Source organism: Chenopodium quinoa, unplaced genomic scaffold (assembly GCF_001683475.1).
Source record: "Chenopodium quinoa cultivar QQ74 unplaced genomic scaffold, ASM168347v1, whole genome shotgun sequence".
Classification (NCBI taxonomy): Eukaryota; Viridiplantae; Streptophyta; class Magnoliopsida; order Caryophyllales; family Amaranthaceae; genus Chenopodium; species Chenopodium quinoa.
The window spans coordinates 3,533,541-3,677,719 of record NW_018744239.1 but is presented as its reverse complement, the minus strand read 5'-3'; the positions used below and the strand labels follow the sequence as shown (position 1 = coordinate 3,677,719).

General features: G+C 34.6%; 8 protein-coding genes, 1 non-coding gene and 1 pseudogene across 10 annotated transcripts; 6 read left to right on the top strand and 4 right to left on the bottom strand.

Annotated features, from left to right (window-relative positions):
• Window positions 1-2,749: 2,749 nt before the first annotated feature.
• LOC110694273 lies at window positions 2,750-3,175 on the top strand. Its single transcript, XM_021871453.1, has one exon. It carries the CDS (start codon window positions 2,750-2,752, stop codon window positions 3,173-3,175), a length of 426 nt encoding a protein of 141 aa, XP_021727145.1.
• A 15,777-nt stretch (window positions 3,176-18,952) lies between these two features.
• Window positions 18,953-39,702, bottom strand: LOC110694205 (alpha-glucan water dikinase, chloroplastic-like). Its single transcript, XM_021871385.1, has 33 exons — window positions 39,158-39,702; window positions 37,115-37,156; window positions 36,848-36,960; window positions 36,679-36,757; window positions 36,439-36,530; window positions 36,165-36,318; window positions 35,349-35,573; window positions 34,828-35,169; window positions 34,633-34,740; window positions 34,434-34,532; window positions 34,163-34,297; window positions 33,959-34,050; window positions 33,438-33,572; window positions 33,002-33,164; window positions 32,810-32,899; window positions 32,548-32,733; window positions 32,095-32,157; window positions 31,948-32,010; window positions 31,770-31,829; window positions 31,533-31,685; window positions 30,790-30,873; window positions 30,091-30,267; window positions 29,895-30,001; window positions 29,579-29,792; window positions 29,383-29,486; window positions 29,145-29,280; window positions 28,892-29,017; window positions 28,279-28,389; window positions 21,159-21,257; window positions 20,731-20,904; window positions 20,546-20,638; window positions 20,134-20,249; window positions 18,953-19,659 (listed from the first exon to the last, which is right to left on the bottom strand). The coding sequence occupies exons 1-33, from the start codon at window positions 39,410-39,412 to the stop codon at window positions 19,455-19,457; spliced, it is 4,395 nt and encodes a 1,464-aa protein (XP_021727077.1). The 5' UTR covers window positions 39,413-39,702; the 3' UTR covers window positions 18,953-19,454.
• A 12,503-nt stretch (window positions 39,703-52,205) lies between these two features.
• On the top strand, window positions 52,206-52,912 carry LOC110694272 (21 kDa seed protein-like). The gene is made up of 2 exons (XM_021871452.1): window positions 52,206-52,589; window positions 52,727-52,912. Exons 1-2 carry the CDS (start codon window positions 52,206-52,208, stop codon window positions 52,910-52,912), a joined length of 570 nt encoding a protein of 189 aa, XP_021727144.1.
• Window positions 52,913-56,774: 3,862 nt separating this feature from the next.
• TRNAN-GUU lies at window positions 56,775-56,848 on the bottom strand. Its single transcript has one exon. It is a non-coding gene; the product is annotated as a tRNA-Asn (tRNA).
• A 6,700-nt stretch (window positions 56,849-63,548) lies between these two features.
• Window positions 63,549-66,992, top strand: LOC110694204 (high affinity nitrate transporter 2.5-like). Its single transcript, XM_021871384.1, has 2 exons — window positions 63,549-65,063; window positions 65,807-66,992. The coding sequence occupies exons 1-2, from the start codon at window positions 63,916-63,918 to the stop codon at window positions 66,186-66,188; spliced, it is 1,530 nt and encodes a 509-aa protein (XP_021727076.1). The 5' UTR covers window positions 63,549-63,915; the 3' UTR covers window positions 66,189-66,992.
• A 2,281-nt stretch (window positions 66,993-69,273) lies between these two features.
• LOC110694546 lies at window positions 69,274-71,053 on the top strand (annotated as a pseudogene).
• A 537-nt stretch (window positions 71,054-71,590) lies between these two features.
• On the bottom strand, window positions 71,591-76,065 carry LOC110694203 (polygalacturonase At1g48100-like). The gene is made up of 8 exons (XM_021871383.1): window positions 75,682-76,065; window positions 75,327-75,455; window positions 74,976-75,143; window positions 74,629-74,670; window positions 74,199-74,406; window positions 72,676-72,757; window positions 72,308-72,416; window positions 71,591-72,213 (listed from the first exon to the last, which is right to left on the bottom strand). Exons 1-8 carry the CDS (start codon window positions 75,949-75,951, stop codon window positions 71,797-71,799), a joined length of 1,425 nt encoding a protein of 474 aa, XP_021727075.1. The 5' UTR covers window positions 75,952-76,065; the 3' UTR covers window positions 71,591-71,796.
• Window positions 76,066-81,077: 5,012 nt separating this feature from the next.
• On the top strand, window positions 81,078-85,400 carry LOC110694201 (cysteine-rich receptor-like protein kinase 2). The gene is made up of 7 exons (XM_021871380.1): window positions 81,078-82,701; window positions 83,098-83,211; window positions 83,312-83,451; window positions 83,653-83,863; window positions 83,953-84,187; window positions 84,558-84,708; window positions 84,792-85,400. Exons 1-7 carry the CDS (start codon window positions 81,936-81,938, stop codon window positions 85,131-85,133), a joined length of 1,959 nt encoding a protein of 652 aa, XP_021727072.1. The 5' UTR covers window positions 81,078-81,935; the 3' UTR covers window positions 85,134-85,400.
• A 403-nt stretch (window positions 85,401-85,803) lies between these two features.
• Window positions 85,804-89,010, bottom strand: LOC110694202 (2-phytyl-1,4-beta-naphthoquinone methyltransferase, chloroplastic-like). Its single transcript, XM_021871382.1, has 8 exons — window positions 88,584-89,010; window positions 88,303-88,367; window positions 87,502-87,592; window positions 87,335-87,423; window positions 87,099-87,232; window positions 86,951-87,012; window positions 86,403-86,502; window positions 85,804-86,159 (listed from the first exon to the last, which is right to left on the bottom strand). Exons 1-8 carry the CDS (start codon window positions 88,731-88,733, stop codon window positions 86,059-86,061), a joined length of 792 nt encoding a protein of 263 aa, XP_021727074.1. The 5' UTR covers window positions 88,734-89,010; the 3' UTR covers window positions 85,804-86,058.
• An 18,862-nt stretch (window positions 89,011-107,872) lies between these two features.
• Window positions 107,873-122,640, top strand: LOC110694200 (homeobox protein knotted-1-like 6). Of its 2 annotated transcripts, XM_021871378.1 has the most exons (6): window positions 107,875-108,855; window positions 109,048-109,191; window positions 109,312-109,450; window positions 113,457-113,507; window positions 121,378-121,616; window positions 122,208-122,640. In XM_021871378.1, the coding sequence occupies exons 1-6, from the start codon at window positions 108,562-108,564 to the stop codon at window positions 122,364-122,366; spliced, it is 1,026 nt and encodes a 341-aa protein (XP_021727070.1). In that variant the 5' UTR covers window positions 107,875-108,561; the 3' UTR covers window positions 122,367-122,640. The 2 variants fall into 2 exon arrangements, with proteins under 2 accessions (XP_021727071.1, XP_021727070.1); XM_021871379.1 differs by lacking the exon at window positions 113,457-113,507 and having other exon boundaries at window positions 107,873-108,855.
• The last annotated feature ends 21,539 nt before the right edge of the window (window positions 122,641-144,179 follow it).

Below are 144,179 nucleotides of genomic sequence, written 5' to 3'. Positions count from 1 at the left end.
TAGGTGCTCATGCAGCTGCTCACATTTTCAGCAGGATCGGGTTCGCTATAGCTAGAGGAGTGAGGGCCCAGATTTATCTCGGCTCCCCACTAATTTCTTATAAATTGATTGACTTTGAAGGTTATTATTATTATTATTATTATTATTATTATTATTATTATTATTATTATTAAGTAGTAGTAGTAGTAGTAGAAGTAGTAGTAATGATTTTAATTTGGGTGACCTGGAATGGACCATAAAAGGAGAAAAATATAATATTTCCAAAAAAAAAGAAATGTAACATAAAAAAAAAAATAAAAAAACGACTGTATTTTGTAAGTTTAACATTAAAAAAAACGCGGAGAGAATATATATGTACAATACTTAGTTTCTATGTTTATTTTATTTTGACTGAACTTATTTAAATTTTTTTTTATGAAATAAAATAAGTTAGACATTTAAATGAAACGAACCAACCCAAAGTAGCTAAAGGTATGTTCTACTCACCTTATCTTCATTTATTCAAATTTATCTTATCGTATCTGAAATTAACTAAATTTACCAAAACTTATTAGACTTTATTATGAAATTTATTTTTTTAATATAACATTAAATGCATTGATTATGAGCTGTGTCCAATTAATTCTCCAGATAAAAAAAAATTGTTACTTGAGAGTATAATCGTCTTTTCAAGTACCAATGAAGGGGTACATTCGTCTTTTCGTGTACTAGTTGAAGGAGGACTTGTGTTTGATCCTCCGCAACAACACAGAGGGAATATATATGTACAAACTTTCAAATACATTGTGTATCCTTAAGGTTTGTAAAAAAAATTTGCACCAAATGCCCCTAGACTCATAACAAATGTTAATTTTGTGAAATTGAGACCCCCTAAGCATCAAATTTTGTTAAATTATTACAGTGTAATGCTATTGTAATACTACACTATTTAATTATCAAGTAAACTTAATTAATAAATTAAAATCTAACACCCAAAAGTTTAGGATTTAGAATGATGGGTGAAGTTCAAATTTTGATGTAAATTGTGATTATTTTAGGCGCTTTATTGCATAAATGTAAATTACTAAGAGGGAGTTATTGTGTGGGTATGATTTTAGTTTAATAGGTTAATGATACGTACATTTGTTAGACAATCAGGGTACAGAAGTATTTGAAAGTTTTCAGGGTACACGATGCATTTTTTACCTTAGGGGTATATGGATCAATTTCCCACAAAAGAAAAGTTTTATAATGGGTTTTTGGCAAATTTTCTTTAATAATATATACGACACATATATTGATCTTAATTAGTCCATCACTAGAAGGAAGAAAAAATAAATAAATAAATAACTTAGAAAAGGGTAATTAAAAAAGACAAAAATATTAGTGGATTATGAAACCATACAACAATATCAATTGCAAAACGTTACATAATGAATTGACAAGGACTACACATTAATTTTCGTCGATCTTACATTAGTACAATTACTGATTTGTAAACAGAAAATAAGATTACAACAAACCTGTATGGGAAGATATGTGGAACGGGCTGACATCTTTTATAATATGGGCCTTAATCTAGTTCAGCTGATAAATAAGCTGATATGTTCCACAGGGCAGACATATCGGCCAGTCAGTATTTGACACATGGCAACAGAAACTTGACACTTGGCTCAAGAAGCCTTACATGGCTGAGAGCCAGCTGTCAAGGAAGATCATTATAAATAGTAGGTCAGACCTCATTAATGAGGGCATTAATTACACTCTTTCTCTCTCTCTCTCTCTACTTTCTCTCTCATACTTATCTTCCTTTTTTCTTAAACACTTTCTGACTTTACCATTGGAGTGGTTATCCCCGGATCACCCCGGGGTTAGCTAACTTCTCTTTACTGTGTAGGTTCTCAGCTTGCCGATAGGAGTATCAGGATCTCAGGCTCGTACTCTTGGGTGATCAGATCCAGACAGAAACAATTTGGCGCTAGAAAGAGGGGATTGATCACTTCTATCACCTAAGAACCTCACACATAGGATAGTATTAACTATGGTCGGGAATAGTGAAACACCGGTGACAAGGAAAGTAATAAATCAGCCGATAGAGCAACCCCAGATAGAGATAGAAGACGAAACTCATACCTTGGGGGATAATCAGTTTCATATGTCGTTAACACCCCCTAGGGGTGGAGGAGAGGCAGAGGATCCTATGGCAGAATTCACGCCGGATGAGCTAGAATTGGCAACAAGGGTGATGAATGCTATGAGCAAGAAAAGGAAAGAGGCCGAGACGGCACAGGCTGGAAGGGGGACCGCTCGGGCCGAAAGGGAAGCGCCACACATTAATCAGGAAGAACAACATGACCGATCAACAAATTCACCAGGGAGACCCCGAAGTGAGTCGCCGATAAGGACGCACACTGTGTCGCGGCGAGTTGAACAATCTTCAAGTCGCACTGTTAGTACAAGGACCCAGCAGCAGAGAAGCTTACAGCTAGACGGGCAGACAGTGCGAACTGTAGTTCAGTTAAGGGCATCTCCGTTTGCGCAGCATATTCTAAACCAGCCGATGGAAAAGGTAAAAATGCCGACTTGTAGGTATGACGGGAGGGGGGACCCGGGTAGGTTCATAACATCCTATGAGGGCCACATGATGTTGTATACCAACTCAGATGCAGTATGGTGTAAGGTCTTTCCGACTACTTTGATTGGGGCTGCGGCCGACTAGTTTAATAACCTTGGAGTTGGAATAGTGGATAGTTTTGAGAGACTGACCGAGATGTTTGTGGGTCAGTATGTCAGCAATAGTGTGCGGCAGAAAACCTCTGGAGAATTGATGGCAATAGAGCAGAGGCCAGATGAGTCTTTGAGGGATTTTATTAGGCGATTTAATAATGAGGCAAATACAATCCCAAAACTGCAACAAGAGATAGCTGTAATGGCTTTGATGAATGGCTTGGTTGATTCTGATTTCAAGCGTTACCTCACAAGAAAAAATTTGCTGACGTTGGCAGCAGCATTTAACAAGGCCCATGGCTACATTAAAAGTGAAGAGTTGATGAGGACAAGTAGCAGAAATATGGTTGTCGGAAGAGGGCAAAGTCAGCACGAAGGATCATCCTCGGGAAGTGTAAGGCCGAGAGCCTCTGCCCCAGGAAGAGGGGGGGAAACCGGCAGGATTCAAGGGCGTCAAGGCCACCAATGAGATACAGTTCCTATACTCCTTTGAATACACCGAGAGCAGCAATTTATTCGGTGAATCAAAATAGAGAAGGGTGGTCAAGGTCGATTCCAATGAAAGCAAGGCCAAGGGATGTGAAGAAGTATTGCATGTTCCATAGAGATGTGGGTCATTACACGGAGGAATGTACACAGCTGAAAGATAACATTGAAGAGTTGATAAGGAAGGGGCATTTGTCGCAATACCGGCTGAATACGGGCAGAAATCAGCAATCAGTTCAACCGATTGAGAGACAGCAAATAGAGGCAAGGCCATAAAGGGTGCAAGGAGGAGTAGTCCGACAAGGGGATGTAGGGCTGCCGCTGTTGTCTACTGGAAGAGGAGTAGGTGTGATAACAGGGGGGCCGATACATGGAGGAACAATTAGTGGGGCAAAGAAGCACTTGGTTGAACACCGTCATCTAGTGTACGCCTTAGATGTAGACAATCGTCCTCGGCCACCTACAATACCTGAAATAGTGTTTACCGAAGAAGATGCAAGGGGAGTAGTGTTCCCTCATGATGATCCATTAGTCTTGATAACAAAGATAAATGGGGCTGACGTCAAAAGAGTGCTGGTGGATGGTGGTAGTTCAGCAAATGTGTTGTTTGTGCAAGCTTTTAATGAGATGAATATCGGAAGACAATACCTAAAACCAGTATCATACCCGGTCATTGGGTTTAATGGGTCTACAGTAAGACCAGAAGGAAGCATAGTGCTACCAGTTAGGCTGGGAGATGGGCCACAAGCAAGGGATATGATGGCAGAATTTCTGGTGGTGGATGTTAAATCAGCCTACAACGCAATTATCGGCAGACCGATAATACACAATATGCAGGCCATTGTGTCAACCTACCATCTGGCGATAGCTTATGTATCGAATCTGGGAGCTGTAGAAAAGGTATATGGAGGTCAGGTGATGTCAAAGTCTTGTTATGTGTCCGCTTTAAAAAAATCCAGTTGGTAGTGGTCCAGTGCCATGTAATCCGGTAAGGGTGGGTGAGCCAACAGTTCAGGACTTAACAATGAGGAATTTTGATACGAGGCCGGAGGAGACCCCAAGGCCGTTACCAAGAAGAGAGACTATTCGGGTTGAGCTGCAACCAGGTGATCCGAGTAGAACAGTGAGAGTTGGAGCCGACATGGATGTAGATACAAGATGCCACCTGGTAAGCTTGTTGCGTGAGAATGCAGATGTTTTCGCATTTTCGGCAATTGAGATGCCGGGAATACATCCGGAAGTGATGGAGCACAAGTTGAATGTGGATTGAAAATTCAGGCCGATAAGGCAAAAGAAGCGCAACTTTTCAACAGAAAAGATAGAGGCAATTCAATCCGAGGTAAACAAGCTCTTAGCGGCAGGGTTTATTGAGCCTTGCACATATCCGGAGTGGATGGCGAATGTAGTGATGGTAAGAAAGCCAACAGGGAAGTGGCGAATGTGTGTAGATTTCACAGATTTGAATAAGGCCTGCCCCAAGGATTGCTACCCACTGCCTCGGATAGATAGGCTGGTAGACTCAACCTTAGGTCATGCTATGCTGAGTTTCTTAGATGCGTTCTCGGGTTATCATCAGGTCAGCCTGCACAAAGCCGACAGGGCCAAGACAGATTTTATAACAGATGCTGGTGTATATTGTTACAAGGCAATGCCGTTTGGGATGAAGAATGCAGGGGCGACGTATCAGAAGTTGGTAGATAAGATATTTGAGAAGCAGAAGGGCCGAAATGTTGAGGTGTACGTGGATGATACAATAGTAAAAAGTAAGGAGAAAAAAGATCATATAGCAGATTTGACGGAAACATTTGAGACGCTGCGAAAATATCAGATGAAGTTGAACCCAGAGAAATGTGTGTTTGGGGTCAGATCGGGAAAGTTTTTGGGCTTTATGGTTAGTGAGCGAGGAATAGATGCAAACCCAGATAAGGTGAATGCAGTACTTCAGATGAAACAGCTGAAAACCATTCGTGATATACAAAGGTTGACTGGCAGAATGGCGGGGTTAACTAGGTTCATCAGTAAATCGGCTGATAAAGCGCTTCTGTTCTTCATGGTGTTACGGAGAAATAAGACATTTGAGTGGGGAAAAGAACAGGGTGATGCACTAGAAGTGGTGAGAAATCATCTTAGATCTCTTCCAACAGTAGCCAGGCCTGAGAAGGGAGAATTGCTGCAGCTATACATCTCGGCGTCGCCAAAAACGGTGGCAGCCGTTCTACTGGTGGAGAGGAAGAAACAACAGATGTCAATATACTTTGTTAGCCATGTGTTGAATGCGGCTGAACGTAGATATCCAGTGATAGAAAAAATGGCACTAGCAGTGGTGATAGCAGCCAGAAAGTTAAGGCCTTATTTTGATGCCCATCCAATAGATGTATTAACAAATCATCCGTTGGAAAAGTCGCTGCATAAAATGGATACTTCAGGCAGATTGTTAACGTGGGCAGTAGAGTTATTGGAATATGAAATAAATTACAGGCCTAGAACGTCAATCAAAGCCCAGGCGTTGTCGGATTTTATTGTGGAGACGACATACACTGATGAAGAAGAAGAGTTGGGAACATGGCAGGTATCGGTTGATGGTTCAGCCACAGCAACGGGGACAGGGGCCGAAATTGTGATAACAGCGCCAGATGGGAAGATATTTGAATATGCCATGAAATTTAAATTCAAAGCCACAAACAATGAGGCTGAGTACGAAGCTGCAATTGTTGGGATTTAGTTGTCAATAGCAGTGGAAGCAAAGCGGTTAGTTTTAACAACTGATTCCCAGTTAGTATCAAGCCAGTATAGTGGGGAATATGAGACAAGAGAGCCAGCCATGGTGAGACACCTGGAGAAGGTGAGGCAGTTAGCGACGCAGTTGCAATATTTTGAAATTACGTTGGTACCAAGAATGAAAATTGCTCAAGCAGATGCCTTGGCAAGGTTGGCAAGCTCGAGCTTTAATGACATGGAGAGAACAGTCATGGTAGAAGTCTTAAAGCAAAAGAGCATAGACGAAGTGACAGAAGAAGTGTTGTGTATTGATAACGGCTCTCAATGGTATGATAAAATACTAGCATACCTTCTTCATGGGGCGCTGCCGATAAATAAGGGAGAATAAAAAAAGCTGCGAAAAGACAGTGCTTGATTTGTCATGTACCAAGGTCAGTTGTACAAAAGGGGATTTTCATTGCCGTTACAGCGATGCATAAGGGACTTTGAATCTGCAAGGTTGATCGAAGAATTACATGAGGGCAGTTGTGGTAACCATCTCAGTGCAAGAGCTCTGTCCAGGGAAGCAATGAGAAGGGGGTATTACTGGCCGACAATGAATGCAGATGTTGTAGCTTATGTGAAAAAGTGTGAAAAGTGCCAAAAATTCGCCCCGGCTATCAACCTGCCTCCCAATGACCTGATGCCGATATTAAATCCGATCCCTTTTGCCCAATGGGGAATGGATATAGTTGGACCGTTTCCGTCAGCCACGGGTGGAAGGAAATTTCTATTAGTAGGAATAGATTACTTTACAAAATGGATTGAGGCAGAACCAGTAGCAAAGATAATGGCATCAGAGGTGATGAAGTTCATATTGAAAAATATTTTCGCGAGATTTGGGCTGCCAATGGCAATGGTTTTTGATCATGGAACCCAGTTTGATTGTAAGCGAGTCAAAGATCTTTTGACAATGTACAAAGTAAAGTTTGCTTATACAGCAGTATGCCATCCGCAGTCTAACGGCCAGGCAGAGGCAGCAAATAAGCAAATCGTAATGGCAATTAAAAAGAAGATTGAAGATGCAAAGGGTTTATGGGCAGATTTAATACCGAAAATATTGTGGGCAAACGGGACCACGATAAGAGAAGCAACAGCTGAATCGCCCTACACTTTAGTATTTGGAACAGAAGCAGTGATACTGGCAGAAGTAGGATTGCCAACATTTAGAGTCCAACACTATTGTGAAGATCAGAATGATTTGATATTGCGTCAACAGTTGGATTTTTTGCCAGAAGTAAGAGAGAAAGCAGTTGTTAAATCGGCTGCATTCAAAGAAAGAATGTCAAGGGCATATAATAAAAGGGTATGTTATCGGCCGTTGAATAAAGGTGATCTGGTTCTACGGAGAACAGCAGCAACATGAAAGGGAAATGAAAATGGAAAGCTCACGGAAAATTGGGAAGGACCTTATCGGATTAGAGATGTAATCATCCAAGGATCATTTTATCTTGAGACAATGGATGGAGCACCGCTAAAAAATGTATGGAACTCAGCGGTGCTAAAGAAGTACTATGTATAGAAATGTATAAATCTTTTCAACGATATGAAGCTGATATCAATAAAGATGTCAGTGATGAATGAAAAAATATTCAAATGACATGTGTTGGAAATAGGCATCCTCCATTTAGCAGTACATCGTTAAATGGGACGGACAACTCAAAACCGCTTCCGTGAAGTTGATGAACCTACAGCCTGATCAGTTGTATACATTAACTCACGAGGTTGTTGGTTCAAAATATAATACCGGCAAAATCAATTCGGGTACACGCCAATGTAAGGCGTAACTCAGAAAGTGATCGCCGAGAGGGTACCTAACTGGCTGAAAAATCATAGCAGTAGGTGACCGATGTTGTACTCTGAACCAGCAACGCGTATCATTTCCTAGTGTACATAATTCCTAAAGGAAATATGCATACTAGGGGGGGTAAAAGAGTTAAGTATCATATACAAATTTACTTGTTAAACGGTAATTGCTGGTACTGCTATAATGCTAATATTACTATAAAAGAGTTAGATATCATATACAAATTTACATGTTAAACGGTAATTGCTGGTACTGCTATAATGCTGATATTACTATGGTGGATGGTAAAAGTTGTTAAATAAAAAATTTACGGACGTGAATAATTATTATAGCATAATGATTAAAGGTGCAAATGAGTATTCATAATAGTTAAAGATGACAATTGACAAGCATCACCACAAAAAGGGTATATGCCGATAAAACAGCATTGTCAAAAAACAGTTCTGAACAAAAGTAAAAATTTACATATCAGGCTATAGCTGATAAGGCCCAATTATGCTAGAACCACAGGAAGATGTCGGTGATGACTGCCCGCCCCTTTAAGCTTGTGCATCTTCGGGAGTTGGGGAGTTTAGTATGCTAGGATCCTTGATATCGTCGTCACCGCTGGGCTCTAGGTTGAAAAGATCTTCGTCCGAAAACTGTTGTTCTTCAAAGCCTGAAGGGATCTTGAAAGCTTCCTCGTTAAAAGCCTTTTCAACCTTAGCCCAATCCTCTTTCTTCCAGCCAGCGGCATGAACAATACACCTTTGCACTGCAGTCCATCCGTCGTCAAAGCGATCTTGGAGCCGACTGCAAAATTCCCGAGAAGCCAGGTAACAGCTAACTTCTCTCTGTCGGACCGCAGGTTTGTCGGCCTCCAATCCCTGAACTTGGTTTTCAAGGTTGCTGATACAAGCCTTAGCGTCATTGAGATCTTTCTCAAGGGTAGGAAGGCGTTCAATGGCCTGATTTTTCTCAGCAATTTCAGTCTTAAGCTGTTGAACCTCTAGCTCAAGACTTTCGACTTTATTAGCTCTTGTCCTGAGAGCAGTCATCTCAAGGTCATCTTTTGCCTTAATTTCCTTCAGCTTCTTTAAAGCCTTGTCAGCATTATCTAAGGCCGTTTGCAGCGCATTCTGACTGGTAGAGGATTGATGATGTTTTTCCTGATAATATCGGTACATCTCTACGAGTTCAGTACCAGACATAACAGCCTAAATAAGGGCAAGATGGGTGTGAGTTAGAATTATATTAATAAATGTGTAATAAGAAATAAAATTATACAAAAGACACAAATGAAAATGATGAGTGTATATAAAAACAAAAGTAACAAACGCAATGATTTTGGTACATACCTTCATCATATTATGCATATGGAGAGCAGCAAGAGGACCAATAGCACCAGCAGGCCTATCCATTGGAAGGGTAAGGTTACTCAACAGCCGATATCCAAGAGTCCCACCTTGCATTGGGTCATCTGTAATCATTGATTCATTCCGGCATGCATCAATGGTGGGCTGCCATCGTTCTCCAGAATGGCCAGAAGGGGCAGTAAACCCTTTAAGAACCTCTTCAGGAAATCTCCCGTTAGGGCGTTCAATCCATTGCCTGTCTCGATAAACAAGACCCGGAACGCTGGTATCAGAACCACCAGTAGCAGTAGGAATAGTTTGAGTTATAAGTTGACCGAAAGTAGGAGGTTGAGCAGGAGGAGTTTCGGGTGTGTTAGTAAGATCCTCAATCTTCAACCCATCCGTCACCCTCTTGATGGACGCTGCGGTACTTTGAACCACCGTTTTGTCCTGAATCTTTGGGGAAGGGGGCAATTCCTTGTCCTTGGCTTGGTTTGCCTTGGTGGTAGCACCATCAGATCGCCTAGGGCTGTTAACCCTAACACCGCCGCCGCGCCGATTAGCAAGAGAGGACAACTTTCTTCTCTTTGCGCTATCATCAGCCATCTCTTCAGCCTTTCTTTTAGCACTAACGATAGAAGCGCGGCTACAATAGGTAGCAAGGGTGTCGTAAGAAGGTTTGGAGGCTTTAGGGCAGCGTCTGATAACTCTGTTTCCTTCAGCTGACAACCCGAGCTGTTTGTTATCCAACTTGTCGATACCTAAAATATTGATAAATAAAATGTTAAACTAGATAAAAGAAGAATACGACAATAATTCCGAAATAAAAGAGAGGGAAAATGCAAAGATATTAGACATAAATAAGTTAGTACCATGGAGGTCAGTCCAGCAGAGACCGACATGTGATAGAGGTGCGTTGCCGAGAATATAACTCACATTCGGCACCCACACCTTAGGGGTTAGACGGATTTTACCGTCACCATTATCAGATTCCAAAATATCAAAATGGTTAACCGCCCTGCGTTCATGCTTATCGAGATCTCTCTCGGGAATAGTATCAAACCGAGGGTGAGGTCGGAAAAATGTTCTCCTGAGTGGAAAATCATCAGGAACGGACATGAAGAAAAACTTGCCTTGCCAGCCTTTACAGCTTGATAACTTAGGGTGGACGGTGTATTTACGAGGTTGAGTATACAAGGACCACCACCCTTCCGATTGACCATCTCTTTTTAAAGTAATCAATCGTCTAAATGCATTAAGAGTCAATGGATAATTTCTATACAACATGACCCACACCGTTGCAATAACAGCACGAATAGTGGGAGGAGTTAATTGCACTAAACAAACATTCCAGGCCTTTAAAATTTTAGCAATGAAAGGATGGAGAGGAAGACGAAGTCCGAAATCAAAATGCTTTGCGTAAACAGCAACGCAACCTGCCGGACAATCCAGCACTGAAGATCCAGATGGAGGGATAGCCAATTCATACTCATCTGGAAGGTTATAAAAAGTTTTGGCTTTACGGAAATAATATTTTCCAAGTGTTGTCTTCCTAAAGGTTTCATTTACCTTTGCCTTAGCAACTTTGCCGTTATCAGCCAGGACAAGAGGTTGTCGGAATTCCGCGTCATCTGCTTCGAAATTGTACCCTTCGTCCAGGCTCTCCTCCTGGATAACCTCAGAGGTTAAGACAATAACATTGTCCCTACTATCAAAGTTGTCACTGTCAGTCTCAACCTCATCATCGCCTTCAACGGAGTTAACAGCGGATTCATGCACAGGCGACGATTGATCTGCTTGGGGGTCTAAAGGAACTTCCTTATCACCCGATTTAGAAGAGCTTACAACTTGAGTCTGACCGGGTTTTCTACTAGACTCAGCTTCCTCGGCAACAGCAACATCACGCTTTACTCTCGGCATAGTGCTTACACCTATATTGCCAACGTTAGAGCCGTACTGGTCAAAATGCTGATCCTCAGCAAAGCTACGTAAATGATAACGGACACTAACAGGCTCAACGTCCAGAATTTCAGTATCGGCAGGGAGATTAGGGTTGCTTGGATTTATATACTGTTCACAAAAAGCAATAACCTTATGGCGAATGTAAGCACGCCTTTTCTCCTCAGAGGTTAGGGGGTCGAAAGGGTAGTCAATGTTGTCGGATAAAGATGATGAATTACCCTGATCCCTACCGACATCTTTACCTAAAGATTGTCTAATTAAACGACGCCTAGCATTGCTAAGGTTAGGCAAATCTTCCTCTTTGCTATTTTCAGACATTTTTAATAACTTAGTATTAGTGATACCCCAAAAATCGAGCAAGCAAAAATAACATGCAAAATAAAAATTAGAGTTTGAAAATACCTTTGGAGAATAGTGAATGCAGGAGAGGCGAAAAAAGCGACAAATGATGAAAAGGATGTTGTGTAACTGGCGCAAAGAAGCAGAATGCTAAAAGACGCTGAAAATTTGTTAGTAGGTGACTGATAAAAACCAAGGGATGATCGCTCGTATTTAGAGAAGAAGAAAAGATAAACCTAAAAAAAAGGGAGAGTATAAAAAAAGGGGGAAGTTGAGGAGACGGTTGAAGTGAAAGGCGGTTCAGAGATCCAACGGACGAAATGAGAGTAACAGTTCAAAAAGCAACGGCAGGATAAACAACACGTGTCACTTAACCTACATTTTCCAGCCCAAATAAAAGGTAACCCCTCAACTTCCACTTAATAGATTCCGGCGGTATTTTATAAAATTTAACAACGCCGGCATAAAGTCTCTCCCAAATGTCTTCTAAAGTAGACCTTGTATGCTTACGGCACACAAGGTCACTTGGGGGAGAAAACGGAGTTTTTTCTGCTCCCGATTTATATTTACGGCACACAAGGTCGCTTGGGGGAGAAAACGGAGTTTTTTCTGCTCCCGATTTATATTTTCTAAAGTAGACCTTGTCTGCTTACGACACACAAGGTCACTTAGGGGAGAAAACGGAGTTTTTTTAGCTCCCGATTTATATTTTCTAAAGTAGACCTTGTCTGCTTACGGCACACAAGGTCACTTGGGGGAGAAAACGGAGTTTTTTAAGCTCTCGATTTATATTTTCTAAAGTAGACCTTGTCTGCTTACGGCACACAAGGTCACTTGGGGGAGAAAACGGAGTTTTTTCTGCTCCCGATTTATATTTTCTAAAGTAGACCTTGTCTGCTTACGGCAGACAAGGTCACTTGGGGGAGAAAACGGAGTTTTTTCTGCTCCCGATTTATATTTTCTAAAGTAGACCTTGTCTGCTCACGGCACACAAGGTCACTTGGGGGAGAAAACAGAGTTTTTTCTGCTCCCGATTTATATTTTCTAAAGTAGACCTTGTCTGCTTACGGCACACAAGGTCACTTGGGGGAGGAAACGGAGTTTTTATACGTACAAGAAGAACATAATAATAACTTTAATTAAAATTTTGAAAATAATCCTAGATATTCCAGTTCATACACTCTTTAAAATGCTCGACAAGGTGCATGAAATGAAAGCCTGAACATATCATAATTTAAATAGTTAAAAGTGAGAACATCGTTCAAGTAAACGAACGTCCTCACTTGGGGGACTAGTTGTATGGGAAGATATGTGGAACGGGCTGACATCTTTTATAATATGGGCCTTAATCTAGTTCAGCTGATAAATAAGCTGATATGTTCCACAGGGCAGACATGTCGGCCAGTCAGTATTTGACACATGGCAACAAACACTTGACACTTGGCTCAAGAAGCCTTACATGGCTGAGAGCCAGCTGTCAAGGAAGATCATTATAAATAGTAGGTAAGACCTCATTAATGAGGGCATTAATTACACTCTTTCTCTCTCTCTCTCTCTACTTTCTCTCTCATACTTATCTTCCTTTTTTCTTAAACACTTTCTGACTTTACCATTGGAGTGGTTATCCCCGGATCACCCCGGGGTTAGCTAACTTCTCTTTACTGTGTAGGTTCTCAGCTTGCCGATAGGAGTATCAGGATCTCAGGCTCGTACTCTTGGGTGATCAGATCCAGACAGAAACAAAACCCAAACAATGAAACAAACATATAGTACAATAAATGCATGACCTATAAACATGCATGATCTTGCAATTTATTGGTTACTAGAAGAAAACATAATAATATGATCCACGTACGCTCATAGATATGATGATGTGTTTATCAGTCCTATATCATATTCGTGTAACATTATTGATATTTTCGTAAACATATCTTATCTGTAACACTTATTAATGTAAAGGCCGCGTGCTAAATCTTAAACTTGCTACATCGACTTTAAGGTCGCAATTATAAATTTTATACCCGGTATCATACACAATGAGGCTAATATTAGCTTCGATATCCAGTTCACTATATGGGCGAAGCTCACGAGTGTCTTCATCAACCCCGTCTTGGTCAAAGTTTATCAACCAATCATGATCGAGGTCTTTGATAGACAAGGTCTTCCACACCCTGAAATTTGTATTGAAGTATTTGATGGTGTACCTCTTAGAATAGCTTTCCAAGGGAAGGAAGCCTTTGCTCTTTTTGGATTCTGATTTTCCGGGGGCTATATCGCCCGTGGCGTCGTCTTTGTACGGGTTGTAAAAGGTGATTTTGTTGCCGGATTTATTTTGGACTTCGCATATCTTCACCCACCCGTAGTTGGAAAACCATGATTTCAGGGCATCCTCTGATGGATTTTCACCCAAACTTTGTGGTAGTTCTTTTGACTGATGCCTTAAATCGACCATCTTAGCCTCTGTGGTTGACATAATAACAAACAAACGTTAATTCAAGTTAATATTTGATAGCCTTTTATTTTGATGTTTCAATTTGTAGTAATGCTTCGTGTATATTCATGTCCATATTTATACAACATTCATATTTTTTATTTATTCTTTTTGTTGATCAACTTGAACTTAACCCGATTAAATTTTTTTATATTAAGGGAAAGTTGACAGCACTACAATAATCTCGTCTTTGTTTAATACTACTAGTTAAAATACTTGTAAAATTAAAATAAATTCTAATGTATCACTATTTATAAACTCACCGTCCACCTTTGATAGATAGATTCATTCAACGAACTCAATACACGTAGTCAAGCCAAGTGAATTCTTTTTTTAATGTGTATATACAAGTTTCTTTATTTTTGAGCTTAATTTTATTGATAGGGATATTAACAATAATCATTAATGAAGTTGACTTTGTAGTTATAATATCTAAAGTCATTATAAAGTTATTGATGAAAATTTTCCATGTGTATGTGAAGAAAGACTAATAACCAACATAATGAACATATGGTTGGTGCATGCATGTGGACTACTCTTACAATCATTCTAGATTAAAACCTCACTTAACTCCCGTATTGACGATATCTCATTCTAACTAGTGAGTAGCCCGAGCGTTGTCCCGGGCTGCTACTTTTGTAATTGTATAATGGGAGTATTTTTTTTTTTTTATGGATTTTGTATTTTGCAATTGGCCTTCTATGACAATTGGCTGGTGGCTATTGGCTATCGGCTGGTTTGACTGGCTATTTGTATTGGATTTTATGTTGACTATTTGACTTTTTATTAGTTTAAAAACATGTTTGGTAAAATTGGATGTGAGATGTATTAGTAACTTAGGTAGCCAAAAGCCAAAAGTTACTCCAAGTAGCTTTTCCATTTTGGCTTAAAAGCCAGCTTTTCAGCTGGTTGAAAAAAAGCCATTTACCAAACAAAAATTTTAGATGTTTGACCAAATGAAAAATCCAAAAGCCAAAGTCAATCCAAAAGGCAATGTAAAGCCATCTACCAAACAAGTTCATTGTCTTTGTGTAGGCAAACTTTTTTTTTTTGTAATAGGGAATAAAGAGTCAAGTTGTCAAGGTAATTTAGTACCCGCCTTAGATTGATCATTAATACGGACAATGCCTTTATGCCAACCTGTCTTTTTTTTCTTTGAATGAATGTGTGTGTGTTTTTTTTAATGGGAGAAAGTACAAATGTAGGTTTGATATGTATTTGTAAATACATATCAAACCTTAAAATATTGAAAATTATTGTGAAGCACACGGGGGTGAGAGAAAAGGAGGAGAGAGATGGGCACGTGGGACCAGTTTTAAATGTACCACTAAAAACTTATATACTCCCTCCGTGTTTTTTTAAGTGATACATTTTCCATTTCCGGCCGTGTTTTTTTAAATGATACATTTCCTTTTTTGGCAAAACAATACATTAAAATATTATATCTCTCTCCTCTCATGGCCCCCACCCAAACCCACTACTACTTTTTTATTATATCTTTTCTCTCACATTCATTACTTTTCAATAAACTATTAACCCCACTATATTTCTTTAACAATTTTTTAATACTCCACTACCCCACTTACCTCTTATTTTATTTAAGTCAATTAAATTGCCTATAACTATGTGCCAGTCAATATGTATCACTTAAAAAAACACGGAGGGAGTAATATCAATGATTATGTAATGATACCATTTCTACATGTATTTAGTACCACTGAATGAATATACAGTATTATTGAATGAATATATAGTACCACTGAATGTTCAATGATACTATTTGATCATCTAGTGATACTATTAATCACCCAATAGTACATTTAAATTCAGCACATGGGGGTGAGAGAAAGGAGGAGAGAGATGGGTAAATTTCATACAAAATGTCTTTTATGCCCCTTAATATGTTTGTCCAGGTACCTATCAAACCTCCCTTTTGGAAGGCTTCGGTGACATGGCGTAACGAAGGTGTTGTAACTGACATGACATCTTGAAATGTTTTTGAACTGACATGGCGTAATTTGGAGGATTCTACGTGGCACATTGACGATTCTATAAACGTCTTTTAATATATTAGTATAGATTTGCAAATGCATAATTAAATCTGTATAATAACATGGCAAATGCTAACGAACGCCATCAGGGCGTTGGATAATCTAGCTAAAAGTAGAGATATTAAAATTAAAATTAACATTAATTACACCGATGGACGCGTGATTTTGTCATGCTTTTCCAAATTAATACCACTTTAGGTGATATTTTAAATGCTTATCCAACACCCCGGGTGCGTTCGTTAGCAAGATCCTAATAACATTAGTAAGGCTATATAATAACTAACTTTAGCCTCTTCATATTTCTACCCTTTTAACCTATTTCATATTTAATACAAGTAGGAAAAATTGGTCTTAATAATCATAACTTTAGGCCATTTAATTTAAATAATTCCAACTTTTGATTATTTTGGAATAATCTCAATTTTAGAGGATGTTTTTCTCAATTTTAACAGATTACGACTGGTCAACAGAAGTCAACAATCTATTATAAGTTTATAACAGGTTACCTAGCTCATATAAAAGAGAATAATATGTCACAAGACAACATGATGACTCATCATTGATGAGGCTACCGCCTCTAATTTTTAGTGAGGCTACTCATAAAAGGTTTGTCTTTATTACGAAGTATAATTAGGTTTTTGTCATTTTATAGACACCAAATTTTAATCCTTCGATGATTATTATTATTATTATTATTAGGAAAAATGGAAATGAAAAATTCAACCCTCAATTGCATATTTTCGGCCCCAATTTCGAAACCCTTTAGATGCAGTTGTCGGGTTTGGATGAGGGAGATGATGTGGTGGTGGTTATGGTGGGCATTAAAAAGGGATGGGGAGGTAGAAGGAGGTTGTTTGGGCTGCCCCAATTTCATAGTAATTGACAGGTTTTGGGTTTGGGTAGGGTGGGGTAAGTGGTGGCAGAGGTGGTGGTGGTGTAGAGAGGAGTGAGAATTTAAAAAAAAAAAAAAAAAAAAAATTGTTTAACCAATTAAAGGTCAAATGTACATATCAAAAAAGGTGGAGTATAAAGGTTGGATTTTATGAGAAGACCACTCAAAGGTTGGATTTTTCTTTTCCATTATTATTATTATTATTATTATTATTATTATTATTATTATTATTATTATTATTATTATTATTACAATTGTTATTTTTGTTATTATTTTTCTATTAAAAGAAACTGTTATTTTAATACGTGTGATAATAACACAATTATATGATAAGGCATTTTTATAAACTTAATGACAATTGTTTAAGTTATTTTCCGAAATACATGTTACAATTTGTATTTCTAAACTCCTAAATTACAAAAAATCAAAGTACAGCTAAAACTACATGCATTTTTACCCTGCTCATCCGAAGTAATTAATTTCAGACTTCACTTGTTAATTAGTAAGTAAATTAATGCGGCTAGGAGGAGGACCACTTGTGCCGCAATGTAGAAGTACACCTTATCATCCTCATGTCTTTCTCGAAGGTGAAGATTGACAAGTTGATTTTCTTGGTTATATTGGAACATGGTGGCCGAATTAATGAAGTTTTTGCTTGGTTTTTTGAGTAAGAAAGAAGGTAGAAAGAGATAAGAAATAAGTGGTGAGTGAAGACTTGGATAAGGGTAATCTCCTTTTTTATAGTAAAAAGTGTGTATATTATATCATATATTTATATACATACATTATACATATTACAATGTATAGTATAAATACGACATTTTGTCTCACCAGGGAAATGTATCATTTTTGTATGGAACTATAAACAAGCTTTGTTTAACCCTTTAAAAGTATGATAAGTGTATTAATTAGTATTTTCATTTAGAGTGTTAGGGCTTTATATAGTACATGTATAAGGTAATTCACATTACTATGATAAACGGGTCTAGGCTACACCCGTCACAAATGTCCACTTTATACGAATAAGGAGGTTCCACCTCAAAACAATATGGCAATGAGGGAAGTAGTCCCTTAGCCTTATAAAGTGGACATGATTTTCTCTTTTCTTCAATGTGGGATACACATCCCAATATTTCTCTTTACTTTTATACACTTTCAATGTGGGACAACGCTTTCACTCACATGTGGGTTTTCTTCATGGCTCAACACTCCCCCTCACATGTGAGTTGTCCATAATGCTGGCCCAGATCACAACACAACCTAACCTAAGCTAGGTTTCTTGATTTTTTTATTAGGAAAACACAAGTTATAATTGCATAATTGGGCTCCATGATGACGTCATTTGTCAAACAGGTGAGAGTTTAAAAAGTTTTGGAAAAAAAGTAGGTGGTAATTTAAAAAAAAAAAAAAAAAAAAAAAAAAAAAAAAAACAAACTTGAGGTGGTAATTTCAATTTTGACTACTATAAATGGTGGTAATTATCAAATTATCCAAAAACAAACGCAATAATAAAACGAGTTTCTCAATTCACTCTCCAATCTCCAGTGGGATTAGTACTCGTAACTTGTTTAACTCCCACCCAATTCATATTAAGAGAAAAATATATGCAACCCTAAGGGCTGCATATAGCATTACCTTTCTTTCCTATTGTAATTGTTGGCAATAAACATTCTTCCACATAAAATGGTTTACGTTTTACACTTTAACTAGTTTTTTTAATGGAATCTTCTGGGGAGTTATATGGCTTTTAAGTTTTAAGTGGTTGACCTTTTTGCATTGTAGTACTTGTAATAGTTTGATTTGCTTAATATTTATAATACATTAAGAACCTGTTTTGATTTACTGAACTGATTGAGACTAAACTAAATTGAATAGAACTAAAATGAATTATTTATGAGAGAATGAAATTAGAAAATAAACTCAACTGAACTGTTTAAAGCTGATCTGAACTGAACTGAAATTAAAGCCCTAAATTTAACCACACATTTTTACTAGTTTGACTTTATCTCGCTTTATGGGGAGTTACATGGCTTTTAAGTGGTTGAGCTTTTTACATTGTAAATTTAACCACATGTTCTTACTACTATATTGTATAAACTCAAATGTAATTGTGTATACATCGTTATATCAGTAACTAGAAATTTAAAGAATACTTTTATTTAATATCAATCCTGGTATTATTATTCGTAACACGACCATGAATAAGATGAACATATGCCATTTTGGCAAGTTTCTATTGCTATACATAATTCTGTGTAATAATAAGGCTACAGAATATTATTAGCCTTTTTCTTATTGCTACTCTTTTCGCTTAACATAGATTTTTTTATACTGCTAACTGTTCTTCTCCTTATTGTACTTGACAGTCAATCGATCTGTTTTCCATCAGCAAAAGCCTACACATTTTCTGATCAAGGAAAACAGATGTTGTAAATGTTTTAGACTTGTTAGTTCAACTTGCCTCGTTTCTTCTGAGTTCTGCGTCGTCTGTTCACAAGTTTCTTCTTCAATTATAACTTCAATTGCAAGCTTTTCCGTTGCCCTGCATTCCAAACTAATTTTCTCATGGTGCTGAGACACAGTATGCCTAGATGGCGATTCTCTGGGAGAAGAGGCAAGAAATGATTAATTACATCTGTGGTCTGGTTTGTACAACATATATCTTCCCATCCTTGACAACACCTTCGATGTCTTGAGGAGAACCGTATAACTCCTCAATTGCACTTCCTGTCTTTGCAATGCCTGACAGCACTGATTGAAGGAAGTTGCTGTCGTTCATTAATTTGTCGACTGAGTAGTCTAGCACAACTTTCTCTTCTTCATCCATTGGAACACTGTTCAGGAATAAGATTTGCCTGATGTCAGCATCAAAAGTAATTTAAAAATGGACAGACATACCAATTGAAGTAACTTAAACAAGTTGCTACACTTCCTAAAGAGCATATCAAAAGCTCTTGCGCAATTTAAATTCCTGGATCTATTAGTATACGGAGATTAAACCAAGAAGTGCTCGGTGTTAAATTCAAAGACCGAGCTCCCTCGGTCCCTGAATAATCTCATTACTCCCTATTATCTCAGGGAATAAGAAAAATATTTAGATTAGAAAAGTGGCCACAAATCAAAAAAAAAAAAAATAGCAAGAAAAGTATTGAAATCAGAGACAATATAAAGGTTGCAGTGATGAAGAGAGTAACTTGTACATTATGCTTAAGAAGGAAACAGTACAATTGTTTTGGGAAAGCTAAAAGGTCCATAAAAGATGATCAGGAAGATTATTCAGGAATGCAGAGTTTATATTAGCAATATACCTGTCATAGAGTCCGGCACCAGCATAACCTTCAAGATCTTCACCATTTGAATCAGATCGGAAAATGATAGATTGTTTTATGAAGAGGCCAATAGGTTTACCTGGGTATCCCAAAACCTACAATATTAAAACTCGTCAGTGTTCAGTCCAATTTCTTTCTTTTGATGAGCATGCATACTTCATTTATTGGATAGCAAGATAAGTTTTTATTCTTATACCCCCATTTAAATTGGATATTAATATAAGGAAACAATGTGTATCCCCTAGTTATATAATAATGTTATATGCATGCCTGTAGAAAGTATACTTATTAAAGACATATTCAAGCAACTGTTAGTGTTCTCTGAGAAACTAGCATTCTTTCATAGAGTATACTCTGTAAGGACATAATAAAAAAAGGTACTTGAAGTAACCTTTGGCGAGTTGAGATCACTTTTCTTGGTGATGAAGCTTAAAGAACGGCCAGGATAGGCCCCAACCAAAGTTTCTCCAAGTCCTTTCACAACCTACACCAAATAAGAGATTTTAACATGATTATTTATCAATTAAGGTCTGATAATTCCTAATGGATACACGTAAGAGGTAGAAGCTGCATTACCTCAGCATATATTTCAGATGAATCCCCAGAAGAAGGATTTGTTGTGTGAATAACAAACGCATAATCAGCACTAATAATTTCCTGAACCAAGACAGCCATGCAGAGATATTCATGATCCAGCCCAACTTTTCTTGTACTGAAGTATGCTCTCTCGTTCCACTTTGAAGCCCAAACCTGTAAGACATATTTCGATTTCGCATACAAGACAAAATTTATCCTCCTTCAGAATATTGAACATGAACATAGAATGGGAAGTATAAAGGAATTTGAATAGCAATTGATTGTTGTGAGGGATGGGAACAAGGTTTGGGTTCATGCAATAAATTTTCGATCAAAGTAGAAAAGGCACCAAAATAGAATTGGACGATGAATCGATGATCCTCTAATGAAAGGGCAGAACCACCAGCTGAAAACAAAATGTGTCTCACCTTTTTAATTGCTGTCCATGCTTGTTGCCAGCGTTTCTCACCTTCATCCCCAGGCCATGGCATTCCAGAGCTCTTCATCTTGCTTTTAAGCTCTTCAACCTACATCGTAATTTTGTTCAACAATCATTTCATACATAACTTAATAAAATGACTAGAAAGAGTTTTTCATACAAAGTACGCAGAAAAAAAAAAAAAAAAGGAGAATGAAATGTCAAGAGACAACATGAGGCTACCACCTCTATTCTATAGAGAGGCTACTACCTATACTTGAGACATTAGTGATATCTGGTGGTATATCAATTCTCCCGGAATGTAGAGTGCAAATTAAGACACACACTGTTAGAGATATCGGAAAATATATGTGTGATATCTCTAACATATTGAATGCACACACATGCATACAAGAACAGTTTGAGTATTTATAAACAATCTTCCTAAAAGATATACGCCTAACCATAAACCCTAAAGATATATTCTCAAAATAATATCTTAACATAAATATCCTAATTAAATATATTATTCTCTTAAATGATATCTACGGAAAATATATCACACATATATTTTCCGATATCTCTAACACACACATGCACACATAGTAACATAGATATACATAAAAAGGGAAGGAAACAATGAGAATGATGTAATTTTGTTTTCAAGCTGATGATCCTTTTTTTATTATTATTTTACAGAAAGATATAAAAGATGCATTTAGCTTAAAAACATGTGCATTCAATATGTCTTCTCATTTTACCCTATTTATTGTAGGTTTCAGTCTGAAAAGAACGGATTTACATTAGGTACTCACTACGAAGTTTTTTTTTTCCAATATATGACTGATGATGATTATGATATGGAAATTAACCATAACTTTCTCTACATAATCCGAAATTTTATAATATTCTGATCATTGTAAAAAGATTGAGCTATGCTTTAATATAAAAGGTTCATTTTTCATACACTCTATAGAATATATATATGAACAACAAAAACCTATAACACCAAACTTTAGAGGTAATTATATTCACCCAGTGCTTGTGTTTAAATTTAGTGCAACATAAAAGAACCTATCTCATCTTTATTCATAAAAGAGCACACATATAACGCTAATAAAAAAAAAATAACATACATTAAAAAAAGAACATGAAAGTGTGACAAAGAATACGTAGGTATAATAAGAATATTAACCAGCAAATTTAATCCACATCATGCTCCATAGTGCATAATTTAATAATTGCATTTTAGTCTGCTCCATGAAGTTTTTCCCTATTTTACTTGGATCTTATTTTGCCAAAGAAAATTCCCCTTTTCACCCTTAGCTGGCCCACAATCTAGGATCCCATTTGTTGATAAGTATATTAGGTGACTCGTACTTCGTAGCTTTGTCCGCCCGATCGGGCGGACATTGCCCGGTCTGACCGGGCGGAAGAAGAAGAGGTGCCTGGCAAATTCGTTGAAGAAGCTGCTCTCGCGCCCGACCGGGCGAGCCTTCGCCCGACCGGGCGAGCCTTCGCCCGATCGGGCAGACCTTGCCCGGTCTGACCGGGCGGTGGGGGTTGGATACGTTGAAGCATTCGTATGGAGTTTTCTTCTCGCGCCCGATCGGGCAGACCTTGCCCGGTCTGACCGGGCGGAGAAGGAAAAATACGGAACGCGGATTTTGCGGTTTTAGGTTATCTTATTTTATTATCTTTTTGCCCAAGTATCTTTTATTTTAGGGATTAATATAAAACCTCCCTAATATCAGTATTAGGGTTAAGAGAGACAGAGTGAGAGCCGTTCTTGAGAAATACAAGAATCATCTTTGTAATCTTTGCAGTTTATAGTGAAATCATTCGATCTCGGTGCCCGTGGACGTAGCTATCACATCGATAGTGAACCACGTAAATTCTTGGTGTTGTTCTTATTGTTTGCATTGAATTTCTTTATTGTTTTCTTGTTTGTTTTCGACCTTTGCTTCCGCTGTCGCACAACAATTGGTATCAAGAGCTCAGGTTCAATCCTTGGAGAGTTTCTTGAAGATAACAATGGCAGGAGATTCAACAATAAGAATTGAGAAGTTTACCGGGAAAAAATAGTTTCGGGCTATGGCAAATTAAGATGAAGGCTCTGTTAAAACAACAGCAGATATGGCGTCCGTTGGCTCCAAAGAGTACTACTTCGGAGTCAGGAGACGGACCGACTGACTCGCAGTTAGAAGTTATGGAAGAGAAGGCACACTCTACCATATTACTTAGTCTTGATGATCAAATCATCACGGAGGTTGCTGATCAGGAAACGGCGGCTGGATTGTGGCTGAAGCTGGAGTCATTGTATATGACTAAGTCGTTGACCAACAAATTATTACTGAAACAGCGGTTGTTTAGCCTCCGGATGCAGTCAGGTACTTCCTTACGGGAACATCTAGAAAAACTTAACTCTATTTTGCTTGATTTACGTAATTTAGATGTTAAAATTGATGATGAGGATGCTGCGTTGATTTTACTTGTATCTCTACCGTCTAGCTTTGAGAATTTTGTAGAGTCTTTTGTTGTTGGTAAGGATTCTATAACCTTAGAAGAAGTGAAGGCAGCACTTCATACTAGGGAACTCAGAATGAAAGCTACGAGTGATAATGGGGATAATGGTAGTGGGTTATTTGTTAAGTCCGGAAAGTCTAAAAAGAATAAGGGGTTTAACAAGGGGAACAATGCTGGGTCGGGTGCTGGAAACGGCAAGGATGGATCTAGTAAAACTACTACTAAAACATGTTATTACTGTAAAGAACCGGGTCACTTTAGGAATAATTGTCCGGTGAGGAAAAACAAGTCCCAGGCTGCTGTAGTTGAAGAGAAACCGAATGAGAGCTATAATTCAGAGGAAGATTTAGCATTAGTCAGTTCTGCTAGGTCTGATGATTTATCTGATAACTGGGTTCTAGATTCGGGGTGTTCGTTCCATATGTGTCCACGTCGAGATTGGTTTGATACATATGAACCTCGCAATGGGGGTATGGTTATAGTCGGTAACAATGCTCCATGTAAGGTCACAGGTATTGGTTCCATGAGGTTGAGGACTGTTGATGGGCGGAGGTTAACTTTGACTAATGTACGGCATGTTCCTGCTTTAGGAAAGAATCTGATTTCATTGGGTACCCTGGATGAATTGGGGTACAATGGTGTGTTTTCAGATGGGGAGTTGTGTATTTTCAGAGGTTCTGAGTTGGTACTTAAGGGTATCAAGAGGAACACCCTCTATGTTTTTGAGGGTGTTACACTGCCTAGTTCTGCGGTTTGCGCATCTGTATCTCACCAGGAGATGACTAAGATTTGGCACATGAGGCTTGGTCATATGGGGGAGAAGGGGATGCAGCTATTGTCCAAGAGGGGTCTTCTATCCGGGGTCAAGGTTGCCAACCTTGAATTTTGTGAGCATTGTGTGTTTGGTAAGAAACACAGGTCAAAGTTCAGCAAGGGTGCTCACATTACTGATGCAGTGCTCGATTACATCCATTCAGATTGCTGGGGTCCATCTAGAGTTGAAGGTATGGGAGGTTACCACTATTTTGTGTCATTTGTTGATGACAAGTCCCGATACACATGGCTTAGGTTGCTTAAGTCAAAGGATGAGGCCTTCAAAGTTTTCAAGCAATGGAAAGCTTTGGTGGAAAATCGACAAGGAAGGAAGATCAAGAAGCTACGAACGGACAATGGGCTAGAGTTTTGCAAAGACGAGTTTAATCAGTTCTGTGCAGATGAGGGTATAGGTCGGCATCATACTGTCAGGAAGACACCACAGCAGAACGGTGTAGCAGAACGGGTTAATCAGACACTGCTAGAGAGAGTCCGATGCATGCTCTCTAATGCAGGGCTTGGGAGGAGGTACTGGAGTGAAGCTGTGTTAACAGCTTGTTATGTCATTAATAGGGGTCCTCATTCTGGAATTGATTCCAAGATTCCGTTTGAGATCTGGAGTGGTAAGTTGCCTAATTTTTCGAATTTGAAGATTTTTGGTTGTGTTGCTTATTATCATGTTATTGAGGGTAAGCTGGATCCACGAGCCAAGAAGGGGTGTTTTGTTGGGTACGGGGATGGTGTGAAGGGGTTTAGAATTTTTTCACCTTCGGAGGGTCGGGTCATTCTTAGTAGGGATGTTACTTTCGATGAAAACACCATGTATTCAATTAAAAATGCAGAGATTTCAGATTTGAGAAGGGAAGGAGACAATTTATTACAGACAGATGGGGTACTTGAGGTACATCAGTCTACCATTGCTGATTTACCTCGGGTACAATATATTGATGATGATGCTGATGTTCCAGTGCCGGGTACTCCTGAACCTGAGATTACTCCTACTCATTCTAACTCTGGGGATGAGGTGGAGCAATCTAATCAGGGGTCATCTAGTCAACCTGACACCATTCTTGAGATGCCTAAACGAGTTATCAAGAAGCCTGTTAGATTGATTGAAGAGATGGAGGGAAGAAATTGCTGTGTTGATGCGATGACAGGTTATGCATTGAGTGTAGCTGATGATGTAGAGTCATTTGAACCTGCCACATATAAACAAGCAATTAGTTGTAGTGAGTCTGCGCAATGGCTTGCCGCAATGGGTGAAGAGATGCAGTCCCTTTACAAGAACAGAGTGTGGGAACTGGTAAAGGTACCGGAAGGGAGGAAGCTTGTGGGTTGTAAATGGATTTACAAGAAGAAAGAAGGGTTGTCGGAAACTGAGCAAATACGTTTTAAGGCTAGGCTAGTTGCTAAGGGGTTCAGTCAGGTAGAAGGGGTTGACTTTGTTGAGATATTCTCACCTGTGGTTCGACATACTTCTATCCGTGTGTTATTGTCAATTGTAGCACATTTTGATCTTGAGCTGGAGCAGTTGGATGTTAAAACGGCCTTCCTTCATGGCGATTTGGAGGAGGAGATTCTGATGAAGCAGCCCGAAGGATTCGAAGCTCCTGGAAAGGAACACTATGCCTGCAGATTGCTAAAGTCATTGTATGGACTTAAGCAATCCCCCCGACAGTGGTACAAAAGGTTTGATTCTTTTATGGTTTCACAAGGTTTTGACAGGAATTCATATGATTGCTGTGTGTATCATAGTAAGCTGGATAATGGTTCCATGATTTATCTTTTGTTATATGTTGATGACATGTTGGTTGCCACAAAGAATAAATCTGATATTGCTAGATTAAAGGAGATGCTTAACTCGGAGTTTGACATGAAAGACTTGGGTGCAGGTAGGAAGATTTTGGGTATGGAGATCTACAGGGATCGGGCTAGAGGTAAGCTTTTCTTGACTCAGAAAAGCTACATTGAAAAGATTCTGTCTCGTTTTGGGATGGAAAAATCGAAGCCTATAAGTACGCCAACTACTGTTAGTTGTAAGTTGTCTTTGTCTATGTCACCTCAATCAGAGGAGGAGTTGTCTTATATGTCTAGAGTTCCATATGCAAACGCGGTTGGTTGTTTGATGTATGCTATGGTCTGTACTAGGCCGGATATTGCGCATGCTGTTAGTGTTGTAAGCAGGTTTATGGCTCGACCTGGGAGGGAACACTGGCAAGGGGTGAAAAGGATTTTTCGCTACCTGAGAGGGACAGCTGATATTGGTCTTGTGTACGGGAATGGTAAGGAATGCTTGGTCACTGGGTACAGTGATTCTGATTATGCAGCTGATGTGGATACCAGGAGGTCTGTGACTGGTTATGTGTTCACTTTGGGTGGTTCTGTGGTTAGTTGGAAGTCTACATTGCAGTCATCAGTTACGTTGTCAACTACTGAAGCTGAGTATATGGCTCTAACTTCTGCAGCTAAGGAGTCTATTTGGCTCAAAGGCCTAGTAGGTGAACTGGGTATTGCACAGGATTTTGCTACAGTGTATTGTGATAGTCTAAGTGCGATTTGCTTAGCTAAAGATCAAGTACACCATGATCGGACGAAGCACATTGATGTCAGGTATCATTTCTTACGTACTGACAAGAGGATTAAGGTGAAGAAGATTGGGACTGCTGACAACCCGGCTGATTTCTTCACTAAGCCTGTTCCGTTGAGCAAGTTTAAACATTGCTTAGACTTGCTAAATATTGATTACTACGTGATGTAGTAGGCCCTGAGGGGCGAAGTTGGGGAGCTCCTGGTGTAGGTGTGTTGGCATTAAGGTGGAGCTTGCCCGGGGCTTGTGATGCAGGTGGAGCATTATGAGTTGTTATACTTGGAGACGAGTATGTGATGGGTCTTGGTTGAAGACTTATCGGGATGTATGGCTTATGCATGAGTCCTGCATCGGGTTTGGCTTGAGATGTTTTTTCACTATGTCTTGATGGGGTCGTTTGCTGACTACGAGTTCTCGTCAAGGTGGAGATTGTTGATAAGTATATTAGGTGACTCGTACTTCGTAGCTTTGTCCGCCCGATCGGGCGGACATTGCCCGGTCTGACCGGGCGGAAGAAGAAGAGGTGCCTGGCAAATTCGTTGAAGAAGCTGCTCTCGCGCCCGACCGGGCGAGCCTTCGCCCGACCGGGCGAGCCTTCGCCCGATCGGGCAGACCTTGCCCGGTCTGACCGGGCGGTGGGGGTTGGATACGTTGAAGCATTCGTATGGAGTTTTCTTCTCGCGCCCGATCGGGCAGACCTTGCCCGGTCTGACCGGGCGGAGAAGGAAAAATACGGAACGCGGATTTTGCGGTTTTAGGTTATCTTATTTTATTATCTTTTTGCCCAAGTATCTTTTATTTTAGGGATTAATATAAAACCTCCCTAATATCAGTATTAGGGTTAAGAGAGACAGAGTGAGAGCCGTTCTTGAGAAATACAAGAATCATCTTTGTAATCTTTGCAGTTTATAGTGAAATCATTCGATCTCGGTGCCCGTGGACGTAGCTATCACATCGATAGTGAACCACGTAAATTCTTGGTGTTGTTCTTATTGTTTGCATTGAATTTCTTTATTGTTTTCTTGTTTGTTTTCGACCTTTGCTTCCGCTGTCGCACAACACCATTCTCAAATGTATTTCTCCCTGTATATACTATCCTGATCCACTAATCAAATGCTCATATGCAATGTAATAGAAAAGCATAGAAGGCAAGATATCTGAAACATAAAAACTATATAAAGGATGGGTGCATAAAGGACCTTACCAACTGAGGTGGTTCAACAAGTCCTAAAACTGTGCTGCGAATTTTTGCTAAAGCTTCAATATCTCCATCAACTAGTTCCTTCTTTAGGATCTTCAACTTGTCATTCACTTCCTGCCAGTATGGGAAATATAAAACACACAAACTTACTTCGAAAAACGAGAATGATAATACAACTTCCATCTCTTCAAATTTTGCCCAGTTGAACTATTCACAAGTAATAAGATTATCGCTAGATTTCATATGGGTGAAGTAGCGAATTTGCCTCTATTAAAGGTACTCACTTCAACTCTATGGGAATGTAACATAAAATACTAAAAAAATTCAACGAGATAAGAGAGAAGTGGAAAATTAGAAGGAAAATAAAAAAGTTACTTCCTAAAAATCAAGCATATCCACTATAAAAATGTAAATTGTCATCATTCTTAAACAATGTGTTTGATTAATTATCATAGAGAGGAGGTGGTGTGAGGAAAAGGGGCGAGCTTGCACTTTCCCACCACATGTTTACAACATTTTGCCTCTCATTTTGCTAATTGCTTCCCACATCATCCAAGTAATTAGCCAAATATTCTGGAACACTGTATGATATTAACAAGAGGGAAGAGAAAAACACCTTATTGGGGCCATATGAAAGGACTTCCTCAAAAGCTCCGAATGGGAGGGCCACAGACGTAGGGATTCCAACCCATGATGGAACTTTTCCCTTTAGATATGAGATATTACGTGATTTAGCTCCCACCTGAACAGAAAGAAAAATATCATGATATAAACTTCAAACTTTTCTAATATCTGATATGACACTTGAAGAAGGACAAAGTAAGCAGTGGGTGTTATGGTAGCAGCTCATATAGAACAGAAGTACTTACTAATTCACCAGTAAATTCCTCTGATGTTATGGCATATTTACCACTAAATTTCTTTTTGACCAAGCTTATTGATGGTAAAGAATTGTCGCTTGCCGCACTTGAGCTAGCCCCATTGAGCTCACCCTCACTCACCTCACTGAGAAACAAAAGTTGAAAATCACATAAAGAGAGCAGTAATAAATAACAGCAAGAAAAGCAGCATTTCTGAGGAGGACAAAGTGTGAAAACGTTATGTTACCTGTAGATTACATCAGTTGATGTTGGCTGGAGGCGCAATAACTTCCCTTCAGCTGCTTGGAGGTCAGAGAGAATTTTGCTATCAAAGCATGTGGCAAAACAAACCTAAATTTGAAATAATCTCAAACATCAAGAAACGAGATGGAAACACGAGTTCAAAGTCAAACATATTAAAGGGGAATGGAAAAACTCAAAACCTTGCAATTTCTTGCTCGGACAGAAACATGTGATAATACATCTGGCATATCAGGTGTTAGTAGAGCAACAGTGCCATCAGGAATTTCCTCCTCTCCTTTCACATGATTTGCAATTAAAATAGTAGGTTGTGCATAGGTTTTATTTTGGACAGATAGCAACTCGTTAACAACCACAACATATCCAACAGCTTCAACTGGACTGATAATCTGCCAACTGATTGAGAAAGTTCAGGTTTAAAATCAGAAAAATTGATGATATTGATGATACAAACTACAGCATGACTAATCAGTCTGCAGTCAAAGAATTAAAATCAACCTTCCCAGATTGGCAGTCTTTCGAAGAACTGGATCCAGTCTATTAAGGAGCGAAGACAGAGATGCAGCTGATCCAGCTCGAATCATCTCTTCTGTGAATATGCTGACCTGCAGTAAGGTCAAAAGGATAGGTAAACTCAGTGCATTCCGAAACTAAACAACTAAAACACTAGGTAGAGGGACATTAATTGACATACAGCCCATTGATCAACTCCAAGAAGTGATCCCAGATAATCTGCAGATGGCTGCAATATTTGTTGATAATACTCTGCCTTGCTTGCAAGTGACAGACGTGTCCTGTCAAGGACTGACTTTGCATACAGTGCCCAATTTTCATCCTTACTCTTTACTTTATCAAGTGCACACTTCCAACCCTATAAGAATCAAAATGGATACAATAAAAGATTTGTGTAGTGAGGAAATGGAAGAGAGATTACTTTAAGAGGATAAGTAGAGGAAAAGATTTCCACATCAACACACATCAATACCTAGCAAAATGAAGAAACAATAACAAAAACAAAGAAAGGATAGAAAGGGAAAAAAAAATGGTCCACAATCCTAAAACAGAATCTCAAGGAAACAAGCATTTGTCAGGCTATTCTATAGGCACATAGATATGAACTATCAATACAATATCCTAGTTGTATTATTCAAAGCCACCCTGAGCAATACTGGTCAATCTTTACTAGAAAAGGAAGATACTGTGAGTAGACATTTAGTTTTCGCAAAAATGTGAGTAGAAATTTAGTACATTTAATGAAGATATATTTGTAAAATCTAGAAATAAATTTGCAATTATGCATCAAGTCCTAAACAATTTCCTACATAAAACATAGTAGAAACAACGACAAAGATAAACAAATTTTATCAATTGAAGCTCTTCGTGCACTAAATACCTTTAAACAGTAGACAAGATCCTCATTATCATCTGATGAAAGAGCAAGATTTTCAATAACCATGGAAATGAAGTACATGATTTTCTGCATAAACACACAAACAACAAGACATGTTAGAAAATAGATACTTCCCAAACAACCTATTTAGTCCATATATAAATTACAGATATTTAACAAACAAAGCGGAAAAAAAAAAAAAAAAAAAAAAAAAAAAAGAGGACATGCAAATTTCGACTTAATTCCAATCCAACATCAGGGTTACAGACTGTTACATCAGTATACAACGGGTAAGAATAGTAAAGAAGAAATCAGCAAATAAATTAATCAGTTTTCGCAGAAAAGGCACACTAAATATCTATGCATTTTGTAGCATATTCTTAAAAAATGATGCTTAAGAAGTTATGGTCCATTTCACGAGCTATTTTTGGAAAAGATATGGATTTCACTATTTGATCCAGATGCAGGCTTCTTCTGAGTCATCAAAACTACACATTTTCCTTTTGAATATCCTTAGGCCCAATTTCAATATAAAATAGACTTCTTTCAATATCTCTAGCAGTTATACAAGGCAAGCACTATTTCATGGTAGTCTCACAGATTCAGACACGTTGATTTAGCGTGGAATTCATCAACATCAAAATAGCTTAAGGAACCACATTCCTCAAATTTGACCTCAGAAAATGAAGCTGGCCCAAAAATTATCAATCACGAGAAGGTAAAAAGAATATTCTTTCAATGTATACCTCAGGTCCAGCGTCATTCAGCTCCTCATAACCTCTTTCAATGACTGTCCTTACAGAAGAATCAAGAGAAATATCCAAAAATATAAGATCCTTCAGCCGATTTTGAGGCTTAAACAATAGTGGTCGGAGTTCCTGTCGTGCCTCTAGTAATCCCTGCATAGCATTTAGTCAGAGTTAGGAGAAAAGTCTAATGATTAAGAGAACCAGAGATAAATTAAAGATATATGGTCTATGTACCTCAAGCAGTGGCTCCACATTCTTATCTTCTACATGTTCCAAGATAAACTGAAGCAAGTTCTGTACAAAAGGATATACAACATTACTTGAAAACAGTACCGAGAATCTGTCAGACTTCAAAACAAAAGAGGAACAAGCAACAGAAAAACTCTGAAAAAGGGAATGGTAAATAATTTACCGGAAAACCAGCAGGCAAACCAGGAACAGGATCAATATTCACCCCAACCATGAAGCCTTGACCCTGAAGTCATCACATATGATTTAATATATCATGTCTTCTAAACAAAACGGGGAAGTGTTGAAGAATGAAAATAACTGACTATACCTCAGCTTTGTAACCCATGCAATTTGAAATAGCAGCCTCCAGATCTGCTCCTGAATGAACTGCCTGCATAATCAAAATATCAAAGTTGAAATAATGTTAAAAAACGAAGAAAATATATAGTATTGATGAGACAAGGAGGTATTGGAATACGAGGAAATATATGAAGTCATGCAAAAAATATCAAATAAAGCACATAAAGCCAAATATATATTTCCTTCAAAAAAAAAAAAAAAAAGCCAAATATATATCAAAATTCATGCAAGAAGGCCTGGACCATAAGCACAGTGGTTAATATTTATTGAAAGAAAAGGCATACACTCCCCAAGGTAAAATATACAGTAAGGACTAAAGTAACAGACAGGCCTTGGTTACTAGGCATGCAGAAACAAATTTGATTAAAATGGTGTGATGACTCTTGTCAAAGGAGAAAAGAAAATTTGGTGTGGTGTCTACCTTCAGTGTTCTCATATAATGTCCAAGATCCCTCAGAAGCCCTTCTTTCTGGTCACTTCTGAAATTTGGTTCAGAGTGTATAGCACGATCATAACTAAGAAGGCGCTCTTTAGTAATCCCATTGTCATTTAGTGTTTTCCAGTAAACGCTTATGTCAAAGTCGCTTTTGATGTAATCAATTAATGCCTGGAAGAGAAAATCTGTAAGAGAAATCAATTCCCTACGAGGATAAAAAACATTCTACCATTTCCTTTGAGAATACCTGACAGATGACAACATCATCAGGACTTGTATTATTATGCAGTTTTTGATGCCATTCCTCCATCAGTCCACCCTTGCAATCATTGTTTCTCTGTAAATACCACATTACGCAACAAGTGGGCTTTTAATCAATCACATATGCAGAGAGGAACCAAAACAAAACTATACATATGCCAGAGGCCCAAAAACTGACCTGGATGACCAAAATTTCATCTCTAATTCTCTGTCCAACATCCCCTTCACCTCCACGACCAACAGTTGACATTATCATTCGAAGAAGTTCCTGGTACTGGGGCTTACTTCTGAATATGTTCTGGAGAGAATCTGTAAGTCTATCTTGAGCTTTACTTATCTCACTGCAGAATGATTAGAAAAAGGACACAAATAGTAAGCAAAAAAAATAAGGCAGAGCTTTGAAAGATTAAATATGTACCTACCATAAAGGTGCCCACATAAATCATTAATAAAAAAAATTTAATATAAAAAATAAAAAAATAGGATAGGGGATTAAGTAAACAATTTTTTCCAAGTAAGATAAGATATACAAGGAAGATTGCTGAATCTGAAGAGACAAGCCTCAAAGAACTGCAAAACTAGTTCATCCAAAGGTTATAAAACAAGAAAATTACCGTGGCTTCACATTGTAGTTTTTGTTCCATATCAACTGCCTTGTGGCCATAAATCTCATCCATACTAACATCCCAGCAAGACCCAATTCACCAGCATCCATGGCTTCATCAAGCAAGTCTGCTGCAATGTTGAATCTGGAAAGAAAGGAATAAGTTTTAGATGACATGTTAAACGTTCTCTGCTTTTAGAAGCTTATTTTGCAAATGTTAAAGAGAAGAAAATGACTTTGGGATCAAACTCAGCCTTTCCAACATCCAGTTTTTTCTCTTTTCACTTAACAGATAATATTTTTCCAATTTTCCTCAAATGGATAGTTTCAGACACACCAAAATATGAATTAATGTGCACATAAATTAAGCAACCAGAAAGAATAATGGAAAGGGCTTCTTTAGAGGAGACAGTTGCAGGTTAAGATGAAGGCATTAACCAATCTAACAACAAACTAATGTGTGTAATCAGAACAGAATGCAAGTATTTTATTGAACTGTCACATAGATTTGATTGTAGCAATTTAACTAACCTATGCATAAAAGATTTTTGTGCTTCACTTTCTAGTGAAGCTATCTTTTCCAGCAGCGACTTCGCAGTCCCACTTCCATCACCTGCATCCTTCTGTAGAAATGAAATTCAGGCAGTACATTATCAGTGCCAGGTGAAATTAAGCAGAAAAGAATATATACATGAGCACTCGACATTAATTGCAAAATATAAGTAAAGAGCATACCTGTGTGGGTCTGACACCAATGTCAATATAGAAATCTGAACCGTTGTCCTTCATCCAGTTCCCAGAAGATACAAGGACAAATGGCATACCTACAAAATCACCACCTTTGATTTCTATCTCCAATGACTGAAGCCTCTGCAAAATAAATTTTCTTGTGTCAAGTCCAAGTTTTCCATGTGTTCTATCTGTTCTGAAAACATCAGTCTTCTAGACTGTATCAAAAAACTTTCAACTCCCACAGAATGACAGCGAAGATAGTTCAAGGGCACACCTGGAGTAGTGGATCATCAGAGGTGACACTGGCAAACTGTGTCTCTGCAGCTTTTTCCACTAATTCTGAACCTGGTGGAAGGATATTCTGAGGTGGTTGCTGCAAGTATTCATAGAGCATACAGAATTAGACAAATGGGTGAGGTACCAAAATAGTTTGAATTTCAGGTTGATAACCATATTAGCAAGTTGGCACTTACCAGCCACTCATTTCCTTTACTCGACAAAGCCCAGTGAAGGGTAAGAGGCTCCCTAAAATCTGTCGCCAGACATATCTTTGTCTTATCATCAATCTTAGTCACAAGTACCTTAGGATGAAAAAGAGTTTGTCAATGTCATTAACTTCCCACAGAAGTAGTTCCTTGGAAAGTTTGGAGATAAAACCATTCACTCACCAGAAGCTGCTTGTCAGCAAGCTGAAATATCTTTTTTTTAATAAGACTGCCTTCTTGAGCTTCCTTTGCCTCAGCAAAAAGCTCAACTGTTGATAAGGCTTTCGGTTCTGTCACTTTTGTGGATACTTTATTCACTGGTTCAGCAGCATATTTATTAATAATCTGCATCAGATCCCTATTCTGACGCTGAATCCTTTCAGCAGGAAAATAGCTTTTTTTCTCTAGCTGTTTTGCAACCTTAGTTTTTATCTCTCCTTTGGCAATCTTCTTTCGTAGATCATCCACTGAAGCACCCTTATCTAGTTCCATCTGCAACTCTTTTCTTGCTTCCTCAAATTCCTTCTGTTCACGAAATTCAAATTAGTTTCCTTGCAAAGAGGGGGAAAAAAAAGAAAAGGGGAGGGGGGGGGGGGGGGGAGGGGAGGGGAGAAAAAAAAAAAAACACTTTCATTGACACAATTTAGATTTTAAAACACATAGCACACTCTATCAACACAACACTATAGAGATACGAAGTTTACACTTTGCTTATCTGGAGAGTAATTTGGTTTCCCAGCTTTCTCCCATCTTAAGTAAGCCTGAATCTGAACAAGATCATCTGGGATCTTGCTTTCAGATTTTGAAGGAGTATGTTCCTTAACCTCACTTGCATTACTTCCTTTCTTTAACCTTGCTTGAATGTCCTGTATAGAAGCACCTCTGGCTACTTCTTCTAATAACTCAGCACGGGCTGCTTCATATTCCACCTATAAGATATATTGTAGGTATTTAATTAGATTCATGGGGGATTAGCATAGGTATGCATGTTATTGCCAAAGAACAAACAAATCACAAATTCTTTGAAGTTAAATGCTCTAATTTGGTAAAGATGAAACACCATAAAGCGCTCATTATATCAAAGCACAAATATATGTAGCTAGATAAGGGTTTGATATGATGAATGTAGCTACTTCTGGTGAAGAACTTCATGGATATGATTAATTCCATATAAAGAAACAAATAGTAATTATTGTTCCTAGCTTTGTTTTATCTTTCATGCAGAAGCAGTTATCAAGGCAAACTAACTTGTGAATGTGATGATGGTGTCAACTTTCATAGGTCATGAAACTCCTAGAAGTAAGCTATTCAAGTTTCAATATCCTTGAAAAAATGTCAAATTAGAAAAGGAGAGCAAAGCAGAAAATAGAAGCATGTTACAGAAAAAGTTCAACAAAAGATTAGAGAGAATTGGATCAGAGCCACCTAGTCCCAACCCTCACATTGAGACATGCTCGATTTCCTCATTCCAAATCCCATACAAAGTTTACATGCTTCATGTAATTACAGATATAACTTACCTTTTCCTGTTCAGGGTTATACATCTGTTTACCCTTTCTTTCCCATCTGAGATATGCTTGTATCTGAACAAGATCTTCAGGTACTGATATATTTTGAGTATTCTCAGCTTTCCTAGGCAATCTCACTTGAAAGTTTTGGCCATTATTCTTATACCTGCCATTGTGAATTGTGATAGTAGATTGGAAAGAGATACAAGTCAGAAGAGTTTTTTAGGTGTATGATGAATATAGAAAAGGGACCATTAAGTAGAGAGTCGCAACAAAGTTAACACACCATATATCTCGGGCTTCATTATAAATAAGAAACTCAATAGCGTGTATTTCAGGATCATCAATCTCTATACTCAAAGAACAACCAGAACCTGACTGCAGACACAAACATGCATTAGGATTATGCCTTACAAAAGATACTCTGAAAGCACCGTGTCAAGTTAACCCAAAGCAAAACTCATATATAAGGGATATGCTAATGAAAATGAACTGCCAACATTCAGCTGTACAGCACCAAACTTACCTTTTTAAATGGGGTTCTAAGGGCCCGATCCTTGTGCACTTTAGTACCATCAGGTCTGCGTGAAGGAAGCGCCCATTTCCTAAGAGAACGAAAATATAAAGTTACTCCTCAATTGTGGTATAAGAATATTAGTAGAGCAAAAAGAAATTTAGGCAACTGGTGAAATTACTCTTTTCCATCACGTATCCCACCCCAATGAAGTACTATATTGTCATCATGACTATTTGTCACCACTATCTCCATCTTAGAAATACATCCAGATGACATAGGGCTCACTGATACCTGTTCAAATGGGAGAGAACAATGTCTCAGATTAACCAATGTGAAATTTCAGCATAATAAGCAAAAGCAAACTCCAAGTCTCCAACTATCAACAATTCCCCTCATGAAAATAAAAAAATGAATATTATAGAATTGATTTTCAGGACCTATATACCTGCAGTTCAATATCTCCATCAAGATTGTATCTGCCAGCTTGCTGCAATAGACAAAGACCATCAGAATGAAGGGACATAGATATGAGCACCGTGTTAGAAGCAACTCACTAAAATCCCAGTCATTTAGATTTCTACCATATATAATGGACACAAAAAGAAACAGAAGCATCAAATAGAAAGACAAACATATTGATAGGACTCAAAATTGGTCTTAGGAGTGGGTGTACACAATCCTAATGAACAAGTTCATTAAGTTAAGCACGTATCAGCTCAACATCAAATGCAAAAGTAATTCAATGCCTAACACAGAAGTCAAGGAGGTTGATATAGTACTAAATCTTCAAGTTTTAGCTTATGGTGAGCTTAAACTGCCTTAATTAGACAGTAAAAAACAGGACATGGCTTATAGATATCTCATATCTCTTTAATCCAAGCTCTCTTTTGCTCTACTGTTATTTTCCACAGAAGCTTCATGGATTCACGACTTATGATTCTATTTGAGGCAGTCCAGAAACTAGTACATGTTTTATTATGGTAAATGACATTTGTATAATTCTCCAAACACTTCATTTGAGTAGAGGGATATTAAGGAAGTTCAATCATAAAATATTACTATTTCAAATAATATAATACCTTTTCCGAACATCCAAATATAGTACTATGTATATGTGTGAATTCAGATAAAGCAAAGTATACACTAAAAAGGTACATGTTTAATCACCCCCACCCTGCCCCAGCGAGCCTAATAGGCTAATATTGAACATGAGTTTGTATAAAATATGTACAACAATTCAACATTTAACTTCTGAACTTATCCATTGAAACTCTTTATCCCGGATAAATGGACTCCTGCTCCAAATACCCATCAAGGTTAATACCTTTATACATGTATATGAATAATATGATGCATCCTAAGAATTTCATTGACATCAAATTAGTATTGCAAATGACAAATGATATTACAGGGAAACAAAGGTTTCATTCTAAAATCAATTGGTAATAAATCAAATAATATTACTCCATAGTATAATAGACTTATATATTAGCAATTCTTCATTGGGTAATTCTCTTAACATTCCTCAATCCAATTTTTTCTTTTATTACGGAGATATCGCAGCATCCTCTCTGAGGTCAAATGGCTCCTACTTAGGGAAATCAATATTTTTGGGGTTTTCGCTCTAGAAAAAATAATCAAACCGTGCAATCCTCAAATCGATGACCCCTCCCTTTATGGGACAGGAACTTAACCTTCTCTAATAGCATAATACATTGTGAATCTTTATTGGATAAACATAAGCACACATGTAAAGACTAAAGAGAGTCAAACCACATACAAGCTCAAAGTCTTCCTCTTTTTCTTCAAAGTCTCAACCCAAATATGGCTTATTCTCTTAATACAAAAACCATTACATTTGAATTTCAACTCAACGAGAATTATGCATTTACATTATAAAGTGACAAGTGCATTAATAAAAAGGAAAATGTTGCTTCTAACAAGTAATATGCATTCCAAATATGCACATTTTTGTTAATCAAAATCACCCTTGTGAAGTGGAAAATGTTGCTTCTACAACACCTAAAAGTACTATATTGACCAATAATGGAAGTATATCATATGATCATACTAGAACTACAAAAGGACCTTCTAACAGAATAATGCATGACATCATTTAGAAAGCATAAATAAATACAACATTTCTATAATAGCTCCTCCTAAAATAATACAAGTAAGCCACTTTCTAAATTTAGTAAGTGGAAATTCAAACTTTCTCAAATCACCATTAACAAATAACAATATTACCACTTTACCCAGAATTCCAATAAAAATCTACAAGGTAGGTCCAAAATATAAAAATCAAAAAATTTAAAATAAAAATGATAATATGGTACATTAAGTCATTAACCAATTCCATTAAAATACACCCGTCTAATCAAATGTGACATATTTATCGTTAAAGTTAGACCACTTTAAAATCAAATGCTTATTATTATTATTAATCAAAATAGTATTATTAAAAAGAATCAGAATTATATATTTATACCTGAGAAGCAGGATCAGCAGCAAGAACAGCGCGCGCAACAAAAGAAAAACGCCGAGTTTCCATTAATTTCTGGGTATTCGTAAAAGATCTTAAGCTCTTCCCATAAAATTGCTTGCTAAATATAGTATTAGAATTCCTTAACTTTGATGTTGCTTGAGCTTTGAATATTGGAATTCCAGAAAAATTCCCAGAATTAACCTTGCTTTGATGCTGCTCCAACAACAAAGTTACATTCTTTCCAATCAAATTACTCATTCTAAATTCCACTCAATTTTTCCCAGAAAAAATCATATAAAATTTTCAATCAATTCTTAATTTAAATGAACAAAAATAAAAAGGGTGTTTTTTATTATATATAATTACCCAGAAAAAATTACTAATTATATTAAAAATTGGATTTTGATTGAAGTTAAGAATTGAGCAAACTTTCTCTTACAACAAGTAAGGAATTCACTTGATTTTGGAGAGAGAAAGTGTGACTGGAAAAAAGTGTGACCAATGATTTTCTCCGTATTTTTCTTTTCTTTTCTATTCTTTTCTTTTTCCTTTTTTTTAAAAATAAAATCATAGGAAATATAAACGACGTAGTTTTAACTCTTTTTATGATCAAAAGGACACGTGTAGGGTAGAGATGCTACACGTAGAGAAAGATCCTCGGAAAAGGTGAGATAGTCACGTGCGAAATGTGTGGGGGGCGAGGGATCCCAAATGTGGGGCCCAAATATAGAGGAGAAAAAAGGATCTTGATATTTGGAAAATGGGAGGGAATTATCAAATTGTGGGCAAATTTGTTTTCTTTTTGTTTTGTTTTTTTTGTTACATTTTGGTGTTTTTTTGTTGCTATTATTGGATGATATTTTTCATATTTTGTGAGGTCAGGCTTTAAAGAATTATTGATAATAATTATGAAAGTGTAATTGGTTGGCTTGCATTTGAGTTTTCTGATTGTAATTTATAGAAAATGATAATGGGTGGGTAAAGTCCAATTTATCAAGATTTATAAAGTTGCCGACTTCTTTATCAAGATTTACTACTGCATAGTGTTGGAAAAATACATGTTTTTGATTCTATGAATGATAATAGACAAATCAAGAACTTCCCTAAATTCGATCGTCGTACTCGAATTATAGACCTGTCTTCTCTATTGTGCCGTGGTTGGAACCCACTGACTTAGAAGCGAAATACGTCACCACCGGTACATGTATCCCAGTGACGCACGCCCCCCAAGTTTTACACAACGACCTCCATAACTCTTGTACCCGAATTCGAAGGTTAGAATTGCTCAAAAACTATTTAGATCTCAAGATGGTAGGTTTGTGTGTTTGTGTTTAGAGTTCATAAATATAAAATTATTAATATCAGAAAGAATAAGACAATAGTCGTATTTATAGTATCCCAAAATAGGAGACAAATAAACAAACCCACTCAAGCAAATTAGGTGAGTCCGGTAGGGCAACGGCCCACCCAGTCGGCCGCGAGTATTCCTTGGAACGTTTAATTTAATCCCCCACGAGTGCGGATCGTCAGGCCTTGCAATTATCCAATTGCATTACCATTTCCAACACATAGTGATTAGATTCATATTGGATCAGATTATACTTCCCCTTTTTTTTAAATTAAAAGATTTTTTTGACAATTATCACCTACAATTGTTGGTGTTTTAAGGCCGGTTCTCTCCGGCTTATTTTCAATTCAGTTTAGTTTAGTTTAGTTCAGCTCCAATCAGTTAAGTTTATTTCAGTTCAATTTCTAATTTCCTTCTCTCATAAAATATTCAGTTTATTTCAGTTCAATTCAGCTCCAATCAGTTCAGTTTAACTCAATCGTAAATCAGAACAGGCCCTTAGTAATTACCATTTTACAGTTTTTTTTTTTTTTTTGTATTTTACCACATAATATTTTTAAAAAATGAAAATTTCCCAGTTGATTGCCTACATAATGTCATTGTGGCCCCCACCGCACGGATTTTTATCAATTTTATTCCTTATTCTAACCTTGTTCTTCGATTTGTGAATTGCAAATCCAAATTATGCAAACAAACCACTAAATTAGGTACCTAATTTGCAAAATTCCGACTAAATATAAGATGGTGTTATCATTCTGGATTTTAAAATGAAATTAAGAGTTTGTTATTTAGCGATTAATTTATGAAATTGGGACTAGTTTGCATCGATTAAACGTATTATGTCCTCAATTAGTACCGAAATCAATATTATTGTTAACAAATTATTACTAATTATTTATATGAAAAATTAGGGTTCACATGTATTTTAGGGATATTTTAAAATCAAACGTGTTTCTAAATTATGATTTGCAATCCTAAGTTGAGCATGTATATTAGCTCTATATAGAGTTGATCAATGTAAATAATGCTTAATTTGAAAAATTATCGCAGTTGAAATTTTTTTCAAATTTGGGATGAACCCTAAATGAAGAACAACAACTTATAATTGAAACATATTAGTGAATTAATTATGTTCGTGTGAGATTTTTTTTTTGAATAGCAAAATTATTTCATTAATTAAAAGTCATATGACATCTAAAATATAGATTCGACGTTAACAAACACATACGATATTGAATCAAATAAAATTTTCCTTCATAAAAACTACGATCGTCTGAGCTTGAATTATGTTAAACCGACTACTAAATGCTTTTCCCTAATCTAATTTTAATTTATGTTGAAATAAAAACATTGAACATGAGAATTGAGGAAGAAGAAAGTAAAAACAGTAGGTGGTGAAAAAAAAAAAGTATGTAGGTGATAATTACTAAAACGACGACAATAGGTTTGTTAACTGTTTAACTTAGCTTGTTTGACTGACTATTAGTATTGGTTGTTACTGGTTATTTAATTTGACCATTTGTTCTTTGTTGTATGTAAATATATTAAGTAAAATCAGTTATTAGCTATTGGTTGTAACTATGTAAAATGATCTTAAAGGACATTATTATGTGTTCTTATTCAACCTTAGATTATTTGTACTGATTGTGGTAGAAATGATTAAAAAAATATGCATTATCATGTATATGTTGTTAGATTAGTTACAAGTTTACAATGGATAATTACATAATATCAATATTGAAAAATCTATACATATATTAATAGAAAAATTAGAATATTAATGATTACATGCTTGATCAAAGGGAGTATTCATGAAACTATGATCGAAGGAAGCATGCCATGAAAGATGATGCAATGTCATAAACTCATAATATGTGTGTGTTTTTTTAATATCCAAAACGTATGCGGGCTTGATACTCATTAAAGGCTTGAAAGGGTTTGATGAAGTTTGTTGGGGGTGGGCTTGAGCTATGGCAGTACATATAGGCTTCATTTTTTCAATAAAAGGCGGGTTTGATGAATTGAAGTTTTGTTTAGCAAAACATTGTGTCATGCACTCATGCATATTTTATTTAGAAAATTTTTTAAATTATCAACTAAAAATGTAACCATTTTTTTTTTTGACAAGAAGAAGAATATTATCATTAATAAATAGTCATACGGCATCTACAACAATAATAAAGATTTGTAAATCACAGATCTAGAGAAAATAACATAACTTTTACAATCAAAATCATAACTAATTTGCATATCGGGCATAACTCACACTCCATCGCTTCAAACTTGACGCGAGTAGTGTTTTTTCGATATCTTTGCATCTTTCCAAGTAGAGACCTTCGCAATCTGCGCTGATGTTTTGATCGTAGAGTTGATGACGAACCCTAAACCCATATGAATCCAAATCACCTTCTCAATTATTATTAAAACCCTAAAATTAAAATTATCATCCATAGATGAGAATCAAAATCCCAAAAAATTGGGAAAAATCCAAAAAAATTGGGACTGACTCTCACAAACGGAGAGAACAAAACAAAGCAAAACCAATCAAATAACAAAAAGGCAAATTAAATTGAAGAAACGGGTCGGAAATAGTCTAATTTCCGAAGAAATTAGACTATTTCCGGCCTAAACGGCCAAGAAAATTAAAACCCTAAAGAGAGGAGAGAGAAGAGAGAAAAGAGAGAAGAGGGAGGCGGCTTTCCCCAATACAACCACCCATAAGAATGAATAAAAATGTAACCATTTTTGAACTAACTACCCGTTTAATTTTTTATTTTAAATTATCGCTCCTTAAATTAAATAAATGCTCAGATTACCACCCATTTCAAAAATCTTGTGGATTTTCCGTCCATGGGTCCACATAACGCTTATTTTGACCCTTTTGACTGATTTTTTCCCCCGATTTTTCTCTTTAAAAACCCTCTCCTAACTTCAATTCACATTTTTCTCTTTTGAAATTTGGTAGAATTTGGTGAAGGAAATGTGAATTAAAGTTTAGAGAACGTTTTTAAAGAGAAAAATCGGGAAAAAAATCAGTCAAAAGAGTCAAAATAAGTGTTAGGTGGGGCCTACAGACAGAAAATCCACCGAATTTTTGAAATGGTGGTAATCTGAGCATTTATTTAATTTAAGGGTGGTAATTTAAAATAATAAATTAAACGGGTGATTAGTTCGAAAATGGTTACATTTTTGGGTGGTAATTTAAAAATTAACCTATTAAAGGTAAGAAATTCCTAACGCATCAGAGGAGGTAATAAGGTAGAAAGATGAGGAGGTACAAAGAGTAATATTCATGTTATCACAAAACGAGATAACTTACATTAGCGATCTACTCTACTGCTCTGTTTATTTCTTTGTAAACTTGATTAATTTCCCATTGTTAAAACTTTTGAAGAAAAACAAGGATATCAACAATAATATGATCAAGAGCCACACCCAATATTTCGTACGACAACAAACATTCCAGCAGTAATAAACTTAACAATCATCTTAACAACAATAATCACAAGCTATGCGAAATAAAATTGAGCAGTGAGAAACTCGTCGGGATCAAATACGTCATCCATGGCGGAAGAGGGAGAAATTTTAAGAGAATTGAAGAGGATGGAGAGGAGAGAGAAAATAAGGATTGTTGATTATATTTGTCCATATTTTATGCTTGAAAATTGCTGAGATTCTCGAATTTTTCAAAAATACCCAAAAAATCGAATTGGGACTTTTTTGTATGATTTATAATTGTTGATATTGATTGTCTCATGGGATTGTATGATGAATTGTGAGTGTTTTGATAACAAATGCATGTATTTTGGTTGAGAAATGAGCAAGTTGTGTTATACCCATGAGCTTAGTACGGAACCTTCAATGGAGGTTTCTCCATTGTTTGACTTATTAATTTTTAATTTTAAAAAAAAAAATTAAATTTTTAATTTTTTCGATTTTTTATTTTTAGAGGATACATACAATTTGATTGAGGATATGTACTATGTTACAGAACCTGTATAGTTCGTTAGAGGATATGTACAGTTTGGTAGAGGATACGTACAATTTGTTGGAAGATATATAATATGTTGGAAAATATATACATTTAATTAGAGGATATATAATTTTTGATATAGGATATGTAAAGTTTATTGGAGGATATGAATTATTTTATGGAGGATATTATAGTTTGTTAGAGGATATGAATTATTTGATGTAAGATATATACAATTTTTTAGAGGATTTTTTTTAATAGAGGATTGGATATGTATAATTTATTAGATGGTATAAATTATTTGATGGAGGATATATATTATTTGATAGAAGACATGTACTGTATTAAAAAATATGTATAGTTCATTAGAAGATATATATAATATGATATAAGATATGTAAAGTTTATTGGATGATATGAATTATTTGATAGAGGATATGTACAGTTTTTTAGAGGATATGAATTATTTGATTAAGGATACGTACAATTTGTTAGAGGATATGTTTTATTTAATAGAGTATATGTATAATTTATTGGAGGATATAACTTATTTGATGGATGATATGTATTATTTAATAGAGGGTATGTACAATTTGTTGGATGATATGTATTATTTGATGGAGGATATGTATAGTTTGTTCGATGACACGAAGTATGTTTGTAGTATTTGATGGAGGATATGTACAATCTACTAAAGGATATGTATTACTTGATAGAAGATAGATACAATTTGTTGATAATATGTGGTATTTGATAAAGAATATGTATAACTTGTTAGAGGATATGTGTTATTTGATTGAGGATACATACAATTTATTAAATGTTATATATTATTTGAGGGAGGATATGCACAATTTATATATGATGTGTATTGTTTAATAGAGGGTACGTACAGTTTGTTGAAAGATATATATATATATATATATATATATATATATATATATATATATATGATAATTTGCCAATTACTACCGCAAGTAAATACCACTTTGTAAATTACTACCGCAAATTAAAAAAGTTGTGAATTACTACCGCAAAAAATTTTAAGATGTTGCGATTACTACCAAACCCCCATTAAACCCAACTATGACATCATTATATCCCTTTAACCCATGTTTGACCATGGTTAAGGGGTTTAACCAGCCCAAAAAAAAAATGGGTTAGGGATATAATGACGTCATGGTTAAGGGTTGACCATGGTTAAGAGCTTTAACCATGGGTTAAAGTGATATAATGACGTCATCATTGAGTTTAATGGGGTTTGGTAGTAATCGCAACATCTTAAAAAATTTTACGGTATTAATTCACAACTTTTTTAATTTGCTGTAATATTTTACAAAGTGGTATTAACTTGCGGTAGGTTTTGGCAAATTTTCCATATATATATATATATATATATATATATATATATATATATATATATATATATATATTTATTAACAGAGGACATGTACAACTTGTTAGAGGATATGTACACTACTAAAATTCGGTCAAATTGCGACCGTTTTTTTACGACCGCCATAAAAACGATCGCAAAATATAAAATCTGCGACCGGACGGCCGCAAAATTGAGACCGTTTTTAAATCGGTCGCAGATTTGCGACCGTTTTTTGGCTATAAAACGTTCGCAAAAGTATTTAAACAATTTTTTAAATAAAGTTCATCTGAAAAATAATTCAAAATTAAATTAATTGCGACCGTTTCAGAAACGATCGCAATTTGCAACTAATTGCAACCGGTAAAACGGTCACAAAAGTGTTATTATTTTTATTAAAAAAATAAAAGTATATTAGTGTGCACCCTAACCCTAAAATATGTAGCATCCGCTCTTCTCCTCTCCTCTTCTCCTCTCTTTCTCTCTCTTCTCATGCTTCTCATATTCTCTTCTCTTCTCTTTCCTTTCTCTCTCCTCTTCTCACGCCAGAACTTTCACCTCTCACGCTCTAAATTTTCACCTATTCTCCTTCTCTTTCCTCTAGTGTTGGCGAGTCGACTTCTTCTTTAGGGTCTGTTGCTCTTGCTTGGTTCGATTCGTAGGCGGTGGTGTAACAAGTTAATGGTTTTTAAGGTGGAATTCGACTATGCAAACTCTAGATCTAGTGTTTTCATGGTCGAATTTGGCCTTATTAAACCAAATTCGAGGTGAATTTTGAAGTCAGATCGGGGTTTGAGGTACGTTTTCTTGTTTATAAGTTATTTGTTCGAATTTGATTTGATTTTTTTTTTGTCGAATTTTGTTTGGTTTTTTGTTCGAATTTTCTTGTTCAAGCATGATTTTTTTTATGTTTGATTTGTTCAATTTAGATTTGATTGTCGTTATTTTTTTTCTGTTTATTTTTTTTTAATTTTTTGTTAATTTTGTTCTAGGTTTGATTTTTTGTTACATTTTTTTCAGATCTTTTTGTTTTTTTGTTGTTAATTTCTTTTTTATGGTGTCGTTTTTTTTTTGTTATTTTTTTCTAGATTTGATTTTTTGTTAATTTTTTTTTCTGGTTTCTTTTTGTATTATGTTGATGTTTTTTTAATTGGTTTATTATTCGGTTGATATATTGTTTTGATAACACATTTATATACTCATTGTTATATGTTATATTTGAGTGTTTCTATTATATTTTTCTCTATATATTTAATCTTTTAGAGCTATATTTCTTTATATTTCAATGTTGCTCTCCTCGTGCTCTCTTTCTTTATTTTGTAGGATTTACGCGTAAAAGAGCACCTTTGCAAGCTAAGTGATCTAGGAGCGTGTAGGAGATTACGAGCCCAACTTCATATGGTCACATTCCAAGCTTGAAGTTGCTTTTGAAGGAGTATTGTGTAGAAATTGCCTAGCCTTGGCCTGGTCGTGGCTTATTGCATTAAGCTTTGTCCTGGTCGTGGCTCCTCTTTTTATGCCCAAGAGAAGCCTACCAAGATCAGTAGACACCACGGGTTGGCCGTGGCAAAGTCCCAGCAGCTTTGGGTAACCCGTGGCTATCACCTGACGAAGCGTCAAAGCCAAGTTTGAGGCGGTTTGGAAGACCTATTTTAGGAAACTTCTTTACTTATTCCTAAGGATATAAACAGGTTTTGGCTAGGCATATTAGACCACTTTTTGGACTCGTTAAATTGAGTTGAAGAATTCTACAATTCCCTTCAATTTTAGATTTACTTTGTTCAAGATTTCATCTTCAATTCCATTAATTCAAGTATTTCTTCTTTCCTATATTATTATGTCTTTTGATTATTTTGTTAATTTAATCATGAGTGAGTAGATTTATATTCTAAGGTTAGGTTGAACCCTAATTATGAGTAATCCATGATTTCCCCCAATTCCTTATTTAATTAGATTAATTGCTTTGTTTATTGAATTGTGCTAATTTATCAATGTTAGGATAGACGTAATTTGATATTGATTGAACCAAGTATTTTATTTATCAATGGAAGTTGAGATTAGATGGTTTGATTAAATTCAATAAGGGCATGAAATTCTCCATGGAAATAGGTAGGATGGATTGCTAGGATTGTATGGATGTTGAATTTAATGTCTCTAAATTGCATGATACCATGGAAATAGGTTTGATTGGATTTTAGAGAAGCCATAAATACTCGAAAGAGGTTTATTGGTATTTTCAAGGGCACGTCCTTCCTTTGAGTATTATTATTTTGATTAATTGGGGTAGGGATTTATCTTTGCATTATTCATACTAGTGGTGATACTTAACTCTGGATGTTTTTATTAATTGATTTATTTCATCTTGATTCTTCTAATTTATTTTGTTTAGAATTAGATTAGTTGAATATCACTATTGATTGGTTACTTGCTTAGTAGTTACTTGAGTTTAATTAATTAGTTGAACCATAGTCCCTTGCATTGGGATCCGACCTTACCTGTCCGTCTACATAGTAGTGGTATTTTTAGGTTATTTTGTTAGGTACACGACATGCCTATCATGTTTTATTTTGTGCGTTTATGTGTGTGTATGTGTGTGTGTGTGTGTGTTTTTTGTTCAATGTGGGTTTTGTTTGATTTTTGTTGTTTTGTTTTGGATTTTTGTTTGTCAAATTTTGTGGGTTAGTTTAGGGTGGTGGGGGGTAAAGGTTGTTAAGGGTGAGATGCCGGTGGTGGTAAAAGATTCTGGTGGGGTGTATGGCAGTGGGATGGGCTGGGCTGGGTAGTACATTAATTTTTTTTTAATAATTTTTGCGACCGCCAAGACAGTTGCAAATCTGAATTTTTTGCGACCGGCCAGAAAAACAGTCGTAATGAATAAAAATTTGATACCGTTTTTTAACCAGACATTGAAAATTAGGAAAACGACCGCTAAAAAATCTGCAATCGTTAACCGGTCGTAACATGAAAATTACGAACAGCTTGTTGCGACCGTTGACGGCCGCAAATACTATTAGCGATCGTTTTCCTTGAGACGGTCGCAAAAACCTTCATTTTTAGGTGTGGTATAACTTTTTGGAGGATATGTATTATTTGATGGATGATATGTACAATTTATTAGAGGGTATATATTACTTGATGGGGGATATGTATGTATAATTTGTTAGATGATATATATTATTTGATAGAGGATATTGTTTGATAGATGATATACATTTTCCTTTAATTTATTGTCGAGGTAATAGAGGAGATATCATCCATCGTATAGATAATATTATAAACACAATACATGATATCATTTAACTTATGGAGGATATCCTCCAACTTATAAATGATATCATCCAACTTATAGATGATATAATCTACATAATATGATTTATTTTATAAAAATAATTAAAAGGTCAATAATGGCGGAACTACCATTGAAGGTCCCGTAATAAGCTCATAGGTATAACATAACATGCTCATTTTTCAACCAAAATACATGTATTTGTTATCAAAACACTCACAATTCAACATACAATCACATAGGACAATCAATTTCAACAATTATACATCATACATGAAAGCCCCAAATCAATTTTTTGGGCATTTTTCGAAGAATCTGAGAATCTCAATCAATTATCAAGTCAATTCAAACATAAATCATGGATAAATATAATCAACAATCTTTATTTTCTCTCTCCTCTTCATTCTCTTCAATTCAAGCATTAATCATGGACAAATAAAATAGAGGGATTTAGCATATTGTTGAGGAGAGAGAAAATAGGGGTGGGTTAGGGTGAAGAAGGAGAGAGAAAGTGAAGTAAGATTGAGTGGGGGTATTGTTGTGATGGTGAGTGGAAATGAGGGTGTGAAAAATTGGTACTGCCGTACAAATAATAATTGGACTGGCGAAATATTTGGTCAGACTTGACTGACCCAATAGTTTGTCTATGATCAATTTTTCAATCAAGTGACTACATAAATTACTAGAAGATTATCTCTTCCAAAGAGTAAATGTTGAATCTCATATGCTGAAAAGCAAGAAGGATGTCTTTATTGTCACTTGAAGTATATTTTATACCCACCTATTTTCATAAGAAGTAATACTTTTATACCCACCTATTTTTATACGAAGTAATATTTTATTTGTTTGTTTGTTTTTATGATAAATAAATTAATAAAAGGGCCGTCATCCTTTATCTTATCCTCTCAAGGTATAAGAATACGGAGTAAAATTGTAGAAAACGTGAATAAACGACATCAATCGAACATTCGAACCATTTAAGTGGCAATTCTGCATTAGCATTCGTACTACCACATCATTACACTACAATAGACCTAGTTATTGGGCGAGCCGGGTTAGAGTTAGTGCGAGTTGGGTCAAAGATGGTACATATTATAAGGCCAAAAGTGGGCCAATAATAAACTGGTCAAAAACTAGACTAAGCCATAATTAGATACATACGAATACGATATGCATGTAATTTTTTTTAACATAGTACTATATTTTTTTTATGTTTTAAATTGGACAAATATTTTGTCCCTATATTGACCCTGCACAGTTAGGACTTTGTCCATAAAAAACCGTGTCCATTAAGGATCATATAAGCTTGGCCTTTACCCTATTATTATTGGGCTACTTTATCCAATAGTCAGGTCTACTCTAACTAAGTTTAATAAACTAATGACCATTTTAATATATCTATCTATTTATATTAATCTATACTTAGTATTTAAAAATATAAACAACAAATCATTCATATGCTAGATGTCATTACAAATCACTAAAATGTCGCATGTCCTTCTCCTTAGTCTTTCCTTTGTTGTATTCCCTTTTTAATAAAAATAAACATATTGTACTCCCTCCGATCTGTTCGTGAAAGTTCTACTCATTGCGCGGTCTCCAATATATATATATATATATATAATTCGGCTATGTATAAGTGAAAATTATAAAAAGTTGATATTTGAAAAATTTATAATACGAAGAATCTAATAAGATCCCATATGCTAAATTCATTTACTACGTATATTGAATAAGTCTTCAAATGTGTGGTCAAAGTTATTTTATTTTGACCCTATGAATAGTAGGTGAGTGGAACTTTTAGAAACGTAGGTAATATATTGTTTATGTCTTTTTGCATTCTGTAATTTGCAAATTTAATTATATGAAATGCATAAAAAGAAATGTGTCAACTAAAAATAAACTTTCTATATAAATTGATCTTGAATTAAAATAAAATAAAATTTTAATTAAAACAAACATATTACTCCATATATAATGTTAATGTCTTTATGCCCATTGTGATTTGTGAATTTGTTTCTTGTGAGATGTGGTACCAATATATGGTGGTAGCGGTAGCACATGCAGATCAATCATTTAATGGATGTAACCATGCACGACATACGATGATACGAAGTATATTTGTATGCATGTGACTATGTGAGTCCCAAACTGAACTTTGGGACTAATTCTAATAAGAAAATTTGCATTTTTCAATTATGAGGTTGTAAAATCAAACTCTATTAAGAAAGAGATAATTTAAGATAGGGATTCTCTAACCCTCCGCCCCCTTCATTTTCAAAATAAGAATGTTAATCCGAGTTAGATGGACATGTTAAAAGTTTATGCCCGATAAAACTTGGCCTTCTTCGGAAATTATTGAGCAATAATTGAATACTTCTGTGTGGACAAATTGGACAGAGATCAAGGCCCTGTTCGGTAGCTAGCTTATTGGGGGTATATTAGCTTATTTGACTAACTTTAGCTGATTGACTAGTCAAACAAGCTAATACAAGTGTTTGGTAGTAAGCTTATTGAAAGAGTTTATTCCACTAAATAAGCTATTTTTGAAAAAGCTCATTTTAGGAGCTTTTTCAATTAGTTTATTCATTAATTATTGTGAAATGACACTTATAACCTCATTTAATTTAAAATCCTATCTAAACTACCTACCCCACAATTAGCTTATTGGTCATTTCACATACTCAATCACCTTTAAGCTATCAGCTATTTACCAAACACTTTTATATAATCAGTTAATACAATAAGTTAGTCAAATCAGTTAATAATATCAGCTAGTCAAAATCAGCTAACTCAATCAACTTCAGCTTTTAGCTTTCAGCTTTCTCCCAAACAGGGCCCAAATATATATGTGGAGGACAACTACTTGACAAGTATTGCACAACTAATTAATTACCTTATTTGTGCAACAAATAATGAATGTAGTAAATACTCCGTACAACGGAAGTAGTACTCGTACATTCTTAAAACTATAAAGAAAAAGTGGGAGTGAGGGTAGGTTACCATTCCATATTACATGCATAATACAAATAATAAAACACTTCCTTATCCTTCTAGAGAAATCTAAAAATGGGACATCGCCTTATCCTGTCATCATCAACCATCCTTGTTACCCTCCTCATTCTCTCTCCTCCCACGGCCACCGCGGCCTCTCCCGTCCTAGACACGGACGGGAACCCCCTCGAAGCAGGCTCACAATACTACGTCCTAACTTCAGGCAGGGGAGCAGCAGGCCGCGGTGGCTTAACAGCTGAACCCGATCTTTACGATGGCATTTGCCCTTGGTACGTAGGGCAGTATTTTAGCTGGACTAAACAAGGTAGCCCCGTAAGTTTCCATCCTGCAGACCCATCACAAACGCAGCTAACTCTTGGCGAAGACGTCAACATTGCCTTCGGACCAAGCTACGTCTGCAGAAACCAAGGGGTGTGGCAGCTAGAAACCAATGGTAAAGTATTCTACTTAACGGAGTTATCGGAAACGCCTCGAATAAGGCCGATTGGTTCAAGATCGAGCAAGCTTTTGGACCTTCACCATACAAGATAGTTTACTGTTTTGCCACATATACTGTTACTGATAGTAGTTCTCAGAGGAGTGAAAACTGTCAGCAGTTCGACGCTACGCTACCCGGGCCGCCGGGTAGAGACTGGTCATGGTTAAAATTGGTGCCCATTGATGATCCTCTTCCCTTCTTTGGGTTTGTGTTCAAGAAGTTTACTAGTACTAGTACTAGTACTACTATTTTGAACCCCAAGTTTACTACTAGTAGTATCTAGTTACTCGTAACAATCACTACGAATTAATTTGTGTATGTTGGGGTCGGTCGATCGAGTAGCTAGCTAGCTTGTTCTAGCTAACCGTAACTCATGAGTTATGTACTTTATCGTCTCTACGTTGAAATAAAATAAAGGTAAGGCCATCCTTCTTTAAATTATGACATACTGAGTAGTATTGTTTGATAAACCAAAAAAAATGGAAAAATTGAAAAAATATGTGTTGATAATTCAAAATTCCTATGATTTGGGTAATTTCTAGGAAATTTAATGTAGAAATTAAATTCCAATGAATTGTGAATGCCTATGAAATTTATTTCGGACCCCACATCAACCAAATATTACCATAAATTGAACTATAATAATGTACTCGTATGTTATAGTCTTATTCCAGAGTTGATACACATACAATCATTGTATGTGGTCCCTACATATAATATCATTAGAAATTTGACATACCATAAAAAAGGGAAGAAAAGTAGGAGTCAAATATAAACTGAATTCAAATAGAACTTGGACCCATAATTTTAGCCAATAAAAACATGACAAATTGTGGTTGTATGTAGTGACCACATACAACAATTGTATGTGTAGCCTTTACCGTCTTATCCTAATTTGGCCTTGGTATTGATATTTGCAACAATTATTTGGTCTTGACTTTTCAAAATAAATGTCCCACGGAGTATTTGATTGGTATATTTGTTGATGCAGAATTTTGACTAATAATATATTTAATCGTACAAAAATTTATATTATAAGAAGTTGATATTAAAAATTATGAAATTATACATACAATTATACTCGTATAAAGAACTAATAAAAGTTAAAATGATAAATAAATAAACAGTTCAAAAGTTAAATTAGGACATCTATTTTGAAACAAGTATGGTTTATGCAGGCTACCTGAATGTTGTAGCTGAGCCTTCAATCTCTTTGCGGCCATAAAGATAATAATAATTAATGTTGGTTAATTAGTTTTTTTTTTTTTTTTTTTTTTTTTTTTTTTTTTTAATGAAAAATGTGAGTTTCATCTTGAAATTAACGATAGGCTCCATAAACATCAAAAAGACTGAAAATCTGACAATCTGTAATAGGGACCTCAACATTAAAATTTTTTCTAAGAAGGCGGATACACAATGCTCCGTACATCCGTTTTCTTTTTAAAAAGACGGAATGAACATTTAATTGTTCAGTAAAGAACATACAATTATATTGTAAAGAACATCTAGTTATTTTATAAAGAACATCACATATAGTTGTATTGTAATGAACATATAGTTGTTTTGTAAAGAACATATAACTATTTTGTAAAAAAAAAAAACATCAAACTTTATGTTCTTTATATATATATCTAAAGAACATCCGTAATATCAATAAAGAACATGATAATTAGAGGTGGTTAACTTTAGCCCGGCCCGATCTGACCCAAAGGCGGTTTTAGACAAGCCTAAAAATGCATTTTTAGTTAAAAATCCAAACCCGACCCGAAAAAAGCCCAAAAAACCCGCTATATTTTCCGGGTTTGGGCAAGAGATATCATGTTAAGGCCTGGCCCGACCCGAATTTTTGATCACCTATAATGATAATTTAGTGTAATGAACATTATTTTTATTCAACCACCATAATCTAAAGACAAAATTCAAAGAATATTTCAAAATAAACAATTAACATTATGTCACAAGTAAAAGTACATTATACTAACAATCAAAGAACATGAAGATAAAGAACATTATTTAACATTCTATAACATGTTCTTTTCGTTTTAACTGAATGTTCTATACATTTCTATACAATGTCCTTTACAATTCTATAACATGTTCTTTTAACTTTAACTAAATGTCCTTTACATTTCTATTCAATGATCTTTTCGTCTTTTTTTTTTGGAAGGGATGCACCATACGAAACATGCATCGCATCCGCCTGCAGGAACCACGCATTGCCTCAACATTCCCTTTTAGGATAAATAAATAAAATAATGTTTGCCAAAACGATAGAGTATAATTTGGCTGTTTTTAAACAATTTTGCGGAGTAAAGCACAAATATATTACCGAGTAATATAGTCTCTAAATTATTGTATTTTTGCACTTTTGTTCCCTAAACTACTTTATGAGTGTATGTGCACTTTTAACCTCTCAATCACCCAGTTTGGTGTTTCAATTCTGATCAAATAGTTTAGGAATCTTATTTTATTATTTGTCATTTTTTTTTTCTCTTTTCAACAAAATTGATTTTTTCATTAGCATCAATTAAAAAAACTAAGGGTTCGTTTGGTATAGCTACGGTTTTCTTTTTTCAAAATCACGTGATATTTGTCATATAATAAATTAAAAATTAGTAAAACTTATTAAAATCATGATAATTTTGAAAACTAAAACAAAAAAAAAATGAAAACACCTTTTTCTGGTTTCTTATTTTTGGTTTTTTGTTTTTAAAATAATAGAAAACTGAAAACAAAAACGATGTCAAACAAGTCCAAGTAGAAATTTTTTTTACACAAACAAAAACTTAAAGTAATTAAAAAAACAACACTTTTCTTCAAAAAAAAAAAAAGAAAAAAAAAAGGAAAAAAGTGATACTTATAATCCTAATTTTGCTCAATTTTATTTTAACAATCTCAACTTTGGATTATTTTGGAATAATCCTTACTTTAATTTGGGGTTGTTTACTTTATTCAATCCAAATTACCGGTTACCTGTTGAAAAGATTAAATTTTGACAAATGTCACTTGTCGAGAGCTAATTAGCCGAAAAATAAAATAAAAAATCAGAAAACCCAGTCCCATCCCATCCCTTCCCTGACCACCCCAGTCCCACCGCCCACCGGAACCCTAGCCACCCCAATCCCCTCCCGCATCGAAAAACCCAGCCGGTCAGCCTCCCTCCCCTTTCCCCATTGAATCACCACCCTAATCCCCGTAACCCCCCCTCTCTTCCCTCGAAACACCACCGCCCGATTTGAAAGAAGAGGGCCATTCCCCCAACACAACCACCAAGGAAACCCCTCCCCCACTCCCCAAAACCCTAAATCGCTCCTCCCCTCACCTCAAAACCCTAGCGATCCCTAAACTATTACTGACTAGGATAGGTTCCTAAACTATTTTGTCATAAACTGATAGGTTGTCGTACATCTGTCAAAAATAAATTCCTAACAAAACCAACTAACAATGTAGTAGGATAAGTAGGGTCGAATCCACAGAGAGATGGCTATTCAATCTAGCTTTCAAGGTATGGAGAAACTAAACTATGTCACAAAATTGAGATGTGCCCCCTAATTGGCTCCTAGGTCATTTAACCTAGGTATAAAGGGTTCTGTCACTAAAGTATGTGCCCTCTAGGTCGTTTAACCTAGGTAAAGGGGTTATGCCGTTTTATTTTCATGGCTCCTCAAGAATTGGGCTTGAAAGCTGTTTTTTTCGTGATGCAGACTGGTTCTACGTGTCATATCCTAATTGGCTCTTTTGAGCGTCGGCCTAGGGGACATGACGTGTCACCAGCTCATTAATCCATGTGTCTAGAGTATTTTTACTCTAAACAATTGTTATGCACATTTTCTATACACTTTAAATTAATAAACTTTAATTTCTTTTTTGTATTAATTTTAAATATCGAGCATGGATTGGGTATTATCTAGTGTTTCTATATAAAAAAACATAGAGTAGAGTTTTGAGGGCAAATTCCCATTAAAAAAGACTCCAATTTAGTATAGAGTAATAGACAATATCACCAAATTCACCACTAATGTTCTTTATTTGTTTATCAACATAAAGAGCCAATAAAATTAGAGGTATCAAAAGCAGGTCTGAACCCTCTATCCCACTATTGTGTTTCATTCCATATATCATTCAAATTAATTGGTCCACAAAAACGCTAGAAGGAGGGGTTGAACCTCCGACCTTGTGGTTAACAGCCACACGCTCTAACCAACTGAGCTATTCCAGCTACATTGTTTATGATGGAAAATAATAAAATCTATACTATGCATAAAAATGGTTGAAAATTTGAAATACAAGAAAAAATAGTTCACTTTTTTTTTTTTTACATTGTTGTTTTTGGTTGCTGAATCACATTCCAGGCTTGCCAATTTCATTAAGTGTATATTAACCTCTAATTTTTTGGGGGTGTTTTCCTATTCGATTGCGGTGAATTCTAATACAAGTAACATTTAAATGACATGTCCATCTCAATCATCGGTAGAAATTTTACTTCCAATTTATAAGACACTTATCAAAGTCCGTAAATATGGACACGTGAGTGAGGCTACGTAGGGTAAACACAAAACCTCAAGTATTTTAGAGAAATTTTTGCATAATTCAATAACATCAAATACAAGTTTATCTGCTAGATAAACAAATTTTTTATTTAATATAGTGGCACTTTTGTAAAAGTGGATAGCTAAACATCGCCCGCAAATCTCCACATAAAGCCCACAAATCTATATTGAATTTACCTTATTGCCCTAAACCTAAAATAAAAAAATCTAACCCATACCCACACTCTAATAACCCGAAAATACGGCAATGTCGAGGCGGCAAGGTAAGGACTTGGCGGCCACAGCGGCGGAGGGAAGGACGGCTCACGGTGGCAGGGTTTTTTTTTAAAAAAATTTTTTTAAAAAAAAAAACCAGAAGTGGTGGGGCGCCTGGCCAGGACGCCCAGCCTCTGGTGGTGGCGTCTGCTCCGGCCGCCGGAACCAGGGGGCTGGCGTCTGACCTGGACGCCTAGCCACGGTTGTGGCGTTTTCCAGAGGCGCCACCGCCGTGGCTGGGCGTCCAGGTCAGACGCCAGCCCCCTGGTTCCGGCGGCCGGAGCAGATTCCACCACCAGGGGCTGGGCGTCCTGGCCAGGCGCCCCACCACTTTTTTTTTTTTTTTTTTTTTTTGGAAAATCAGAATTCTTTTATTAATGTTTAATATTTTTGTTTTATGTGTTAATGTTTTTTTTTTCTAATATATATATATTTTTTTTTTGAAAATCAGAATTTTTTGTGTTAATGTTTAATTTTTTTTGTTTTATGTGTTAATTTTTCATATGTGTTAATTTTTTTGTATGTGGTAATTTTCTGTGTTAATAAATAGTGTTTAAATTTTTTACATTAAAATTTTTATTTGTAAATTTCATTTCTATATATAATTTACACATACAAAATTAAACATAATTTTATTAACACATATTTAAAACATAATTTCAAATCAAAACAATTTTTTTTTTGAACTTATTAACACATATTTAATTTCAAATTTAACAAAGTAAAAAAACCACAAAAAAAAACAAAAAAACAAAAACTTTAAATAAAATTACAAAAAGTTTAAATAAAATTACAAAAAAAAAAAACAAATTACAAAAAAAAAAAAAAAAAAAAAATTCAAAAAGTAGGGGTGGCGTCTGGCCAGGACGCCACAGCCATGGTGGCGGCGCCTGGCCAGGATGCCACAGCCATGGTGGCGGCGTCTGGCCAGGACGCCACAACCGTGGTGGCGGCGTCCTTGCCAGGCGCCACTGCCACGGTTGCGGCGTCCCGGCTAGACGCCACCGCCATGGTGGCGGCGTCCTGACCAGATGCCACCCCTACTTTTCGTAATTTTTTCCCCGGATTATCTCGCTTTCCGGCGACGATGACGGCTCTCCGGTGTCCCTCGGCAATCCACTCCAGCTCCACATTCTTCGTGAGAGTGAATTACGGTTTCGGTAAAAATTAGAAAAAGGGCAAAAGAGTCAAAGTAAAAATAATTGTGGGCTTTATGTAGAGATTTGTGGGCGATGTTTAACAAATCCCTTTGTAAAAATATTAAAAAAGCGTGGCCATTTATTCAATATTTTTGATGAGCTGTTCAGTTGTTGTTTGCAACTTGCATTTACTGTTTGGTGAGAATATTACACATGTACCCCTCAACTAGTATGTGAAAAGACGCATATACCCCTCTACCGGTACTTGAAAAGACGATTATTTTCCCAGATAAACAAATTTTTTGTTTATCTAGAGAATAAACTGAGCGCAGCTCATTCAATAACATCATTGAATGAATAGTTTTGTTATACTCTCTTTGTTTTTTTTTAATTGCATTTACTCTACCTTTAATCACTTTGACTTTTGCACTATTTGACTCAATTTTCTTTACCATCATAAAATAAATAAATGTGTGTATTATATTATATATAATCATATTAATCACAATATCTATGTTCATAATTTAATTTTGTTACAATTTTTGCTAATAAACAATTATATACATTAAGAGCATCAACACTCGTGGCATAAAAACTCATCAAAAACTTGCAATTTTTCACTACATTGGTGGTATAAAAGTATAACATTTGATGGTATATACCATCTCATGGTAAACATTTACTTCGATCCCCGTGAAACATGAACCAACCAGGTCACGCTATGTGGCCTGGTTATCATGTATCTTTTTTTTTCAATTACATTTTAAGAAAAAATTATAAAGTTAAAAATTATGAAAAAATTACCATTGTTCATAATTTTTCAAGATCTACACATAGACACCCATATTGATATAGTTTTATATATTTTTACGAATTCGCTTTTACTACGTAAATTGCTTATTTTATTTAATTAACTTTACAAACATTAATTAGTTATTTCCAATAATAAAATGAAATATAATTATAATTAAATTATTAAGTGTATTATTAATAAAAATAGGAGAGAGAAAGTGTGGTGGTAAACTTTTTTTATACTATGGGTGGGATGATTTTTGGAAAAAGTATATTATATTGTGGTATAGATGACGTGCAGGAGTGAGAAAGTGGTAGAGAGAGAGGGATGGTATAAATTTTTATACCATGAGTGATGATAATAATCAAAGTTGTTATGTCTTGACAAATGTGTCAGTAAAAAAGGTAGAGATTCCTAATGTAAACTACTTGTAGTCTCGTTATTATTACGAAATACTCCATCTATTTTAATTTGATAGTCCCATTTGGACTTTTATATAGTAAAAACTTTGAAACTTTGACTAAAAATTCACATAATATATACAAAAAATATAGACATGTGATACACTACCTCTGGTTCTTATTACTCGCAACAAAGGGGTATTATTTGTGAAATATAAAATATTTTTTTTGTTGCGAGTAATAAGAACCGAAGGTGCATTACAACAAGATATATCATACAGTAGAATATACTTTGTACTCGTATTGTTTTCATCATCATCATTACTCCCTTCGTCCCCTTTTGTTTGTCACTTTTTCCATTTTCGGGTGCCCCTAAATGTTTGTCACATTTCATATTTTCATAATTCTTCCTTCCCTTTATTTGTGCCCCATTGCCATTTTTAGTGTCAAACTTTGAAAATTTTGACCATGTTAATTTATACGAAGTAAAAGATAATTTAGTCATGAGTACGTGGTCTTGTGAGATTCGTCTCATTGTATAGTTTATTAATATCACATTTGTATAATTTTTTCGTATATGGAAATAAAGATGTAGACGTTTTAATATGTGTCTTGGCGACCGTACAGAGTCAAATGGGGCCAAAAAAAAATAGAGATAGAAGGAATACCATAAATACAAAGACTTTTATAGCCTCATTTTTTTTTTGTCCTTATTAAGTCCTTTTCCTAATTTACCCTAACATTTGCCATAAAAATTGTGCCAACTTTGGACTAATTTAATGTTTTACACTTGAATCTCTCAATTTTTGTTTCCCATGTACTTTATTTACTTTTTTAATTGGAAATGTCTCTTTCCCGTGCACTTTTATTACTTTATTATTGGTTGGAATTTCACTTTCCCGTATACTTTCATTACTTCACATTTTCCACCTTAGTTCCCGTGATTTTCCTTCAAAAGTGAAAAACAAAAGGGCAAAGAAGGATTATTATTATTATTATTATTATTATTATTATTATTATTATTATTATTATTATTATTATTATTATTATTATTATTATATCTCAAAAACAGACAAAGTCATAAAACCTATAGAAAATTAGTGGGAAGCCGAGATACAATCTGGGCCCCTACTCCTCCAAAATCTATATACAGCAAAGTTTATCCTAGTGAATATATGAGCAGCAGCACGTGCCCCAATGTCTTGAGTCGCCGAAAACTTCTGAAGCCTCTTTAGCAATGCAACAACCTCTTTATCTAATTCTCCAATTGAAGAAAACGAGAAAGGGAGGAAACCATATCCAATTGTCCGACAACTGAATTCGTATTTGATCCGCTTTTAATTTGATGAGATGCATCAACCACAACCCGTCCAGGAACAAAGTCAGATAGTTCAATCTGTGTCAAAGGAGAAAATCTTGTCAAATCAACATATACATCCCATCCTCAACCCCACCACGAATAAAGTAACACATCTGCAGGTCTGAGGGCCCTATCGTTCCCTCCAGACACTCCAATATCCACCTTTTAGCTAAAATTCCAGATCTATAGAAAATATCAACGAGGGTATCGCAAACAATATTATGCCGATATTTAATACCTACAATATCAGCACACGACATCGAATGATCACCAAAAATATCTCCAAAAAAGCCTTTGAACAAGCTGAACACGGCGTCGAGACGGAGAACAATAAAACATCCAGCCGGTAGCTCAACACTAGGAGTGTAAATGAGCAGATACGTTTTTGAACTACTCGCGAACAAGCTCGATCAAAGCTTTGTCAAAACTCGTTAGTGAAGCTAACAAACAAGCTTGAACAAAAATCTTAAGCTCGTCAAATAAATGAACAAAGCTCGAACAACATCATGTTCGACTCGATAATGTTCATGAACAACTCTTTAAAGTCAATTTGTAAGTTTTTTCACGCCCAATTAAAATTTGAAAAATTTATATATCTTTTATTCATACATATTTGAAAAAAGTACTAATTATTTCATCATGTAAAAGCATGAAAACTCTGTCATTACCTTTAATTTTTCTATAGAATGAATATAAACATCTTATATAAAATTAAATGAATGTGTTAAAAACTTAAAACTTGAGAGAAACCATTTTTTAAATGATAAATTAAGGCTCGTTTATTACATCAAACCCGTTTTAGACCCGTTCAAGGTCGAACTTAAACTCGAAATGCAAACGAGTACGTTTGTGAACAAAGCTCGAACAAGCCAAATTCTTGACGAGCCCAGCTCGAATAAGATTTTTAAAAGCTCGTTCAAGCTCGAGATAGTTCGAACACGAATAGTTCTTATCAAGCTTAGCTCGAACAGACTAAAACTCGGCTCAGCTTGGATCGTTTGCAGCCCTACTCAACACACATCGGTATGTCTTAGCATTCATCATCTAATCCAACCCCGAAATAGGGACCGCCCTAAGCCAAGCAGAAGTGTGATCTCCCTGCTGCGATTTCCACAAAGCATATTTCTGAGGCAATAACAAATAAGCGGAAATAATAACCTTTGTGAAATATGTATCTGTCAATTTCTTCATGAGTTTAGGGGCACTAATCTCACTAAGGTTACTCATAATATTTAACTCCACCATTTCATTAAAAAGACTCTAACACATCTCAATATTATTATTAGGCAAAAGCTAATGAGCGTCCCCGGGGCGTTAGATAAGAGAATTAAAGTGCAAATATTAGAGTAAAATTAACATTAATTACACCGAACGACGCGTAATTTTGTCATGAATTTCTAACTTAATACCATTTCAATTAATATAATTTATCCTTATCTAACGCCTCGTACGCTCGTTAGCAAGATCGTTATTATTATTAGTAGTAGTAAACCCAGTAGTAAACACAAGCTGCTGAATCCCAAGAAAGTTATAGACTTATAGTTATCGATTTATCATGCATGGGATGATGGGAAGACCGAAAAGAAATTGCCTGTCCTCAGGAATGCAAAAATAATGAATGCTCCTAGACTCACAAGCTTGTTGCCTTGTACATTGTTTTCAGCATCCCATCACTTTTTTAAAGAAGTATGGAGTATAATTTTAATGTATTACATTTTTTAGCAATAAAATAAATATTCCGTAATTAAAAATTACGGAGTATATAAAAAAAATATATAGACATTTTTCATATTTGTAGAAGCAATAATCAAAATATCAAATGATTTTTTGAGATGTATTAGGTCTTGTTTGACAAAAGTAGTGGTAGCGAGTAACTTTTAGCAGTCGAGTAGCGGGTAGCTGTTAAGGTAGCGAGTAACGGTCAATTAGTAGTGGGTAGAGGTTAGCTGTCAAAGTTACAATTGATAGTACGAGTATTTGAATTTAAATATATCAAAATTCATATAAATATTGTTTTAAAAGTAATTAAAATTTGTCAAACGATATCCGCTACTTGTAAACGCTACTATTTTTAACGTTTGAGAAAAGTTACCTAAAAGCTACCTTTATCGCTAACCGTTATTTGAATCGCTACCTTGCCAAACACTCTTAAATTTTTACTTGTAGTGTTTAGACTGGTTAAAACACTACCCGCTACTTCGAACGCTACACTACTTAGGAGGAGAGTGGTATGAAATTTAAAGTTTTGCTGCCTTAAAAGTGTAAATGTGTAAATTTCTAGATCTCTAAGCTCTACTCAACATTTTGACGATCATTGAATTGAAAGCTGTAATAAGAGAGTACTTTATCTTTATCTTTGATAAAGTCGGTTGTGCAAAGAAAATTGCCCAAGTTTGATTGTAAAACATATCTACGTTGTATATTCTTAAAGATCCCAAGTCAAGCATCCACCTACTACTCTTCCAATTTCCTGCTTCAAAGTTCAGACCAACTCAACAGTCAGACAAAAAAAGCCATGTAAATTCTCCAGCAGATACTCCTGACTTCAAACTTATGATTCCTAGTTCAATCAATGATTCACCGTATAAGACTCAAGATTCACTTCAAATAAGAATATGCTTTCCTTGATGCCTTTTTACACTTTGCAAGCCGAATACTCTCCTGTAACTCGACGGTTTGATCAATAGGGGAATTTGTTGTTATCTATCAATCCAATAAGTATACAAGCATAAAGTATTACGGAGTATCATACATCATTTACAATAACATCAGTCAGGTACCAAACATTATGATGGCATCAACTGATAGTGTGAAAGAATTTGAAACAAACAAGTTTTCCCTTCCAGTTGATGCAGAGCACAAGGCTACAACCTTTTCAGTAATGTCAGTTGCAAAGCCTCATATGCGGGCGTTTCATCTATCTTGGCTCCAGTTCTTTGCCTGCTTTCTATCGACATTTGCTGCTCCGCCCCTCCTTCCTATCATTTGTGACAGTCTCAATCTTACGGCTACTGATATTGGTAATGCAGGGATTGCATCAGTGTCAGGGGCTGTGTTTGCCCGTTTGGTCATGGGCACTGCCTGCGATTTAGTTGGGCCTAGAATAGCCTCTGCAGCTCTCACCCTCCTTACTGCACCTGCAGTTTACCTATCTGCCACAGCAAACTCACCCACAGCCTTCTTGCTCATCCGTTTTTTTACAGGATTTTCTTTGGCCACTTTTGTGTCAACCCAATTTTGGATGAGTTCCATGTTTTCTCCACCAGTAGTTGGCCGAGCCAACAGTATTGCAGCCGGGTGGGGCAACCTTGGAGGTGGAGCAACCCAGATGATCATGCCTCTTCTGTATACACTCATCCTTGGGATGGGAGCCACAAACTTTACTGCCTGGAGGATAGCATTCTTCATTCCTGCTGTTTTACAGACTCTTTTGGCATTTGCAGTGTTGCTTTTCGGGCAAGATATGCCTGATGGAAATTTCCAGCAACTCCACAATTCAGGTAAAAAGCACAAAGACAACCTTTCAAAGGTTATGTATCATGGACTTGCCAATTATAGGGGCTGGATTACTGCCCTGTGCTATGGGTACTGTTTTGGGGTGGAGCTAACCGTGGATAATATCATTGCTCAGTACTTCTTTGATAGATTCAATCTCAAACTGCATACAGCTGGGATTATAGCAGCCAGTTTCGGGTTGGCAAACATTTTTGCCAGGCCAGGAGGTGGATTGGTGTCAGATTTGCTAGCAAAGAAGTTCGGAATGAGGGGAAGACTCTGGGGCTGGTGGATTATCCAAACTGTAGGTGGCGTATTATGCATTCTTCTGGGACTGATGAACTCTTTAAGTGGATCGATTGCAGTAATGTTCGTCTTCTCTGTGTTTGTTCAAGCAGCCTGTGGACTTGCATTCGGGGTTGTACCTTTTGTCTCTAGAAGGTAATTTCTACACATCTCTTGCAACATACCAGATGTTTCCTGCAAAAGAATTTATCTTAGTGATCGTATGGTTGGCATGTAAATACACAGCCAACAGAGGAAGTTGAATTTCCATAACAGTAGAATATGCATTTGTTTGGTTGAAAATAACTTCCCACCGAATGGAGGAAGTCACTAATTCACCTAGTCCGCTATAAATATACTTCTCATGAAAAATTGAACATCCTATATTCAACTATACAAATTTTGGTACTTCCTCAGATATAAAATTCATTCATGTAAAAGGTACGAGTACTCAAGGAGTAGAAAAAGAAATTAGTCCTAATCATTTTGGGTGAAGCATGAAACTTGAGAAAAGAGGTATTTGAAAGGCTTATCAATTATAAGCCGCAATTCAAGAATATATATGAGAGAGCATTGAATACTGTATAGAGAGCAACAAAAAGAAGCAAATAAGTATACATCCTGTAGCATGTTGCAACTACTCAAAGTTATTAAGCCAAGATCTTTTAGCCTCTATAAGTACATGAAAGCGGGACAGATACATGAAATCAAGCTCAAGAAAAAAAAAAGTGAGTATCCTAAAGCAAAGAACTGGACAATTAACTTTGCATGTAGAGGGAAGTATCCTAAAGCAGAGGATATATAGCCATAGAACTTTAAAATTTATGATGTAGATATGATTTCTCCTCATGCTTACAGGAAAATCTTGTGTTCCTAAAGTCTATCTATATCAATTTCAGATCTCTGGGCGTGATTTCTGGTATGACAGGAGCCGGTGGAAATGTGGGTGCAGTTTTAACTCAATTGATTTTCTTCAAAGGATCTCAATACACAACAGAAAGGGGAATAACCTATATGGGTATCATGATTGTAGCATGCACTCTCCCCATAAGTGCCATATACTTCCCACAGTGGGGAGGCATGTTTTGTGGTCCTAACCCGAATACTTCAGAAAACGACTACTATATGGAGGAATGGGATTTAAAGGAGCAGCAGGAAGGACACCATCTGGCAAGCTTGAGATTTGCAGACAGCAGCAAGAGTGAAAGGTGCAGAAGACAGCAGTCTGCACACCCAAACGAGAGCCTGCCTTCATGTGTACGACTAATCTACTGTCGGTAGCCTCATTATACACTACGAGTATATGTTATGTACTTATGCTCATATGTTGAATTCCCATGTCGGACAGTTAACACTCACATGACAAGGGTCTGAAATATCCTAATGCAAGTATCCAACACATCAGATTTCACCTTCAACCATAATTTCTAACCAAGGAGAAAGTTATGTGCAATGCGTGCTTAGAAACAAGAATCAGCCAACAAAACAACTTGTAATTTTCGTATGTGTAGCATTTGTAACGTCTGCACATGTAAGAGCATTATACTTATAATGCAATTATTTTTCGAGATTAGCTTCAACAATAGTGGCCTTTGTTAGAGGTAATCAACATTCAGCCTAATGTCATCTATGCACCAATAATCACTAATGTATAATGAAGGGTTATTTATTTTTATTTTTTTTTTCTTTGTGTTTAAAGAGCCACAAAGGGCGGGGCCGCGGGGGTGAGAATCAATCCCATAATCTAGTGAAATCGAGAGGGAAGCTCTAACCACTTGACTTATCCCTCACTATCGGGGTTATTTCTTATTTGCAATGCTAGTAATGATATATTCATCCAAACCATAATCACAGCTCAAAAGACAACTAAAATTCAGATTATGAATCATGTATTAATCAATTCCATCAAAAGCAAACTCAAATACTTGGATTTGTAGTAGTGTAGTAATTTTCATCAAACTCAATTTCCGTGAACATAAAAGCTGACCAGTAAAATAATATACATAGAAAAAGCATAGAAAATATAATGTATAAATCAGACCCAATTATACATAAAATGATAGAAATGAAAGACAAATTCGAAAAAAAGCACCTGATAACAAGATGAGATGAGTGAGTGGTAGTTCAGAGTGATATGGGCACGTTGTGGCTGGAGCTGCGACGCCTGTGAGCTGTGAGCCTGTGACTGTATGCTGGTCTTTTGGCCTTTTGCTGAAGCAGTTGGGCGGATGGCAATTGTATCGTAAAAACGTGATTTTTAAGGGATTAGGGTCGGTTTACATTTACTAAACTGAACTAAATTGAACTAAATTAAACTGAATTGATTGGAACTGAATTGAATTAAACTGAACTAAAAGAGGTGAAATGAATATTTTGCGAGAGAAGGAAATTATGAGTTAAACTGAACTGAAATTTAGGTGAAGTGAACAATACGGAGTATTGTTTTTTTTTTTTGGTGTTTAGAGCAACAAGAAAGAATGATGAGAATGGATCTCAAAATCTCTTGAAATCGGGAAGAGAACTCTAACCACCTAAGCTATCCCTCATTCTTTATTCCACAAATCATCAATTAACCTATGCTAAAAGCGAACCTAAAGTGACACTTGTCACGGTGTCATTAAAAAATTTCCCGCCATTTTTTTCTTTCTTTATTTTTTTTTTTTTTTTTGCCAAATTTGAATGATTTCCAATTTTTAACCTACAATAATACTTATTTCCATTTTGACAACACATTTAATTCAATCATACTCAATTAATTTATTTTTTATTATTATTTTTTAACATATATTTTATATACTAGGAATCTTTTAGTTACAAATATAGTAACATATATTAAAATTAAGGTATTGAAATACTTTGTATATCATTATCCAAGATTATTATAATATTATCAATTTTTTTTCCTCCAACTTAAAATTTATTTTAATTAAAAATAGAAAAAAAAATATTTTGGTAGCATAATTTGTACAAATCTTAAAATTATGCATGACGTTTATAAGAACAACCCAACAAAATTATTTTATTATATTATACTCCTCCGTTTTTTTATATGTTATAGTTGGATTTACACATTTGTCGAGACACAACTTTAACCATCAATATCCTTAATTAAAGACTATTATTTTGTTACAAATACGAGTATTGTTTTTGGTAAATTATTGTTAAATTAACATCATTCTTTATAATTTTTGTTATAAAGTTTAATTATTACCATGCATGGCACGAGACTTAACCTAGTATGGTAACTATTCATCGCTCTTATTTCACCGTATACGATAAAACTTTGCAAAAATTATATTAAAGATAATTTAACCATGTTCAACTGCTAATAGCCAACTCTAATTGTCAAACAAGGCCAATAACTTCATTAGTAAAAAAAAAATTAAAAAATTAAAAAATTAAAAAAAAAAAACAAAAAAACAAAATGGAGTATGTTATTTTTGTTTTATGTTAAGGATTATAGATTGTATTTTTACCCACAAGATTTTTTAGATTCATCTTGAACCAATCAAACATTCAATTAAACTCCACAATTATTTTTATCCGCCATAAAAATAGCCATCTTTTTATTTAAATTCCTTAAAAGACAAATATGAGTTTTATTTGAGTGCAAAAGAATGTATATGTACAAGTCACACAACTCAACCCATATTCCCACAACACAGAAGTAAGAAAGTCTTCTAATAACGTGAGTAGTGATAAGTACGGAATAACATGGTTTGTTGAGTTGATCCATCCATGATTATGAATTTGATTCCTGGAAGATACCTTATATTTGCTAGATAGCACAGTATTCGGGTTCTCAACCACCAGCACATGACATTCCAATCAAGACTCTACTCAAACACGTCTATGTATCTTTCATGTCTATTCGACAAATTATCAATAAATCGAAGTCAACCCCCACCACATTATCCTACATTATCACCCTCCAAATTAAAGTCAACCCCAAATTAGGCTGTACGATAACCGTAATTAACCTTGTACAATAGCACATACAGATCATCATTCTAACCAGATTACCAGGATATACATACTATGTAACCAATATAACTTATTCTGCTGATTCCCTGAAGTACAATGATAAAATAAAAATAAGAAAGAATCCTGGATTCGCTTCATGATTAATACTGAGACTCGGCGAAATACTGAATATTCTTCTCCCTTCAAATGAACAAGAGCCACTAGAACAGCTATACATTTCATCTATTAAGAGAGACCTAGCATTATTTGGTAGTTGTCATTCTTTGCAGAATGACAGTATATAATCTTAGTATCGCGAACACTTTATACTACTACAAATATCTCTGAGTCTGATACAACAGCTTGACATCAGTAATCGAGCTGGTGTTGAAAAAAGAGAGTGATGGCAGCAATAAACACATTGAGTGTCGAGTTTGAACCAAAAAAGTTTGCTCTGCCAGTGGATTCAGAGAATAAGTCTACAACTTTCCCACTGTTTTCATTGGCAAAGCCTCATATGCGCGCATTTCATCTATGTTGGATGCAGTTTTTTTGCCTGCTTTTTATCCACTTTCGCTGCACCACCCCTTCTTCCTATCATTCGTGATAACCTTAACCTTACGGCCAATGACATTGGTAATGCAGGAGTTGCATCAGTGTCTGGAGCAGTATTTTCCCGTGTTGCAATGGGTGCTGCCTGTGATTTGGTTGGTCCTCGACTAGCCTCTGCTACACTTACCCTGCTTACTGCACCTGCAGTTTACCTATCTGCTGTTGCAGACTCACCCTCAGGCTTCTTTCTTATGCGATTTTTCACTGGCTTTGCTTTAGCCACTTTTGTCTCGACTCAATACTGGATGAGCTCCATGTTCTCACCAAGAGTTGTGGGGCAAGCCAACGGACAGGCAGCTGGGTGGGGCAACCTAGGAGGTGGTGTTGCACAATTCATTATGCCTCTTGTTTATAGCATTATCCTTAAGACGAATGCAACACCATTTGCTGCCTGGAGGATTGCATTTTTCATCCCTGCTCTCTTCCAGATGTCCTCAGCATTTGCAGTTATGATTTTCGGCCAAGACCTGCCAGACGGAAATTTTAACCAGCTGCAGAAGTCTGGTGATATGCACAAAGACAAAGCATCCAAGGTTCTGTATTATGGAATCACCAACTATAGGAGCTGGATCACTGCTTTAGGTTACGGATTCTGTTTTGGGGTGGAGCTAGCAGTGAATAATATCATTGCGTACTATTTCTATGATCGGTTTAATCTAAACCTCACTATTTCAGGAATCATCGCGGCTAGTTTTGGGATGGTCAATCTCTTCTCCAGGCCTATAGGTGGTGGAATGTCGGATATAATGGCAAAAAAGTTTGGAATGAGGGGAAGACTGTGGAGCTGGTGGATTGTGCAGACTCTAAGTGGTGTACTGTGTATATCTTTGGGATCGATCAGCACTTTGGGTGCATCGATAGCAGTGATGATTATCTTCTCTGTGTTTGTTCAAGCAGCTGAAGGACTTACATTTGGGGTTGTTCCTTTTGTTTCCAGAAGGTAATTCTTTAATTTCTCATGTTACTTCCTACAAAACAATTTACTACTCGTCTACTCCATACTAAGTACAAGAATCTGACTTCTCTTAATTACCACTTTAGATTCTAAAATCTGAACTTCTGTCATTCATCAATTTTTTTTTTCCAGATCTTTGGGCGTAGTTTCTGGCATGACTGGAGCTGGTGGAAATGTTGGTGCACTCATAACTCAGGTGCTCTTCTTCAGAGGATCACAGTTCACTACAGAAAAGGGAATAACATACATGGGTATTATGATCATAGCATGTAGCCTTGGCATAACTTCCATATACTTTCCACAGTGGGGAGGTCTGTTCTGCGGTCCTAAAGCAAATTTTACAGAAGAAGAATACTACTTAAGGGAATGGGATTCAAAGGAGCAGGAGCTTGGACTTCACGAGGGAAGCATGAAATTCGCAGAAGGTAGCAAAAATGAAAGGAGCATTAAGGCAAAGTCAGCACCAACAGAAGAGAGCAATACACCTGATCATGCCTAAATCCTGACAGCTGCAGCCTGCAGGTAGCGCCCTGTTGGCTCTCTCATTGGTTAAACGTGCAATACGATCGAGCTTAGGAGCACAATTTTCTACTGCAGCCACACCTAGCACTTTCCTTTCCTGAAATGTATGTTACATATATGCTTAGGAGCACAATTTTCTACTGCAGCCACACCTAGCACTTTCCTTTCCTGAAATGTATGTTACATATATGCCATCCATTGTAATTTTTTGAGTATAAGAGTTAAATGTATACGAGATATAATTCAATCTTTTGCCATTAATTATTGGTTTCAAATTTTCTTACAAAAAAGGATTTGCAGAAAACTGTGACTGTAGCGTATAGCTAAGGAGGCACTTAATGTACACAATGGTGCCTAGCCAATTGATCAATAAAATGTTGAATTCGTGCACATAGAAAGTGCAGATTAGCCTCTGAGAAAGAAGCAAATGAATGTTGACAAGTACTTCTGTACTTGTTACAGACATCTGCGTCATATCAAATCTTTGTATGCCTAAATCAGTCGTAGGCCTAGAGCACATCAAGTTTTAAGGAGAAGGGATCCTATAGAGGGTAAGATACAGAATATCAAGATTTTGGTACTAGTACCACTACAATATGAAATCCTAGTTAATAATGTAAAACATAAAAAAGGCAACACGAAACATTAGTCTCTTTTACTATTAACTTGAGATTAGCAACAGCGCAAAAACAAAAAACAGGGCACACACCAGCAAAAGTTTATTCTACATTTACAAGTCAATTTTAGTTAAGATGAGCATTACTCTGAAAAAAGGAGAAAAATGTGAAAATTTACATGTAGAAAACAAGTTAAACATGAAGAAAAAAGGACTACACTTCAGTACCCTAATTGGCAAATCTTCTCATGTGATGATTGCACCGTATGAGCCAACCTATGACCATCCCTTAAGCAATAGTCTATACTCTGAGGAATTAAAGGAGCAGCTGTTTTTCCATAAGAGTTCAAACACAGTGCTTGCAGAAGACCTCGATTTCTTGGTGACGGCGTTAGTTGAATGTCAATTAGATCAACATCAGAGCAAGGAATATCATTGCTACAAGCAAAATGTATAGGTTGAGCAGAGTAAGTCCCTACTATTTTACTATACTGGATACCGGAGATTGCTACTGCCCCAGTTTGATTTTTGCAATGAACATTGTTTTCGCAATAGAATTGGTCAATTATTAGAGGGACCTTAACATCACTCACTTGTATGCCAGAAAATGATACGTTCTTCACTGATCCAATACCACCCTGGAAATAAATTTACCAAGATATAAATGATTGATCATATTGAAGCATGTTTATTTGTTAATTTGAACTGCAAAAGATCTTAATTATCACTTACTGGCCATGTCTTGATCCTCACTCCAAATAACGTGTTGCGCATGATGATGTCTTCTACAACAATATCTGAGACACAAGCGATGCTTCTATCTTTTCCTAAACCTCCCAAACTGCAAACAAGAAATTATTTTTTGTATAAGTTGTAATTTTAGAGTTTTACTCGCATAGAATAAATTCAGATGCTCAGAGAAAAATCCTCAACTTCCTATTGTAGTAATGACAGTTGAATGATGGCAAGAGCATGAGAACAATCCAAAAATAAAAAGCTTCATATGGAATCAAATCTTATCGTGATAGGATGTTAGATTGTGACACTTATTTTCGGATGGAGAATGTATATGATACATCTTACAAGTCATAGAATGTTACCTTATACCATGACCAGGACCGCAGGTAATGTGGTGTAAATGAACGTTAGAGCAACCAGTTTGAATAGATACACAGTCATCTCCTGCACAGAATCAGTAAACATTAATCTTATATTTAATAGCAAATAGTTAAAGCTGGTCTATATATGACATGAGCATTACTATATGAATAGCAAGTACTTTATAATATTAATTTCCTACAAAAACAGGAAATTATACTTAAATTAGCAAATTGCAAAGCAGTTTAATGTAAAGATTTCAGTCTCAGGAATTTTTCAGAAGTTACCAAGTTAGTGGAGGTACACAAATAGCAGGAGCTGTTGGTGGTTTCTTTTTCAGGGCCTACTTTTTAAAAGTTAGTTAAAAGTGACCGTTTTATGCAACCGTTAACCGTTTTCCAAGAAAGTTGAGTATTCAGTGGAACTGTGGAAGCTTATAAATTACTCACTTCATAGTTAGGTCCATTACAAAAAGGAAGTGAGCCTCTGTCAATTTCACTTTTCAAGTACTAATAAGTTTTTTTTTAATCTATATACAAGTATAATATATACAGATATACTCAACATTAATTTATTATACATTATTCTATACTGATTATTTTATTTTAATATAGATTTGACTAGATAAATTAGGTCCTTGAGTCCTTGACAGCCAAAAAGTACCATATAGTAAAACATTAAAACAACTAGGGCAAAGGACCTGACACATTTTAATATTGAACGAGGTTGTCTCAAATGAATTTTAGGGAAACCTGAAAAAAGCAATCATTTATAATCTTAATCTTTTCCAGCAGTTGTAACTTGTAAAATGCTAAGGTATAATGTTTCCATAAAGACTTTTGTTTACCAACATAAAGAATACAGTGTAACTTTTATCATTTATATCTATTTTAAGAGACTAGTTATACATTTATATGATCTAATATGGTCAAGATGAATTAAGTGAATTGTGTCAAAGGTCAATAGGGTACAACTATAAAAAGGAGAATGCATCTCAGCAAACATACATGGGAAATTTACATACACTCAAGTTATTTATTACTCCTTCGTTCCATAATCGATTCATATATTACATCTGATAGGTGAATCAAATTATAGGATTAAGTTATACATTAAAAACAATAATTACAATTATTTTCTATGCGAGCATTTAAATCCCTATCATGTCACCAGTAGTCCTTTATCGACATATTTTATTGCATAAATCATTACGGTTTGTTAATAAGTGAATCATCTATTTTTTTGAGACATACCAACATAAATGTGGTGGTGATATAGAACCAAATGAAGGCCTAATTTTATTAACTTTGAGCAGATTACGTTGTTGCATCACTTAGTTTATCAAAGTATCAATAAAGAACTAGTCTTGTGTAACTTCAAGAAGACATAAACAAAGACAAAACATGCTGAGTATTTAACAAAATTTAAGAGGACCAATTTCAGTGATATAAGTTTTACTATAAACAACCACTGAGACATGAAACTGCAACATTCTTTTAAGAAACAAATATAGGTCTATACTTACCACAGCCAATGCTGGAATGATGTATTTCAACATCCCTACAGTTCTGAAGATGAATGCCATCAGTATTAGGACTATCTTCTGGAGATGAAATGGTAACATTATGGACCTGGACACCAACAGAGTTATCAAATTTCAGATGGCACAGTGGGCTGTTCGTTATTGTAATATCACGGACTGTTATGCCATTGCTGGAGTAGAATCGTACTGCCTGCATGCATGCAAAAAAAATTGCTAAAGAAGCACACCTAATTGGAATGAAAAGTATAGCCTCCATTTAGACTCCAAAATTAATAGTCATGCAAATATATTTATATGAAGCTATGATCTTATAATGTGACAACTTAATCTAAACAGATGGAGCAAATAGTGTAGAATTTCCAACTTAACAATAAAACAAAAGGATTAGTTATATAGAGGAAAGACAGCTTACTGATGGCTTCATACTTGGAACTCGTGCAGGCTGATGTCTCTTCTGCAAAAAAAAAAAAAAAAACCATTCAAATAGATTTTAGTCATTTTATCAGCCTAATCCGTTATACCAGATACTTTGTACATTGTAAGCATTTGTAATGATTTAATATGATTTTGCAGTATAACCTAGCCCCATCTCAAAGTATTACTTGTTAGTCCAGCAGTTGTAGTGATAAAAAAAACACGTATCGTGACACCATTAAAGAATAGTACAGTGTTCTATTGAAGGGATACCATCACATACATGTTTTTTTTTGGGATAACAGGTTAATATGTATGTGCCTATGCATGCTACATTCAACTAACCTTATTTGTAGTGGACTGGGAGGACATCCACCACTCAGAACCTTGACCATCAACAATTCCACTGCCTTGGATGGTGAAATTTTGCACCCATTTAAAATTAATCCATTGAAAAAGACCAGATTTTGGCCAGGAGCTTACTTTTGGGGGAGCTAATACCACTCCATCAATCTGTTATCATCGTATTTGCAACAATTTCAGCAATATAATTATAAGATATGGGTTATAAATTGTTTAATAAAGCATATTTTTTATTTCTACAATCGTCTACAAGTTTTACTTAAGAGAATTATGAAACAAAGAAAGAAAAACAAAACCATAGTACTCACTACTCAATAGTAAAGAAAGACAGACCTGAAGAACAAGTTGTGGCATACAAGGCCCTTGGAGAGTTATTGGCTTAATTAAGAACTTATTTCCTGAAGGAATTTCCACTGTTGCCCCTTCTACTTTGCATGCAGCTTCCCATGCTTCTAGCAATGCCTGTTATTTAAAAAAATATATAATTAGCTACTATATGAGTATATGTACACCAAGAAAACTATATGAGTATATCATAAGATATCAACAGATCATATCAACAGATCTTATCTAAAACCACCTTAGCCTCTACATCCCCTACATGATATGAAGCATAATCAATCTGAGCCTCTGAGGCGAATAGCACAATATGAAACAAAAAATATCAAAGAAGAGTTGATTAATAAACCTTGGTATCATCAGTAGCTCCATTGCCTTTTGCACCGAAAGAAAGGACATTAAAGTTATTTGACATAGTTGGGTATGTCGAACCTGAAGGAGGTGTTGGTGTAGCAGGAGTTGACCAATAACGTCCAGATTTCCCTTTGCCATGTTTATGTTTCCTATGACTTAGAGCACTGCTCTTCCTAGCCTCAACCAAGCTACCTAAAAATGTGACATAAAAACTTGCTAAGAAGAAAAATAGGTAGAGTATGGACAAGTACTTGCTACACTTCATTTTTTATTTTTCCCTTCAATAAATTTTTGCTTAGGATTTCAGAAGTTTTATATGTATTTTACTGGTTAGAAGATGAGGCAGGGGAGCAACAGATTGTTGAGGACAGTTTATATATGCTGTATCAAGTAAGTACAAAGTAACTTCCTTAACTTCTTAATTCCAGAAACTTAAAGTAGATTATGCCCCCATATTATGTTCTAAAGTAGCATTATTTTAATCTTAACTTATGAGTTGGTAGTTGCCTTTGTTGGTATGTGCCAAACATAATACTCAAAATGCATGTTGATGGGCTAAATAATAGGATAATCTAGTTAGTGGAAATTGAGTGCTTGAAGTTATAACTTTATTATGAGCCAGGATAAAACGGTGTAAACTAGGATAAAGGTGCATGCACCTTTGCTGGTACTAATTGGGTTATTATTAATATGGGCATGCAAACCTAATTTATGAAGTTAAACAGCTCTTAAAGCCTAACTAAGACAAGACTTGGTGTATGATTGGGCAATCACTTGCTAGTATTTTACATACATTCCGGTTAATTATAGTCTCTCTATAGGATAAAGTTCAAGTACAACTAGGAATACCAAACACTTCACCATGCAATAAAGGGATATTTCAATTTCTTTATTAGGAATGACGAATTGGCCTTTGACAAAAGTAGAGCTGTCAAATAAATCGTGTTAAATCTTGTTCGTGTTGATAAACTATAAAACAAATTGAAATTCCCTCAAACTAAAACCAAAAATATTTTTTAAATGACTAGAATGCTCAACCTTAAACTGGTGTTTATCAGGTTAAAGTAGGCTATCGCAATTAAACAAATTATTTACCGCCATTTTTATCCCAATTAATCACATTCACTGATATAGTATTCTGAGTATTTATTCTTAAAAAAATAAAGTATTTTGTGTATTTACAATTTTATACTACCTCCGTTACAGGTTATGTACAACGATTTGACATAAAGCAGAGAGGGAAAATGTCTAATCGTTGTGCATAACCTATAACGGAGGTAGTATATAAATAAATGAATGGGCTAAAACAAGTTTTTGGGTTAAAATAGTCTCTCTAGTTTTGGGTGTGCAACAAAAAATGAATATTCTCAATCGGTTATGATGTATCCATATAACCATTAAGTTTTCTAAAATGATCGTAATTAATTTAGAAATTTATGTATGATCAGTGGCATTACTTATATATCTTTTTCCTCCAAATAAATGAGAATGTAATTGCTTTCCACAACTCTTAACCCTTTCTGATATTACTAAGTACGGTTTTACTAAGAGCAGAGTTTCAATTTTATTTCAAGTGTTGAGAAATCCAACATGCACATAATTCAAAATACCAAGATTATTCTATCCTCACCTTAATTTTACTTATTTTTCTTATATAAATGAGGCAAAAGGGTCACATAACCATCATAAAAATTCAAGCAACAGCCGCTAAAAAAAGGGAGAGTGAAGAAAGGCTCAACTATTAATAAATGAACGTTTAGTATGTTAAGGTAAGCGCGTCAAACTGTCAATAATTATAAAAGTTTGGAACAATATAACAATTAATATCAAAATGGAATTAATAAAAAAAAGTGTTTAACATGTAAAGGTAGTCGTGCCAAACTGTCAATAATTATGACAATTTGGGACAATGTAACAATTAAAATCGGAATGGATAGATATAGAGACGCATTAGCATAAGCTTCCCAGAAATTCAAACAAGATAGGACCCTAAGGTCTATAAAAATTGGTGAGCAATGCCTCAGGTTCTGCTTGGTTGGTGGGTACCCTTAATTTAAGGACCTTCAAGAGAGAATATATTAGCAGAAGGTGCCTTGCATGTTAAAATAGAGCTTTATAGTAGAGTAGTAAAAAGGGTTTAAAGAAGGAAAAAATTAAAGTGAAAGGGTTTATGAATTATGATGCCTGAAAAATTAGGCCTATCTTTATGCCTTGCACGCCGTGGGTCCATTTTGAAAATGGGACGGTGCTGCTGATGCATATTATGCTAATATTGGCTAGTACTATAGAGTTGTTTATCCCATTAAATATGAAAATATTTACTGGAAGGTGGATGATGAGAAATTTCACAATATGATGGTAGCCCAAATTTGAAACCTTAAAGTTAGTTCTCATAGAATACCTAATATTAGTATCTGCTCTCCTAGTTCTCACTACGAATTCTTACATACATTCAGGTGTACTTGATACTAGACACCCAGTTACTCACACGGCCACATCCAAAGGGTGTATTTAATAAATATGTTATTCAGTGAACGAGCACCTAAAATCTGAGTAAGGCTGTATCAAGATAAAAGGACACTCGGGTGTATAATAGTGAGCTGCAAATTGTGTATTCAGCAAAGCGTGTTTCACTTGTGGCATAGTCGCATAGTTTAATTCTTATCTTGTTTGGTTTAAGATTATGTGTCCCATATACATTACATTATCTATAGGCATTTATATATCGACAGCTTTTGACACCAAAAAGGAAAAAGCTGAAACATAACCCTCTTCAACTGAAATGAACTTCATAGAATGGCCTCCACTGAAGGATAGAAATTTATGCAAAACACTAGCACTGAATTTCAAGGATGAAGAAATACCTGGAGGTTAAGGAAAATGATTTCTCTTAGCTAGTTGCATGGTAGTGGTCCTTGCTGCAACCTTATCAGCTCTGTCTCTCGTAATTCTTTTTGCAGGTTTAAAGCTGTTATTTTAGAAGAGATTTGTTAGAGGCATCAAACATAGCAATCTAAGAATCTCGGGGGATAAAAATTAGAACTGCATAACCCTCATACACAGAGATAAATTGAACTATGCTCTTATCTTGGTTAACAGAAGACAAGTGCATTAAAAACAGCTTTAAGCTCAAACTTGTTATAATACTCAAAGAAGCAGCACATTAATTCCATGATTCCAAATAATTATCTGTTGGTTCTAGCTTAATTATCTCTCCTACATGTTTTGGTCATTTGTTTAATGTGAGATCTAACAGATACTAATTTAAACAAAAAAATCTTTAATTCTCGGGCGTACAGCCTAGTAGGAAGCCAGAAAAGCTACATCATGTGATTTCCTAATGAATACAACCATAGTCCAAAGATGATGTGGTAATTTTAGAATACACGAAGTAATATTAAGAAAAGTGGAGAAAACAACTCAAAAACCTGTGGATGTGTATCCCTAGTACGAATGATAATATTCAAACAAAGAGAAACTAAAACAGAAACAAAATGATGAAATGCAGGCAGAATCAACTACCAAGACCAAATTAGATAGACTAACAGCAGTATAAGGAAGAGAGAACAGAAAATCACTGCACATATACCTGATTTCCATCCCTATTTCTTAAGGCAAGCCTTAAATTATCTGCTAAAAGCGTTTAGAGACCAAAAATTGTCCCAAACTTCAGATTAGTAAAAACCACTCGTGGTTCCAATGCAGAAACCTCGATGGAGTCTTAATAAGAAATCAATACAAAAAGGAATGACTTAGTGAAACATCAACTCACTTGGACAAGAAAGAAGTGGCCTCCCGCTAATATTGAATGAATCCATACATGCATGCAGAAAGTGAGTTTGAGCTTATGTCTCTCTTCACATTCGCAGTATTTGCCTACTATGCAAGTGTACTGCATAGAAGAATATTAGTGAGTTACTAATCAGATCATGTAATAATTGTGCAACTAATGTCTCAAGATAAATAATGTAGGTAGAAAACATTTTCCTTTTCTTTCATTGTTTCCAAGCTTAAAAATTTTCATTTTTAGTTCAGTAGCTACTATTGATTTGAAATAGACAAGCACTATGTGGTGATCAATATACACTATGGTCAAAAAGAAAATATTCTGGACTTTGGAGAAGACCAGCTAGTTTCGCAACCTGGTCAACAATCTGCTTGTATCCTTTGTCAAAAAAAAAAAAAAAAAACAAAAAAAATAAAGAAAGGAAACTTTCAATTGTTTTCTTTTACCATGAAAAAGTCCAAAAGAATCACTTGAATTATAGAGGTAAGAAATTGATGAAATCATTATTGCTACTAACTCACTAAATAATGATAATTGCTATCCAATCCTTCTAACAAAACCTTCAATATTAATATTGGTTTATTTCTGGCCAAGAAAACACCATTACTAAGCATTTTAATTAAAAAGAAACAGAGGAATTACTTAATTTTTAAAATTCAATCTCATCTACTTGTATATTATTTGTGACTCTCTCAACGACAAATAAAATTATGTTACCGCTACCACTTATACTGTTAATCTATTATACATTTTAATTGAGCTCAATTATGCTTAAAAAACAATCTCATCCATTTGATGGATGTTAGATATTCGATCAAATATAGATTACAAATAAGAGATTAATAAATATTATGTACAAATTCTCTCCTCTCTCTTCTAGGGTTTTAGATTTCTTGGTCGTTTAGGTCCGAAATAGACTAATTTCTTCGGAAATTAGACTATTTTCTACCCTTTTTCTTTAATTCAATTTTGGGCTTGTTTGGCATCATTTTTGGTTTTCAGTTTCTTGTTTTTTTTTTTTAAAACCAAAAACAGGAAACAAGAAAAAGGTGTTTTCACTTTTCTGTTGTCAGTTTTCAAAATTATTATAATTTTAATATGTTTAAATAATTTTTGATTCATTATGGGACATATATCCTATACTTTTAAAAAAAAAAAAAAAACCAAAAAATAGAAAACCACAGCAATGCCAAACGAACCCTTAGTTTTTTGTTTTGTTTTGTTCTCTCCATTTGTGAGAATCTGTCCCAATTTTATGGGTTTTTTTTTTCCAAATTTCTGGAATTTTGATTCTGATCCATGGATGGAAATTTTATTTTTAGGGTTCTGATAATAATTGGGAAGGTGATTTGGATTCCTATGGGTCTGGGATTTGTCATCAACTAGTCGATCAAAGCATCAGCGCGGATTGCGGAGGTCTCAACTCGGAAAGATGTAAATACATCGAAAATCATTTCTCGCGTCAAGCTTGAAGCAGTGGAGTATGAGCTATGCCAAATTTGCAAATTAGTTATGATTCTGATTGTAAAAGTTATGATATTTTTTCAAAATATGTGGTTTACAAATCTTTATTATTTTTGTTGTATGGCTATTATTTAATAATGATTTTATTGCTTCCAATAAAAAAATATATATTATATACAAATTAATAAAGTAAATAAGTGGTATTATGTTACTACTGTACTTCCCAACCACCAAGGCTGTTATTAGAATTGAACACGGTACCTTCATATCTTGATTGAGTGTTAGATCATATGTAATGGAAACCAACACATTTATTATCAATAATGAAGTAGTAATCACCATATTAATTCATAATGTGAGAATCAAGGTTGGCGTAATTGGTTGGAGGAACGGAAGCCCTCCTTCAACCTTCTTAAGAGAGGATCGATGGCAAGTTGGATCCCCAATTTCCTCCCAACTTACAAGTTAAGGCTTGCTCGCTCCATACCAAAAAAAATGAAATAATTCATAACGTTTGGGGACTACCTTTAAGTTATTAGTGCTAGCTAGCAATTTTTTTTATTCTTTTTCAATCTTTTTTTTCTTTTTTTTGTTAGAAAGCCTCGGTTACTCAAAATGATAAACGTTTTTTGTTAACAGTTATCACATGTTGGACCTTTTCATCACTCAAAAGAAGGCACAGAAAGCAGAAGCTTATTAGCCCATCCATACAATTTTCAATGTGAATGGAATTATATTTTCAAATACTTGAACCTGTCAACAGGATGGACTTTGAAAAAATAGCAAGTTGAGAGAGACCGGCAATTAGGAAAGAAACTTCAAACTCTAGGAGTAAAAATCAATCCGTAAACAACACTTAGCAAGATTTATTGTTGGACTTATGAAGAGATGACATACCTTCTAAGCAGAGGAAAAATTTCCATACTTTCATTCCACCAGTATAGTAGTAGCCCCTGATAATTGCGTCGTTGTAAGAAAGCTTACGACATTTTTCAACGATGAAGAAAGCCTCTTCTCCAATCCTTAGCCCACAAATTTTTATCCCATTGGTGACTGCTATCATCTGGGTGAAAATGTCGATGGGAGACCCAAGAATCCAGACAGTCAAAATCATCTGTGGGAATCAAGTTCAGAAGAATTCACCTCCTTACATCAAAAATTTTGTGACAACGATGGGGAACCTCAGCAACCTAGTTCGGACCTCTGGATTTGGGGAATCAGTCTCAGGATCAGCTCCTTACACCAATTATGGCCTTGCACAATGCTACGGGGACCTTTCTTCTCTGGACTGTGTACTGTGCTATGCTCAAGCACGAACTGCCCTCCCCCAATGCTTCCCTTCTACTGGAGGTCGCATATACTTGGATGGTTGTTATGCAAGAAGTGAGAACTACAACTTCTATGACGAATATTTGGGGTCAACTGATACAGCTGTTTGTGGTAACAGAACAAGAGCTAAACCAGCATTTGTCGAGGCAGCTAGGAGGGCTGTGATGCAGGCAGTAGCAAATGCGCCAAAAAATAAAGGGTATGCAAGGGAAAAGGTATTGGTCACAGGAGATGGAAATGAGACGGCCTATGTTCTTGCCAATTGCTGGGAGAGCTTAAATATTAGCTCTTGTCAGTTATGCTTAAGGAGCGCATCTTCAAAGATATTGAGATGCTTACCATCGTCTGAAGGACGGGCTTTGAACACAGGGTGCTTCATAAGGTATTCAAATGTCAATTTTCTGAACAATGATTCCAAGAGTGGAATTTCAAAAGGTAATTCAAAGGTTTTTTCACCTTCTCATTCACAATATAATCCTTTCGTTTACTTCTATTGGTAGTCCCAAATTAATCTTCTGGTATCCTTTGAAAACAAAAAATATCTCAACATCACATCAACGTAATTCCTCTCATAATTCCAACACTATTTCTCACTAATTTCACTATGTATCGACCGTCAATTTTATTACATTCATGTAAACATTGTTCTCAACTTCCATACATAAAACAATCAGGAAGAATATTAAGAGACAGAGGCAGTACTTGTTTGGTTCTGGAATCATGCTTTAAGTAATCATACAGAGACAGTTTATCATGAAGATCATAAAAAAGAACTTACTGACGGATAGCAGTGCATCAGTTTTGAAATCCATTTGCATTTGAGTTCTTCAGGTACTATCAGAGTAATAGCAGTCAGTGTTACCAGCACCGTCATTCTTTTGGCGATTGGGATAGCTGCTGGAATTCATTTCAGGAAGCTCTGGAGAATAAAGAAGAAACGAAGAGGTATAACAATGAATTGACAAATGCAGCATTTATAGATAGATTGAAACTTTCCAATCTCCACTATTTTCATTGTTTTCATTTTTTTCTCCTTTCCAGATAGGATCAAATGATGCAGAGGAATTAGTGCAGATGCTACATGATAGCAGCTTGAACTTCAAGTACTCGACACTTGAGAAGGCCACAAACTCTTTTGCAGAAGCCAATAAACTAGGGCAAGGAGGATTTGGAACAGTATATAAGGTTACACCCTTTTCTCTTCACTGATTATTGCTGATGAAAACTGAATTTAATCCATAATAATTTAATAAGTTTAAGAGAACAGGATCTCAAGGCAACAAGAACACTCTTCCTGAATCGCCTGAAAGGAGCTGCCTCATTTTGCGTAGAAAATTAACACAGCTCTACTTTCACCAAATTTTTAATTTTATAGTGTGTCTTCAGGGAGTCTTGGCTGATGGAAGGGAAATTGCTGTCAAGAGACTCTTCCTGAACAATAAACATAGAGCAGCAGATTTCTATAATGAAGTTAACATAATCAGCGGCCTGCAGCACAATAATCTGGTTAGATTATTGGGCTGCAGTTGCTCGGGACCTGAAAGTCTCCTTGTCTACGAGTTTTTGCCCAACAAGAGTCTTGATCACTTCATCTTTGGTAAGTACTATGACCTCTGCTACTAAATAAACTGAAGCTCATCTTTCTCTATGATCCCAACATTGAAATTCTTGCATGTACATCATCAGATCCCTTGTTAGGTAGAACCCTAAACTGGAAGAAAAGATATGGTATAATGATTGGCACTGCTGAAGGTTTGGCATATCTTCACGAAAATGCAATTACAAGAATCATTCACAGGGACATAAAAGCAAGCAACATTCTGCTGGATGCAAAATTTCGAGCAAAAATTGCTGATTTTGGGTTGGCCAGGACTTTTCAAGATGATAAAAGCCACATTAGTACAGCCATTGCAGGCACACAGTATGTAATTCAAAACTTTATAATAGGTTAGCAATAATTCCGTGAATAAAAAGCAGCATATGCTATTTATATGGGGAATGTATTGTCACCTTTCCTAAAATAGTTCTAGTTTATGGTTTGATTTTCCAAATATAGACCACATAAATAAAGTGGGAGAGGGGGGGGGGGGGGTTATGGTTTGATTTTCCAAATATAGACCACATAAATAAAGTGGGAGAGGGGGGGGGGGGGAGATAACACTAGTAAAAATGGTGTTTTAAAAAAATCATGTTATGTCCTTAATTATAAGGGGTCGGGAATTTATCTTCTTTCATTTCCATGCCTAAAGCTCAATTTTCACAAAATTGCATATTGCATTACTATCTATCAGGGGATATATGGCCCCAGAGTATCTAGCTCACGGGCAACTAACAGAGAAGGCAGATGTTTACAGCTTCGGGGTGCTGCTGCTAGAGATAGTCACAGGAATGCAAAACAACAGGACAAAAAATGAAGACAACTCAGAAAGCATAATAGCAAGTGTGAGTTCCTATTTTTCTTTTTTGTCCTATCAAGTAGCAAAAAACCATTTTCCAGTGACCTAACTCTCCTAACACTCTAACAGACATGGAAGCATTTCCAAAAGTGCACTCTGGAAGGTATCCTAGATCCAAACTTAACACCACCAGAAGAAAATGAAGGCAACGTCAAGGAAGAAGCCATGAGAGTTTTGCACGTAGGACTCCTGTGCACCCAAGAGGTACCTTCACTCCGACCATCAATGTCGACAACAGTACAAATGCTGAAGATGAAGGAAAGGCACCTTCCTCCACCTTCCAGTCCACCTTTTATAGATGAAAGGACTATGGAACTCAATGATATGTGTGAAAATCCAAATTACCCTCTACGAGGAGAATCATCATCTTCTATCGCTACTCTGGCCTTTAGCTCCTTTCACGGTAGGTGATACTTCATACTTGTGAAAGTAAGGCACATTTTCTCAGAAAAGAAAACCCAAAAAAACCCAAGGCAATCGTAAAGCGTGTGTGAAGCAAGCTAGAGACTAAACAAAGGTAAAACAGGAAAAGATTACACATATTGTCATTAGAGCTAGTAAGCAGCATGCTCATTACTCCATAAATTCCAGTAGCAACAACTGGAATATGGAGACAGTTACAAAGTAAATTTATCCTACTAATGTAATCAATAAATGGAACACTGCATTGTTACCTCACATTCACAGCAGTAAATCAACTCAAATAATACGAAATTCATCAATCATCCGAATACAACAGTATTACTTCCTCCGTTACTTTTTAAATGCATCACTTTCTAAAAATAAAAGTTTCAATTAAGATGCATCAATTTCCTTTTTAATTAATAAATTCTCTCTATCTCTCCCATATTACATGAGCCCTCTTTATTTTTTCTCTCTATCTCTCTCTACTCCAAAAATTGCCTAGTAGTCCATATTTTAAAAGTGATGCATCTAAAAATAACGGAGGAAGTATAACCAATTTATTTACTCTATGGATGTTCAAAGGTTCTCTTCATCTACCCAAAAAAAAAAAAAAGTCCCTCTTCAATCCCCAAAACAAAAGATGCTAAATGCAAATACATGCTAGGTTGGAAAGAGATAACTGAGAGATCATATTCACAGTTAATCAGTTCCAGGTTCATGACAATTTGACAAGTAGCAAAGAAGTCATATGAACCAATAATTAGACTCATTACACTTACAAATTATCCAGTATGTAATTAAACAGATAAAAAGATGACAAGGTAAAACCAAAGCTAGTAATTCATACTACACTACTTGAATAATGCACATAACTGATGTATGTCCATTTCATCAAAATGCCATATCTATGATGTAATAGACAAGGACCCACTTATCGAGTTACCACCAGATTCCCCATTAGTCCGCCAGCAATCTCATAAAATTTGGCATCTGAAAACCCAGCCGCAAGAGCAAGCAGCTCCAATTCCTTTCCTACACCAAGAAAACTTTATGGACTGAATGAACTATCTGACGTCTTAAAACTTTTAGATAATAATTTAGTCAATCCTTATTTCTTCATTCTTAACAAACACAGAAAAAAGTAACAGAAGCATTACACAAAAACAAAAACCTTATACAACAACTTCAGAAAGATCTTAAGACTTGTAGAGAATGCCTACATGACAAAGCTATGGTGCATAAACTCAGGCTATTAGGCAAATGTAATGTGCTGACCTGTCAGATATTCCTGAATTGAGCTTTTCAGGTATCTGTACTCCTCAGCCAGACCATAGTTAGTAGCAACAGGAACAACAATGTTGTCAATCATCCATTCCTAGAAAACAAGCAAAGAAGAATTAGAAGAAAAATCGAACTTTATTCAACGTGAATTGTTATGTGTGCAATTGAAGCCATGAACTTCATATAATGCAACAAATATCATATATATTCATCATGGAAATTAAAATTTCATGCTTTTGTAGCTCATCTACTCCTATAAGCTAATGAAAAGGATTCCAGAGGAACCACAAGGCAGGTAATAAGTCTAATAACAGCAAAGCAGGGGCACAATTGCCTACTCCTATAACATTTGCTACATGCTATAGTCTTTCAAGTAATCACATACACTCTTCTTTACAAGAAACCAATTACGCTCAAATCAGTTGGAAGCAAAAATATCGCAGAACACGAAAGACAATAAAATTTAAAATATAGCTGATCGACACCACAAAAGCCAAACACAACAGAACTCGATTCTCGGCCTATAAAACAATAACCTGTACCTGGATCACACCAGTAATAGGCTCCGTGCTTTTATTGAAATCAAGGATTGAAGCCTTACACCCTGACAAATAAATTCACCATTTAGCTACTAAAAAAGTATGATATAATATCCATACATGATTAGGCAATTGAAGAAATCACAAAAACCTGGTTTAAGAACTCGAAAAATCTCTTCGACAGCTCTTTCTTTATCTGTTACGTTCCTCAATCCGTATCCCATAGTAATGGCATCAAAATTTGCGTCACTGAATGGTAAGTTAAGTGCATCACCTTCCAACCACCTGTGACGCATTTGATACAAAACTCAACTACCTCCTATAAAATTTTATTACAAGAGGAATCCTCGAACAAACACCACCAGCTATAAAATTACCAGTGCTCACTCTATGTTCCTGTAGCAGAGAGTGGACCTTTCTTGCTGCCGCGATGAAGCAATTAACAATTGGTTGCTTGAAAAATCCAAGCCAATCACCTGTAAGTACATCCCTATTGTGACCACTTAGGAATCAAGGTAGGTACACTTTCAATCACAAAGACAAAGATAGAAAACCTGTCCATCAAGGCCAACTTTTTCGGACAAAAGAAACGCCAAATCCCCACTTCCGCAACATATGTCCAACACACTATCCCCCCTCTTTGCTCTGTTGGCAATATTGCAAATACAGCAAACAATAGAAACATACGCTTTAAATTTTGGAAAATAATGTTATAACTTAAAAGTTTTAAATCCAATAGCACATAACATCAGTTTGATGATTTCCTTTACATAATGTACTCATTTTTCACAAATTCACTTACAACAAAAAGAAATGGCATAACATCCCCCACCCCTCCTCCTTTGTACAATAAAAATTACACTTATCTATTTCTTTCATATTAGATTAACCTATTTCTAAGCGCATTTTAGCACTTTAAACGGAGGGAGTACATCATAAAAGAAAAAACGTTACGAAGTATTTGTTAAGACAATTTGGAACACTATCATTTGGTGTGTTTCTAATTTGATGCATTCAAGGTAACATAACACCAACTGCTTAGCAGGCTAATATCATTCTGCTAAACAAACAATTTATTAATTCCAACATATTTTTCAAGGTTTCAACTAAAAAAAAAACAGATAATTAGCTTAATTTATAAAACTGAGGTTAATAGCTTATATAACAAATTAATGGAGACAATTACCTACCTCTAAATCTAGTAATATTCAGATTATTCACCTCTCAATAATATAAATATTCAAGTAATTAGCATATGTTCAACGATAATATCATCATAATAATGAAATTGTAGAAATTTGGGCACATAATTAAACTTCAAATAATGAAAAACAAATTAAAATAAAAAAAATTACCCGCTCCAAGACACGGCCATGCGCTTCCAAACACGATGCTGCCCCAAGCTCAACAAATCATTCAACTGTAATTTTATAATTATTTATTAAGAAAAAAAATTCAGATTTAATCAATTAAAATTACTTTGGTATATGAATTATCAAAAGTAGAAAATAAAAAAGAAAATTCAGATTTAATCAATTAAAATTACTTTGGTATATGAATTATCAAAAGTAGAAAATAAAAAAGATTAATTAAAGTGAAATATGAATGAATCAAAGAAAAAAGAGAAAATGCGTACGTTATCGTAAACAGGAGCAATGCGGCTAAAAAGCGCCTGGCGTTGATCGGAGCATCGAAGCTTCAATTCCCGGTGCCGGAAAAGAGAATTTTCCGGCGAAAGGAGTGATGAACGGCAGTGTAAGAGTGGTGTCAGTTGTAGTGTTGGCATTTTGGGTTATCCTCTTTTCCACTCTCTCTCTCTCTTTCTTCCAAAACAAAAGATAAAGTTCCGAATTTTTATTATTGGGCTTCATTTGGGCCGTTCTAGCATTAAGTTGGGTTTTTGTGAAAAAAAAATTTCCAATCTCAAGCTCAATCATCTAGCCAGTTTAATGATTGGGCCCAAGTAGGTCAGATACTCAAGCTATTGTTCACTTAGCAAAGTTTGCAATTTAACTGATCCATTAAGTTGTGTTAGTATATGCCCTTTGTAATACTGCTTTCCGTTTTTTAAAGTTGACACATTCTGTGTTCTATCTTTAGCATTATTAACACTCTTTTCTTTGATTGTAATTTGTGATTATGTATTGAAAAATATAACGTTACAATATACATTTTCAAAATATCAACTTTTTATAATTTTTATTTATCAGTAATTAAAGATATTAATAGTCGAATTTATGCATTGACAAACATAACTAAACAAATGTGTCAACTAAAAAGAAAAGAAAAAAAATACTTAATTTTTAAGATCAAATCTCATCTACTTGTATATTATTTGTGGCTCTCTCAATGACAAATAAACTTATGTTACCGCTACCACTTATGTTGTTAGTCTATTATACATTTTAATTGAGCTCGATTTATCTATCTATATCTATATCTATACTAAAATATTAAAAGGCGTTTATAAAAACGTCCATGTGCCACGTAGACTCTTCTATATTACACCATCTCACTTCACAACACAATTCATGTCGCCATGTCACATATTATTAAAAATATGAAGACTCGGAGATTCAAACCCCAAACTACTCATAACAAAATTGACTTTACAACCATCTAAGCCAATTGTCACACATATTATAAATATGAAAAAGAAATATACAAAAGTGTACGTATATAATTATTAAAAAAACACTCACCTTGATCATTTAATCCAAATTTATTTATAAATACATACAGGTATTATAATATAGAATAAACACAATAAAAATCCAAAATTAGTTTTTTTTTTTTTTGTTATTATTATTAGAATATACTCATAATATAGTTTCAAAAAAAATAAATAAAAATAAAATACCCATAATAAAAAAATTAACATGTTTTTTAAATTGTCTAAAATAAAAATGAAAATATTCAAAGTGTTACACGGGGCAAAGTCCGGGGTCACACACTAGTTTAAAAACTCAAACTGAGAAAGACACATGTTACACCTCCCTATCTTCTTTTTAACCCAATATGCCACATGTCACCTTACATTTTTATATTTTTATTACACTGTCGTTCTTAACTTTTTCATTAAACAACTAGCCTTTTGACCCGTTCAATGCACGGGTTGTTACTTAGGTTATTTTTTCTTGAAAAATGTCGTTGTTGTGTGAAATTTAGTTAGGTATATATACATAGATATTGTAGGGCATGAAATGATACATTGGTTTAAGTTATATTTAAGTTTAGGAGATGAAAAGACCATTTTATTGTTAATGTAATGAACACTAATTAGTTTAACTTTAATTTATTATATTGAATATGAAACACTTAATTTTCTTACTTAAATTTGTAAGTTTTAGAATGCATAAAGATTAAAGACTCAAACATTATTTATATATTTTGCTTTTATATTAAAATGGGAATTTAAAAAGAAAGGATTAAGGGAGGTGACATGTGGCATGTGAGTGATTATGCATGGTGACATGTGGCTTAGTATAGATTTATGGTTTGTGTTTTTAAATACTAAGTATAGATTCGTCTTCATCTCATTTCTTCAATTCAACCTTTTTCTTTTCTCGCTTTAATTTTAGTCCCTCTAACTTCAATTCTTTTTCTCAAGCCTCGTATTAAATTAAAGTCCCAAGAAGGCTAATTATGCTTAAAAAACAATCTCATCCATTTGATGGATGTTAGATATTCGATCAAATATAGATAACAAATAAGAGATTAATAAATATTATGTACAAATTAATAAAGTAAATAAGATTGGGTATTCTGTCTTCGGTATTATGTTACTACTCTACAAGGCTGCTATTAGAATTGAACACGGTACCTTCATATCTTGATTGAGTGTTAGATCACATGAAATGGAAACCAACACATTTATTGTCAATAATGAAGTAGTAATCATCATAATAATTATAATGTGATAATCAAGATTGGCATAGTTGGTTGGAGGAACGAAAGCCCTCCTTCCACAGTTCCACCCCCATAAGAGGGGATCGATGGCAACTGGAATCCCCAATTTCCTCCCTATTTAGTATTTACAAGCTAAGGGAATGCTAGCTCCTTACCAAAAAAACTGAAATAATTCATAACTTTTAGAGACTACCCTTAAGTTATTAGTGCTAGGTAGGAATGGCAACGGATCGGATTCGGGTTGGATGGAGCTCCACCCGCATCCACCCCCGCATCCACCCGAATTAACCATCCGCTTCACCCAATCCACCCGTCACCCGCATCCGATCCATCCGTCATCCACGGATGAAACGGGTGGATCGGGATGCTTAGCGGGTGATAATTATAATCCTACTCTAACTATAAAATCTAACACGTTATTATATATAAAATTTAAAAAAAAAACTCTTAGCCAATTTTAAACTTTAAAAGTAAACCATTAATTAAATTTTTATTCCAAACTATAGCAATAATAATAATAATAAAATAATAATAATCATGAACTTACTTTTTTTTTAACAAAATCATGAACTCATATCAGTACTACATAATTGGGAATTGAGGGAGGTTTTGATATTTTTAAAAATAAAATTAAAGAATTTTTAGAAATATTTTTTTTTTTTAGAAATATATCGTACATACATAGTGTAGTATACTAGTATATAAGAAAACTGGAAATATATATATACAGACAGATGGACTGCGGATCGGGTGATAAACGGATGACGGATCGGGTGACGGATGAAACGAAGCCCCACCCGAATCCGACCCGATCCGTCACCCGCCCTTCATCCATTTAATGCGGATTTTTCGTCCATTTATTTATTTCAGGTGGATCGGATTTGCGGATATCCATTTGGAATTGTCATCCCTAACTGCTAGGCAACTGCTTTAATGATGTAATTAGTTAGTTTATGACAATTTAATTAGATAGTACACTGTAACATTATAATAATGATTTGGCTATTACATCAACAAAAATAATGGTTAAAGAGAGTATCAACAAGTTTAAGCAAGTCTAATAAAGTCCAATTAAAAACAAGTCCAGCAAGGCGCAATCTAGTGTAATAATAAAGTTCCATAGGTTCAATTCATACGAGCACATAAGAAAATATAAAACATTCTACAATGAAGGAGGGCGATACTAACTTACAAAGTATAAATGAACGAGAGTGAATTATAGCTCAAATGGTTAGATCTTCCTTTCCGGCTCTAGGAAATTTTGGAATCGATTCTCAACCCTTCCTTGTGGCTCTCTTAACACCAAAAAAAAACAAAAAAAAATAAAAAATTATAAAAGACGTTTGGTATAAATATTGATAATAAATGACCATTTTCATTAACCCTAAAGAATTTGCAACATGTCAAGTCTCTTATTAGAAGATGGTGTCTCAACAACAAGAAGTTTTGGGGTATAGATTGGAAAAAAATTTCGACAGAACTTGCTAGTGAGGGAGAGTCAATCCAGTCAGTTTCCGATGCCTCTCTCTATATGACCAATATAGTTACCTCAAAAGACAATATCTCATTGCAGTTGCAATTCTGGAGACAACGCTGTAAGAAAAACTGGATAGTCAACGGCGACTGTCCTTCTAAACTCTTGTTCTCTAAGGTCAAAAGTCGGCAAAAGAAGAATGAGATTAGTTCCTTACTTGACGACCAAGGGACTATTCAGTATGGTCAGTCGGATGTTCAGCAGGTAGTGGTACATTCCCTCAAAGACACTTTCTGTTATGACAGCATGCCTCCTTATGATCCGGAAATAGACATTGTACTGCGTGAATTGGATCTTCCTCGATTCAATTCTTCTCAACTAGCAAATCTGGAGCGTCCTTTCTCAGCTTTTGAGATTCGAACAACAATGTTTTATTTAGGGAGTAGTAAATCTCCAGGTCCGAATGGTACTACAGTGGAGTTCTTCAAATCTCACTGGGATGTTGTGGGTGACTCGGTTGTTTCGGGCATTCAGAGTTTCTTCCGCACTGGGTTTCTTCTTAAAGAATGGAATCAGTCCCTTCTTGTTATGATACCTAAGATTGGTACTCCAACGGAGATGGGGCATTTACGTCCGATCAGCCTTTGTAACACAGTGTACAAATGCGCCTCCAAATGTTTGGTGGCCAGGTTACGCTAGTATCTCCCTCTTCTCATCTCAGATTCTCATCATGCCTTTGTTCAAGGTCACGTTATGACGGATAATATTTTGTTAAGTCATGAGCTAATGGAGAAAATCAATTGTTCTAAAACTGGCACTAACTGGCTTGCGTCGATCAAAATTGATATGAGCAAAGCTTATGATAAAATTCACTGGAGTTTTCTTCTGCAGGTCTTAAAGGCCTATGGGTTTCTGGACCATTGGTTACAGATGATCCAACAATGCCTAGCCACGGTTTCTTACAAATCCTTGATCAATGGTTCTACTTCAGACACCTTCAAACCACTTTGTGGTCTTCGTCAGGGTGATCCTATCTCCCCGTACCTTTTCCTATTCTGTATGGATATTTTCTCTCGTATGCTGCATTTGGGACAAGATCTGAAGCTTTTTCAAGGAATCAAGTTGTCTAGAATGAGTCCTACTGTTTCGCATTTATTCTTCGCGGATGATGCGCTTATTTTTTTTCGGGCTTCGTCTGCGGCCTGCACTAATATCATGCATATCATTCAGCGGTTTACCAAGATCTCAGGCGAACAATTAAATTTGGCCAAGTCTTTGATCAAGTTTAGCCCGAATATCTGTACCTCTTCTCGGGAAGGTTTCAAAGCTATATTCCAAATGAAGCATGTTCAGGTTTTCAATCATCATTTGGGGGCTCCAATTGATTTCGTCGGTAAGAAGAAAGATCACTTCCAATTTATCATCGACAAAATTATTGGCCGAATTAATTGTTTAAATGTGATCCGTCTCTCACAATCGCAAAAGTTAATTTTTATTAACTCTATCCTTATAGCTATGGCCTCCCATGTTCTTGCGTGTTATGAGTTACCAGTCTCTGTGACTGGGAAAATCGACTCCTTACTGTTGCGCTTCTTCTGGGCGCACTCTGAAACTAAAGGTATGCATTGGGTAAACAAGGATACCATGCACCTTCATCGTGGCCTAGGTGGTTTGGGCATTCGATGCCTGTCCTCCTTAAACAAGGCTTTGCTTGTGAAACAAGTTTGGAGACTCTTTACTAACCCGCAGTTGCTAGTATCTAAAGTTTTCAGTGCTCGCACGACCTTTCTCGCCAGCAACTCCACTACTCGACCGCGTTATACTGGGAGATTTTCCTATGGCCTTCGGGGTTTACTAAGGGCGGACACTCTGCTGAATCATGGCTGTAACTGGAAAATTGGTAATGGCCTTTCCACTATTGCGGGATCAGCTAATTGGGTTAACGACTGTATTCCTGAGTTCAAACCAGGAATTCTTCAGCCAAATTCGGCTTCTCATACTGTTAGTTTTTTCATCAATCATCATACCAAGGGGTGGGATACTACTAAAGTTGTCGATTGGTTTGTCCCTGAGGCTGCTTCTTCAATCCTGGCAATGGAGGTACTTGATACGACTCATGATGACTTTCGGTTTTGGGCTACTACCCCTTCTGGAAAATACTCGGTTAAAACTGGTTATGTAATGCTTCAACAACAGCTTACCCCTACTTCCACCCTCCCCGTTATTAATTCTTTTTGGAAGGTTCTTTGGTCTCTCCAGGTTCAGCCCAAATGGAAGTTATTTTTATGGAAGCTGCTACATTGCGCTCTTGCGGTTAAGGTAGAAATCGATTATAGAGGGGTTCCAATACAAGAGGTGCTCTGTGACTTTTGTCGTTTGGAACCAGAGGATTTACAGCATCTTTTCAGAATGTGTCGTAGTGCACGTTCGATTTGGAGGGGTGGATGCCTAGGCATTCACTCAGAATTAAATGGAGACCTTTCTCTCTCAGATTGGATCCAAGATTATATCCGACTTTTTATTAGTCGGGATGGGCCTTCTAGTGCTCGCTTAGGCACCTTTGTTCGTACGCTTTGGAGTTTGTGGTTATGACGTAATTCCAGGATCTTTAACGATTCTTCTACGTCCCTCCCCTTCGATTCTCTGTTTGTGGAGGTTATGGATAATCATTCAATCTTTGCCGACTTTGATGGGCCGACTAGGCTCCCTTTGGCAGAGGGTGGTGCCTCCTCTCCGCCGGGTTTTTTTTGTTGCTCAGCTGGGCCAGCCCCCCCTTGGGACTGAGTTGCCTTCTCTTTAAATAGATGGATCTTGGTTCCAAGGCTCTAAACATGCTGGAATGGGATGGTGTTTGGATAATGATGACCCACTGGATGAACGGATCAGTGGCGGTAGCAACTTTGGGGTGTGTTCTTCAGCCTTACATGCGGAGGAGTTGGCATGTCTGTATGGCCTTCAGTGGGCGCTAGATCGAGGGTTTTTGTCTCTCTTAGTTTTTACTGACTCTTAGAATCTTGTTTCCCTACTTCGTAGGGAGGAGCAAGGTAATATCGCTTATATTTGGCTTATCCGAAGGATTGTGCAGCTTGGCTCAACCTTTCAGGTTTGTAGTATCCACAAGGCGGACCGTCGACGAGTTCAGAGAGCTCATCTAATTGCTGGAGAAGCGGCGGTTAATTCTATTTGCTTTAGTATTAGTATGTAATCTGCTTGTATCCTTTGTCAAAAAAAAAAACAAAAAAAATAAAGAAAGGAAACTTTCAATTGTTTTCTTTTACCATGAAAAAGTCCAAAAGAATCACTTGAATTATAGAGGTAAGAAATTGATGAAATCATTATTGCTACTAACTCACTAAATAATGATAATTGCTATCCAATCCTTCTAACAAAACCTTCAATATTAATATTGGTTTATTTTTGGCCAAGAAAACACCATTACTAAGCATTTTAATTAAAAAGAAACGGAGGAATTACTTAATTTTTAAAATTCAATCTCATCTACTTGTATATTATTTGTGACTCTCTCAACGACAAATAAAATTATGTTACCGCTACCACTTATACTGTTAATCTATTATACATTTTAATTGAGCTCAATTATGCTTAAAAAACAATCTCATCCATTTGATGGATGTTAGATATTCGATCAAATATAGATTACAAATAAGAGATTAATAAATATTATGTACAAATTCTCTCCTCTCTCTTCTAGGGTTTTAGATTTCTTGGTCGTTTGGGTCCGAAATAGACTAATTTCTTCGGAAATTAGACTATTTTCTACCCTTTTTCTTTAATTCAATTTTAGGCTTGTTTGGCATCATTTTTGGTTTTCAGTTTCTTGTTTTTTTTTTAAAACCAAAAACAGGAAACAAGAAAAAGGTGTTTTCACTTTTCTGTTGTCAGTTTTCAAAATTATTATAATTTTAATATGTTTAAATAATTTTTGATTCATTATGGGACATATATCCTATACTTTTAAAAAAACAAAAAACCAAAAAATAGAAAACCACAGCAATGCCAAACGAACCCTTAGTTTTTTGTTTTGTTTTGTTCTCTCCATTTGTGAGAATTTGTCCCAATTTTATGGGTTTTTTTTTCCAAATTTCTGGAATTTTGATTCTGATCCATGGATGGAAATTTTATTTTTAGGGTTCTGATAATAATTGGGAAGGTGATTTGGATTCCTATGGGTCTGGGATTTGTCATCAACTAGTCGATCAAAACATCAGCGCGGATTGCGGAGGTCTCAACTCGGAAAGATGTAAATACATCGAAAATCATTTCTCGCGTCAAGCTTGAAGCAGTGGAGTATGAGCTATGCCAAATTTGCAAATTAGTTATGATTCTGATTGTAAAAGTTATGATATTTTTTCAAAATATGTGGTTTACAAATCTTTATTATTTTTGTTGTATGGCTATTATTTAATAATGATTTTATTGCTTCCAATAAAAAAATATATATTATATACAAATTAATAAAGTAAATAAGTGGTATTATGTTACTACTGTACTTCCCAACCACCAAGGCTGTTATTAGAATTGAACACGGTACCTTCATATCTTGATTGAGTGTTAGATCATATGTAATGGAAACCAACACATTTATTATCAATAATGAAGTAGTAATCACCATATTAATTCATAATGTGAGAATCAAGGTTGGCGTAATTGGTTGGAGGAACGGAAGCCCTCCTTCAACCTTCTTAAGAGAGGATCGATGGCAAGTTGGATCCCCAATTTCCTCCCAACTTACAAGTTAAGGCTTGCGCGCTCCATACCAAAAAAATGAAATAATTCATAACGTCTGGGGACTACCTTTAAGTTATTAGTGCTAGCTAGCAAATTTTTTTATTCTTTTTCAATCTTTTTTTTCTTTTTTTTGTTAGGAAGCCTCGGTTACTCAAAATGATAAACGTTTTTTGTTAATCAAATGGCAAAGAAGTAAATAAATTGCCTCGTTTTTCGTAAATTGTATTTTTATAATATATTTTCTCTGGCTTGCTAGCTGGCATTTATGAATCTTTATAACTGTAAAGTTAACGTTACGTTAACTTTTAAAGCAACATCTCTTCTTCCTCCTTCACCTACTTACTGCTCCTCCATTTACTTTCACAATTTGTAGCTCGTGAACACCAGACCACTTTTACCACCACATTATCGACGGCTTTGCCGCCGATCTTAACGAAAACCCTAATAAAAAAAGGGTGAAGAGAATGGTATGGTTAACCCTTAGTGGAAAGGTTCGAGTTCTCTAGAAATTGCACCACTTCAATGATTTGAGTTCTCAAGTAATTGTGGCTCACCTCCAATTGTCTTCTATTGTGGATGGTAGCTCAACTCGTATGAAGTAAATAAGAGAGAGAAATTAGAGGAGGAGAGAGGAGAAAGAGATTAAAAGGAAGAGAGAGAAATATTTGACAAATTTTACCTAATGTCGTCACCTTACAATGTTCATCTTTAATGACACTATTGTCCTTACTTTTTCAGATGAAAGTACAACTTTGCCCCTTGATAAACAACTCACGTTTCTTATTCTGATAAACTTGAATTTGCTCCTTTTTTTTGTATGAAAAATGTATATAGTTATACTTACTTTAATGATGTAATATAGTTATTAGTTTATGACAAATTTATTAAATAGTACTCCGTAATATTGTAATTATGATTTGGTTATTAATTGGGTGAGCCCAATTACTCATTAAGTCATTATGAGTAACGAAATTTGTTACTCAAATGGCATAAAGTGTAATTAAGTGTAAATTTGATAATATTTTATTATATTTATTGCTGACTCATCCTTCTTCTTCCTTCCTTCCCATCACCACGACCACCACCATCATCACACCCACCATCTTTCCTCTACTGTCCTTTCTAACAACCGTCGATCTCCACCATCATTTTTTCTCACAGTCACCGATCTCCACCATCTTCTTCGTCCTTTCTCACAGCCACCATCTCCTTTTTCATTTCTCCACCTTCTCCGATCTCCAACCACCTCCCTCACTCTCCACCCACATCGGAACAAAATGAAAATCCTATGAATGAAGGGTGAAATTAAGGGCATGGTCAACTCTAAAGGGAAGAGAGTTTCAACAAGTTTAAGAAAGTCTAATAAAGTCTAATGAACAAGTCCAGCAAGGCACAATCTAGTGTAACAATAAGGTTACATAGGTTCAGTTCATATGAGCTCATGAGAAGATATAAAACATTCACAATCTAGTGTAATAATAAAATTACATAGGTTCAGTTTATATGAGCTCATAATAAAATACTACCTCTGTTTTTTATTAGTTGACACGTTTTGACTTTAGCACTATTCACACATGTCCCTTTGACCATGCTTTGTGATTTATATATGATGAAAAATATAGTCAAGTGGTCTTGTTAGATTCGTCACAATATATATTTTCAAAATATCAACTTTTTATAATTTTTGCTTATCAGTAATTAAAGATATTAATGATTGAATCTGTGCATTGGCAAACGTGACTAAACAAAGGTATCAACTAAAAAGAAAAGGAGGAAGTATAATACATTCTATAATGAAGGAGGGGGAATACAAACTTACAAAGTATAAAGGAACGTTTGTGTTTGGTATAAATATTGAAAATAAAATGACCATTTTCATTAACCCTTAAAGAAAGCAAACTTTCATTTGTTTTCTTTTACCATGGAAAAGAATCACTTTAATTAGGCCCGTTCACTTCACCTTATATTTGCTGAACTGAAATTATATTTACTGAACTGAAATTATTTTTGCTAAACTTCAATTAATTTTGCTAAACTGAAATTAATTTTATTAAACTGAAATTATTTTTACTGAACTAAAATTATTTTTGCTTAACTGAAATAAATATTAATGATTTTCTATTATAAATCTTCTTTAAATTTACTGATTTTCACTGAACTGAAATTATATTTACTGAACTAAAATTATTTTTGCTAAAATGAACTTATTTTTACTGAACAATTTTACTTAACTGAAATTATTTTTACTAAATATTATGTTTTTAAGGTGAAGTTAACATGGCTTTAAAGAGGTATAAAATTGATGAAAATTATTATTGTTGCTTACTCGCTAAATAATGATAATTGATATCCAATCATTCTAACAAAACCTTCAACATTGATTAAATTGAATTTATTTCCAACCAAGAAAACACCATTACTAAACATGAACTAAGTTGGAAGTGGCCTCCAAATACTAAACAAATAAACAATGATTCAAAAAGTGACAATTTTGTCATGTTCTTTAAACTTTAGTGAGTATACTATAATCTGATAGATAATAGCCCTATTAAGTAATCTTTAAAATTATTCTTATGTGATAATCACTTCACATTAAATTAAATAATTAGATTAAACTATCACTTCAACACCCTTATTTGGCATTATTTTCCGGAAGTCAAAATGTGGTAAGTGTCAAAGATGCTTTGACCAGAATTTTCCAGATTGAGAAAATGGAATTAAATAATTTTAAATTAAATGATTCAATTCTATGTTTGGTGATAACAACTGTGCTGGATTGGGCTTACAATCAGAGTCGTGTCGGCCATAACCTAAAGTTAGTTTTTAATTGTAATAAAGTATTTTTCTTAATTTTATTCGATTTGTATATTCCTCTCCCTCTCTAAATTAGTGACCATAATATTAGTAAATAAATTAATTATCTCTTGTGAGCCTCACGTCTTAGTTATTGAGTGTTTGATTAGCTAATGAACATTCCCTACATAAAAATTATAATGGAAAACGGAAATAGAAATATAGAATGAATCAAATACGGAGTAGTCAATAATATGTGTATTTAGCTTCAACATTATAACATCACTCGATTTTAAAGCTATTGAGCGGTTGAGCCTATGAATAAATACATATGTGAGTGGAAATAAAATGTTTGTACAAGCATTGAACCTAAAAGTTTTAGCACAAACTCCCACACATTATCCTTAAGGTAAATCCATTACCACAATGAATCTATGATAAAAGCTAACTTGATGTTATTTACGAAGTATTTTATTAAAATTGTATTTAACCTATAAATTTACACTTTTACCTAAATAAATAACTAATCAATTTTTTGGTGGGGTTGGTGGCCTTGGTGCCACCAAGGCTGCTTAATACTTCGTAGATCCGCCAATAGTGAGTATATATTGAGATGTGTATTTGACATTGAAGATTTGAAGAAAAGGAGAACTTTATGTCCACTCTATAAGGCTAAGAGTTACTCCCTTGTCGTCATATGATTTTGAGGTGGAAATCCGTGGACTTATAAAGTAGAATTTTGTGACGAGTGCCGCACAATCCAGATTATTGGAATTACCTCAAAATAACATTGAATGATCATTTTATAGTTGGTATTTTAGTGATCAGAACCTCATGCATGTTAGTAAGCTTGTGAATTAATGAATCTTGAGTAATGATTAAAATCTTGTACGTACGTAGGTTAAAAGCAATTTGTTTAATAGAGGTTAGACCTTACCATAATCTAGCTAGTTTGAAGTTGACATTACTTGAAGTTGCAATCTCTATGTATTTTGCATTTTTCTCTATCTTTTAATCGATTATGCAAAGTGTAAATTATACAAGGATTGTATGTTCTATGCCTATTTCTTCTGAAGCAAAGCTTATAGTTCTTTTAATATACTCAATGGCGGATCCTGGCCAGAGATATTTAAAGGGGATGGGATATGAATATTTGACCTCTCGCTAAACAACATTATTAAGTTTGATAGCTAATAAATTACAATAATGCACCAAGGGTCATTCGGGCCAGGCCCTAAATGGCCCCTGTGGTCTGTGGAAGGTTTCTTTTGAATATTACGAATGAGTCTTAACTTATCCAATTTTGCAAGCTGGCCTCAACGAAGTTTGTGCTCATTTGAGAAACACCATTTACAAAAAAAGTAGCTAGAATCTAATAAGATCTCACATGTCACCACCGTAGCATTTTCCATCGTCATCATCTTCGTCGCGATTATAAATCTTGAGGTAATTTAATTTAATTTTTTTGTGTGTGTGTTTATGAATATGCATGTGAATGTTGTAAAATAGTTGATTTAATTTCTATCAATTTTGCATTTGTGATTAAAAATCTATCATGTTATTGATCAATAATTATTGTCTCTATGATGAATCAAGATTAGATTTAAGGTGGATATTTGAATTTTTAAAGCTAAAATATTTACAATTGAACTTGTGTATAATTTCTGTAAAAAAAAAATGAAGACAGAGTACTTTAAATTTGAACAAGTCTGTACAAAATGAACATTTAGTAGACTACAAATGAATATTTTACACTAAAAATGAACATTTAGTACATAAAAATGAACATATTTTAACGATTTATTTTAGCTTTATTTTTCGTAAATTTATTATATACAACGAATTTGAACTTATATGAATTTATGAAATCTGTTCACTTTATAAAAATAAATGTTCATAATATTATTTGACGTGTTCATTTTTTTTATACTAAATTATCATTTATTTAATGTGCTCATATATTTTTACGAAATGTTTATTTTATTTGGTATGGTCTAGCTATTTTATGGTTGTATGATAAATGTTCAGTTCTAATATAATAAATGTTCATTTTTTTTTATATGTTCACTTTTTATTACTAAATGTTCGTTTTTTTACACGTTCATTTTTTTATCACTAAATATTCCTTTTTTTTACGTGTTTATTTTTTTTACGGAAATTTCATGAAATGCCCCTGAGTAATTTTTTTATTCACCAAATACCCATCAAAACTTTTAAATACACCAAATACTCCTGAGTTAAAGAAAAATGTTACCAAATGCCCTTAATGACTAACGGCAGTTAACACCGTTAGTCATTAATGACTAATATGCCACGTGACAGCCTCTAATTAGTTGTAGTAATATAATAATATTAGTTAATTAATAATTAAAAAAAACTTTAAAAATATAAAAAAATAACTAAAAAAAAAATACCCCACCACCAGCCCCTGCCAGACGGCGCCGGCGGCAGCCGCCAGCTCCCACCCCTCCCCCTGCGCCGGTGCCGGCGATGGCCAGTCCCCCTACCCTCGACACCCCTCCCCTACCCCCAGCCCCCTCTCCCTCCGTTTCCCCTTCCCTTAAACCCCTCCCCGTCCTTCGACAACCCCCCTCCTTCGCGGCCGGCGTCCAAACCTCCTCCCTGGCGCCGGCGAACCTTTTTCGCCCCACCCCCCACCATCCCCACCCCATTTTCAGCCTAAGCCACCACCCAAAAAACCGAAAACCCCCAAATCGAAACCCTAGATTTCGATTTGGGGTTTTTTCGATTAAGGGGTTTTTGGGTGGTGGTTTAGGGTGGAAATGGGATGGGGATGGCGGGAGGTGAGGAGAAAAAGATTCTTCGGCGCCGGGGAGGGGGTTTGGACGCCGGCCGTGAAGGAGGGAGGGTTTTTCGAGGGATGGGGAGGGAAAACGGAGGGAGAGGGGGCTGGGTGTAGGCAGGGGAGGGGGGGCTAGCCTCACCGGCGGAAAGGGACCACCGGCGCCGGTTCTGGCTATGGGTAGGGGGACCACCGGTGCCGGCGGCCGCTGGTAGGGGTTGGGGGAGGGGGTGGGTTTAATTTTTTTTTTAAATATTAATTAAGTAATTAATTAAATTAATTGATTAGTTATTTAAAAGAGAACCAATTGCAACATGCCACGTGGCATAATTGATCTTAATGACTAACGGTGTTAACCGCCGTTAGTCATTAAGGGCATTTGGTGACATTTTTCTTAAACTCAGGAGTATTTGGTGTATTTGAAAGTTTTGATGGGTATTTGATGAATAAAAAAATTACTCAGGGGCATTTCATGAAATTTCCGTTTTTTTCATTATTTTTTTTTACAAAATGTTTGTTTTTAAGGTCATGGTCTAGCAAATATATGAATATATGATACTCATGTTCATTTTTAATAAATGATCATTTTTTTTATAACACAACAAAATAAAGCAAAGGTAACAGTGCAAAACCATTGCCTAATATAAAACCACTACAACAAAATAAATGATCACGTTCACTTTTTAGTATTACAAGTTCATTTTTTTCATGTTCATTTTTTTAAACTAAATGTTCATTTTATAAAGCCACTACAACAAAATAAAGCAAAGGTAATAGTGCAAAACCATTGCCTAATGTAAAAAAAAAAAGTGTTGCCTTGTAGCTAAGGCAACACATATAAGGCGTAATATATGCCCCCGTTGTCTATTCATAAAGCAACACATTTTTATTCAAATTCAAAGTCATAAAATGAGTTCTCCACCAACTCCACTAAACTTGCTTATATATATATATATATATATATATATATATATATATATATATATTGTTATCTTTTCATGCAACAATTATTATGTTTGTTGTCTTAGACAAGAAAAAGGTAACACTTTCGACTGTTGTCTTATATAGTCTAGAACAACAATTCTGTTACTTTTGTTCAAGTAACAATAAATTGTTGCGTTAGATTATTAAGAGTAACTTTTCTGTAAGTGTTGCAATCTTAAGTGTTGCCTATTCTCATTTTTTTTTGTAGTGAGAGTGAAGTTGATTTGGGCGGGTCACGAAAATAATATCTAGGTTATTTGATTTGAGCCGCGCGTTTGGGCATTTCCTTGTTGTAGCTATAATAGCTACATTAGTATATAGCCATTGATTCTCCTACTCCCATAGAAATGTAGTTGGTGGATCTTAAACTTGTGATCTCAAAGTCACAAAGTGAGCCTATTCTGATTTTTTGAGTTGAACTGAACTAAACTGAACTAAATTGTTTATGAGATAAGGAAATTAGGAACTGAACTGAACTGATTGGAGTTGAACTAAACTGAAATTAAGCGGAAGAGAACAGGCCGTGAGTTCCCCACTAACTCCACCAAGATTTGCTTAATTATTCTCATTTAATTTGTATACTTTGTATTAAAAATGTATGCTATCTATTTAGGACAATATTTTAGAGAAGAAGTATGGGCGCATAGGGCCTATGTGCCAATAAAACAATTAGGATGACATTTTTGTGAATAATGGGAATATGAGAAAGAAACAATAGTAGAAAATTTGATGACAAAAAGTACCATTACATGATATATTAAATTTACCATTATGCCATTAAGAGAGAGAAAAAATACTACGTAGTAAAAACCCTAGATTGTTCTTCTATGCACATGTAAAACACATAGGCCTTATACATCTAGATACTGATACACTAGCTAGCTCTATTCTAGATTGGCAGTGGAACAATGTGAAATCAAATTCCAAGAGAGAGCTCTCAAAGTGTGAGAATTCTCCTACTTTTCCAACCATTCCTATATTGCACTTTTGCCACTAATCCGAGAAGAGTTGACATAAGAGAGATTTTGGTTTGATAATGCCTTCTTTAAAAATAGTAAACTTTGCCATTTTTTTTTTTTATTATTTTTCTTTTTGAGGAAAAACTTTGCCAATTTAATAAGGGCAAAGAGAGTAGAATTGTCATTCATTGTTCTCCGGTAAGATTTGAGATGGTCAATAGCTACTGCTGCTGCTTCGACGCTTAGTGCTATCATTGCACATCAAAAAAACAAAAAAAAAAGTGTAGATTTCATTTCAAGACCAAAGTTAGCGAAAATCTAGAAAATATGCTAAAGTTTGATCATATACTTTGTTTTAAAAAAAAAAAAAAAAAAAAAAAAAAAACCACTATGGATGATTTCATGTTTGTTTGATCTTATCTAAACTTATTAGCCCTTATTATAACTTATTTTAGTTAAAAATTGAACTTGGGATAGCCATGATTAACCTTATGGTCCTTATCACAACTTATCTAAACTTTTTTTCATGAACTTATCTTATCTAAACTTATTAACCTTTATATGAACTTATTTTTCATAAAATAAGTAGAAATAAGGTGAACATAATAGAGCCTTAATGCATTATTATGACTATTAAAATCTTTATAATTATACTTTTGTAAAAATTATATAAATTGATATTAGTGCGCAAAGACGAATCAAACTAGATTCCACATTGCTATGTTTTACCTTATGAATAAATCATAAAAGGTGGTAATTAAAGAAAATTATAGAATAATATAAAAGTCCTAATGATTAAATAAAAGAAAGCGGAAAAAAAAGTATTTCATTATAACAAAACTTAGGGCTTGTTCTCATTGACTGAACTCAGCTGAACTGAACTGAACTGAACTGGACTGAACTGAACTGAACTGAACTGAACTGAATATTTTATAAGAGAAGGAAATTAGGAGCTGAACTGAACTGAACTGAGTTGAACTGAACTGAACTGAACTGAATTTCAACGTATGATAACAGACCCTTAATTATATACGAGCATCATATAGGCTTTCAAACTCATTTTCTCTATAATAATGCTAATTTTATCCGAATTTATATTTATATTGTCCAGATAAATTTAATTTGTCATAAATAAGTCAAGAATAAGCATTGGACTTGTTTAACATCTATATCTATACTCAGTACTATTTAAAAACACAAACCCCATTTGGCACATGTCTTCCATTCTTTCTTTATTTTGTTATACAAAGTAATAATTTACCACATGTCATTTTCTTTTACATTTTTTTTTATAATCCTTTTAGTCTATTGGTCTTCATTATATATGCCATTAGTTATTGACTTAGGGCCTGTTCTGATTTACTAAAATGAGCTGAACTGAACTGAATATTTTATTGTAAAACTTTTTCATCTTCCCCCATTTAATGTACTAATATTTAATTCATTAACAAAGTTTTCAAAGTTCAAATATTTGCTATGAGGCAAAAATTAAGGGATGGAGTAATATTTAATTACTTGTGTATGAAAATAAGGTCAAATTAGTGTATCACCATGCATAAAAAGTTTAATTGTGTTAATTATTTTAGGACAGAAAAAGTACTCCGTATGTGACAGAGCCACGGAAGTACAATATATGTACTCTGTAGTTTAGTAATGAATCTCATACTCCATTCGTCCCTTATTGAAATTCCCTTTTGCCTAAATTTTAGTCTCAAAATGTTCACCCCATTTGTTTTTTCCAACAACCATTAATATTAATATTTTTACCAAAATTCCGTCCAATTTACAACAATATTTGTGCAAATTTAACTTTTCCATGTAAATTTTATTTTTCCATATACTTTAATTACTTTTTCTCTCTACTTTTTTTACATACCCAATGTAAATTTATCTTTTCAATGTACTTTATTATTTACGTTTATTAATTCTAGAAAAAATTGTCTATAAAGGACTATCAATGAAGGACGGAGGGAGTAGTATTATCTTGGTAAAAAGAAGCATCTTATCCCCGAATCCTTATTAAATGTGTAGAAAGAAATTACCATACAAGTTGTAACTTGTATGGATAACAATACAAGTATATGAAAACATCATAATCCCCATACAATATTCATAAATACTAAGGGGCCGTTTGGTTCGCCCAAGGGAATCGGAATGGAATGAAGAAAGGTAATTAAAGAGAATGGAATGAAACCCATTCTTTTTAACATGTTTGTTTTAAAAAAAAAACCCCAAGAATCACACCACCACACAACCGCAACACCTCCAATTTCAACACAACAGCAACCCACAGCCTAGCCACCGCCACTCCCGCCGTCGTTGCCCCTGCCTCGATGTTCGCCGCCCTTCTTCGCCGCCCCTCCCGTCCTTGAAAAACCACCCCCTCCCAATCTCCCATCACGCAAAAACCCTCCCTCTCCCCTCAAAATTGTCGGCCGCCATTACCCCCACCCTTCTAGGGTTTCGAGGGTGGGGGTGGTTTTTCGAGAACGAGAGGGGCGGCGAGGGTCAAGGCAAGGGAGGGGTGGAGAAGGAGTGACGATGTCCGACGACCATGGGGGGAGGAGCAACGATCTCCGGCGACGATCTACGTGCGACCAAAGGCAGCGGCTGATGAGGATCGTCGTCGAGGGAGATCGGTCATTCGGCGGCGATGACGGCGACGGTGGAGCAGCGATGAATAGGGAGAGGCAGTAAGGTGGATGGACGGTGGGGTAGGGCAGCAAGGTGGTGGTTGGTGGTGTAGTGGTGATGAGGGGAATGGGAATGCAAAAGGGGAGGGGGGGGGGTGGCGAATGGGTGTAGAGGGAAAATGGGTGAACCCAAAAATAAAAAGGGGTAAAGGGAATGGGGAAATGTGGCAAACAAACAAATAACAAAGGGAATGAAACCCTCTCATTCCCATTCCCTTTGTTTATCACTCCCAACCAAACGCCCCCTGAATAAAATATGTATAACAATGAAAAAAACTCACAGTTTAAATAAATACTTGAAATTAAGTATTTTTTTTTTGAGAACTTGAAATTAAGTACATAAGTATTAATTGGTCTTGTATGGACCTGATCTACAATAAATTATTGTAGACCCAAAATTTGACACTTTCAAATAATATAATCACATTCTGGATGATATAATCACTTATTTAGATGATATAATTATCTTTTTGTGAGTCATATTTTGATCTCATATTAAACCATTTAATGAGATTATATAATTATCGTTAGGATGATAAAATTTAAAAATCATCTTTTGAATGATGTAATTTACTATTTGATACTTTTTATAATGATAAATTCACTTTTTGAGTGATACATTTACATAATAGTTTCAAGATGATATAATCACTTTTGTAATAATATAATCACATTTCGTATGATATAATCACATTCGTATGATATACTAGAAGGTTGGGTCTACAATAAGTTATTGTAAAACGGGTCTATTCTAGTCTTAATATATAAGTATAACAACGAAAAAAAAAAAAACTCAGTTTGAATAAATAAAAGCGTAGAAAAAAAAAAGTATAGTACAAAATAAGTAAAGAGACAAAAGAACAAATAAAAACAAGGGGCTCATGAACAACATTACATTACTCCATAACCTTACCCCTTCTACCATCACCAGCATCTATTATTATTATTATTTCTTATTTTATTTTCCCCCATTTTTATTTATTTATTTATTTATATTTTTATTAATAATTTTCCCTTTTTTTCAATCAGTGAATGAATCACTACAATACTAGTTCGTTCTTCTTCTAATCACCAGAATTCACACTTCCCAACATCACAAATCACAATCTCTCCTTTTGCCACTTCAATTTCATCTTAAGCACTTTCTCTCTCCTCCCCAAACCAAATAACCTAACTTCCATTTTCTCTCTCCTACTCTCTTACATAATCCCCTTATTTTTCAGGTTGATGTTTTTTCCATTTATGTTCTTATGATGGACGAGATTTACGGCCTTCATCCGACGGCTGCTGATTATTCTGATAAAGCCTTGATGTCGCCGGAAAATCTTATCCTGCCGTCGGATTACCATTCCTTCGTTATGAATTCCGGCAGCGCCGCCGCTGTCCGATTCGGCTCCGATGAGCTGATCTCGGCTACTTGTATTTCCGAGTCGGCTTCTGAGATGCATCAACGAGGTGATGACACGTCTTCCTCTATTAAGGCTAAGATCGCCTCTCATCCTCACTATCCTCGCCTTCTTCTGTCCTATATTGACTGCCATAAGGTGTAATTTCATCTATCTTTTAGAATTTCATTTAGTAATTTGATCAGTATTTTATGCGACAGCGCAGTTAACACTGCGCTGTCGCATAAAATACTGAAGATTCTTGTGCGACAACAGTCCACTGCTGCTGTTGTCGCACAAGAATCACGGAAAGAAAAAAAATAAAAATGTTAATTTGAATTTGTGATATAGGTGGGAGCGCCGCCGGAAGTAGCGAGCATACTGGAGGAACTCAAGCAAGAAAACGACATTTATAGAAGAGAAGTTGTAGGAGTAGGAGGAGGAGGGAGAAGTACTACGTGCATAGGAATGGATCCTGAGCTTGATGAATTCATGGTCCCCTACTAAAAACGCCCTTTTTTATTTTTGTTCTTTGGATTATGTTAGTTAGTTAATAGTAGTAGGAGTATATGGTTTTTGACTTTATTTGGAAAACATATTATATTATTTATTCAGGAGACTTACTGTGAGATATTGGACAAGTATAAGTCAGATCTTTCAAGACCCTTCGACGAAGCCACAAACTTCTTAAACAAAATTGAGACTCAGCTCCGGAATCTCTGCAAGGGAGCCTTTGTTAAGACCGCCTCTGCTGGTATAGTTTTCTCTCTTATTGTTAATAATTTGTATATTAAATTTAATGTCAGTGTATAATATATAGGAGTATATTGTTTAGCTTAGCTTCATTGAGCTTTGTGCACTAATGATTGTTCTTCTGTTGGTTTTCCTATAGTTTTACTCTATAAAGTAAACAAAATAAAAAAACCCCAAAACAAAAAACTTTATTTTTTGGTGTTATAGGACTTTCAACTAGTCTTATAAAAACCCTAGTAATGGGTAGACAGTAGATAGTGTTCATCTCTTTATTCTTGTTTGTTGTTACATACATTTAAGTCGTTCATGTGTAGATTATTAGCCTCGTGTACATGTGATCGTCTCATATGTTGCTCGTACGAGTCGTAACGAGTTTAAGTGTAGCTGAAATCATCTTATATATATGGGCTGGGTGTTGTAATTAGATGTTCTTTTGTTAGCAGTTGAATCACTAATCCTTTCACCTTAATTACTTTATTATCTTCCTTTTGGGATGTATTTCTTTTCTTCTTTTACATTGAGTTATCTGAGTTTTGTGTCAGATATAAGAGGGAGAGGAGAAGAAAACTGAACACTGAAAAGATTGAGACTTGCACGGTTAAGAGATTCTGAATTTGACATTTCAGATGAAATATATACTGGAGTAGTAGTAGTGATGAAAACAGTTGATAGCAGAATTATTTTTTACCAGCCTTAAGAGTTCTCTTTAGCAGTACTACTAAAATCAGCTAGTTTTTGTCATTCCCTAAGTAAACTGTAGTCGTGTGGAAGCCTGTAAAAGTTCAGAAAATGTAGGCCCAATTCTTACCAATGTTCATTATATTTCTATGATCTTTCTTTATTATTTCCTCCCGGTTTTTTCTCCAAAGTTTTTGAGGTAAAATAATTCATCTGGCAGTTTGCAAAACATTCAAAATGGAGTAAATGTCATGGGGTTCGGATCACGACGTGTATTTGTTGTGTCAATTTATGTCAATCTTATTAATGTCTCTTTTTTTGGAACTCGTATTTGACACGGGTGCGTGTCCACTACAAATCTCTCGTTTTTGCACCAAGATGTTTGTTTGGAGTGTCCGTATAACCAGTGTCCATGTTAAGGTGTCAAGGATCCGATATGAATGGATTTAAGAAACAACCAATTTTTGCATTTTACACCTTAATTGTTCATGATTTTTCTATGATCACTATAACAAACTCGAATGTTAGGGTGAGTTGATTTGTATATCATGTACTGCATGTTCACATCTTATTATGTGGATACACATAGGGAAATCTTGCTAGTTGATAATTGAAGTGTGACTAGTATGATAATCTTTTAGATATAGAAACCTTAAATGTTAATGTTGATACTTGTCAAAACCTTTTCAACTTCTTGTTTGACTCGAAATTCTTTGCACTTGCATAGTTGCATGCCATTAATTGTAAGATCATATGAGATTTGTTAGTTGCATTATTTAGCTTATTGTATCCCTTACAGAATGTGGTTGTCAAAAAACAAAATTTGAATTTCTCAAACTCCTTAAATTAATTTTGGCAAACTTTTTCCTAGTTTCATTATAATATTGTGTAGGCTTTGACATTAACTTAAAATAGCTTTTCTTCTGCCATGAGATAGCCAGCATTTATTCCGAAAGCAAATAAGTGGATGGAGAAGGCCTTGGTGGGGGAGGGGAGAGGGGTTGTGGATCAATCATCCTGAAGGGGGGAAAAAAAAGCTTCCTATCATATTAAGCCTTAGAAAAGCTTGCTATAAAGAGTCGATAATATAATACAGTAGTGTAGACATAATTGGCTATTTGAATATGTATTGCATATATGTTTTTATTATTTATAATTGAATCTCATTGTTGCCTTTGATAATGCCTTGCCTTGTAACTTTCAAAGGGCTTCAAGTTCCAATGGTGCATGAGAGTTCTTTATTGCAGCTAATAATAGGTGGAATTGGGCATCAGGAATTGCCTGCTTTGGACTGCTTTTCTTTTTTAAATTTGTTTTTTGGGCTTATATAGGATTTTTAACTTAAGGATTATCTTCTTGTCATCATAAGGAATAAAGGAAATCTGATCAGATTGTGTGATTTATTTTACGAGAAGTGGTAATTAGGTAGTTGTGTTGCCACCAATTCTCTATCTATAGGATAATAAGAAAATTATCTTAAACAAAGATTCGCATATGATCTATCTTGATAATTTGCTTGCATGGACAGTCAGCACTTTGTAAAAGATTTGTGTAATTGTGCTATGGTGTGTTGTATCTCTTCAGTGATATGCTTTCTTTGACTTGCAAAATGTCTTTTTCTTTGATCCTTTTTGAACTTTAAGATCTCTACCATGCTATGTGTTTGATTGTGTTGCTGTTTAAAATAATTAATTCTGATGATGATTAGGAAGACCAAGTACCGGTGGCATTTGTTGTTAAGCATACTTTGTAGATAATTACTCGACTTTTTAAACCCGATTCTATGATTAATGGAAGTACAAAGATGTGTTTTTATTAACATCCCTTGTCAGGGAAAAAAGCTGCAACCATTTCCATTTGTTATATTGTCGTGTTTTCCAACTTTGTGGGCTTAATTGCTTATACTTTTAAAATAATGTATACTTAAAACATTTCTCATGCTTTAATTATTCAAAGGCAGATTGAATTTAATCTTAAATCATGTTTGGAAACTATATTTTCTTAATTGAAAGTACAAACTAACTTTTTGGCCCTCTAATCTGATCTGTTGATTTGTTCCATGTGGTCTGTTTTATCTTAATCCTGTGCTTAAGTGAATGAATTCTTAATTGTTTTTCATCTGATTGAGATTCTCATCACCACATGCGCATACCCACTTGGATGAGTTTTGACATATACCACATGCTTACCTTGTACTTTCCATTTAAGACATATATAGTGATTATGCGATTACTTTCGTTTGGCACAGATTTGGCTGTGGAAAGGTTTAATTATTAATTAACTTGTAATATTCGCCACTGACCACATTGTTGGAGCTTTAATTCTTTTATGATATGCATATGTTCCTAATGTCTATATTTTTATCTATGACTAAGTTTGTACTACTACTATTCTTGGTAACTTCTACTTAGCCGAAATAAAAGGGTTTTATTTCTTAATCTAAAGCTGTGGTAATCGTTTCATAATTAGCTTTTGCTAAAGTGATACAAAGTTCTCCACATGATGGATTTAGAGGCAATATGTGATGCTTCCCCTAAAAAAAATTTGCTTCTTTGTTTTCTGGCTTGCAGAACCAACCTTGGAATGTCTTGGAATTTTGATGGATCATGTAGTTGAGGAGATTATATTTTTCTTATAGCCATTAGATCACTAGCTTGCTTGAAAATTTTAGCTTTTTTTTTATTCTCCTCTGTGAATTCTTATTGCTTGCTCTAATCAGAAGTTTGAAAGCTTATAGCATGGTGTTGGGTTATCCATAAGTTAATGGCTGTTCAGGCATGGCCGATAATCATCTACTCTCTAAAGTTATTAAGAAAGTTAGTTATAAGGTGTAACCTAGTTTCATTATATTTATGTTGTATCTCAAGCTGTTGTGTTTTCTCAATTTTGGTAATATGTAGGGATTAATTTGTGCCAACGATGCTTAGTTTAGATGATTTATGCATGCCTCCTTTTCACGGTATGTTGTGTGCATTTCTTGTGTGATACTTGGAGTCTTTAATATGTTGCTATCATGGTGCATTGTATGCTTTCTATTTTTTTTTTATTTCAAGTCAATTTTTTTTTTCTATGTATACTTATTGAATAAGATAGGAAACCTCTTTGTTGATTTCTTTTTCATGAAATGGACATCAAATTTTGCCTCCTTATTGGTCTTTAGGAATCCCTCTCGCTTTGCCTACCTAAGAAATTTGCTTTATTCTTGATTGGCCAATATGCTATTTCCATGTTTTTGAATTTCATAATTCTTTAGTGCAACATTGGAAGTTTGGGAAAATTAGACTGGTAAATGGAGTGTCTTTAACATGTACTCCCTTTCGGTACGACAGGTGATTCGGAGACAATAAGGGAGTCCTCTCAAGAACAAGGCTCACTTGAAGGTATTAGCATTATGTTATGGATTGGGTTAAAGAGTAGTATGCTTTAAAATTTTAAGAAAATTTCTAACATCATGTGATTGTCATTGCAAGCTTAATTTGAAAATCCGTTTAGCAGAAACCTTAGGGAGAGTTGATAGGCACTTGAGTAACTTAACCGTGGTTGGTACTTGGTAGTAGAATGCCTACATTTCGACACATGCTACGTTTTAGTATGTTTGAGCTGTGACCTATTAGAAGGGAGCAATTCTTAAATTATTTTGCTTGTCTAGTTGTGGTGCGAATGAATATCAGAAAAATGCTTGATCTTTACGCGTAGGATTCTTATCCTAGGTTTTTTAGTAACTAGTATCCCAAAAGGTCATCTATTAAGAGAATTCCTGCTTAAGATTAGTGTAAAATGAGAGTGAGATGACTTATAAAGATGAGACGAGATTTATTGTGTGGGAGCTGAGGTTTAAATAGGAGTATGGATCGATTTAGGCTGCCTTCTTGTACTCTCATTATCTAACAAATTCGTTGATAGATTCTTTTGGACTATTTTACACTGTACTTCCATGAACTGTATTATTTGCTAGCAAGGTTAATCAGGGAAATACCAGGTCTGACTTCATGGTACTCCGTAGTATATTTGTTTTCAAAGCATACACTTCATGTGTCATAATTAAATAAAATTCGTTCCTTCAAATAGAAAAAATCCCAAGTTTTAATCGTTCCCTTTAAGCTCTTGTTATCCATATTGGTAGTAAATTTCTAATCTATTAATGATGGACCAAGTATGTGTTACATTGTTGCTGTACGCTTAACTGCGAAGCTATTACTCACCCGATTAGGACAGGACTGATGTTTGTACTGTTATGTTACTCATATGCTATTTTAAGTTAAGAAACGAGATACATATCGGGTTATGGAGTATGGACCTGCAAAAACGATAGTTGTCGTCGTTGTTATTGTCGTCGTTAGTCCTTGACAAACTATATATAGGGAAAAATAGGAGCATGAAATAATTGGTAGGGGGAAAGGATGATATAGTATAGTTTGGGTGGGGGCTTAAAAACTCACATCATCACATGGAGACTCCCGGAGTTTACGCTGAAAAATGAGAAAAAAAAGCAGCTTTTAAATGCAAGAAAATAGAAACACTAAGTTATCTCTTTGTTAGGGGTTTATTGGTTGGAATGTCATTTTCTCTTTCTTTTTTATTTTTTTTTAAAAAAAATCTTTTCAGTGGTATGCTTAGTTTCTGTGATGAAGGGTCAGTTTTAGATGTATGCATTTGCAGAGTTTTCTCTAGTTAAGACGCTACATACGTGTTTATGGAGGATTCAGATTTCTTGGGTCCCGCTTGTTTTTGACTCTGTTGTGTGCACTTCTTTCTCCTCTATATTACCGAGTACTCTTTGATCCTTTTTGTTCTCCCCGTTTTCGATTAGGAATGTTTAAAGATTCGTTAATTTTTTCTTTTAAATGCATCACTTAGTGATTTGAAAAAATGTTTTACTTTTGTACAGAATATTTGGTAATTTTATATAGAGTTATTATTTTTCTCACTTTAAAGCCCTATAATATTTGATCATTTCTCTACTATCATCCCCACTTAAATGATTAAAATAATTACTCTCTTTCTCACTATCCCTTTCATGATCCCATTATACTTTTATTAAAACTATTTAAACATCAATTTGTCTACTTTAAAAATATATAATACGAATAATAGAGTACATGAATTCTCCTAAAATTCGTTTAAAAAAAATAAAATTGTAGGGAGTACTATTTAAGATCTTTTTATTAAATTTTTTTCCTCTCAAGTCTTATCCATATAAAATAATTATCTATACGGAATGTAATTTCATATAAAAAAAAAAAAAAAAAAAAAACAGAAATATAGTTTTCCAGTAATTGAATTTTCTCATGCATACGTGTTTCCGGAGAATACAGTGTGGGTGGGTCAGACTTGTTTTAAGTGTGTGCACTTGTTTTTTCCATTGTATTCGTAAGAGTGTATGAGTAATGACCCTACTAGTCTTACTGTTTGTTGTATTTGCCTACTACTCTACTAGGCTTTTTTCTGTTTATCTCTTTGTCTCTCTTCATTATGTTATGTGCGCTTTGATTGTTGTTTTGAGTTCGTTCTTTCTTTCTTTGTTTGGGTACTTGACTAATTGACTAGTTGGGGTTCGACAACAATGGGGTATGATAGAAGGTTCATGTTTTGATATTAATTGAGCATGAGGTAGTTGAGGACTTTAGGTTGGTGATTGGTGAGCGAACGTGGGGGTGTGTCCCGCCTTTTATGATATAGGAAGTATATAATAAGTTCCGTGATCCATCTACCACTAATCTAGTTATGGTTCTAACAATCTAACCCTCTGTTTCATAATGTTCGACGAAATAACATTTTTGACAAACCCCTATGTTGTTACCATACCGAACCCTATCCTTAAGATCACATACACAACAGTCAATTAGGATAACTTAAAATTATTTTAAGACAAAATAAGTTCAACATCGAGTGTGTAGCGCATCATGAGTATTTTGTTCTCATTCTAATAATTGTTTTTTATGTATTCATCAAATGAAGCGTAAAAACTAACCTTGTGTTAATTGTGTGCATACAACAATTGAAATTAATAAGAGTATTTTACTCCGGATAAGGATGTAGTGACTTATATTAAAATTCCTAGACTTGGTTAAGTGGTTGTTTATGATTAAGGTATTGCTCTGTGCACTAGAATTTCCAGTATCTTAATTTATTACTCCATAACTATAAACTTATCATGTCTGAACTTATTAACCCTTATATTATTATATATTTGAGTTCATCAACCTTTATCATACCTTATTTATTTTATTAAAAGTTGTTAGACCCTTATATAAGATTTTATTAACACTAATCTTATTTGAACTTCTTAATCTAGTCTTATTTGAAGATAGTCCTTTATACTTTCTCCATTTTTTTCTTGATAGATTTGTCTCGGTTTATACTATTTTTATTCTCCGTATCAATTTTTTTTTTTAATAATTTTTACATATACGAACTAGAAAAGTGTTGCAACTTGCAAGTATTTTTTTTTAAAAAAAGAATATGAACTTATTTGTGTTTTTTTTTTGGGGAGATTGTTTCGTGTAATCTTGAGATTTTGAAAAATTCACTGTGTACCCATGACAACTTTCAAATGCTTCGTGTACTCATGACAACTTTCAAATGCACCATGTACCCTAATGTTGTAAAAACTTGCACCAAATACCCTAATCGTTTAAAAAATGCACATATAATTGATTTATCAAACTAAAATCATGCTATCAAACCAACTCACTTTTAGTAATTTTTATTTATGCAGAAAAACCGCCTAAAAGTATAAATTACATTAAAATTTGAACTCCATCTATCATTCTAAATCCCAAACTTCTTGGTGTTAAAATTTAATTTATTAATTAAGGGCCTGTTTTCTTCAGCTTAATTTTAGTTCAGTTCATCATTTCAGTTCAGCTCCAATTAGTTCATTTCAGTTTAGTTTCTAATTTACTTTTCTTATAAACAAGTCATTTCAGCTCTATTCAGTTTAGCTTAGCTCTAATCAGTTCAGTTTAGTTCAGCTCCAATTAGTTCAGTAAATCAAAAAGGCCTTAAGTTTACTTGATAATTAAATGTTTTAGCATAAAAGTAACGGTACACCGTCATAATTTAATAGAATTTGATGCTTAGGGGGTCTCAATTTAACAAAATTAACATTTGTTATGAATCTAGGGGTATTTGTGCATATTTATATTAACCTTATGGGTACACGATGCATTTTTTTTAAACCTTCTGGTTACACGGAATAATTTTTTTTTTTTAAAATGAACTTATTAACTCTTGTTTTATTTTATACTTTATGAACTTATTAGACTTAGGCCCAGTTCACTTCATCTTAAAAAATCATATTAATTAAAAATAATTCCACTTCAGTAAAAATAAGTTCAGTTTAGTAAAATTAATTTTAGTTTAGTAAAAATAATTTCAGTTAAGTAAAAATAAGTTTAATTTTGTAAAATTCAGAATCAGTAAAAATAATTTCAGTTCAGTAAAATTAATTTTAGTTCAGTAAAAATAATTTAAGTTCAGCAAATATAATTTTGTTTCAGTAAAATTAATTTTAGTTCAGCAAAAATAAGGGGAAGTGAATGGGGCCTTAGATGATGTTTTAGTTGGCAGAAGAAAGTATGAATATTGAAAGATCAGTATTAAAAATGAAAGATCATATTCCCTCCGTGTTTTTTTAAGTGTTACAGTTTGACCGACACAGAGTTTTAGGCTATTTAATTGACTTAAATAAAATAAGAGGCAAGTAAGGTAGTAGGAGTATTAAAAAATTGTAATAGAAAAATAGCAGGGTTAATAGTTTTTTGGAAAAGTAGTAGTGGATTTGGGTGGGATCATGTGAGGAGAGAGATATAATATTTTAATATAGTTTTTTGCCAAAAAAAGAAGTGTAACACTTAAAAAAACACGGCTTGAAAAGTGTAATACTTAAAAAAACACGGAAGGAGTAGGAATTGTAACTAGGAAGAGTTGTTTGGTTGAAAAAAAATGGTGAAGTGAGGGAATTAGAAAATTCTGGGAATTTTCACTTTCCACAACTGTAGGAATTTATTTACCTAGTTTCCCCTAGGTTAATAGAAATTTCTCTTCCCACATTTCAAATCTAACAAAATCCCATGAATTTAAAGCTCGTTCCCATAAATTTCAATTTAACATGAATTGCTACGGCTATGTCCATAAACCAAATATTAAATAAGATAGGAGAATCGAATTTGAGGCTAAATTCAATAGGAGGAAGTTCTTGATGTTGGTCCAATTAGGTTTTAGGTCTACTTGTATTGTTGCTTTGGGCTTAATTATAATTACAGTACATCGGGCATGTCAAAACAAAAATGTGGTCAATGTTGATCCAATATTGATTGTTTGTGATCTTATGGGTCTAAAACTCACAAAGTCGAAAGATAACATGTTCAATTGGTCCATGATTTTGCCGCTAAATAATCATAAACACGAATAAATAAGTTTGAACAGCTTCAGATAGATAAAAATGTTCCCTCCGTCTCACAAATATTGTCCGTAAGACCCCGTAAGGTTCAATTCGACAAGTTTTAGTGAGTCGGAAAGAGCATGGTGAACGGAGTATCCCTAGGGCATGATTGAAGGAAGAAGCAGATGACAATGACAAGAGTTTATTAAGCTTAAAACAAGTAGATTATCCTTTTCCTCGTATCTTATGTTAGTTGGACGGACTATATCACTGTTTATATTCTTCACCTTCTCTAAATATTCATGGGCCTGTGGGGCCCATTAAGGTCTTGGGGTAGGGGTAGGGGTGGGTCCCATAATCTGACAAAGTATCAGCGTGCCTTACGGGGATTTGACTGCCCTTTCTTTTTTGTCCATTTTTTTTGTTTTCATTTTTATTTTTGAAAATTGCAAGTTTTGATTTGTGCAGCTTCTGAGTGTGCCGTCTTGTCCATTCTGATTTGGGAAAGGACTTGGCTATGACCTTTTTTACCATCTTCTGTCCACTACCTTTCTCTATCTCTTTCTAACCTTCATAAACTATCCTTTTTATTATAATATTTTTCTTTATTTTCCAATTTTTGGCATGTAGGAGAAGCTTTTTCTTTGTTCCCTTTGGTAATCCTTTCGTTTTTTAATACAGTATTTTCTCTGTTTCTATTTAGTTAACACATTTAATTTAGGCACACGTATTAATGAGAGAAGAGAGAATGAGGGAAAATGATATAACAAGTGGGGTTCAATAGTAAATATAAGAGAAAAAGCTAATAAAAAATAAACTTTCTAAAAAGTGTCAATTAAAAAAAAAAAATGGTAGATAAGTATTTGCCTTATAGCTCTTTTTTTTTTTTACAAGGGGTTGGTGACTTGGTGTTGGATAGATAGTTTTATTCGTTAGTATGTGAGGTAGGAAATAAAGTGGAGAATGATATTGAATCTGTAAGGACAATGTTAAATATGAAATAAAACGATTGGATAAATTATTAGAAAGAATATTGGGGCAATATTTTTGGGATGGAAGGATTATTATGTAGCTACTTTCATTAAGGGTCTGTTCTCTTCATATTATTTTCAATTCAGTTCTTAATTTCATTCTTTCATAAAATATTCAATTCGGTTCAATTCAGCTCCAATAAGGACTTGTTCTTTTCATATTATTTTCAGTTCAGTTCATTTCTTAATTTCCTTCTCTCATAAAGTATTCAATTCCGTTCAGTTCAATTAGAACAAGCTCTAAGTTCAGTTCAATTCAGTCAATCAGAACATACCATAAGTCTAGTTTTCTCAAACTCTTGCTTCATATCCTATCTAATGTGGATCCTCCCACCCACTAACAATATTCTAGTTTCTATTGTTAATTTCCCTTCACTCTATATACATCGATATTTTTTTTTTACCAAGCATGCAAAATGAATGACAAAAAAGTTATACCACTTCCAAATCTTAATACTTGGAACACTTTGATTTTTACATTATTCACATACTTTACAACTTTGATTATATATGGTGATTAATAAGCTACGAAGAACAGTCACAAGATTTTGTAAGATTTATGCTATAATATTTGATACTTATTGAAAATTAAAGATATCAATGATTATAATAGTGCATTCAATCTATCAATTAAAGCCTTAATCCCATTAGTGGGCTACATGAATCAAAACTAATTATTCCGTATATTCATCCACAAAAATCTTCCTCCTTTTACGATTCAATGCCTCATTTCATGTAAATCCATATACTTCTATATCCTTCTTAACTCTTTCCAATCAAGTCATGTCCTTCCTAACTCCTTTAAACCAAGTCATATCCTTCCCAATGATTATAATAGTGCATTAACAAAAAAAGTGAAAGTTAAGCAAGTACTCCGTATGTTGAAATGGAAGAAGTATAGTATTAGCTTTAAATGGACTTAATTAGTAAAGCGTTGGATCAAATGATGTGAAATAACGATGTGAAGGTTATGGAAACTTTTTTTCCTTGTATTTTGTAAGTAGATGCTTGACTTTGAAAAAAAGAATTCATTTGTTAATAAGATTATTAGTGGTAATGCATTGTATTTCAATCAAATAAACTTTTTTTACAAGGCCAAAAACCTCTAGCGTGTCAAAATAATTGGAACTCGGGAAGTTTCATGGAGTAGATCTTTGTAGGGTATACAATTTATAAAAACATGGTGATTTTGCTATTAAGTTCAGTTGTAATTATTTGGTGTCTGAAGTGGAATAAAGGTTCCCTTTGAAGGAGGATAGAATCAAAGCTGACAGTCCTCGACCCCTCTTTCATTGTCTCCCTTATGTTACAAAATTTGTTGTGCATTACTCCATACATGTCTGTGCAGTATGATGCAGCTGAATTAATTGTGAAGTTCCTCTATTGTACTCAATGTTTACCAAGATCGAACAAGTAAAAGATGTGTAGGCTCTTATAGATTGCAATCTGTTAATCGCAGATGTGCTATGACTCTATAAGCCCTCGTAATAACATCAGATTGCAAGCAAGCCGTCTTGCAAGATACTTGACGTTTTTGTTGCTATTAATTATTAGCAGTTTGTTAATATAAGGAACAAATATGTATTACTTGGTATTTTATTATTCTTGTGTCTGACTAATTGGCTAATTGCTAAAAAGTTTGAAAATTGATTGTTTTGTTGAGACGTTGATAATGCATGTAAGTCGATTAGGTTGATTTTAGAAGTCTTGCCTAGATAATAATAACACCGTGGTGCAATTCATTATAGATAACGCCTTCATTACAGTTTGATGGCTCAACACCATTCCATGATTTTTTTTTTCTCATGAACTTATTTATTTCTATGTTACCAGAGGAAGGTCCTGTGTCATCAGATGAGGATTATAGTGCAGGAGAGGTAGATGTACAGGATCTGCAGCCAAAGGATGAAGAGCGGGATCTCAAGGATCAGCTTCTACGTAAATTTGGGAGTCATATAAGCAGTCTCAAACTTGAATTTTCCAAGAAAAAGAAGAAAGGGAAGCTACCAAGGGAAGCAAGGCAGATGCTTTTTGAGTGGTGGAATGCTCACTATAAATGGCCATATCCTACTGTGAGTACCATACAGCCCGTTTTCTCCTAACCTCTAATTTGTTTCGCGTGTATAATCCTTAATGTTAATAGTAAACCTAGTGGCTAACGACCTAATGTTACAAGATGTAAGTTTTAGTAGCTTTTGTTTTGTTCTTCTAGTTCTTCATTGTGGTACATTGCAAAATGCCTTGGTGGGATTTATGATGGATGTTATTGTCATTGTTGTGGTTTGTTAAGAAGATAACTTCGAGATAAATGACAATCTAACCCCAGTATTACTAGTAACTGATTGTCTCATTTGTTGCGATGCCACTAGATCAAGGCTTCACTAGGAGGAAGTGCAAGTGTATCTTGAAGACCGGAATTTAACCCCTTAATATTCACTTAAACCCTCCTTTTTTCCGAAATAATGTTAAACTACTTATAAAAACATACCCTTAAAAGACTGAGTGACATTGAGAGTAGATTTCTCCCAACATACAACCTATAATTGCTACCTTCAAAAGAACTGAATCTTAACTTCAGGTTCTGCCTATTTGTTTATTTGTCTGATTTTATATGATGCATGTATGTTCGTATCATTTCTCATCCTTTGGCTTTTGCTACGCAGGAAGCTGATAAAATTGCACTAGCTGAAATGACCGGTCTTGATCAAAGGCAAATCAACAATTGGTTCATAAACCAACGAAAGCGTCATTGGAAACCATCTGAGAACATGCAATACGCGCTCATGGAAAATTACTCCGGACAATACTTCACAGATGACTAAGGATGTATGATGGCAACAAACAAGTCCATCTACAGACCAAACACTTCACACGAAAATCATAATTATTCTGGCTGCTTATGTATATGTGATTATGTGCTAATGGCAATTTACCGATATGAGAAACACGCTTTAGGTTCATTTTGGACGATGGAGGAAGCATATACACCCCCTCCGCCATTTGCATTCTCATTGCAATGTAAACCAAACGATGTACTACTAATGTATCCTCATAAAATGAAATGGCTAATTTCATTAGAATCCTTATTCATGGTCACGTTACTCGCATAAATTGCTTTTATCTGCTCATTAATAATAAGAAACTGCTAAATACAACACTTTGGATTGGTAGACGCGTGATTTTGTCATATATTTTTAAATTGATACGGAGTACTATTTTAGAAAATCTGTTAAATGCTTGTATGCAAGTGGGGAAGATATCTGAATGTACTACGGAGTATTTTTAGACTGAATGACTGAGCCACTGGGTCAAGAGGATTTTAGAAGTGGTCATCAACTCAAGTGGGGAAGATATCTGAATGACTGAGCCACTGGCCCAAGAATATTTGCTCAAGTTATCTAAAAGCCCAAAATTTGTAACAAAAGCCCAACTTTCCTGAAGGTCTAATTTGTTCTCAATCCCCAAAGGGTAGAAATGTAGAATCTCAATTTTTATTTTTTATTTTTAATTTTATATAATAATGCAATGATTTAATTTGAGGGTAATGATATATGTATTCCTTGGACTATATAAAAACATTAAATATACTTTCTAAAATGGAATGGGAATTCATGATAAAATCACGTGTAAATCGGTGTTATTAATGTTAATTTATCTTCAATATTTCCTCTTTTAGTTTCTTATACATGGAGCATTAAAATACTTACCTTTTTTATTATTAAGTTGAGAATTTATCGATAATTCACGAGTAAATCAGTGTAATAAATTTGTTTATTATTTTTTCTTTCCATTTTTAGTCTTTTTCCTTAATTTATATTGTAATGATTTAATTAGAAATACAACTGACTCCCCCCCCCCCCCTTTTTTTTTGAGTGAATACTAGGGGTGAACATGGTCTGGTTTGGTGTGGTTTGAGTCTAAACCAAACCAAACTGCAAAATATGGTTTGGTCAATTTTCCAAACCAAACCAAACCATATTAGTATTGAAACCAAACCAAACCAAACCGTAATAATGCGGTTTGGTTTGCGATTTATGATTAGACGACATTTTTTCCAAAAAATTGTCATATATTATTAAATTTATAATAAAGTTCAAATAATTAGCCCAAAGAGATTAAATTTTACTATAAATTTTTAATAAAAATAACAACCAACTAATCAAGTGCTAAGTGCTAACACAATAACACATAATAAAAATAATACATAACAAATTAACAGTGGAAAAAAACATAATACATTTGTCCAAAAAAATTATTCATACTACATCATACTACATTATAGTTATATGACCTATTGAATTTTAAGTATTGATATTTGAGATTGAGTATAGAGTATAGTAGTATACTGACCGTATAGTCTTCTAATGATTTTTTTTTTTAATAATATATAATAACTATTTTAATTTATTTAAAAATTACATAAATATTAAAATGCGGTTTACTGGTTTACGGTTTGGTTTGGTTTATAATGTTTGAAAAACCAAACCAAACCGCAAACCGTATTTCCCAAAAAAATCGAAACCAAACCGTATTTTTGCAAACCGTAAACCAAACCAAATCGCTAAAATGCGGTTTGGTCTGGTTTGGTTACGGTTCAGACCAAACTGTGTACAACCCTAGTGAATACAACTGACTCCACTTAATTATGTTTTATCATAACTATAAATCACAAAAATTAATTAGAAATACAACTGACTCCACTTGATTATTTTTTCTTTCCATTTTTAGTCTTTTTCCTTAATTTATATTGTAATGATTTAATTAGAAATACAACTGACTCCTTTTTTTTTGAGTGAATACAACTGACTACACTTGATTATGTTTTATCATAACTATAAATCACAAAAATTAATCGCAGTAAGATTTGTGAATAGTATCAAAAGTCAAAAATCAAAATATTAAATGTGTCAACTTTAAAATGGTCCAGTCTACTCAGGTAAAGAAGATAACAGAAGGATTGTATCTAAATCTAAAAGCCCAACATGTGTAGCATAAGAAGTAAAGCCCAATTTACCTAAAGGTCTGAGGAATCACTGACCCAGAAAGCTAGCTGCAACATGTTTAAATATGAACATATAGTACATAAAAAATGAACATAAGTATTTTTCTCTTCCTTATATTTTAAGGGGTCGTTTGGTTCGCACGGGGGAATCAGAATGGAATGAACAAAAGGAAAGACAAGGAATGGGATGAAAATCCCCCAATTTTGGGGTGTTGTTTGTTTTGAATAACAAAAGAATGGAATGAATAGTCCAACCACCACACCACCACCACATTGCTTCACTTTCCACCTTTTCCAGCCACCACCCAGCCACTCCACCACTCGTCGCGCCTCCCTCGCCCCTCGCCGCCGCTAGTCGCGCATGTTTCGACCTCCCCTCCCCCGAAAAAACCACCCCTAGCCCCATAAAACCCTAGCCTTGATCTCCCTCGACCCAAAAAACTGTCACCTGGCCCTCCCACCAACCTCGAAACTCTTAGCGGCTAAGGTTTCGAGGGTGGTGGGAGGGCTGGGCGGCGATTTTACGGGGATAGGGAGGGGTTTCTAGGGTTTTGCGGGGACTGTAAGATGTTTTTGCAGGGGAAGGGAGGGCGGCGAGGCTCGGGGGAGGATCGGCGGTGGTCGGGGGAAGGGCGGCGGTGGTCTGGGTTGTTGGTAGGTGTGAAGGTGCTGATGTGAAGGTGGGTAGGGAATGGGAATGGAAATACCTGGGGGGGTGGAGGAATGAAGTTAGAGGGATTTGGGGGAATGAAAAGGGTAAAGGGGATGGAAAAATGGGCTAACAAACAACAATAAAGGGAATGGGGGCAGTTGATTCCCATTCCCTTTGATGATTAACCCCAACCAAACGGCCCTAACTCTATCTCTCTTCTTCTTGCTTAGCTCTATTAATTTCCTCTCTCTTCTGGTGTTATTCTCAATTCAAAATTTCTCTGTCCTTTTTTTTTCCCTTTCCTTTAAAGTTTACTTTATTACTTCCCTTCAATCTTTAAACTTCTTTGTCTTCTCCGGATATTCTCCATTTGGTCACCACCGTAGCATTCTCCATCGTCATCATCTTTGTCGCGATAATGAATCTTGAGGTAATTTAATTTAATATTTTTTTGTGTGTTTATGAATATGCATGTGAATGTTGTAACATTGTTGATTTCAATCAATTTTGCAATTGTGATTAAAAATTTATCATGTTATTGATCAATAATTATTGTCTCTATGATGAATCAAGATTAGATTTAAGGTGGATATTTAAATTTTTAAAGCTAAAATAATTACAATTGAACTTGTGTATAAATTCTGTAAAAAAAAATGAACACGGATTACTTTAAAATTGAACAAGTTTGTACAAAATGAACATTTAGTACATAAAAATGAACATATTTTAACGATTTATTCTAGCTTTATTTTTCGTAAATTTATGGAAAATTTGATAAATACCACCATCTATTGTTGCCAAAATTGGAAATACCACCTCAAGTTTTTTTTTTTTTTTTTTTTTTTTTTTTTTTTTTTTTTTGTAATTTACCACCTAGTTTTTTCCTAAACTTTTGAAACTCCCACCCATTTTCTTAGATGACATCATTGTGGGTCCCACATTTGCGTTTTCCCTCTCTTTCCCCTCTCTCTTCCCTCGATTTCCCCTGTTCCTCATCTTCTTCTTCCCTCTCTTCCAATTTTGTTTCTTGAATTTGATGGCGTGTAGAAAAATTTGCGCAAATTAGGTTATAATTTATGCAATCTAACCTAAAACAAAGTGTATTGATTAGATTAATTAGGGTTTGGGTAATTAATTTGGGGGTTTTGCTAAATTGGACAAATTAGGGTTTATGAAGTTAAAATTGAATGAATAAGTGGACAATTAAACAAGTAATTACCACGAAAACACAATTAAACATGCAATTGGGGGCGAAAATACTAACATTGTAGTGATGATTAATCATTTCGATGATCATGTTCAAATCCAAAAAAAAAAACACCATTACAGCCCATAAAACCAAAGTATTAGTGGTCAAATGACATTACAGACATCCCAAAAAATTATGCAACCAATTGTTCATACATTAGAGAATGACAGTACTAATAAAGACTCTCAATTGTCTTAGATTTTCCCTTCTTAAGTGGAAGCTTCTCTCTGGCCCTGCTAGGAGTTTGTTGCTGCTGGTTCTGACTTTGTTGTGTTTAACAATAATTAAACCCTAATTAACAACTAATTGCATTGAAAAGCAGCATTTATGCACAGTTAGCAACTAATTGCATGTGTTTACTGAGTACAAATTCTAGGGTTTACCACTATCATTTATAAGAAAAAAAATGAACAAAAAATTACCTCGATTTTGTCTGTTTCCTCGCTGACTTTAAACACCAGCATCAAATTCCAGGTCCCCCATCTAAAATGCAGTTGATTTTGCTTGTCAATTGGTCCCCCTTGTTCTTTTGCTCAGAGAAAGTATCGAAAAAATGATTCTTTCAGATAGAAAAGGAGAGAGAATGAAAAATGGGTGTTGAATGTTAGGGTTTAACAATAAATTTGGGTGGGTGAGAGTATAGTAATGGGTATTGAAGAGGAGAGAGATGAAATTGAAAGAGGGAACTTGAGGAACAGGGGAAATCGAGGGAAGAGAGAGGGAAAACGCAAATGTGGGACCCACAATGACGTCATCTAAGAAAAGAGATGGGAGTTTCAAAAGTTAAGGAAAAAACTAGGTGGTAAATTAAAAAAAAAAAAAAAAAAAAAAACTTGAGGTGGTATTTCCAATTTTGGCAACAATTTGAACGAATTTGAACCTATATGAATACATGAAATCATGTTCATTTTAATATATTAAATGTTCATAATATTATTTGATGTGTTTATTTTTTTTTACGTTTTTTTTATACTAAATTATCATTTATTTAATGTGTTCGTATATTTTTACGAAATGTTCATTTTATTTGGTATGATCTAGCTATTTTATGATTGTATAATAAATGTTCATTTCTAATATTCTAAATGTTCATTTTTTTTGCTAAATGTTCATTTTAAAGTCGTGGTCTAACAAATATATGATTATATGTTAATCTTGTTCATTTTAAATAAATGATCATTTTTTTTAATAACATGTTCACTTTTTAGTATTATATGTTCATTTTTTTTACATGTTCATTTTTTATTATTAGATTTTTATTTTTTTCATGTTTATTTTTTTAAACTAAATGTTTATTTTTTAGAGCTTGGAATTGATTTGGACGGGTCGCAAATATATTATCTGGGCTATTTGATTTAAGCCGCGCGTTTGGGCTTTTCTTTGTTGCAGCTGTAAAATCTACAAGACCCATTGTCAATACAACACTACGTTATTTGTTAATTTACGAATAATTCATATGTAATTTGTTAATAATTATATGTTGCTTATGCTCAAGCAGAACGTGTTCGTGCTGCTGCAAGTATGCTGTTTTTATCTTATGGTTTTATAGTGATATAAATTTTTTGGCTGATACTCCTGACAAAATATGAAATATTCATTAAAACAAGTAAGAACAACATGTGCAATTTTTGTATTTACATTGGCGGATCTATTAGGGATCCTGGATGGCACGGACCCCCCCAAAAAAATTATTTTTTATTTATTTTATATAGGTAAATGTGTAAATTTATAGGTTTAATACAATTTTAACGCAATAAATAACATTAATTTAGTTTTTTCATAGTGGTAATGCATTGAGTCTATGCAAAAAGTCACAAGTTCAAATACATGTATGTTAATGCTTATATTCTAGGAAAACGTGCTCGTACTGCTATAGGTATGCCAAATTTGTTTTTTTTTTAAAGAAAAATCTGTATACATAATTTAATTATATGTACATAGCAGTGCCTAATATATAGCGGCATTTGTAATGTAATGTAGACTCTCCCATAATGCAAATACACTCCATATTTGTTATACTTTGGTCAAATATGCATGTGTAGACACAATTTTAACCATTAATTTATTTAAATTGAAATTATAAAAGCAGACATTACAATAACATTTGATTTTGTGTGTGTGTATATATATATATATATATATATATATAATCAAGTTAAACCATTATGTGAATAGTGAAAAATTCATTATGTAATACTTTAAAAACACGAAGCAAGTATAATAAAATTTTCGAGGGCGTTAGTGACGGAACCATAAATTTTAAATTAAGGGGTCAAGATTATTTATATACATTTTTAATGTCAACATAATTTCTAATTTCTCATTGAATAACAAATAAAATTTGACCTTTTTCCAAAAATTAAGTTACGCTATTGTTTTTTTTTTTAAATTCAAAAACCGTGTTAAAAAATATATAATAAAGGCTTGTAGCAAAATAAGATGAGAATGAAGGAGTTTAAAGCTTAAAAATAAGTGATACCAACCATATAACAAAAATGAATAAGTTAAAAAAAAATACTAGTTTATGATTCTAACCAGATATAAACCGTTATCACCCAATAAATCTTAGGTACACCCTGGTGTAATTAAAATAGATGCGGCACGGCTTATCCAATGAACATGTAGTAAAAAAAACAAGAACATGTAAAAAAATGAACATTTAGTAATAAAAAATAAACATGTAACAAAAATGAAAATTTAGTATCAAAAAGTGAATACGTTAAAAAATAAAATCATAGTATTGTTAGACCACGACTTTAAAAGTGCACATTAAGTAAAAAAAATAAAAATTATGAACACGTTAAAAAAATAAACATTTAGTAATAAAAAATAAACACGTAAAAAAATATGAACGTTTAGTATATTAAAAATGAAGATTATCATATTAAAATGAACATTTCATTCAAAATTATGAACACGTAAAAAAATGAACACATCAAAAAAAGCTGTGAACATTTAGTATATTAAAAATGAACATGATTTTCATATTATATAGGTTCAAATTATTTTTTTTATATAATTACTAATGAAATATAAAGATAAAAATAAATCGTTAAAATTTGTTCATTTTTTCTGTAATAAGTATCATTTTTTGTGTATTAAATGTTCATTTTGCACTACATGTTCATTTTTACAGTACTAAGTGTTCATAATTATTTTACGAAAATTATTCACAAGTTTGATTTTAATTATTTTAATTCTAAAAATTTAAAATCTACCTTTAACCTTATCTTGATTCATCATAGAAAAAATAATTACCAATCTATAATATGATAGATGAGAAATCATAAATGAAAATTGATAGAAACATTCACATATTTAAAAAAAAAAAAAAAAAAAAAAAAAAAAAAACCTCAAAATTACTTCACGATTCACAATCGCGGCGAAGGTGATGACAAAAGAATGCTACAATGGTGACAAATTGATATTGCTCTAAGTAGAAGGACAAAGAATAATAAATATGATTGAAGGAAAGTGAGGTATTTACTTAATCATTTTATACAGATAATAAAGGAGATAGAAAGTTTCAAATTTAGGATAAAATAACGGAGAGAGAAAATTAATAGAGGTAAGAAAAGAGAAAAGAGAAAGTTAAGATGTAAAGAAAGAAAAAAAAAGCATGTTCATTTATGATGTACTATAAGTTCATCTATATGCTGCTAGTGCAGGCGTGCAGCTAGCTGGTGTAGATAAGAATTTGCTCAAACTCATAATGTCTTTCCATAAAATTTAAGCCAACTGGTCTACTCACTAAGACTTGTTTAACTAAACAAACAAAAAAAAAAATTATACAAAATCAAGGGGGTGGCCATGGCCTACCCTAGCCCTCCCTCAATTCCGCCCCTAATGGGCGTTAGATAAGATAATTATAAGTAGAAATATTAAGTTAAAATAAACATTAATCATACCAATTGATGTGTGACTTTGGTACACATTTTCAAATTAATACTTATTTTTATTGTTTATTTACTTGACCAAATTTGATTTTTACATAATTCGCATTTCCTTCTATGACTGTCTCTAATGAGTTTTATGTAAGGAGAAACATAATCATGTGCGATCTTGTTAGTATTGTCTCAATAAGTACCATCATAATTGTAACACTCTAGAAATTCCTTTCTTTTAAAATACCTGTTTCGCCTTGTTTAAAACTTTAAATAGGAACATGTAAGATATCACCGCCACCGTGAAAACGGCTAAGACAACTATCAAAGCCACACAACGGAAGATTCTCCTTTAAAATATTTTAAAACGACTCAACTTAAAAAGTCAACTCACGAAAGTAAAGTCAAACCAAAGTAAAACAAAGTCAAACCTACAACTTGGAACCATTGTAGGCCCTTAACCAAACCAATTCAACTAAAAAATTTTACGTCAGTCTCGCAATAGAGATATCATAAAATAAATAAAGCAATAACAAATCATAAACTTACGGAAACTAGCAAGATTCGCTCTTCACTCATGTCCATCATGAATATGCTTCATCACCTGAAAAGCTGCTCTCTACTTGTTTCCACTACTCTCCATTAAAAATGGGTCATTATAGGGCCAAAGTAAAGACAAGGCTAACAAACACACAAACACACAATCAGCAAAGCTGAGTACATAAGTGTATTTAAACACACTAGCATGCATTTACCTATCAACACAAAATTTACCTTGTTGCACATGTTTTTCAAGTACACAACATTCAACAAAAATTCTCAACTAAGTAACTAAATAATTTATTTAGTTTTGATTATGCATCGAACGGGTTTCCCTCTAACTTTCCTCCAATAAAGGGGTACTAACACGGGAGCTAACCGTGCCAGTATGAAAGAATCATTCGTAAGTGGCGGAATTCGTGCACATAATTATAAAAGGAATGTACATCGTCCTGTACTCCAATAGAAGTTATGGTCAAATATAAAGTCGCATAACTCCCCTCATATGTTCATACTCAAGGTATACGTTCCAAGAGTTTTGGTGCGTAATCTCTTTCACTATTCGTTATTTACAATTTATTAACTTGGTGATGACTCTTATATCATAACAACATCAAACGTCATGATTATTCAAACAATTAAACACTTTAATTTAATTCTTGAATAATTAGTGACCATATAATATTAAATGTTGAACCCTTTTTAAATCTTCTTTGGTGCCAAAGACACCTTAAACGCTTAATGCGACAAAAATCCTATCCCTTGGTGTTAAAACACCTTAAGTGCACTAAGACACCAACATACAATTTATTCCTCTTGTACATAGACACTTACCTAGCTCATTTATCATGCTTAAAGCATCAATAAAATTTATATGAACCATAATAAAATTCTCTTTTAATATTCCAAACCAAATTAAACATTTAGTTTAATTAAACATGCTTTCTATCATTCCACAAACAAAAGTGTGGTTCATATTTAACATTCCAAACTATTATTTTCCAACCATTAATCCATCACAAATAAATCATGCTTCACAATTCAATCACCAATAACAACCAAATCATAATTTCCATTCCAAATCTAGCATGATACTACTTGTAATCAATTAAACACATTTAGCATGCTACTACATCATAAAAAATATGCTAAGTGCGCGAACGTACCTTGAATACGATCTTAATATCGCCACGACTAATAGAAATCACTCACTTCGAAGTCTCCTACAATTTAAAATCATAGAACAATATTAAAATCCTCTCTACACAAATTTCTAGCAATATATACTACTATTAAACCCCTCATAATTTAATTAAATTAAACTGAAATAATATTTAAAACATCATATTTTAATCCCAATTAATGGGTAATTAAAATTCCTTAAAGAAACTTGATTTTTAATGCACTACAAAAAATTCCAACATTATATTTTAATGAAAACCTGATGTAATTAGGATTTAAAACACTTAAATCAAAGGTTTAAACCATCCTATATCATAATCCTTCAATAATTAATAATTTATGAATCTAGGGTTTCAAAATTGGGGCTTTTTAATTAGAATTAAAATCTGAAAATTAAATTACATACTACTTGTAATCAAACATCATAATATTAATCACAAAACTAATATTAATAATTAGATCTAGGATTAAATCAAATTCGAAAACAAAATATTGATTTTATTTTTTTGCTTTCGGAAAACCGGCAGCAACCACTACACCACAGCCGGTTGCCGCCGTGCTGCTAGTGATGATGTTGCTGCTGTCGGTGCTGCTGGCGGTGGCCGGCGACCCACCGGTGGCATGGTGGTGAAGGCCGAAAAAGGGGAAAGGGAAAAGGAAAGAAAAAGGAAAGAAAAATAAAGGAGAAGGGAGATAAAGTTTACCTTGGGTTTTATCTACTCTAGGCAAAGTTTGATTTTCCCCAAGTGTTGAATATTTATACCCCCTTTTCTAGAAACCCTTCTTCCTAAACTTTCCCTTTTTAATCTTTCCGAATCCCATCCCTAATAAAACTTTACTAAAATAAAACTTTCTTAAATTAATCCCAACTTAAATAAAATAATAAATTAAATAAACTTTCCTTTTATAAAATATTTCTAAATTTATTAAAATGAATAATTAAAATACTATAAATAAAATATTTCAATTTATATAATTACTTCACAAAATACTTATTTTAAATAAAATACGTATAAAAATACAGGGTATTACAATAATATCTTTTTTAAAAAAAAAAAATTTACGTATTGATAATTAAAGTTATTGATGGTTGAAGTAATGTATTGTTAAGTTTTATAAATGAAACAACCAACATGTCAAGGAAAAAAAACAGAGAAAGTACTATTTTACATTATATTTTAATTTGATATATGATGCTTAGGGGATTTCGTTAGCAAGATCCAAATAATAATTAATAAATAGTAATAATAATAAGGCAAAACTTGCTAGAATTGCACAAACTATTGCTTGGGTGCACTCAGTAGCACGAACTTTAAGTGGAGCGCTAGCAATAAGCAACACAAACTTTGGGGATTGAGAGCGGAAAATGACATTAACTATTTCTGGTGCCGGAGATTCTACCGGATTTCGATTTCTTTTAATAAAATTAACAACCCCTTTCTCACGTGACTAATATAATCTTTGTAATTGGGATTTGTCCAAACAATTTTTTTCTTGTTATTATATGATATGTTATGTAAAAATAATAAATTACATATGAGTATATCACTTTTAAACATTATAACATGTTATGTAAAAATAATGTGATTACAAATATTAACATTAAATATAGAGAGTAGGACCAGTCTTAGATCTTAAAGCACACAAATATCACTTGCTTTTTGCAAACAAAATTTCACATTTTTTGCATACATGTAGTCTCAAAAATAAATATTCCTAATTGAATTCTTGCATACATCAATCATAATTTAGCAAACACCAAATTTACCCCTAAATCAATCAATATTAATTACACAAAACCCCAAATTTACCCCTAAAATCAATAAAAATTAGGTAAAATGGAAACTAATAATCCTACCTTTGCCACTTCTGCTCAAAACAATCCCACCTTTTCGAATTCCCAAAACAATCCCACCTTTGACCCCCATCTTCTCAAAATGAGCCTTTTACCGGTTTGTGAAATGGGTAACTTATTTTAGTAGGTGACTTGTGATAGGTTGTCGTACACCTGTCAAAAAAAAAATTCCTAACAAAACAAACTAACAATGTAGTAGGGTAAGTAGGGTCGAATCCACAGAGAGATGGTTATTCAATCTAACTTCTAAGGTATGGAGAAACTAAACTATGTCACGAAATTGGGATAGAAAAATAGTCTAAATTAAAATAGAAATAAAACAATTAATAAAAAGACCTAGGGTTATGGTTCACCATGTTTATAGCTCTAATTAAATATATCAAATATCAATAACAATTCAATCAATCAATTATCTAAAGCAATTGCTAAGCCTACGGTCGGGTCTTAACACTCTCAATTCAACATATGTAGTTTGGTCCCTAACATAATAAGAATTGCTAGTTGTAGGTAAGCCTCTAAAAGTAAGATCTTTCGATTCATACTCTTATTAACAATAATTAATCAAACAATCGATCAGGTTGCAAGATTAACAATAAAACACTATCAATTAGAGAAATTAATAAAACATCAATCAAGATTCATTGTATAAACATGGATTCCCAAACCCTAGAAATAAACTACTCTAGCATGAAATAAATAGTAAAAACTAGAAATAATAAAGAAAGCATGATTAAAAGTAAAGAAATATAATTACCTCTATAAATTAAAGTAACAAATTCAAGAACAAATCCATGGACGAATCCATGAAGTTGTCCATGAAAAACTAGGGCTGCAGAGAAAACTAAAACGAACGTAAAACAAAAAGTATAAAAAGGCATAAGGGAAAAATAATATCCCTTGAGTATTTATAAACTTCTTAAATCTTATCTAAAACTAATTAAAGAAAAGAAATAAGAAAATATAAATTACATAAGTTGCAAATGCTATTGGGCGATCGATGATGACGTGACACGAATAAGATCGATAAATCAAGGGACGAGTGAAAGCGTGACAGCAACAAAGCCTCGTGGCTGCTGTTCACTCGCCAAAACCTGCGGGCGCAGATAAGCCCCGTGCCCTGGCAGTAGCTACGGAGCCTCGATTGGGCGCGGGGTATGGTCGCAGACTACCTAAATCAGATTAAAACGGACATAACTTCTGTTATAGGAGGCTTCTTGGGTCATGTGACCTATCATTGGAAAGCTATTCAAGTCTAGTTTCCAACGCAATTTGAATCACATCAATCCGATCTGTAGAACTCAAGTTATGATAAAAAGAGTGGACAAAGGTCAGTTTTGCAACTTTGTAAAATATCGTTTAACTTCGTTTCTAACTCAAATTCATTCATGAAAGATGCATAGCGACCCTTTTGAATGCTATATTCATTACTCATGCATATAAATCTCAAAATCAACATTCACGAACATGGTATCTACGATTAATAAACTCGATTCGTCGGCTTCCATCTAAATATCATCCGAATCAACTCCAAACACTTCGAAAGCGTCCAAATGACTATAAAATCACCTGAAACATTAACACAAACACAAACGGAGCGTAATAGAGCACAAAACAAACAACTTATGCATTTGTGACCTAAAAAGCGACAAAAGACCTAAAAAGCAACTATAAACTTAGCATAAACGTGCCTACAAATCCTATATAAATGTGATTCATCAACTTGCCACGTGTCACCTTCTGATTGGTACAATTTTAATTTTTGCAATATTTTTTTATATAAAATAAAAACTCCCCACCACCGTCCACCGCATCACACACCACTTCACCACCCCTCCCCTTTCCTCACCTCCTCATTCCTGGTTTCGTGGGTGAGATCGGGGTTCATGGGTGGTCGGGGTTTGTAGGCGGCGGTATTTCGAGGTGGTTTGGGGTTTGTGGGAGATCGGGGTTGGTGGGTGGTTTGGGTTTCGTGGGTTGGCCGGGATTCCGGGGTTGGTGGGTTTTCGTGGGTTGATCGGGATTTAGGGGTTGGTGGGTTCATGGGTGAGATCGGCGGGGGTGGTTTGGGTTTCGTGGGTGGTCGGGATTTGTGGGTGGTGGGAGTTTTTGGTGGCTGGGGTTCGTGGGTGGTAGGGATTTGGGGGTGGTGGGATTCGTGGGTTGTGGGGATTCGTGGTGGCTGGGGTTCGCGTAGGTTGGCTGGGGTTGGTGGGTTGGTGGGTTTTGTGGTGGCTAGGGGTTCCGGGGGTTGGCTAGAGTTCGTGGTGGCTGAGGTTCGTGGGTTTCTTGGTGTCTAGGGGTTCCGGGTTCGTGGTGGCTAGAGGTTCGGGGGGTTGGCTGGGGTTCGTGGGTTGGCTGGGGTTAGGTGGTGATGTGGTGGTTAAGGGTGGTGGTGGTTATGGTGGATAGGCTAAGGTGGGAGATGAGAGATTGAAAAAAAAAAGTTAACCTATTAAACGAGTTGTGGGTTAAAAGGCTCATTTTCAGAAGATGGGGGTCAAAGGTGGGATTGTTTTGGGAATTCGAAAAGGTGAGATTGTTTTGAGCAGAAGTGACAAAGGTGGGATTATTAGTTTCCACTTTTCCTAAAAATTAATCAAATTAATTCCCAATTTTTAGTTAGTCAAAATTAATAACCTCAAACCCAAAATTTACCCATAACTCAATCCAAATTAATTACTCCCTCCATCCCCGAAAGAACGACCCATTTAGCCTAATTTTAGTCCCAAAAAGAAAGGATTATTTGTTAATTACTACCTCAAAAAAGGGGTCTTTATGAATTACTACCCCTAAAAAAATGTTGTTAATTACTACCTTAAAACTGATGAATTCTATAGATTGCTACCCTTTTCCCTAATCAGCCCCTAATTAGGTGATTTAATCTACTAATGATATCATTATCCGACTAATTTGTAATTAGTTACTTTTAAGGCATGATTAATTAAATAAACCCTAACACCACCTCTAAACCACCATTGCACCGCCTCCGACAGCCCCCTTACTCTATCCCCACCATCTCTGGCAGCCTACCCCCGCCCCGCCCACCTCTAAACCACCCATTGCACCATCTCTAAACCCCCCAACAATCCCTCCTCCCCACCCACCGACGACCCTAACCCCCTCCCCCTTGCCAGAGAACCCTATTAGGCCCTCCCTAAGCCTCCTCCATCCCCTTCCTTCCTTTAACCACCACCCTAATGTTCCAAAATTAAAACCCTAAAACCCTAAAATTGAAACCCTAGGGTGGTGATTAGGGGGGAAGGGGATAAAGGAAGATTAGGGATGGTTGTGCAAGGTTTTCCGGCGAGGGGTAGGGGGTCAAGGCCGCTGCGGTAGGGGATGGGGGTATCGTAAATGGAAGGGGGTTTTAGGGTGGGCAGATGGTGGTTTTAGGGTGGGGAGTTGGAGGAGGTAGGTTCGGTAGTGGGTGGTGGGTGGCCGGAGGTGGTGCAATGGTGGTATGGAGGTGGTTCTAGGGTTTAATTAATTATTTAAGGTTTAAAAACAACTAATTACAAATTAGCCGGATAATGATATCATTAATAGATTAATCACCTAATTAGGGGCTGATTAGGGAAAAGGGTAGCAATCTATAGAATTCATCAGTTTTAGAGTAGTAATTAACAACTTTTTTTTTTAGGGGTAGTAATTCACAAATACCCCTTTTTTGAGGTAGTAATTAACAAATTTTCCCAAAAAGAATGACCCATTTGGCCATTTGTTTTTCCCAATATCTATTAAAATCATAAAATTACCAATATATCCTCAAATATTTTTTGTCATGTAGCTCCTTCTCCCTATTTTACCCTTGTATTTTTTCAGATCTTTGTGCCATCTCTCTAGGTATTAATGGCAAGTTATTGTTGACTTATGTTTTCTCATACATTTGTACTTGCAAATTGAGTTTCTTAATACTCGCGAAATCAACGCAATTGGGTCGTTCTTTCGGGGACGGAGGGAGTGTATAAAACCCTAATATTTCTTATATATATATATATATACAAAGGGGAGTTTTTTCCCGAGTTTTTAGAGCGCCACGTAAGCTTTAAGATTATTAATTTCTTTTAGAATTAAATAATATAAATGACACGTAAGCAAAATTGGTGAATAAGATTTTTTAAAATAAATTAATTAAATATAAAATATCATCTTTTGATATTAGAAATTTTATCTAAATATATAACAAATTTTAGTACATAAATATATATATATAAAAATTCAAACAAACCGTGTATTGCACGGGCTTCATCTAGTTACTAACTAACAGAAAGTCGGAAACAATGTCAAATTATAATATGCACCATGGTGCACCTTAAATTATGTGCCCCACCAATAGATTAACGCCACATATTAATTTGCTAGATGCAGTTTTCATCTTTCAAATTCTCAGCTTTCTTCCTCTAATATTTTGCATGTCCTTCCCCTTTTCAATTATTTCCTAATTTCTCAATTCCTTCTCTTCAATTCTCTTCTTTTTTTAATTCTTTTCTCATTTTTAATCATCATACACAATTTCTCTCTCCTTAATTTTCTCTCTCCTCAATTTTTCTCCATTGTTGATTCCTCTGTTTTTTATTGAATTTGTTCATCACTGCTATTCATTGCGATGGATTTAATTTATGTACTTGAGGTTCTCGACACTACATGTTAGATTTCTTATTGTATTTGATAATTATCGCTAATTAGGTTTTGTTGTTGTTGATGTTAGTTATTGATTTTTCATTTTGTTGTTGATTCCAATACTTTTTTTGAGTGTGTTGATTTGAACTGATAATTTTTAGGTTTAATAGTTTTAATTTTATATAATTCAATTGATTAATTGATGAATTGATCAAACAATTGATTAATTTTAATTAAGTTGCTGAAATTTGCGATGAGATTTTGATTTCTCATTGTTATTTATTAATTTGTGATGAATTCGATCATTTGTTGATTAAATTATTAAAAAATTCTGTTAGAATTTGTTTAATATGATTTTGAACATTCGCTTCATATTATCACTTAATGCAGAATTTATGTGATCAATTAGTTGTTGTTTATTAATTATTGATTAATTTGAGATTTAATGTTAATTAAACTGCTGAAAGTGTATTGAATTTCATTTTTGATTTTAATTGCCTTTTTTCTTTTTTTTTTGATGATTTTAAGTTTCATTTATAATTTAATTGTTGAATTGATGCTTTAATATGTATTATATGAATATAATTTGTTTATATCATTTTTTGAACATTTTGTTCTGATTTACATAATTCTCTGAGCATATATATATATATATGCTTTTTAAAAAATAATTGTAAACGTAATTATGAACATTTTCCTGTATTTGAACTTTGTTGTTTTATTTCTGAACTTCAGTAATGGTATTATGAACTGTGTTTGCTTATTGCAGGTATAATGTATGAAGTTATTTATAAGGATAGTCTGAAGGTTGAGCAGCATTTTGAGCAGTGTCTTTAGGTGCAGAAGTCGAAGGGTGTTCAATGGTTTGTGGTTCAGGTTCAGAAGTTTATGTAGGTGGTTCAAAAGTTTTTGTAAGGTGTTCAGTGGTTTGTGGTTGGGGTCCAAAAGTTTTTGTAGGTGTTCAGAGGTTTCTGTAGGGTGTTCAATGGTTTGTGGTTGGGGTTCAGAATTTTTTGTTGGGTGTTCAATGGTTTGTGGTTGGGGTTCAGAAGTTTTTGTAGGGGGTTCAAAGGTTTTTGTAGGGTGTTCAGTGGTTCGTGGTTGGGGTTCAGTGGTGTTTGTAGGGTGTTTAGTGGTTTGTGGTTGGGGTTCAAAAGTTTTTGTAGGGGGTTCAGAGGTTTTGGTACGATGTTCAGTTGTTTGTGGTTGGGGTTCAAAAGTTTTGTACGGGGTTCAAAGGTTTTGGTAGGGTGTTCAAGTTTTTATGGTTGGGGTTCAGAGGTTTTTTAAGGTGGTTATAATGTATTTGAAGGGTGTTCAATGGTTTGTAATTGTGGTTCAAAAGTTTTTGTAGGGGGTTCAGACGTTTTTGAGGTTGGTTCAGTGTTTCCGGTAGCTTATCATAAAATTCTAGGGCTTATCAGAAGTTTATGGGGGCTTTTGTGTTGCTTTTGGTATCTTATCAAAAGTTTCTAGGGGATGTTCAGAAATTTCTTGAAAGTGTTCAGTATTAGGTCTATAATTAAATATTAAACAACAAAAAAAGGAAATACATATTATCCAAATAAATTATTAATTCATACCAATATACTTGATAAAATTTATACACAAATTATTACTTTATACAACACATATATATGAACTAAAAAGACAACGTATATGAATATCAAACATGAAATGTATGAACACAAAAATGAAGGTAAGGGTTATGGAACGATTAGTATCTAATTTGCTAATTTTATTGCACAATCCACCGAAATTGGTCAAAAAGCTCCCAAAAAAAAAAAGGCAAATCTCCATTATTTTTTTAACAAAATACAAGAAACTTTATATTAAAGTAGATAGAGAAAGTAGAGTTTTCCCCATTGTTAAAAATTTTAGAGCTTCTAGTAATTTAGGGGAAAACAAAAAATAATCTTCAAAAAAAAAAAAAAAGGAGAGAGAAAAATTGAAAAGGGTTTTTGAAAGTTTAAATTTAGGTTTTCAAAGAATTTAGATGTAGAAAAAAGAGAATATCAAAATTTAATGGTGAAAACCAAAAAAAAAAATGACTGGGCCTTTAGACTGTTGGGAGCGAATTTGCTGGCTGGGCGGAGAATTGGGCCTAGTGCACCTATTTTTAGGTGCACCAAGGTGCATGTAATACCAATTGGGAAACAATGGTTGACAATTTTGCCTTTAACCTTGGACTTAGTCAATGATTATAGTCTTCAGACAGTGGCGGATCCAGAAATCCTAACTAGGGGCAGCACTGGACAATTAAAAAAAATAACGTTTTTGTAACGTAACGTAATACAATCAGCCAAACAAACTATGTTAAATTTTGGATATAATGCGTTGTGTAGCCGTATTATAATTAACAATCAAATTAAACATTTATATTGACAAGTTTTTTTTCTTTCAAATAATTTATATTCTTGATATCGATTATACTATATAAATTTTTTACCTATTTATTATTTTATTTTGTAAGTCAAAGTTGCATATGAATATATACTGAAAACTTTGTTATAAATTTTTCCTTGTGCACGTATGCTAATGTAAATTTTAACTGAAAATATCTTTAATAATAAAAAAATTATAACAATTGAATATTAAAAAAAAAACTTCGTTGATCGACGATTCCAACAGATATCCACAAGGGGTGAGCATGGGACGGCTACCCGTACCGTTAGTACTAACAGTTCAGGTACCCAATAACCAAAATTACTAAAAGTGATACCCATAACCGGAACCGATAAGTTTGGGTACCCGGATTTTCGGATCGGTTATCGGGTACCCAATAAGATATCCAATAATGATAATTAAACTTAATTATGTAGTTATTATGATATAATTTATTACTAATTAAAAACCATACCAGATGATCTTGACCAAATTATTAATAATATTATTAATCATTGATATTATAAAGTGATTATGAAGTAAAGTAAAAGTTTAGATTTATATTAATAGATTTAAGTAGGGAAAAAAGCAAAACAAATGCTTATCGGACCGGATCGGGTAATCGTTAATTTTAAAATGATACCCATAACCATACCCGATAACAAATTATCGGAACGGGTAACCGAACCGTTATGGTTATCGGATCGGGTACCCTAATTTTCGAAACGGTTACGGATCGGTTTTTCGGGTAGTTTTGCTCAGCCCTACACATGACTATATTTATTCTGATGTATAAATCACAAACATTAGTCAAAAGTCAAAACATTTCATTTACTTAAATGTAGATGGAGTATGTTTTTTTTATATTCATTTTAGTGTAAATTTTCATACTAATATAAACAAGATATAATAATGGCCAAATAAATGCAATAAATATTATATAATGAAATTGAGAAGAATGTCGTCAAATATAACGGAGAGAATATTTCATATTAATATAAGGATTGTTTATAAAAGGTGTGAAAACTAAAAAAAAAAATTGTTGGAAACATAGTACTAGCATATCCTTGTGTTGATGTAAGTAGAGGAAAGTGGAAATTCATTTGGGTTAAAAGAAAAAAAATATGCTAAGGTGTCCCGAACCCCTGACCTCAACAAACAAAACTCTCCTTACAACTCCCTTACCACCAAAGTAATGCTGAAGATTGTAAACATATATACAGATTGTAATCTTTATATAAATATAAAGGGCGCTTTTTTCATAAAATCAGTTTTTTTTTCCTTGGGGTAGCACGTGCCCCCAAGCGTCAACGTGGATCCGCCTTTGTCTTCAGATCATCATCACCAGTTTCATACGAATTTTATAGTAGTATAATAGTATAGTAGAACAAATAACCAAGTTTACTGTTTTTTTTTTATTTTTTTTTTAAAAAGCTATCAACTTTATAGTCATGTCAGAAGGTAGAGGGGGTTAAATTATACTGTAATTTTATTCCTAAAAAAAGTGGTTGGAATCCGATAGAATCTTCGGCACAAGAAATAGTTTATGTTATTTACTGCCGCTAAAGTTCGTGCTATTGATCGTACCCAAGCAACAGTTTGTACTGTTTTAGCCAATTTTTCCTAATAATAATAATAAAATTAAGGTGGGACATGTGAATTTGCTGATTTCCACACAAAGTGTTCGTATTATTTATTAAATACTTTCCCCGTTTCTATTTAGTTGACGTGTTTGATTTAGACACATATATTAAGAAGAGGAGAGAGTGAGAGAGAATGAAAAAGCAAGTGAGGTAGCTTGTAAGTACAAGGTAAAAAACTTACCCCAAAAGAAAACGTGTCAACTAAAAAAAAATTCTTAAAAAGGAATACATGTCAACTAAAAAGAAACAGTGGTAGTGCCATTTTGACAAGTTTCACCAATTAGGACCTGTTTTATTTAGCTTAATTTCAGTTCAGTTCAGCTCCAATCAGTTCAGTTCCTACTTCTTCCTTTTATAAACAATTTATTTCAGTTCAGCTTAGTAAATCAGAACAAGCCCTTAATACCATTTCATAATCTTTCAAAAAAACAAAAAAAAACCATTTCTTAAATAAGTAATCTCAATTTCTTTATAAAAATTTATTACTTATATCGTTCTTATTAAAAAAATAACAATAATAAAAAAAATAAAATAAATAAAGTTCAAGATGATAGATTAGATTGATGTTATTATATTTCCTTGTCTTATTACGTACAGGTATTCATTTCACACAAGCCATTAGCTAGGATGATTGCTCAACACAAGGAGTTCATATACTTCGTAAATTTTATATTGACATACTTCTAAAATAACTTAATTCAATTTCTCAAAAAAAAAACTTAATTCAATTTATTTTTTTGGGATTTTTTGTGGTTCAAATTCAAGCTAGTTGCTCAAGCTCTTAAATTTTGGTGGGTGATTTGTGAAATATTAAAATGAACGTAATCCTAAACGTATGAGTAAAGTTGATCACATACTCTATAATCTTTTTTCCTCTTTTTATCAATTTAAAGTTATTAATCATTTTTTAAAAAAATCATAATTTTCATTTATAACAAATGTCCATAACTTATTTGTCAAGAAACTATTTTCAAAAAATAACACATTCAAAAGTAAGGATCGAGTTTCCTTGGCATGAAAAAAAGGTAAGAAAATAATTTAAAGCGTATTACCTAGTCAATCAAGAGATGCCGAAGCAACACGTATTGTTCGAGGTGCATAGTGGATAATGACACCATCATACTCATAATTGAATATTGAAGGGTTTCATCATCAACTTATCCTAGGCTCGGCTAATGCAACTCTAAACCTCGGCTTGAAAAATGATTATTTGTCACTATGAGAGTGATGCCACGTAGGATTGTTAGAAAACGAAAGCTTGTGATTGGTCTGATCGAACTGGCTAGCTAGCTCATAGCCAAGCCGCCGAGCCAGCTTGCAAAATACAAGAGGAAGCATTAATTAGTGGATCCACTTATACTGAGGTACACCTTAGCAAAAGACGATCCACTCAATCATAAAGTTAGCCACGAAAGCCATAAAGCACATCTTGTTTGTCAACTCCTATATCTCAGTTGAAGTATAATGTCTATTATACCCCTCAAGAAGATATTAGATATCAGTAATAATCACCATTATCTTAAATAATACTCCGTGACCAAACTTCTTAGCAATGCATGCATTATTTTAAGCTTCACACTTGCTCATATGTACAACTACAACTTTTTATAACTAAATTAATTA

Coding starts and splice junctions, on each gene's coding strand:
- LOC110694205 (XM_021871385.1), bottom strand. CDS start 39,412: ATGAGTAATTTGATTGGAAAGAATGTAACTTTGTTGTTGGAGCAGCAT. Junction 34,298..34,433: donor CTGATGATCCACTACTCCAG/GTGTGCCCTTGA, acceptor TTTATTTTGCAG/AGGCTTCAGTCATTGGAGAT. Junction 20,639..20,730: donor CATCTGAAATATATGCTGAG/GTAATGCAGCTT, acceptor TATTTGGTGTAG/GTTGTGAAAGGACTTGGAGA.
- LOC110694272 (XM_021871452.1), top strand. CDS start 52,206: ATGGGACATCGCCTTATCCTGTCATCATCAACCATCCTTGTTACCCTC. Junction 52,590..52,726: donor AGCTAGAAACCAATGGTAAA/GTATTCTACTTA, acceptor AGTAGTTCTCAG/AGGAGTGAAAACTGTCAGCA.
- LOC110694273 (XM_021871453.1), top strand. CDS start 2,750: ATGTTTGTGGGTCAGTATGTCAGCAATAGTGTGCGGCAGAAAACCTCT.
- LOC110694200 (XM_021871378.1), top strand. CDS start 108,562: ATGATGGACGAGATTTACGGCCTTCATCCGACGGCTGCTGATTATTCT. Junction 109,192..109,311: donor CTGAGCTTGATGAATTCATG/GTCCCCTACTAA, acceptor TTATTTATTCAG/GAGACTTACTGTGAGATATT. Junction 109,451..113,456: donor TGTTAAGACCGCCTCTGCTG/GTATAGTTTTCT, acceptor TCGGTACGACAG/GTGATTCGGAGACAATAAGG.
- LOC110694204 (XM_021871384.1), top strand. CDS start 63,916: ATGATGGCATCAACTGATAGTGTGAAAGAATTTGAAACAAACAAGTTT. Junction 65,064..65,806: donor GTACCTTTTGTCTCTAGAAG/GTAATTTCTACA, acceptor TATCAATTTCAG/ATCTCTGGGCGTGATTTCTG.
- LOC110694201 (XM_021871380.1), top strand. CDS start 81,936: ATGAAGAAAGCCTCTTCTCCAATCCTTAGCCCACAAATTTTTATCCCA. Junction 83,864..83,952: donor TCTTGATCACTTCATCTTTG/GTAAGTACTATG, acceptor GTACATCATCAG/ATCCCTTGTTAGGTAGAACC. Junction 84,709..84,791: donor CAGAAAGCATAATAGCAAGT/GTGAGTTCCTAT, acceptor ACACTCTAACAG/ACATGGAAGCATTTCCAAAA.
- LOC110694202 (XM_021871382.1), bottom strand. CDS start 88,733: ATGCCAACACTACAACTGACACCACTCTTACACTGCCGTTCATCACTC. Junction 87,424..87,501: donor AAGTTGGCCTTGATGGACAG/GTTTTCTATCTT, acceptor ATGTACTTACAG/GTGATTGGCTTGGATTTTTC. Junction 86,503..86,950: donor CTATTACTGGTGTGATCCAG/GTACAGGTTATT, acceptor CTTGTTTTCTAG/GAATGGATGATTGACAACAT.
- LOC110694203 (XM_021871383.1), bottom strand. CDS start 75,951: ATGAAGTGTAGCAAGTACTTGTCCATACTCTACCTATTTTTCTTCTTA. Junction 74,671..74,975: donor CCCAGTCCACTACAAATAAG/GTTAGTTGAATG, acceptor TTTTTTTTGCAG/AAGAGACATCAGCCTGCACG. Junction 72,758..74,198: donor TCATTCCAGCATTGGCTGTG/GTAAGTATAGAC, acceptor GATTCTGTGCAG/GAGATGACTGTGTATCTATT.